We start from the raw sequence: 144179 nt of genomic DNA, 5'->3' as shown, positions 1-144179 counted from the left end.
ACTTTTTCTGATGTAGCTTCCATAAATTACCCAAGTGCCACCATCATGAAGCTTTTCCAAATCACGAATTAAATTTAAAATTGGATTATTTGCTGCCCCTGAAAATGCGGAAGGTTTTTTTCTTGTCTTCTAGTATCTGAGTAATTTGGACATGTATTTGGGCCATGTTCCTGTGCACAGAAGCTAAAATGTACTATTTGAAAAAGCCTTGTTTTTTCTTTTGCTTTCCAGAAATAGTAGTTCTCAAGTAATAAATGATATCAGGCAGAGGAAAGTTGTTAGCCATGTCAATAGGTAACATAGCAATTGCTATGATTTTAGTAATTAGAAGGTGTTTCACTTCCTCATGTTCTTCATATCTGTAGTGCTCTGCTTATTTTTTCAGGTTGTAACAGGACTAAGTAGCCAGTTCTGGAAAATCTCTCTCTGCCTAGATGCAAAGTGAAGTGGTGCACAGGCCCTCTTAGGACTCTGTAGTAGCATGAGTGGGGAGTCACAGCCAGTGCTAAATCCCCTCTTACTTATGCCACTACATCTGATCACGTGTTTACCTGTGCAATCCAATTTACCTCGAGTTTCCTTTTCCAAGTCTTTAGAGCTGTGGACATTTTCATACTCATCTTTCAAGCTTTAGGACTTATATGGGTGGCTTCCTGTGTTTGCTAAGGCAGTAGGCATTTGTCCAAACTCTGCTTTGCATGCAGATTGTGCCCAAAACAGGTGACCCCTATGCTGGTGGCTGTCATGTCAGTGGTTGCCCAAGCCACTAAGATGGGTGCTCTTGAAGGCTGCAGTACTTTTACCAAGGGAAGAGGTGTTTTAATGGCTAAGCCCATGGCAATGAATTTGTGCAGACTCCCATAAACTTTACCTTCCTTCATCCTCTCATGCATAGCGGTCACGTAAATAAGTTTGCTGGGCATTATGCTTCTATTATCAAACCAATTCAATACAGCTAATGAGAATGTGGGCTTGTGAATTAGCCTTCACTCCCGCTTTAAGACTGTAAGATTTCAAGCTACCTGCCAGTTGCCTGCATGATCAAGTCTGCAGGTACATCTTAGTCAGGTGCTTATTTTCAGGAAGGTGCTTCTGAAAGCAGTACGAACTGCACAGCTTTCATTTGCTCTGAGAACCACCCAGTTAGACAGTTGGGCCTCACCATTTTAATGGATGTGTGCTGTTAGACCTCATCACATTGTTATACCCAGGAGAAGGTAATTTTAATTTTCATATTGAATAGTAATGCTCTAAGCTAAACATATTGCTTTGAATCAAAGTAGCCAAAACTTGAAAGCATTCATAAAGTGGAAACAGGTGTATTCAGCTGTTTAAATACTTTGCAAGTTGACATGTTACCACAGTAGTTTGGTTCACATCTCAAAGTTAGGCATTTGCATACACAGAGTGAGATCATAAATCATTTTGGACAGCATATTACTGTGTTAGTTCCTGCAGACTGATGGAAACAAGTAGCTACAACAAAGCAATGCAAGTCTGTCTTGAACATATATGTGGACTTGTAATCATTAAAGCAAAAAAAGTAACAGAAAATCATTTTCCATAAATAATAAAAACAGATGAAGTTTTTCCTCCCACTGCATTATTTTTGTTTCCTTTTGTGAGGCTGCTAGTTGCTGAGTTGAAATGGATCATGTTTATTTAAGTAAAAAAGCAATAGGGAATCTCAGCTCCATGTAAAAGAGAACTCAGCACCATAATTGCAGAAGTGAATTCCAGCTGCTATACAACATTCTGAATCGTGCACTATCTGGTTTTGCTTGTTGTCTTTTAAGTAATTGCTGTGTGCCATGACCCATGATCTTTGTTTCCCTGGAAGTAAGTACTACTCTATATTTTATGACATGCTGCAAAATGGATGAAAATATTAATCTTGAAAAAGTTAATTTAATAGAGGAAGAAGGGAGAGAGCCAAGCATTATATTATAGTTTTTTGATGAATGCTCTATATTTCATCTTTATGCACTTGAGCCAAGAGAGTAACTCATCTCTTAGCATAAACATATGGTGGCTTTGTATTTTAGGCAGATTTGTGACAGTAGTGAGCGAATGACTTTCCAGGCTGACAGTTGTCATATTCACAGGCAGCAATACAGCCAAAGAGCATACATGTTAACATGGATATTCGAATTCCTTGCATAGTCAATGCCCTGGATTCAGAATCTGCTTCCCCTTAAAAAGTGGAATGTTCTATACTTAGTTACTTGGGGGTTTTCTGTTTGTTTGTTTTCGTTTATGTATTTGTTTCTAGTTATCAATAGTATTAAATTGCTCTTGATCCAGAGTAATCACAGATACTAGTGTCTGTATCTGCAGTCTTTTTCTGGGAGATGAATCTTTGTACACTATTTAATGATGGGATCTGACTGCTGTATTTTCCCGGTATACAATAAATACGAGAGACTGTGAGGTAGAAAGTGAGAGAAATATCACGCCATCTTTTACTTGACAAAAAGTATCTGCCAGATCCACTTTTGCTTCCTGATAGACAAAGTAGACAAGAAAGATGCAGTAATGAATAAAGCAGTCTTGAATATATTGAAATGTTAACTATTTTATGGAAAAAGAGAAAGCCTAGATGCAGGTAAAAAAAAAAAATACAGTGGTACACTGGGAAACCTCTACTCAAATATGAGAATGGGAAAGATATTTTTTTCTGTTAGACAATCAGTGTTTTACAGCCAGTAAAACAGGATCAAGAAATAAAGATCAGATATAGAGAAAGTCAACCTCACTCAACACTTAACCTCACTTGCTTCTTGAGAACACTCAAAGGTTTTGAGAGGAAAAGGCCAGTGAGAGCAAAACAACAGTTTCATTATACTGCAGTGGAAAATGGAAAGGGTGTCCTGATGTTATACAGCCGTCCTGTCTTCTGCTGAGTTCTTTGCACGCGTGATAGCAACCTTAATCTTAAAATCTCAACATGTTAAAACTTACTTCATCCCAAACTGCTAGCTGGATTTCAAAGTACAGGATTTTTCAGGAGATAAAAGAGTAGAACAAAGAAACCTTGAGCTCAAACACTGGTTCCCCGATCATTTCACAGGCGATATTTTGAGTATCTTTCTTCAAGAAATGTATATAACTGTTATTTGATGAAAAATTGATGCTATGTATTCAAAAATCTGTTTGTTTTTTGGTGATGGAGAAGGAATTCTTTGCTTCTAGGCTCTATTCTTCAGAGCTTATATAGATGCAAGCACAAACCTTACTTTCCCTCATCCAGTTTAGTTTTTGCAAGCTGAGAACCCAAAAAGTCTAACTGAATCAACAGGCAGTCTCAAAACAGGATTTTCTCTCAGTTCATGCCATTTCTAGAGCCAGGACTAATTAAAATCTATGTATGAAGTGATAAATCATGCATTTTGAATGATATAAATATCATTACATGTATCTGTCATATTAACAAACAAGACATACAATAAACAGCAAAAGCTGGCAGCCGGTTCTGTTTCATCTCCAGATTATTCTGTACCTACCACAATGAGGTTTCTGTAACATAAAAAGTTGTCAGTGAAGCTGTCCAAAGGAAGTGAGTGAAATAGGTTTTGCATCTTTTTAGTGTATAGTTGCTGAGTCAAAAATGAGGAGGAACAGTCAGTGGGAAAACTTATTTCTGGATATTTAGAAATATTTACACAAACTATTCATATTTTTGAGAAAGCAGGCAACCACTGATAACTAGTCTCTGAAAGAATGGGAAGAAAGTACAGTAAGGAAAAAAAATCATTTTTTATACAACAAACCAGTTAAACACATGCTACCCTGTGTAATCTGGATTAGCACTGAGGCATGTACTTGAGTTTTCCCAGTACTTAAAACTGAATTTGACAAGCTGCAGTCATCTTGCTTGAGCCAGTAAAATGATCAAGAAGGTACAAAATGTTATAGAACACTCTTGGTGTCACCTATACTCTGCTAAATCTGTTACAGGCTTTTACTGAACAAACTTAGTCTCATTTGTCCCAGTGCATTCATATGCATAAATATATTCTCCTTGGCATCAGGAAATGGATTTGTTTCTGTATTAATTGTAATTAGTTATAACCTTTGCCCAAAACTATGGAAGTAAATGTTCATAATGAATCACAGAGGAATAGGGAAAAGCAGCAGAAGTAATGAAGTCTTCATCTAGGATGAAATTTGAACTGATGAAATGAAGAATATTTCAGGCACCAATTGAACTGGATAAAACACCCATGTTCAGAGTGACATGAGATAAACTATGGCTTCTAGTTATGTTTTAGTACTCCCACGAGTGTATTCCTATTTGGAGTATGGTCAAGCCATGGATAAAATGAAGTGCATTTGCCACTTTCCTTAGTACGTACATTTATTTTTTTCAAGGATGAATGTTCATGGCATGTTGTCTTAGTTTTTCTTGTGTGGATATTGTCTTGAATGTAGACATCTGCTAGATGTGAATTTATGATAGAACTGACATCCAAGTTTTGTTGTCAGTAAGCAGAAGTAAGTTTGCAAATTAAGTTCACAAGATATTTTAGGGACCAAAAGTATCAAAAAGATTAAAAATGAGTTAGGTCAATTTATAAAGGAGTCATGAACTATTAAACAGTGATTCACAGGTTCCCTGGGAGGAGTGCCTAAGCTGCTGTTTGATAGAAGATAAAGGTCACCATACTTTTGCTTTGATTCTTAAGTATTCCCCTTAAACATCCACTGTCGGTCACCTTGAGAGACTATATGTTGGGCTTAGTTTTGATATCTTGGCCTGACTTGCTAAAGCTGATACGTTGTGATATCTCCGCAGTCAAACCTGGTTGATCTAACCAGTGGAAAGTCAACTTATCATCATCTACCATGTGTGTGACTGTTGAAAAATACTTCATTTGAGGCAAGATGATTAAGAAGCTTTATAAAAGAGGTTAGAGATGTCCCACTGCATAATCAGGATATATTACATTCTCCCTACTAGTCATCCAGAAAATTCTACTGAAATTTGTGCAGCATCTTGGCATTCTTAAGCAGTGTCAATTGCCCAAAGTGCCCACTGCTCTGATAGAATTATGCATCAAGAAAGGATATCTGAAAGGGATATTGAGATGGCATGTGTGCCAACGTAATTGTTCTTCTGAATGAAATCGTCTTGGGTTTATTTCAGATAAACATAATTCTTATCTTAATTTTTACTTCCAAAACTATTTTAAAAATTCTAGGAAAAAAAATAAGTTTTGTTTAGACTTTCTCCTTTTGTAGGTATGTTCAATTCTGTATATAATCTGAGGTAGGTTAGTCCGCAGTTAGGTTGTAAGAACCATTAGAAATGACCAAATTTCACATCAGAAAGTAACTTGCGCTAATTTTCCTTCTAAACAAAAGGAAATATATGTGGACCATCTTCTAGAGTCACAACTGAACCATGAAATCATTTATTCTACCCAGGCTGATTTCCTCTGCAATCAGCCAAATGATAGATATTCATGTGATGCATTAAACTTATTTTGCCATTGTAAAATTACTTTTTCTTTTTTTAACCTCTAAATCTATTCTCAGTAGTTAAAATGTCTTAAAGCTTACAATTTTTCATGCACAATATGGATCAAGGGAGTCTGTAAATTGATTTGAGTTACGTGTTTTGACTGACCCCTACACAGACAGCAATTACAATCACTAGTCTGTAATTTATCTGGCAATTGTTTTCCATGCTGTGTTAGCTAGTTGTTATATCTGAAATAGAAGACAATCAAGATTTGCCAGTGAATGTTGTTCTTTTGTCCAGATCTAGAAGACCTGAAAAATGATTTCCAAGACACAATAATTTTTTTTTAACCAATTAGACACAGTTTTTTTGAATCTAACTTTAATCCATATCTGAACAATTAGGATTCTGTAAAAGAATGAGCTTTGGCCACTAAGATTCAATGATGAACAAAACCTTTATTAAAATTTAATCTGCGTTACCTAGGGGTAAATAACATGGGTTTTTGTTTGTTTTTTAGGCTGTATTCTGTTTTTGAAGTTGTAGAACTTTGGTTTTGCCCGGAAATTATCACAGTTCCGGAAAGGAGCAGTAACCAAATTTGTGATCTCATTGTTATTTCATCTCTCTTCCATAGAATGAGAAAATAAAACCAGTAGTTTGACTGTTCTTTCCCATGTGTCTGTCTTCATCCCTTGAGGAGCACAAAGGTGATCTATACACTCCAAATTCCTTGATAATCCCTAAAGATTTAATGATTTTTCTAAGCTCACATTATGGTAAAACTGGTCATAACTGAGATTGGCAGCAAGATACTGATGCTTCTAGGAAACAGGCAACAGACCAAGAAGAGATAAATTTCAGTAAAATGATGATTGAGTGTACAATGATTGAGTGTAAAATGAACTCTAATCAATGTCCAATTAAAATTGCCTCGTAGTGTTACAAGATTTCATATTCAAATTCAGTGAATAAAGTAACGGCTGATGTAGCTATCATAATTCCAAACAAAAGGTAGCTAAGCATGACCATTGAGGCAATGAATGTTTTCTTCTGAGCAACTCTATCTTACAGAACAGTTCCTTCTATACTGCAGTACATATTATGTTGGTCAAGGTCTGACTTGTTGCAGCTAAGAATAGTGGCTAGCATTATAATGTCTTGCAGTAGAGTAACTGTGTTGATTTTGTCCTTTGTGCCTCTTCAGCATTCCTAGCATAAACAGATGTTAGTCACATGATGAGCATGAAGAGTAACATTGATTTGAGGAGTTAGGCACTTAGGAACTTGATGGAAAAAGCAGCTTTTTGCACAGATTCATTGGGGCTACTGTTGTCCCAGTGTTAAGGACTTTCTATTGCAAGAGATCCACAATGCTCTGAGGGGCAGAGAGTGAGAGGGTAGGTCTTTCTAAATGAAATCTTATAATGGTCTCTAGTTTGTGAGCAGTGTTTTCACTTCTCCTTTCAGAAGTTCAAGATTATAGAAGTAGCTGTAGGAGATGTTCTGTAGTGGTATTAATTCAAAGAGGAATGAGCAAAAAAATAATTTTGAGGCCTGACATTAATCTTTGAATTTGTAGAAGAGCAATTGTTAGAAAATTCCCGACTGGTTTATTTTCTCAGTTTGATTCAGAACAGTCTTGAACAGTAGGTTATTCATCACAGAACTGGTATTTTGTTCTTTATAGCTAGCATGAAATATTGCTGTCAAAAGTCAGTTTGGATCAGTAAATACTTTTTTTTCCTGCAATCTTCCAGTATGTGGGTTTTTGTTTTTTTTTTTTTAACAGAGAGGGCAGAAAAACTTTCTTGGAAAAACATCTATTTTACTAGGTTTGATTAACATCAGTTAGTTGATGGATCAAAACCAGAATCTGAAATCAAAACCTTTTTTTTTTTTAATACAATGAAGCTGAGCATTGAATCTGTTTATAATATTTTTTTTAATTTAAGCTTGAGAATCTTAAAACTCATGTGGGTGTACTCAAAATCTTATAAAGGAAGTTGTGTTTACAACTAGTTTTTGCCATTCAAGATCATCAAATTCTGTCTATGTGGTCTGATCTCATCAGAATCATCATATTTTAGGTCACCATCTCTGTGACAATAGCATTCAAATACGGTACCTACAAACTTGACCCCAAACTAAACTGTATCCTCAGGCAATCTCAGATGCTAAACATTAAATCATTTCTAACTGAAAATTATATTCCCTTCATTAATTTCTAGAATTCCCTAATTTAGCAATTACACAAAGCTAGATGTTCGATATTGAAAATGCCCAGAAGATTTGCATTTTAATTTCTCTGAGCTCTTTATCATTGTTTGAAGATGGTATATGTGATTTACAGATGCTTAAGAATCCCTTGGTAGGACAAAATTATCATCATACTGGGAATCTATCTCCCATAATTTGCATGAAAGGCAAGATGGACAATTTGCATAGTCAAGACTGAAGCAAATTTGTTTCGCTCTGGCAAAGAGGAGCAGTAACAACACCAGATGATTTGACAAGCCTTTTTTTCTCTCTCGTTTTCTAACTTAGATAAAGTCTATATGTATGAGTTGGGACCAAAAGGTCCCTTTAGTTCATCTGTTCTTAATGTTATGTAATTGCCATATCACATTGTACAGCAATGGGGAAAAACAGGTTTCCACTTCCAATTATAAAATACTAGGTGTAAGAGCAAGCATTTACAAAGACTGGCTAGGACACTGAACTTAATGTCAAATGCATAGTTGTTAAACTCTTCTTCTCTGCTTTGTTCTCAAAAGGATTTATACAGTGTCTCAAGGAGAATATTTTCTTCTCCAGTAAGATAAAATGAGCATAAATCCAACAAGATGTTCTCATCAACCCCATCAAAACCAAAATCTCTTTGAAGATTTGGAATATTTCCCATTAACTTTGATGAAAAACAGAGCTTTGCATGAGTTATTTTTTTAAGAAGAGTATAGGGCACAAGTCAAATTGTTAGGTTGCCCTGGGATTCTCAGACAATTGCATTGCTGGATTGACTGGGTGTCCTGAAGCATATGCAGAAAGCTCAGACTGTGTTTGCTGATGATGCTATCGTGTCCTCGTGGAGTTTTTGACTTTTCCATCTGAAGGACGAGTCAAGGGGAGAACACATTAATAAATCACAGTGTATTTGCTACTTGATACTTCAGTACAAAAATGTCACCAGAAATGCAGATATTACTTCTGGTGTTTTAGCAAAATTTTTGAACTTCACTCAGTGTATATATAGGGAGAGGAAGAAGAAGTAAATAGTATGGTGGCCTTTTTGTACTTGCCCTGAGCTTAGGACCTTGTTATAGTTAAGGTGGTAGTCTCAGCATAGCAAAGGAGGTACAGGATTTGTACTTCACACTTGAATGAATAAATAGATGTTGCCCCCTGTTTTCAAGATGCTGTGCCTTAAAAATCTCTGTTTATTTCTGGCAAGTAATTGGTTTCAATTATTCCTTCTTTAGGACACAGAATATACTTCGAGTTTTTTTCCATTAGAGGACATTTTCCCAGGAATATCCACAGTGGTATTTTGATAATAACATAGAAGGAATCTTTGCAGGAACCCTGGATACTTTCAGACCTGATAAAAAAAAAAAAAAAAAAAAAAAAAAGGGGGGGTTATTCTTGCATCTGAGGGAAAGGTTGGACATCCTTTTCCATGATTTAGTTGTGCTTCAAACCAGTTACATACAAATAACTAACTGCATTAACAGATTATTTTTTCAAATGGGTAAAATAATATGAAATAGCTTTTGATATATTCATGCTAAGTAACATTTCACTCAAAAAAAAAAAAAAGGTCCTACTAAGCTAAGAGAGAGGAAGTAGATCCAATGTCAGGTTTGGGAATCTGACCATAAATAAATGTTGACTTTTTTATTGTTTCAAATTTCTTATCTCTAAGGTTTCCTGAGGTGGATTCAAAGTGTCCAAAATTAAGATCATTTCTCTTTATTGTAAATTAATATATATATGTAATTGCAATGTCTGAATGTATTTCCGACGAGTTTAATGTTTTCAAGATGGTGTGTTCCATCTCAACCTAAGTTTCGCTGAAGTCGATGGAATCAGGCCAGTGGTAAATATTGTCTAAAATTCCAAGAAGGAAACTTCCTTCATTCAGTTTTTAATTTAAGCTGTAGTTTTTCAAGATAGAGAGATTTAGAGAGTCAAAAGCACATCTGGGAATATTTTATAAACTGGACTATTTTCCTGATGAAAATGTGGAGCTTGTCTTATATCCAAAATTTCGTCTCAATTAGAGCTTGTATTCCCCATAAGCAGAAATGTTTTATTTTTGTTTTGACATCAGAGATATGCTGTTAATTAAGTAACAGAAAAGCAAAGGTGGTGGAGAAGAAGAAATGCATAAAATACGTACATATTATATATGTGTGTGAGGAAATGTAATTTCTTTTGCTCTTGAAATCAGCATTGTACTTCTTTGTTTCCAGGACCTTGGAAAATTTACCTTGGAAGTTTAGGAAAGGGTTAACGAACAGAAGGGAGTCTTTGTGTACTTGCTCTTCAGTTTCCAACCCTTTAGTTTTCATTCTGAAGGTGAACTCTGATTAGCCATTCCTCTTTGGTTGCTAATACAAGGTTTATTGTGAAATCTTAGTGCTTGTTTGTCTTGGGTTTTTTTTGTTGTTGTTTTGTTGGGTTTTTTTTTTGTTTGTTTGTTTTAATCATTATTATGTATTTATTTGTCTGTTATTAGCTTCAGTTATCCTCAACCCAGATGTCAGAAACACTCCTGATATATGAACAAGATACAGTAACTTTGACTTAAACTCTTATTCTGTCTCAGGTGTCCTGAAGTTCCCAGGTACAAATACTATTTTGTCACCTATAACTAAATCCACTCTTTTTTTTTTTTTTTTTTTACTGGACATTGAATATGGTTCATATACTGATGTGGTAGGGTACCTTATGCATGGTAGCCAGTTGTGTAAATGTTTTTCATATGTTTAGTGATATATTGGCTTCCTTGTGTAAAATGTTATTTATGAACTGAAGCATATATGGAAATTGTGTATTTGTACATATGTAGTTTTGAGGACAATTGTAGATCCCTGTTGTCCCATACAGGCATTCTTGAACATAGCAAGGGTCACATAACGAGGCTTGTTTGCTAGTGAAACTAGTTTGCTAGTGTGGGTCTGGTAGCCAGTCAGTCTGTATACTTTGTAATGTATGACTTCTTGTTCATCTTTACACTGCCAGTGACTATTGGGCACTACAGTGAATTTTCCATGTACTCTGGTGTTACATAGTGTTCTGATAGTGAATCTAGTCCACCAACATACATATAGCAATTGTTTTCATATACTAGTTCTTAGAGTCAAGGAAGTCATATTACCTCCTGGACAAGGAAAACAGTATTCCACTTGTCCCATCATGTTATCATCTGTTGACGTAGTTAATATAATACTCCACACGTTTACTTTATGACATTAAACACTGAATCTGAATAGTATGCAAATTTTTAAGATATAAAAAAAAAACCACAGGTTTTTTTTTTTGTTGTTGTTTTAATAAATGGCTGTTCTACCTCTTACTATATCCTGAAAAGGGAGACAAGTCAAATCACAACAGCATATCGAATAATACAAGACCTAGAATGCAAAAATCAAAACACACATCCTGTTCGGCAGCTGAAAAAAACCTGAGTAAAAAATTGAATTTAAGTATTAGGTCCTGTTCCAAACCCTTCAGGAAACTGTTTCCAGATACCTGAGGAGCTGCCTCCCTCTACAGGACTGTGCCCGACCACGACAGCTACGTAATAACAGAAATACCAGCTACACAATGAAACCAATGGGTAGCAGGAACAGAGCTTTCTATCAGATGGTTTGAACAGTGGTATTTATTCCTGGAATTTATTAGGGTGTCTTTAGCTTAGGTGCGAAAGAAAATGGCTTTCTTTGATTTACTTAACTTTCCCCTACAAAAATAAGCTGCACAGAGGAAGAGGTAAACTCTTAGAATAGATGTGGTACAAACTGCTTTCGCTGATGTTTTTGTGGAATCTTGGCAAAAACGCATTAAAAAACAAACAAACAAAAAGCAACTTACTGGCTACAGAACAAATAAATTTTCCACTGCAGAAGCATGCACACCCTGTGTCTACTCTGCTTACTACAATGCTGACAGTGCCTTGCATGTTCATGTGTGTAGTTTAGGGCACCAAAATGCTGTGCTGAACTGGATTTTGCCACTCTGATGCTGCTTGCTGCATGTGTCTTTTATAACTACCCTCTGCCCTCCCTTTCTTTCCTACCTCTTTAGCTTTTGCCCATTTGAAGTGGTGGCTCACTGGGGATTGGGAATTATATGTTTCACTGTGTTTATATGGAGTTCATCAGAACTAAACGCTCATTTAAATTACAAAAACCTGGGTTGTATGGGAAGATTATAAGAGTAACCTTTTAGTTTGAGGAATTGTTGTATGCAATATATACTGATGTTTTGCAGCTGTCACTTATTCCTTAGGTGTTTATCACAGGCTAAATCTCTGCTATCATCTCTATATAAAAAGGAGTGATACTCCATAGAGGAACCTGCCTATAACTTTCATGATTTCCCCTCCTGAAGAAAAGTTGCTTAGCTACTCACACTGCCTTATTTTCTGGTGGAAATACACTCTAAGAGCGTTGCTTCTCTTCTATTAAGCTGAGGTTACAAATTACTCCTAGAAATGAATAGTATATTGAATTTAAAAATAACTATCGTTTCTATTTCACTGATTTCTAGAGAAAGCTGGCCTGTCTATAAAATTCATTGTTTTTTGCCAAACAGTGATGAGTGCACTAGAAGTGTCATATGTGGAAAAAAGCTTTGGATTCAGTGATTAGTGGCTTTTCCTTACTTTAAACAGAAAAAAAATAATAAACTATAGATCATTCTTTTTCAGAGATGTAATCTTTATCAGGTTTTAAAAGATCTAACGTTTAATATTTAACATTTGATATGGTAATACTGAATGGACCCAGAACATTTGTAAATACATCAATGTGGTGATCCACATGTGGTTGTAGGGATATGGGAGACTTATTCTAAAAACCTTTGTCTGTGTTATCACAAAATGGAAAAATAAGAGTTGCCAAAATCTAACTCAGATAGAATTTACATATTAAAACAAGTAAGAAAAGGCTTTTTAGATATATAAATAAGAAAATGATTGAAATTGAGTCACTTTCCTACAGTGGTGACATAACTGACATAGAATTTAGAATCAATTTAGAGATGCTATTAAAAAAAGAAATCTTCTTTGTCTTTAACCCCTGAAATTAAAAGATGTAATGATTTTAAGTCAACCTCTTTACCAGGTGCCTGAAGCAACTGGAATAGAAAAATAGAAGAGTGCTGGTAGTTAGGATTAGGTTGAGTGAGACAGCCAGATACAGCTGGAAAATATCAAATAAAATACCTATGTGTAATATGGGAAAAGAAATATAATACATGCATCTACACACCTCAGTAGAATGGATGGATTAAATATAAATTAAGATAATGGACAGTTAAGGAAAAAAAAAAGAGAAACATAGAAAATGTCTTTACTATTGAACTGGCTATAAACATAGATCAGACCAGATTAATCGCTCAGAAAATTAATCTGTGTACTATACATCCTTTGGCTATAGTTGCACATCAACCTGGAGTTCAGAAATCTATCAATCATGAAAGAACCAGTAAAAAATTTTTATAAGCGTGTTCAGTAGGATAGTTTTTTTTGATAAATTGTAAGGTAAATATAGCACAACAGATGACAAGTATTGTTGATGGGTGGATTACAATGCAAATTAGAAGTGAAGCTCAGGATTGATTTGGGATTAATCTTGTCTGTTTCTGATCTTGCTGTTTATAGCCTTATTGACTTTAAATTCATGAAAAGAAAACAAGAAGAAAAGCTCTCCATCAGTGCACAAAAATGAATAAACTGTCTACAATTATATTTTAGCTGAAAATTAGAAGATACAAAACAGTTTCACTGCTCTTATAGTAGAAACAATGAGAAAAAAGCAGTGAAATATTAGTGCTAAAATAAATACATGCCCATAACTGAAGTGGACTAGCCTTACTAATCTTTTAATTTCCATCTGGAGAAAAAGAAAACTGATACAGAAAATGTTGAAATTGCTTCCAGTGGCTCAGAAGCATCTTGGTCCATGAGTGATCCACAGCAAATATGCCATCAGCATGTAATAGCTGTAGGTCCCTGTAAAGACCAAAATGACAGTAAAATCCTGAAGGAAAGATGTAGAAATAATTCAATTCCATATATGTGAAAAAAAAACCAACATGCAGTTGCGGTATAGATTTTGAAGAACTAAGAAAATAATACTTAACAGAGAGGTTTAACGGTAATTTTTATAACTTAACCTATTATTGATTTTGATAATTATGGAGCCAATTAATGACATAAACCACTCTGTAGGAAAGTCATATTCAGTAATTTTCAAGTAGTATAAAAGATTAGTAAGTACTTGTCCCCCATTAAACCATCCAAAATAAATTAGAGGAAATACAAACTTCTTAATTCATAAACATAAGGCATCTATCATGTTTTCTTATTCATATGGTAACACTTAGTATTGAGTGTTTTTTGTTTTTTTAAGTCTGCTTTCATAAGAATTTCTACAAATTCTAAACTTACTTAGGGGTTGTAGCCTTCAGTTGTTCTATCAGATTTCCAAGTTGGCAATTTACCACCCTACTTTCGAGATCGACTTTAGGATTTGCTCATGATCTGTTCTGATCTTAACTACCCAGATGACCTTTTGTAATTGAAAACAGAAGAAAATTCTATCTTTTGGTTAAAAAGATTGAACTTGCAGTCTTTTGTCATTGGGAAGTCAGGAAAACAAACAAATCTCTGATGGGAGCTATTCACATGTGCTGGAAATTACTAAAATCAAACTATGGTATAACAGAATCAGAGAAATGTACTTTATTCCATGACTTCATTGGATCTTCACCTTCTCAGTACTAAGATGCATCACTTAGTGTTTAAAAACTGTTGTAACTGGTGTCCCTTGATTTTTTTTTTGCTTATGGTTTTGTATCATACAAATTAATTTAGCAATGCCTCCTCTCTTTGCCACAGGCTAACTTCTTTTTTATTTTTGTGTGACCTTGATAACTCTTTTAATTAATGTTTGTAAAATAATTAAGTGTGCATCCTTATGTTTTTCAGGATTTCTCGCAGCATGACTCCATTATTCCAGACCAAGAGAAATCAAATGCTTCCTATCAGGAGACAGGTTCTTCAAGATGAAAACAGAGAATGTCTTGCTCTATATAAAGGAACTGTATAGAATAATCAGTACAAGCTGTGTTTTCTGAGATGGGCCCTATAATTTTAGTTTCTTACCTTGCATTTTCTTAACTTACATAAACGAATACCCTCTGTGTATCTACCAATTAGGCTTACAGAAGCCTTGCTGGTTGTGTGGATATATAAGTATCTGATTTATGTGTACAGTTGGGAATTCTTGTATACATAGGCATATTCCAGTACGTGTTCTGAAATGTGTGCAAATATGGCATTCCTTTTTGTCTGGGCTTCTATACAAATGGAAATTTTGTCTAGGTAAAGGTACTTTGCTATTTTCTCTGGCCCATGTGCCAGACCCACAGAAATTGTGAATGAATAGACTCTGAATATTTAGGTTGACATTGCCAGAAGCAAAAGTCAAAAATGGCTATCTTGGAGCCCAACATTAAATAGATGAAATTAAGGTTCTTGGAAAGAATTGTAATCGAAGTAGTAATAATTTAGAAGTTTGTTGGGTGAATGCAAGACTGAACGAAGTATTTTTGATTTAGAGACTTGTAAGGAAAAGCAAACAGGATGAAAAGGGTATCATGAGAAGAAACATTTTCACAGATGCTTGGAGATTATTGAAAGAAAATTCTAGAGCTATCATATTTTGTCTACTTCCCTAACTTATCCACAAAATTAGTTATGCCATGAATGTCCTAAGCCCAGGAATGTAGAAGAATCAAAATGTACTAGTTTTAAAAGCAGTTAAAAAGTGGAGTAATTCATACATGCTAGGAATGCTTGTGGATGGTGGACTTGCCACAGGAAGTGTTTCTATGGAAATTCAGTTTATTAAAGAAGCTGGCTTATGGATTTCAAATTCTATGGTTCAGTTTGCTGACTTTCAAACTGTGTCAGGACTTGTGGTGTGCTCTTCACTTTTCTGTTCTAGCTGCAGAATTTGCTATTACAACTCCCTCCTGGAAGAACAAGAAAGAGCAGCAAACTTTTCATCAGGCTTCAGATCAGGCTGCAGATGGCAACTTTGGTTATCCTCTGATCAGGTTGGCTTGAATTAGAGATGAGCCCCATCTCCTTCCAAGTGAGCACAATGCAAGGCTGAGTTGGGAATTGGATTGTGTCTAAACATTGTGTCTGGATTCAGAGCTCACCAGAATTTTGCTGTACTTGATCCAAGAGCTTGACTAGAGCCAAGTTCTAATTAAGGCTGGTAACTTGACAGAGACATGCTCTGTGTGCTGCCAGCAGCATCTCTGTGTTACCTATCTCCTGTGCTGAGATTTTAGGAAAGATAAACTGTCTCCAGGGTGCAACTGGTCCCTAAGGGCTGCCTCTAGCTTACTGCTTTAACACCTGAAATGAAAAAAAAAAATGTTGTTAGGCTTGGTAGTACTTTATTCACCTTCTTATAACCAGTTTGATGTAGGACATGCCTTCCATGAAAAGTCGCTTGATCGATTAAAATAAGAAAACCTTTTAAACAATGTGTTGCTTACATAGGTGTTTGCAGAGCACATGTGGCTCATTAGTTCCCACAGCATTGCACAGAGGAAAAGAAGAACCATCTTAACAGTGGATCTGCTGGTGGCAGGACAAAACTGGAAAAACAATTTTGGAGATATTTGTTAGCATAGATGACACAAAACAGAGAATCTCTGTTTTTCTGAGTCCCTCATTCTCAGACTGATGGGGGTTGTGCTGTCTGGTGTTACTGTACACTTAATCCCTTGCAGTACAGTGGAGGAGAAAGTGTTGTGGGACTGCAGAAAGTGCAGCTCTATTTTCTGTTCCCTGATTTTCCATCTGCTCTTGTGATAATAGCTGAGGTTTGTTAAATAGGCCGAGTGTCTGTATCTCGCTGTCGGCTATCCTACTTAATGTGCCTCTTCATTATCAAGCTGAGCTCAGCTGTGAAAGGATCTCAGCACCTCATTCCTTTTTCAGTTTGCACTTCCAAACCCACACGTTGGGAGAAGTGATGTTCTCCACGGTTGGCAAAATGTGGATGGGCACAGAAAGCCCATGAGGCTCACTGTGATGTCCCTGCTCATGTGAGTGAACCCTTACACAGGTCCTTTTTCCTCCTCCATAAATACTATTATAGCAACTGTTTTATTCTGTGCACATGTTCTTAATTTATACCATGAAAGCACACCGGGCTTAGGGAACTTGGACATCTGATGCTGAACAATGTCTTTCACTACGTGCCTTTGAATGTTCTCTCTGTGCAGAGGGCAGATCTCAGCCCTGCTATATCACAGAGCCCTGCTCTCCTGCTCACCCTCAGGGGCGATGCAGCCTGCAGAAACTCCCTGCTGCTGACATTGCTCGGGGTGAAACTAAAGGATGAAACAAAACTTCCCACCGGATGTGGTGGGGGAGAGGAAGATTACCCCATGAGGGCTGTGGCGTAGATTGCCCTCCCCGTGCAGGAAAATGAACAAGCTCATCTTAGAGATCCCATCTTGTAGACAGTACCTAAGTCTGTGGGCTAAATCGCAGGAAGCCTGAGAGCAGACACAAGCAAATGCTGTGCCATACGTTAAGCTGCTTTTGCATGCATGGCGTCGGCATCTTGTTAACATGCCAACCTAATCCCACTCTTTTGCTTCACAGACAAGTACCACTTTATTAGCCACGAATCTATTATCTTCCCATTTGAAGGGCTCTGAATGGCCTTACAGCAACATTCTGCTTTTGTAATACAAATCCTTTCACGTTGATAAAAAATACTTTAAGAAATGAAAAGTAAGGTTCAACAGTGACAGAAATTCCGGTCGCTCCTTTCATCCTCCCAGTGTGAGCCAGCAGGTGCAACTTGACATTATTTAAACAAACCTTCCCCCTGCTTTGTGGCTGAAGAAAGGCTTTGGCAAATACTTATCCTTTGATATGATGTGTACTTGACAAAATTCACAGAGAGATCTGAGCCGCTGCTTTGAAGCAAATGCTTATTAGAACACTAGAGCGCTAAAGTGCACTGTGATTTGGCTCAGTTGCGAGTAAGACATCAAGCAAAGTGTGCCCATTATGTCAATTCAAAGTCAAGCCTAAACACATTGACTTCTGAGGAATTTGAAGAGATTCTGTGGCTGTGCAGCTCTGCTGCTTTATTGCTTATCTCATTTGCATTTCCTTCTCCCTCTTTCAGTTCCCCTTCACGTTTTCAGCATAGCGGTTGGTGTGTCATCTGGAATTCATCAACTATTTTCCATTACTATGTTCTACTTTCCACTTTCAAATCTTATTCCTGCTCACCCTCTTCCTTAAAATGTGTTGTGTTTCCAGCTGGACAAAAAAGGGGCTGAGGACCCGTCTCATAGTTTCTGTTTTGCTCCAGCACTGTGTTCAATCTGTGCAGGTATTTACTGGGAACATTTTATATGGGACAATATGGAAAGTGCCATGAGAAGTGATCTGGCAGTGAGGAGACAGTTTCTCATTGTGGTCTAGAAAATATTTAGAGGTGAAATCACAGAATCAGTGAATCTTAGAGGTTGGAAAGGGCTTCTGGATTATAGAGTCCAACACCTTGTGAAAGCAGTTCCCTTTGCAGGACAGCTTCCAGACAGGTCCTGAGGAGACTCCACAGCTACTCTGGGAATCCTATACCAGCGCTCCATCACGCTGACTGTGAAGATTTTCCACATGTTCACATGCAACTTCCTTTGTTCCAGTTTTTGATCATTTGATCATTGTCCTGTCATTGGGCACCACGGAAAAGAGCCCACCCCATCCTCAAGTGTTGATATCCACTCTCAGCCTTCTCTTCTCCAGGCTGAACAGTCCCAGGTCTTTCAGCTTTTTCTCATATGGGAGGTCTCTCATCATTTTTCAGGCCCGTTGTTTGATTCTGTCTAGGAGATCCTTGTCTTTCATGAACCTGGGAACCCAGAACTGGATGTAGTACTCTAGATGTGGCCTTACCAGGGCAGAGTGGAGAGGGAGGATCACCTCCCTCAACCTGTCAGCACCTCAGGATACCATTGGTCTTCTTAGCCACGAGGGCACGCTGCTGGCTTGTGGCCCACCTATTCTTCACCAGGACACCCAGGTCCTTCTCCACAGAGCTACTTATAAAAATTGAGCTAATGCATCTTTCTTGTCCTTGTGGGTAGGGCTGCCACTCACTGGATCAGACTGTCCAGGGCCCAGTGCCTCAGTGTGCCTCCAAGAGGAGGAGTTGTGGTGGCACTCAGCAGGAGCAGGTGTATGCAGACCCTGGTGAGCTCCAGAACTGCAGGAGTTTTTAGAACAACTCCATTCTCTGACAAGCAGGGAGCCCTTCTGGCAGTGCAACCTGAATAAATGAATACAGAGCACGTCATTGCATCAAGTGTCAGAAGCAAAGGAGTAAAGAGAAAGGTTCTCTGGGTTCTTGTTTTGCCTGCTGTCACAGGAAGCAAATTGCTTGCAACTGTTGATTTGTTAAAAACGCACTGGTGAGAAATGACACTTGTTCCTTTTTCTGAAAACTAGCAAACATAGCAAATGTTATGTTCTGCTTTGTAAATGTTAGTTGCATCTTAAATATTACACCTTACAGCATACGTAAAGGCACGGTTCTGGATGAAAAGCAGTGCTGTGTGGTTAGATGCAGCCATACAGACACATGTGAGAACATTGCACTTGCAGAGTAAGTTGGAAGTGCTCGTGCAGATACCTGAGTTCATTGTAAGGAGGCTTTTCGTGCCTATATGGTCTGGGACTATTCAGATGCAGCACTGGACTTGCTGGTAGGTAGAGGTCTGTCTGCTTCAGTTTGGGTGATATGGCATTGCAGGTTGAGAAGCTGCTTTAGCAGAGCCTTGTAGTTTGGGGTAGTCCTGTTGTGAAGTGACCAGTCACCTTGCAGAGAGCACAGCGTAGGTCGCAGTTCACACTCAGTGTGTGTTTTTAAAAGCAAACTGCTGTACGAGTTAATTATTTTGAAACTGAGCAGTTTGCTCACTTAAAAGCATATCTGTTGTCAGTAACACCTGCCCATAATGCTGAGGAGGGCATGCTAGCTGCGTCTAAGGGCTCATCAGGTGTCAGGAACTGCCAGCAGTTTGTTGAGGTTTGTTAACCTCCTGGCATCAACACAGCAAACTACACGTGTTCAGCAAGAAACGGCCAGCACTTTGCCCTAACTCAGCAGGATGAGCATGCTGAGCAAGGAGCCTGGGCGAGACGTGCTTGTGGGCCTTATCTCAGCAAGCAGAAGTGCTGAACCAATAACGATGCAGTGGCGTTGGTATCATGCTAATGAAGCAGCCTCGCTGATGCTAGTGCTCTCTGGTTTTGGCTCCTGGACATGGGGCCATACAGTGGAGAACTGAGCACATGATACTGCAGTATCTAATGACTTGGCATTGCCTCCACAAACCGTGACTGCTGCACTGATAACCACAGGGGCCCAGGCAGGCACGTAGCTGGAGACCTTTAATTAGCAGTGCTTGTCCTTGGCCAGCAGAGAATGCTGCAAAATTCATGGCCACATCAGCCCTGGAAGGTCTTTGCCTCTATTAAAGAGATTAATAAGGATAGTACAGAAAGTGAAAGCCTGTTACGTCTCCTGATTTGGCTAGTGTATTGCACTCCTCAGTCTTCCATCTGATCGTGTAAGACCTGTCCTCCCACTTTCATGAGCTGAAGGAGCTGGTTTGCTCCTTTTTATACCACTTTCTGCCAGCTAGTCTCTTCTTGCATCTACAGTCAGGTGCAGCTTCTGAGTTCACATCAGGCAGACACATAGTGGAGCAACTGGGGACAGGGGAGTGGGGCTGACCATGGAAGTCCTTGGAGAAACTCACTGTCAAAGAGAAGCAAAGAAAAACAGCTCTCTTCCCCAGTCTGAGGGTGTTTTTTTCACTATGTCCATGAAACACAGTGGAATAAAACCTTAAACTTGATTATGCTCCTCAAACAAGTTATTTGTATATTAAAATGTATTTCATTTCCTCCAATAGAAGCCAGGGAAGATAATATCTTTTCCCTCTGTTTTCCACAAGTTTTTGTCTCTTCCTATTCCTAGTAAACATTTATATGAGTCTGTAAAAAGACATTTGGGAGGCTCCCAGGCTGTCAGTATTCAATTAGCATTTAGTATTACAGTCTTCTCTTTGCAAATTAAAACTCTGTGGTTTCCATAGTGACTTAAACAAGATGAGAATCAGAGTGAAGAGAAGCTGACATAAGATAAGCCAAAAGCAATGTAGATATTGGGTTTTTCTTCCTTTTTTTCCCCTCCCTAAGGTACATTTTGAGGAACAGACTGTAATCCTGACTTGAAGGCAATGCCAGACATGGGCAGATAGATCTGTGTAAAACTATTTTCAGTGCTCTTCAACCCAGAGATTTGGGGTGAGCAAGGAGTGCTGTGTTTTGCTAGGTGAGCCGATGTTTTTGTGTAATGTGACATTTAAATGGTGTAGTTTACAGCATGTTTGTGCAGTGCTCACATCAACATGTACTCCTTTAGAAATATGAATACCCTGATTAAAATTTGGTTGTTTCTGCAGATGGAGCATCAATGATGCAAAAGCTTGCATTCTGTACCATGGAAGCAAGCCACCCTCTCCTCTGAGCCACTCTTTCTCTGCACATCCAGAATTTTAGCAAGGGAAGAACTCTTGTCCTGTGTTTCTCCAAAAGCACTGGCACTTAATGAGCCTTGAGACAGGTTTTTCTCTGCCAACTGTCCTCGTTCCTGCTGCTGCTTAGCTCCAAGTAGAGTCATGTGCCTAGAGCCCCTCGTTGAGGTGTTGGCCCTCATAACTCCAGGTTAGTGAGTCACTGAAGTCTCACATGACTGTCCCAGATAGTTAGTAAGGTGGTTAGGCTGGCCAGGGCACTGCAGCAGGGACACACCTGTGTAGAGGAATCCCATCCCTGCAGAAAATGGAATAGGGTCATTTTTTTCCCCATGACAACAGAAGAATGTGGGTAAAATTTGCTGTGGTAGCTTACGTACATTTCTATTTCTCTGATAGATTCATAACAGCATTCTGCGTGAGATTCTATCCAGTGTGTGTGTAATAGGACAAATTAGATATTCCAGCTGCAAAAACACAGCACGCAGGGAATGACGTGCAGCTCAGCTGCACAAATATGGTGTTCGTGTGATAACTGTGTTCAGCCTGCTTCCTCCATGTGATCTCCCCTAGGTCAGCATGGAAGAGGCAGCCACTGCCTGAGTAGTGGGGTGCTCACCTTCCGACAGCTGCCAGTTGGGTGCTTGTAATGAAAATCAAACTGAAACAAAGAAAGCTGGGCTATCAAAATCCAAAAGAAGTTAATAGAAAGAAGCGCAGCTGGATTTGCTTTTTTATTTATTTATTTATTTTCTTCTTTTTTTTTCCTTTGAATGAGTAATAATAAATATCCTTTCTGAGCTCATTTAGTTGCTCTTTAAAGGGGTACTTCCACAGCTTAAAGTAGCTAACGGGTTGTTCCACTTGGGTCCACTTCAAATTTTGGTATACGTCTCATCTGGCTTTGTATATTTCCCTAACTATCACCACCATCTGCATCTGTCATCCTGCTGGATCCACTGAGCATCACAGCTCCCTGTAAGAGGAGTTCATTTCTTCAACCATAGTTTGGCACATGCATGTATATGCAGCTGAGGTTACATACTTGCATCACTCAGAAGTGAGCAGAGAATTAAGACTTCCTGCAAGGAGCACCTCAGTGGTTTGCTTTTGTTGTCACCAGTGCTGCTGTTAGCTGTCAATGGCAGTATGCAAAACACTGGCTCTGCGGTTTCCAACCCCAGCCCCACGTGTTGCTGAAGTTCTGGAGAGTGCTTTAACAGCAGCTTAAAAAGGTGTGTTTGTAAGTGAGAGGTAAGGCCTCAGGTTAGTAGTCAATCAAAGTTTATGAGATTTTCATTCTTATTATGTAATAATTAAAACAGCTGGAAGGAGACAATCTCAGTTGGATTTATTGTTAGGGTAAAAACAGTTATTTTCCAGCAAATATACTGAAAAAATCAATTGAGATGTGTGATTTAATTTTTCCCTAATCCAATGCATTCTATATTCTAATCAAAGCCTACTTTCTCATTATGACTCTTAGCTAGTGTGCATCGTTAATTTACTAAAACAAATTAAGCAATCTGGGCTACAGGTCTTAAAATAACCATACAAAAGTACCCTTGCAGAAGAGGTCAGTTTGTTTGCTGTTTAGTTGAAATGTGAAAATTTGGAGATCCGTGCTCAGTTTCTGTGTGCACGTTAGGTTACTGTCTGCTCCGAGGCAGGCTCCTTTAGCAGCATTACCCTGAGAAGTGGCAACCCAATTATGGTTCATGTTCTGACCGTCCTACCTGATTGATGTCACTTGATCTTTTCCTTTTTCTTCCATTTCTTTTTTTAAAGCTATTATGCGCTCACATGTCCCATTTACCTCAGCTGCAGAATAGCCAGGAAATTGCAAAACGCTGTTATTAAAACTCTGAATTAATATCCCATTGGCAGTACTAATGGAGGAGCCAGGGCCAGAACAGCGGTAGAGATGGAGCTGCTGTCTGATTTACTGCATCCAGTGAAGATGATTCTCACAGGTTAGAGGTGAGCTGCCTTTGAAGGAGGGCATGAGAGCAGTGTGCACATTTGTGCTGCCTTTGTCTGTAACGATCAGAGTTATTTTATGGCCTAAGGTCTAGGGGATTAGGGAGAATTCAAAACCAGATGAGAAGGAAACCAGATATGCTAGCAGGTCTGTCAAGAGCAAGGTCTGATTTTGATTATGGGAAGCGTGCCAGCAGGGCGAGCAGAGTGCAGGAGGCTGTGGTACGGTCTGAATTTGGAATTTTCAAGAAAACCAGACCACAGTGACAGAACTGGTACAGAAACTTGAAGAGATGAGGGTAAGAGATGTCTTGCTGAGTCTGTTGTGGCAGCTAGCTGTAGATAGGGGGATGTAAATGGTGCTTTTAAGAGTTTTGAAAATAACGTGAAGAAACACATTGTCCCTAGGGACAAATGTGACAACTGATGCAGTATTGATATATTGATGAAGTCTGCGCTGCAAGTAAATGCGTTTCACATGGCTTTGGTCTTACAGGGCAGCATCTGTCTCTCCCAGTTCTTTGAAGCTCAGAGCACTGCCTACATCACTTTAAGGGATGTTGCCAAGTGCCCTCTGCTCCTCTGCAAAACACTGTGGCCAGGGAGGGTCTCCTCACAACTGGAGCCAGCACTGGGACTGAGCTATGTGCAGCTCCACTAGTGCCCCTTTTCCCTTGAGAGCTCTGCAGCAGGGACAGTAGAGTTGAGTCTCTGATTAAACCACTTCATAAAGCCTATAATTCATTTTGGGGGATTGTTGTAGTTTTTATTCTTTTTTCTACTGAACGTGATTCTGCTGCAGCTGCAATAGTTAATGATGTGTTGAAAATTGAGCTGTTATTTAACAAAGGGAAAAAAAGTCTTCCCCTCTGCTGTCTCCTCGTGGACTCCCTGAGTCACTCGGATGGGTCCAAAGGGGAGGAGGTTTGGCTGTTAGCTCAAGCAGTGTAGCCTGATGAGCAAAGCTTGGGAGTTTCATAAACAAATATCTCGGCAGCTGCATCCCACCCAGGTCAGTGATGGGAGGACAAACTGTAGCTCTGTGAGATGTGGCTGGAGATCTCATCGGTTACTGTGCTCCTGGCTTTTCTCTACAGTAAGTGGAACCACAAGCATTCTCATGCATGCAAAAAGGGACTTTCAGTTTAGGATAAAGCCATTGGCATTGCTTTGTGTTTGGCAGTCAAGGTGTTGACATTTGTCTTGTCCTATTTTATTGTGTTTCAGTCACAGCTGTAGACACTCTCCAAACTAGTTAGTGCTCACAAATAAACATTGGTGTGTAAGACGTTTGCTAGCTAGCATATTTACTTTTCCAGTGTGAAGTTAATGAGTGACATCATTCCTTAGCAGCTGTCCCGGTTGCTCCTGCAAGGAGCACATCTTGAGACTGGAAAAAAGAGACCAAAATTCCATAAAATGATACCAAACATATACATTTAGCTGAGTAATTAATTGAAATAATAAATGACTAATTTCAGCAAGATCATGAGTGAATCTGAATCCTGGACATCCTGTCCTATGCAAAGAGCCCTGGGAATGTTTGTTTAAGTGGGAAACATGCTCTGCAAGGAAATGGGTAACGAGGGACCTCAGGAGTTCAAAGCTAAAATCCTGCAGAAGAAAAAGCAAAGCCCAAGGCCGTGCCCTTAATTGGTGTACACCATTGGTTACAACTTATGTACATCAAAGATCTGTCTCTCAGTGCTTGTTCAAATTATTTGATCTTCTCAAGCCTGCAGAAATTGATGTTAATTGATTTTAGTCTGTAAGAACTTCAGTCTTCTCAAGCTCCAATGGCAGGTAAAATAACAATAGAAAAATGGCCAGCTGGTTTTGTCTGGAAACAAAAAGGATAAAGATGTGTCTAAGCATAGAAGAAACTGTCATAACATTTATATAAATATATTTTTTAGATTAAATCAAAATAGTTTGTTTCACTTCACCAAAGGCTCTGGAGAAACTAATCTCCAGAGGTATTTTATAGCAGCAGCAATCACTTAAGGCTAACTGTTCAATTTGGCAGCAGCTTCACCAGTGTTTGTGAGAATCAAGTAACAATAATTTTGTTCAACATGCATGGTTTCTGCATCTGAGAGATAAAATTTGACCAAAAAATGACATAAGGAGGTATCTCCAGAATCCACAAGTGAGGTACTACATCCCATTTACAGCATGCTCTGGGGGAAACTTGTCAACGGAATTGCTTCCCTCAGCAATGTCTGGTGGAGCTGCAGACAGAAAATCCCAAAGAAACATCAGTTACGCCTAAAATAACAACAAAAAGTCATTTTCAAGTTATTTCTGAAGGAGATATCTACTTCTCCAATTGTATGGCAATAAAGCTGTCACAGACTTGAGCAGCCAGTTGGCCCCAGAACACAGTGCTTCTGACCCGTGTGTTTGCATAAGTCAGATGTAGAACTTGTAGTACAAGCATCTCCGAGAACAAGAGCTGAGGTGGTCAGCTATGTTTGAGCTATGCTTTTCTTATGTCTTATTTCCTTGCAGTGTAGGGGAAGTACTGAGCACAGTGAGAAATATAACTCTCTCTGCTGAAAATATCCAATCTGTTTGTGGTTGGGGCCAGCCTCTGTAGGGCAGTCATTCCTCACGGCACGCTGGGGTACAGCAACAGCTACTGGGGAAGCTGAAGGGGTTAACATGCACTGTGTTCATGGACTCCCTGTTTAAAGACCTTAACCTTAAACTCTGTGGCAGTGCAGATAACTTTAAAGGACTTTTTCTTACTCATTTGTTTCAATGGAAAAAGGATGAGCCTTTGAAAAGCCCCTGGACCTATGAGCACAGGTTAGTTTTTCCTCATGTGCTCATACTCTGTATTTCTAGTTAGCTGCCCTTCAAAATTATGTGCACCCTGAAACAGTGCAGAAGAATTCATTGTTTGCTTACACTTTTAACTTCTCTTTTTTTGTGGAAGTATTCTTGGTGGGAATGAACCACCACAGAGTGCCCTGAAGTATTTCAGTTTAATGATGATTTGGTACCAGTGTCTGCTGGTTATAATGACACCCAGGGAGCTTTTCAGTGCTAGTTTCCCTGGTTAACACTTGTTAACAACGTGTACAAGACACTACCTTTTTGGAAGCTTGTGCAAAATGAACTGGTGTCACAGCACTGTTCCTAGTAGACCTAATCATCTGGGGAACATGAGCAGCGTTTTCTGTCCCCAGAGCCTGTTTGCTGTGTGGACTCAATCTTGTCAGTTGCTGTTAAGTTTCCTCACTGTAGATGACCCCACATACAGCCATTCAAAATTACTGTGTATTTAGTGTGCCTAGTTGAATCTCCTTTCATAGGACAAAAATGTGTATTTAAAAAAGAGGAAGAAAGAGCCTGTGCCTAATAGTCTGATTCTCATCCCAATATTTAGGTATTGATACATTTCAGCAGTGATCTGTTTAGCAGCTTTGAGGAACTGAAGCAATTTAAACCCATAAAGAATTTAAAGCTTTAAAAGGGAAATAGCGGACGTTAACCAAACTGGTTTCCCCCTTGCTTCTTTGGTGCTGATTTGAAACACGTAAGTCCCGCTAGACTTTGTTTTTTCACTTGTAGGCAGGAAGTTTATTAAAAAGAAAATTACATGCAGCAGGGAAAGAGAGGGCTTTGGTGCTTTCCAAGTCAGCATTTACGTGACTCGGGTTCATTTTGAGAAGAATAATTTATAGTGGTGTGAATAAATAATAGCAGTGAGTTCTGGCTGCCCAAATACGATACATAATACCCTGGGAAAATTTTCTCTGCTGTGTGCTAATGACTGATTGTTGGCTTTTATGTTGTGAGCCACTGTAACAAGTAAATCATCTGAAAGTAACTGATGTGCTCAGGTTTGTTTAGGCAGCACGTGTCAAACTGCATCTTCGAGTCAGTGTGAGATATGAGTTCAGTTTACTGCTGCAGTCAGTGTGGTCTCTCTGTCTGCCTTTGTAAGCAGTCAGAGAAGATCAGCTGCTGAACTTAAAAAATCAATGGTTGATTGTAAATTTGCGTAGCACACTTTTGCCATTTTGTCATTGTCACTTCTTGTGAAAATAAATTTGGACATCGCTTGGGTGCCTAACTCATCTGGGAGGATCATTTATGCTAATTTTGAGAGCAATGGTGAAAATATATTCCCTCATCTATTCAATTTGTGTGTGGAGAAACATTTCCAGTCTGTCATTACTCACATCTTATTGACTGCTCCTCTAGCTGTATCTGTTCAGTGTAATGCTTTCTTTTTTTCCCATTGCAGCTTTACAGAAATGACTTTGTCTATTATTATTTAATCATCCAGATGAGGGTGTTGTATGCTTTCCTCCTTGCCTACCACTACTTGTTAGCTATATGAGAATATTTTGAGAGTTTATAATGAAAGGAAACTATACGAAGTGTTGTTTTCATTTTCATCCTTTCATTGTTGGTAGCAAGTGGCCTTTTGAAAGACTGACTTCTTTCTGTATTACTTGTGAAGGAACGTAAAATGCTTGGGCAACATAATAATTGGACGTTGTGAGCTTTCCCCTGCCCAGAGAGACCTAAGTTGCTTGTGCAGATGACAAATTCACCTGTCTAGATTGTCTTGTTGTAATACCCAGGGACTGAGGTTTACTGTTAAACAGAGCAAGGTAGGAAGGAAGTAGTGTCTCTGTTAACTTCTGAATATTAACAAGGGGACAGTTTCTTCCATGTCACAAATGAGATTCTGTTTTTACATTTCTTCCATCTGAGTGACAGAGCAGGTTTGGGTTTTGAGCTGCCTGATGTGAACATCTGTTCTTAACTGGATTAAGAGCCCAATCCCATTACATGAAGGGTACCAAAATCTCACCCAGTTACAATAATAGCTATGGGTCAGTGCAGATCTGAGCCAGTCTTGAGGTGGTGACATAGATTTCAAAGGTTTCATCTTTTATTTCCAGTTCCTTGAGCCAGCCAGTTCCTTTTTCTGACAACCATCTTAGTCAAATTGGCTTTACATTTTTTTCCTTTCTTTTGCATATCTTCATGGACTGATGAACCTACACAGTGAAGCAAGACAGGGAATTAATCCACTGATGTTTGATAGGATGTTGTAACACTGAATATGTTTTTCACCCCTGCTTTAATGTCTCACAGAGTATTTGTATCTATATAACTTGGTATCATTCTGAGCAGTGGTACCCTGTCTGCCTTTGAGCTCAACTCTAATCACTTGAGGTGTCGGTGCCCTCATCCAAACTCAGCATTCAGTGAGCAATTTATATGGTGGTCATATACATAATTTCTGACCATCTGTCATCCTTGTGACTTCTGCTGGCCCAATGCAGTTTCCATGGCAGTCAATGGAAATTTTTGAGGCTGACTTCACAGAGCAGAACATTCAACAGAGGAGAGAGAAAATCACTGAAGAGCACACTTTCTTTGCCTTTCTCTGTGTTGTAGGGAAAATGCTGTAACCTCCACCTGACAGATGGCCACTGCTGTACTCAGATTCATCCCATATTTGTAAAGGGATGTAGACTTTTAAAACTGGGTTTTCCAGACACCAAATTAGCAGTTTATATCTGGTGCCTATTCTTGAGAATATATATGTGAGATGAAAGAAGGGATAAAATGTACAGGAAAAATCAACTAACGGCAACATGTTCACAGATTTAGAAATAAAAATACGTCCCTTAGAAGCACTTTCCCTCTGCTTCCCCATCTCTGAAATGAACAGACATCTCCATGGTCCTTTGTCAGAGTAGTTCAAAGTCTGAATATTCAAAAATCACTTTAGGGCTCTCCAGAAGGCCATGAGAAACAGTCACAAGTTGAATATACAAAGCTTAGTATGGAATATATATATATCGATATATTAATATTTAATTATTCATATATAAAATATAAATATATTAATATTTCATATTGTTTGTGTATATATATATATATCTCCCTCTAAATCCTTTTAAGGTTATGTTTGTTTAACAGTACATGTGTGTTTGATATCTGATAAATGCAAGTCCTCTGATTTTGCTATAGTTTTTTTCAGGAATCAAAGAATTAAAAGATTATGCTGAGCAAGATTCCCAGATTAGCTGAATGATTGTAATGAAAGACAGAATTTAGCCTGGTATCTTGACTACGTTGTTGTCATCTGCTTCATACAGCCCTAATACAAAGGCAATTTGAGAGCTAGCAGTTTCAGTCCTTTTGACCCTCATAAGAGTGAGATGATTTCATAAGAAGAAAGTGAGCTACAGTATTTTGAAGTGACTTTCACAGATTTTTTGACTAACATATTTTTCTTCTCTCTGGAGTTTATTCTTTATCTGTGCCTTAAAAATCACTTTTCCTCCTCTGGAGAGATTTTCCCTGTCCCATGCCCTCTCTACTCTCAGCTTCTCTGACCCTCTTTTTACCTTTCTTTTCACACGGTACACAATTTGGGTTGTTTTCAAACAAATCTGAACTTTTACTTTGTTCTGATTTTATTTGTGGCCTGAAAAACAAAGCACATTAACTTGAAACAGACACTAAGTTGCCTATGGGGGTAACTTGTAAAGTACTGATGCTTGGAAAGTTCCCAAAAGAAAACAAAGCCCAGCAGTCTTGCCTTGTTTGTAGAGCTGATGGAGATCATTGACTCCTAAACCTTTGCCATCTCCTTCCAACCAGCCTCCTAAAATAACAAATACATGGGCTATGTCAAACAGTTATGGTCTTCTGAATCATGAGCCAGACATAAGAGTGACATTTAGACTGTTCCTGCACATAAACATTGGTAACTCCATTTTGGGGCAGTTCTGTCATGCACAGCAAAGCTGTGCATGTTTACTTCCACTAGGAATCTGGCCTTATGTCCCACAGTGAGCAATGGAAATGATGGATCTGGAAAACAAAGCTGACACCATGTGCATGAAGTACCTCTTTGATTATTTTTTATTGTTATTATTGTTTCTTGATGATATGCCAGGCATTGAACAAGTGGAGTAGTCATTTTCACATGCCTGAAATTTAATTTAGAAAGTAAAGCTGATGGAACATGTAATGGGCAATGGGACCTGAGATCAGGCTAAGGTAAAGAATGTGGTTTCATAGTTTTGATACACTCACGACTCAGTATCTCAGATCACTAGTGATTTGAATCAGCCTATGAAGCAAATACAAGTCAGACTTGACCCCTCAAGAATGTTTTCTACCACCAAGCACTGGGCAGCTCAGTGTAAACCATATCTTCTTTGCCAACAGTGCCAAGCATTCGAAGGTTCTTCTGATTGGTAAGCATTTGGAGAAATGCATGCCAAAGATGCACTGTGTATTAGATTCGACTTGGAGTTTGTCTGTCATATAAATTAGTGGGGATCCTCATTGCAAAAATACTCTTATTGTTGATTTTCCCTGCATGCTTACCTCAGATATATATGTTCTTATTTATTTATTTTTTGTCTTTCCTTATCATTCCTCCTTCCACATCCATTTTAGTTTCTTATACTTGGGACACCATAAGAAACATAGTTCACTTATCTAGATATGACAATTCATCAGAAGAGAACAACTTGTAATTGATAGTTATATAAAAAGAAGTGTTTTCTTATTGTTCACTTGCTGTGTGGAGTGAATGAGTTCCATAAGAAATGGACCACTGAACTCTTCATTTCTCTCTTGCAGTAGTGTAGCCCTCTGGAGGGATTCCAATGCAGGCCGTGGTTATACAATGCTGTAAACGTTGATAGGTGAAATGAGACACCAGCCCTGTGAGTTTTCTATCACAGCACCCTCCACTCTACTGCATTATGCAAATGTTTTATGCGTGTTTACTGCCATTTCTTTTTCAAGCCCCAGCTACATAGAACTAGTGAAGTCATCTAGGTAATAACTGGAAAGAAAATAGAGTCATTGAATGAAAGATTTTGAAATTGCAATCAGTTCTTGAAAGAGGGAGTGAAATCAGGGATGAGTAACAGATGGTGATGGTGGCTAATCTTTCAGCCTATTATTTTGCCATATGGGGGTCTATGCCACAGACTTTCATGCTGAAAATAAAACAGAAATTAATCATTGTGTGACAATATATTATTTAAATAACTCTGTTGCAGTGATATTTGCCTCTGTCTAGAAACCATATGCATGAGTATATGCTCCAAAACAAGACACAGCTGCATGTATGCTGCTTTTGTGGTGACAGACAGAATATTCCTTCAGAGGAAAAAGAGCTACACCGCTTAGTTTACATGGAGAAAATGTATTTTCTGGCTATGCTAAAGAGTCTGGGAAAGGAAACCCACATAGAAACACTCGATGGATTCTAGTAGGAAACAGTAATTTCTCTATGGAATTGAATAGAGCATTACATCACATGTATAGGAGTCTATAGGATGGTTAAAAAGAGAAATGAATTAATTCTGTGTTATGCAGACAGTCTCTCAGCTGGTCTATCTCCATTGGAGGCAAGAGTGTTCTGATAGCTGTTTTCAGCCAAGAAGCCTCCTTTTTGAGTCTAGACAAGTTGCTTCTAGTCAACTGTAGTAAATGTCTGTAGCATTATATGTTTAAATCCTGTTATCCTTCGTAAGGCTCTTCTACAAGGAAAGTGCCCAACTAGTTGTATCTTTCCTGTTTCTTCTGTATATTTTTCCCGCTAGCTAACTTGTACGTGGTTAAATGTGGTAAGGAGAAAGATCAACTCCCAAACACTTCTGGTTCTTTCTGTCTCTCAGAGTGTATTCCAGCACTCACTCAAGCTTAACTCAGTTTCACATATGATAAAATCAATTTTAAAAACAAGTACTAGGCAATATAAGTTAGTTATTATATAATCATGACTTGAGAGAAGATAAGCTCAAGATGGATCATTTATTTTGCACCAAGTTGCATGACCCAAACGTGCAGAGAAACACTTTAAAGAAGAGATCAGTAATCATTGTATCTGTCCTCCCACTAAATGATCTGATCTTTTAGTTGACGGAGGTACAGAAAACTGACCTCAAGACAGAAGATGATTAATTGATCAAATCACTTTACATATATGTATAGCAGTTTGATATCGACTGCAGCCAGGAAGACTTCATTTTAGTTTTTGCTTCAGGCAAGCTTGCTCCCTTAACCAGCTGTTTTCCCCTTACCTACTAAGGTGTCGATACATCCCCATAGCACTTTATGGTTGGTATTGCTGTCCCGAAGTTCAATGAACAGAAGGAAATATATGAATAAAAGAAAAGCATTCCTGTACTCCAGTCACAATTTATATGTTTTGCTGAAAAGCTTAATCTCTTTCAGGATTTATTTGTAATCTAGTTACATTGATTTTGTGTATAAAAAGAAGGCAGGTTTTGCACTGTGTTCTGAAGACACAACTCAGGTCTGTAATGTGAGTTAGAGCCACAACAATGCTGCATGAGAATTTGAGCTCTCATTTTCAGTTTGGGCTCAGCCTAACTATGGCTAACTTGCTGAAATACCATGGTCTGTTTGTCATGGAGCTTGCCAATGCCAGACTGAAAACAGCACTGAAGTATCAATAATTGTCATTAGTGTTTTGAAGGCGCATCGCTATTTAATAGAGTAGCAGAAGGAAAGCCTAGAGTTAAAAAATTAGCCAAGAAAGTTTGAGAGGCTGAAGAAAAGCTGAGGTAGAGGTTACAGTTTTGGATGTAAAATTTGTTACCACCAAAAATTGTTTCTTATCTCTTCTGTACTTCTATCTATCCTTTTGCATCAGCCAAATGGTAGACACTTTAACCTAAAATTCTGTGAGAAGAAAATGTGGGAGGAAGTCCAAAGAATACAAGTGATAATGTGCAAAAATGAATCATTTCTTATGAAATGATTGTTCAAATTAACCTACTGTTGTGGTTAGTAGTTAAAACAGCCATGGCCATGCTCTCTTCTCATTTAACTTTCTTTTAATGCTGATCCCTGTGTGACCCAGTGTGTTTGATCAGATTCTACATTACTATTCAAAGCATAGACTACGCCTCTGACACTGTCTTTCAATTCAAAGAGTGCAAGTGAGTTGAACCATAAAATGGTTCCAATTAAAATAGTGCATGTTAGGAACTCTAAGATGAGTCTGAAGAGTGCTTGATTGTTGTTGTTTTTTTTCTTGCATTCCCCACATTCTACAGAGCATTCCTCATTTGGCTCTTCTTGAACTTTTGTTTTACCTCTAGTATCCTTTTCAAACATCAATAATCATTTTACTCTCTGAATTCAGGAAGATTTAAGTATTTGTTTTGCTGCAATAAGAAGTTTGTCTAGAAAAAATCATCTGGCTAGTACTCAGCAACGCTTCCTAGGTGATTGGGTTGAGCTTTAAAGCATGGTACCACACAGCAAGTCTGATCTGCTGATCTTATAGTGATGTCTTTCATTTCCCGATGGGACATTCAATCTTTAATGTGAATCTTTTCTTTATATTTTGAGGATTTTTTTTTAAAGCATTTTTCATACAAACATATCTGTATGAAGGGTTTATAACGCTACCTAAACCTTCCCTCTAATTCCTAGAGAGGGCAAAAATATACATATTCACTTAAAAGAGTAATGATTTGCTCACATTTCAGTGTAAGTCTGTCTATTGTATTTGCAAAACATACTTGAAAAGGCAAAAGCTAAAATTACAGTCTTATCATCAAAACAGACTGATTCATCGTTTATATGCAGCTAATTGCTTGCTACTTAACCCACTTTCTAGCTGCATGTGCAGTCAGTTTCAATATTTAAATGCTTTCAAGTTATTTCAGGAATATAATTTGTTCCTTGATCAGAAGAGTGCCAATTCACTGGTCAGCTGTTACAAAAAAGGAAAATAATCATTGGCAGCAGCTTCCTTCCGTTTGATCAGACTACAAATGATTAATCAAAACTAAGGATTTCTTATGAACAGGAATTTCTATTTACTTGAGGAATCCACATTATTTAACTCAATATATGGATTTTGTGAAGTGTCATTTGCAATTATTATGTATTATTTATCCAGCAGCACCCCCTGAATGAATTAAGTCACATTCTGCTTTATCTTGTACCACAAGAGCTTGTAATCCAAGCCCAAACATGCAAGCCCTGTTATTCAGGTAAGGAAAAAATGTTCTTGTTCAATTACAGAGCCTTGGTTCTTCTGTGCAGTATAATCAGATATCTTATACCACTATGACCATGAAGTGAACTTGCATCTGCTTCTAAAGAATTCCAGACTCTTGCAGCTTGAACATGAAATTACTGCTCTTTAAGATTATCTTATAAATTCTTTTCTATTATCTTACAGTGTATTTTAAAGCCATTTGTGACAATTTGGCAGCTGCTAATACATTGCTTTCAAAGCCAAACGAGATTCATTTGTTAGGAGAGTTTGCTGAGGACTTGGCTTCTTCTGATTGCTGAAAAGGAAGACATAGAGCATACAGCTATGTGATTTTGTAACTTTTCACTTGGTAGTTTCAGATGTGTGCTTCTGAGTTGCTTGGCCGTTTGAAATTCTCAGCTCTAAGGAGAACAAAACAAATTCACATACCAGGTTGTACCTGTTCAGCACTGCCAGCCTAGAGTAATTATATTGCCAGTATTTGAAATTCTTCTGGATGGGCAGCAGGAGCATTGAAGTGAACTAGCCCATCACAAGTGAATTGACTGCTCTTTAAAGCTGCTCATAAAAGCAAACATCTTGTGAGTGTATTTCTAGAGAATTATGATTCCATGTTTCAAGAAGTCTGCTTCCAATCTGAAACCTACCTGTAGTTTAAAAGAGCATCAGTTTATTCCTCCCTTTGAGACTTCAGTGAGGTAAAGGTTCAAATACCTCTTGAGGATTTGACTTGGGTAGCAAAAACCTCTACAGGCATGTGAGCCAGGGGGCAAAGGCTGAAGAAGTCATTGCTTACCTTCATCCTTCTGCTCAAAGTTTGCTCTTGAGCACCATCAGCATTTGTTCTTAATGAGCCAGTATGTGCCCTGGAGTGGAGAGGCGTGCTGGGTGGGGACCCACTGGCATCAGCACTCCAACTGAGCACTGAACCTGGCTTTGTACAATATGACCCTTCAAAGAGCACCTGAATTGCATTTTGAAAGTCCACGATCCCTCAGGGGTTTCTGATCCACGTGGTGTGAAAGATGAGTTTTGTAAGTACAGGTTGATTCTTCAAGGAGCACGAGGGTCAGTTTCACAGTGCTGTGTGCCACCGCTTCAGTAAATCACTGTGGTTTCCAAGGGCAGCATGTGACATAAGCACCATTATCCTGTATTGTCACAGCTCAGAAACTGACTATTTGGATATACTTTTGGAGTAGAAAACTTTGATTTCTACATCTTTAAACCAAATCTGCACCCCTCTCTGGATTGGTATGTCCTGATGTCATAAGCAGGAACAATAAGGAAAAGATCTTGTTTGCCAAAATACAGGCTTACTGGTTTTCCATTCCTGAAAAATTAATAAATGAAAACAGTTGCTAGATAAACTAGAAGTCTAATTCACAGAGATGTTTATTTTAATTTACCTTGCTGAGCCCTGGCAATAATACCTGACATCTAAAATTTTTATGCTTTAACAGTCAAAACTTGCAAAAATCAACAAAATATTTTAAACAAAGAGGCAATTATTTTTAAAGGCAGTAGATGCACAGTAGCAATAGTTTCCATGTCTCTGCCTCTTGTGTTAATGTAAAATCTAATTTTCTGGCTTTAAATCCGTTTTGAATCTTGCCTCTTTAATCTCTGTAAAATTTCTGGTGTTGACCTCTACTTCTTGTGTAATTACTGCTAATGAAAATCTTAAATGCCTCACTGAATTGGAAAGCTATTAAATACATGCCATTCTGCCTCAACTCTGAATTTCTCATTGTCTTTGGTGCACTTTTTCTTGTAGTGATAAGCTATGAGTGTTAACAAACTGGTTGCACTGGAGAATCAATAGAGTTATTGACTATAGGTGGAGGCCGAATAAAAACTTCATCCTAAATGCCACCCATTGGCTCTTCATTTGATAGTAATATGCTAGCAAAGGCAAGAGATCCTGGAAAAAGAGAAGTTGAAAAAAGGGAGGCTTTTACATTCATTCCCCCTTTTTACAGCCAGCGTAGCCTTTTTGAGCTTTACATGATTAAGTCTAATCCGGGTGAGGACTATATTTAAGGAGTTAAATGTAAATAAGAGGTAAATAAGATGTGCAAGCAACATTTTCATGAAGCTGCCTTCATTTCAATGACTTCGGCAGGGTTAAACCAGTGTGAGGTGTGGCCCAAAATGTATTTTTTTTAGCCATGACTGCCTGGAATTGGAGCAAACTTCTGCAGAGAATTAAGGCTTGAGTCTTGGGTCTGTATCCAAAAGCTTTAGCTTGTTTTGCCTTTTATTAAATGGATGTTAAAATATTATTTCCTGGCTCCAAAACTGAGTGAAAGAGTGGTCTGTGGTTAAGGCACTCATGTGTGGCCTTCAAGAGCCTGTTCTGCCACTCTACAGATTTTCAATGTGACCTTTGCTGTGTACTCTTCCTCCCTGTACCTCAGTTTCCCATTCATTTTAAGGTTATTCTTCACTGCTTCTGGGAATACTGTGAGGACAAATAAGGTCAGAAAGGTGTCAGGGCTTTTCTGAATGGTGCTACAGTGCTACTAAAAAGAGGTGAAAGCTGGTAGTTGGAAGAGACTGTTGTAGTACAAAAGAAAAGCCCTTGCTGAAGACTTTGACTAGTTGGGGAGTTTTTGATGCTCATAAAATATGGGTAGTTTTTCAGCGTGACTCCAGTTATTGCTAGAACACTTCAGTCTCAGTTCTGATTTTTCCAATGAGAAGATAGAAATAATGACCAATGAGTGTTACTGGTCTCATACATAGCTGAAAGAATGAGTGGAAGGCAAGAGATTGTTTGAAGCTGTAAGAACTGATTCTCGTAGCTTCTTCAAGGGCAGGTGGAGTGTGCATCCCTCTTCCCTTTCAAGTCATAGAAATGAAAAATCACAAATGTCTATAGAAGCAAAGCCTCCTGTTTTTCTTGCAGGAAAAACATACCTCAGGAAGGATTACTTTGCTTTCAATTAACTGCATGACCAGACAAGATCAAAGGAAATTAGCTGGGACAGGAGGGAGACAAACAGACAGAATGTCTGACTCACTCCACAATTCAGAGAAAAATTATAAACTGCAAGAGAAAGATTGAGGACATCTCTGAAGACTGTACCATAAACCCAAGGATGCTCTACTTTGTTGAGGAAACAGAAACAGATGTGCTCATTTTATTGATCCGCAGTCTAATATCTCACGTACATCAAGAGTCTTTTCTTGAAGATGCCTTCACATAGGTAGTTTTCATCCCTTGACTCTCATTTTGCCCTGAAGTGTTGTTTGTAAGCTCTGGGGTACATAGAAGTGCAGGACCTGGCCTTGGGGTGTGTAAGCCTCAGATCAGTTGTTGCTGGGTCTTTGGGGCCCCATGTAGTAATTCTGATCCCATTTTCATGAAGGCAGCATTGCCCATGAAGTGCAGGTGGCAGGCCCTGGAACAACTACAGACACAAAAGGCAGGGCACATTAATCCAGGAGGGAGCAATATTGTATGCTGGGGTAGGCTGGGACACATATTTGGTGATGGCAGCAGCAACTCTATATGGTAGAATGCCAGGGCACCCTGTGTCATGCTTTTACTGCACAGCAAATCCCTGGCTCTAGTTCAGTTTTGTCTGGCTTTTAGGAAGAAAAGGCTTTATGTATCTGGCTGGCCACCTACCTCTTGCTCTCATCTGGCTGCTCTGCCACTTCACCACTGCTGTGTTCTCCAGCGCCATGAATTCTACTGTGTGGGCTGCAATCTGTTCTCTTGACAATCTCAGTTTTTATTGGAAAAGAAATACATTTTTGGCCTCTAAAATATGTGAACTTTCCATAATGTGAAAGGGGGTGGGCAAATAAAAAGAACCTAAGGTTTATTATTAAGTCCAAAGCATACTTTTAGTATTACTTAGAAATTTTGAATCTTGACTTCTTATTTCTTTTATTTATTTATTTATTTAATATTGCGAGGCAATAGTAACACTGTGGAAAAAGTGAGAAATGGAGAGGTCTTCTACACCTGTATGTGTATCTGGAGCCATATCGTGGAAGTGAAAAGGATTATTTCTGGTTAATAAAATGTGTACTTCTGGCATCTGGATTTGGGGAGAGTTTCTAATCTCAAATTTCCTTTTTGTCAGCTCATGTAACCAGAATTACTAGAAACTCATCCCTCTTATCCCAATCTTCTGTTTGTCATCTGTATAGAGCTCCCAAATCCCAAACATGTTGGTGTGAACCTGTGCAAGTCATCTGGTTGCTGGAATTTTCTTTTTATTTGTTGGATTTTTTTGTCTTTTCTGATCAGGTGTACAGCACAAGCCTGGTTCCCACAGCTGAGAGGAAGCCGTTTCTTGGTATTCACTCTCCTGGGCAGTAATTACAATTTGTCAGGAATGCAGTTTATTTTGTAATTCAGCATTTCCCCATAGCACAGTTGTGTTAACACCTATGCAAATATTTGTTCCTGTTAAACTGTTGAAAAAAATAAAGCATGGTGGAGGTCAGAACAGTTGCAGCCTAAGGTACTTACAGGAGCAAAACCTTTTCCTCTCTTGTCCTTGAACGTGGTCCAACTTTGACTGAAATTGCCAGTATGACTCCCATTGACTTTTATAGGGATAATTCCAGACCCTAAATACCTGTAGTTCCTGGCAGTTTCTACACTGGCAGTGATTATCAATTTAAATATTCACATGGCATGTTAGAGATAAAACAAAGCTGTCTTCATTGCTTAAGTAGAAATCTTGAGGGACAACAGCTGGATGTCAAATGCATATCAGTTGCTGCGATCCTGAAATCACTAGTTTCTCAGGTTAAATGCTGTTAAAGGAACCAAAGTGTCATTTGTTTGTTTGTTTGTTCTCTGATTAATTTTGTATTTTATCTACTTGCAGTGTTAGGCTAAGGTAATTGACTCCATCTCCTAGCCACTCTCAAATAATCACAACGTAAGAAGGGGTTAATGTGATGAATGCAGCAGCAGTGATTTTTGCTTGATTTTGTCTTATTGAAGCCTTTAAGAGTAAACATCTAGAGCAAACAAAATATGTGAAATTTGTTACTTGAAGTCTGGGGACCATTGGACCAGCCAGACACAATGAGTGGTCTTAAAGTGGTTTCTTCCTTTCTACATAAATATGGAAGGGGATGATCTTCATGTAGTTTGGGCTCGGGTGTGTTATTTTTAGTTTTTAGGACGTTATGAAAAATAATGAGGACAAAGTGTCCTAGGGAGACAAGCATTGTTTCTGTTGTTCTTTTTTTAAGAAAAGAACAAAGAGGATTTCACGTGACCATTGGACAGTTGTAGTATTATGAAAAACAATAACAAAAAGTAAGAAAATAGGAATGTAGAGCAAGCAGCTGTAAATTTTCACCACATTCCTTTTTATTTAATTTGGAGGGAAAGAAGACTGGGATAAGAAATAATGCAGGAAGTATTTTTCACTGAATGTACACAGCCTCATAGTGAAGAATTAAGTGATTATTAAAATATATACTTTCCTGTATGGAAATTAAATGATCAAATGTCTATCCCCACCAGGAAGCAATGCAGTTGAAATGACTGTTGAACTATTTACACAGTGACAGCTCTTACTTAAGCTGCAACTGCTACAGAACTCTGCACATTACACCCCTCAGCCTGCCACATGATACATGAACAAAGCAGGTGAAAATGTAAACAGAAAAAATAAAATAAAATAAAATAAATAAATATTTTTTTATGCAGACTGTAGGATGTAAGCTCATGTTTTGGATGGACTGCATGAAATATATGATGTGTTCTATTTTGGTAAATGGTAATCCAGTGTAATTCGTTTAGCTGGAAAATAAAATAGACGAACACTTTATTTTTCTCAGCACAGAATCATAGAAACTCCAAGGTTGGAAAAGACCTCCAGGATCATCCAGTCCAACCACCCACCTACCACCAGTATTTCCTATTAACCCATATCCCTCAGTAAAACATCTAAACTTCTCCAGAGTGAGTGACTCCACCACCTCTCTGGTCAGCCCATTCCAGCACCTGACCACTCTCTTGGAAAAGTATTTCCTAACATCCAATGTGAATCTCCTCTGGTGAAACTTGAGGCCAAGCACCTATTTATTAATACAAAGCTTTTAAGAGAGGATCCCCTTCTTTTGCCCCACATGGAATGGTAAGTTGCTTTAGCTTTCCAGCAATCCCCTTTTTTTCTGTGTCATCAGCTAACATGTTTCTATACAAAAAGGGTGACTGGAATTTGCAGTTGTGTTCATTATACATCTTTTCTCACTTGTTTTGAAGCCATAATTTGGTTCTAGTAAAAAAGTGAAGAAGCTGTTTTATGCTCTATTAGAATAGTAATAGTAAAGCTGCAATCTGAAAATTGATAGTAATGTGTATTTGATTACAATCAGAAAAAATCTTTACGGTAACACTGTTTATACTCTTTCATTCTGTAAACCGCTTTTATTTATTTTTTAGCTCAGTTATTTAAATACACTTTTCCTGGTTGAGCAGTGTTGAGCAGAAGCAAAGCTGATGTGAGTATGTTAAATGAGACTATTTATCAAGGATTTGCAGGGCCACATTCAGTGAGTCTGCAGAGGCTGTACTATCTGATAAATACTCTTTGTCCTGTAAAGCAAAAAATGCCAGGTAGTCCGTATAATAATTTGTGATTTACAGTGTTTTAACTTCTGAACAGTGCTGTGTTATAGTGCTCTAGAGGTTAGACACAAATGAACTGAAATGAAAGAATGATGCAGACAGAGCCCGTAATGCCTGTTAACTGTAATCTTAACCTTGACTGTGTGCAAAATAACTAAACCAAAGAAGTATTGAAAAAATAAAATAACTACTATCACCTGATTTGTGTACATTGTTATAGTGGTTAATAATGTTTTGCAATAATGTATGTGCATCTCTGTCCTTTCAACAGTATCCTGATTGCATGAATGATGTACACAGAAACTCTCATCACTTGAGGAGTCCATTACGAAATTATATCTTTAACTCACGTGCAAAACTAATCATATGAAGAATGTTCATGCTGTGGTTGGTTGAGAACAATACAATAGTCAGTCAAAAAGCTTTTTTTTTTTTTTTTTTTAATCCAGTGATGCTTCATTCTATATGGACTCATCACTAGGAGACATCAAAAATCTTTACAAATTGAGTTGCAGAGGTAACATGACTGGGATGTGCATAGAAATCTAAGCCTTGATTTACTTATTTTTTAATTAGTAAGTGCTTTGTGTAGTGCAGTGAAACAAACGTGCTTGCTAGAGTTTCTCCATTTAATGTACTTTATGAGAAAAATTCAGGTTTTGAAGCATTTATGTCACTGTAATTGTCTTTGACATGTCTGCTGCTTTTCATATTTTTCTCTCCAAAACGTATGTCTCCTTTTTGCTGCCTCACTCTCTCTGTGTCTCTGATCTCTTTGACCTTCAGATTCTCTCTCTTAGCACTTCCAACTTCCTTCTCATCAGTAAAACTTCAGTGGAATACAGTGTTTGAATCAGAAATTTAGTGCCACTGCACCATGAAGGATAAAATCAGATCTAGCTATGCTCACAGAACCATCATGAAGATGTCCACATGAGCTTTAAACTGGCTAGGTTCTGTAACAGTGCAGGTCTAACCACTGTATGAATCACCAATGTGCTTGTGTAGCCTACTAAGAAAGTTCTACAGGATATATGCATGCAAAGTCTTGCAAGACTTTCTTCAATGAGAAGTAATGCTGCCCAGTAATTTTGAGGATCCCTGCTTAGATCAGGATACTCAGATTTGGAAGGTCACTGCTGAATGAAAAATTTAATCTTTTAGCATCTCCGATGCATAATTTTTTATACATTTTTCCGTGTGTGTTTTCTTTCCTCTGTGTCTGGAACCAGAATGGCTTTCTTTCTCTTTTGGTTAGTTGAGATTTTCTGTGCCAGAGGAGCTTTTGATTATGATCTGGATTCACAATTCATGTAAGTGTGGAGATTAATTAAGTGAATAAGGCATACCCCAGACATTTATAATTAACGCTTCAGTTGGGTATAAACCAGGGCTCCAAAGATGAAAGCTTAATGCTTGAATGATTTACTGAATCACACGTTCCCTTTCAGCCACTGTTTTAAGGGCATGGTCTTTGCCAGCTTCATGCACATTCTTTGAGAATTATTCACTTCGGAGCTTCTTGCATGATCAATTTGGAAGTGTTTTTTCCTAAGTACTATGGTACGTGGTCGTGTTAAATTCTTTGAACTTGTATCAGTTCATCAGATCTGATTAAACCTTTTAGACCTGCATGTAGATATTTGCATATTGAAGAACTTAATATAATACCTAAATGTTTCTTCCTCCAGGGTTCCCCACATGAAAGTCATTCTCCAAACTCTTTTCAAATGTTTTAAGTATGTTCTGGAAAACTATGATGACTTCAGTGGGGATCTAAATAAGATGGGGAAAGTTACTCTGAACCTTAGTGGACAAGTTTGTGAATTTCAAACTTCATTTAAAAAATACAGAAAATTTCAAGAAGTTAGGTATTTTTTTTCTCATTTTCAGAGAGAATATTTGGAATCTGGTCCAAAGTCTGAAAGAGCTGTGGATAAGGAGCAAAGCCTATATGGCTAAGAGCAAGCTAAGATGGTCAGTAGAAGTAAAGAGACATTGTTCAGTGAATGGAAATCCAAATGAAGAACATACAAAAGGTACAAAGCTTCTGGCAAGCTAATACTTGAAGCCATAATAAAACTAGCCAAAAAAGATTCTGAGGAGCAAGGGTGTAAGACGTGATAATAAAAACTTTTTTCAAGTACATCAGAGACAGGAAGTTTGCCAGCAGATTGATAGAGCCAATATATTACTGGAATACATAAAGACCACTTTAGAAATATAGGTCTTTAGTAAAAAGGTTCATAAGTATTACAGGTGCAGATGTTTATTATGGAGAGGCTAGAGGAAGTTTCCCTGTTGGAGCCATGCTTTGTTGAGGCCTGCCATGACGAGCCAGATATTCCTTAAGGTCACTTCTAATCCAAACCTTTTTATGATTCCTTTCTGTTAAGTGGTTTGATAGTAAAGAAGATGGGAATCAATCAAAGGGACATGAGCTACAGTGGCAATGTGTGACTTGTGCAAAAGCTCCAAGGAGCCTCGAAGAGTAGTCAACTTGTTTTGTATCTCTGCACATAAGACAGCATTTTTAGGGGTGTATGACCATTGTATGTGATGCTGCTCTTAGGAAGTCTTTGGGACAATCAGGAAAGTATATATTGTGATGACTTTGGTGTTTCTATAATCCTCCCTCTGTTATAGTGAAAGCAATGCAACAAAAGGAAACATACCTAAGCATATCAGAGAGCAAAAGAGATCAAGTTTGAGGCCCATTTATTTTGTATGGGTAATTTAAATGAGGCAAATAGCAAGATTTGGAAAGTCATTTATTGTCTGACTCGTACCGCGATACTGGATTCATATTCACTTAGCATATAAGAATTAAGTTCTTTGAAAATATTCTGAGTAGTTACTTAGATGCCATTGGATTTAAATGGTTTTTGTTGTTGTTGTTGTTCTTTTTAACATATAATTGCATGCTGTAACACAGTTCTGTTTCCTGTAGGCTTCAAGGCAGTTTACTTTCAAATCTGTGGTAAGCTCTCAACCTAAAATGTAAGGTCATGAGGGAGGCAAGACTCTTAGAGAAGATAAACTAATAAAACCGCTCTCAATAATTTGGTTAAGTTAAAAGATACATATAACCATCTACTTCCAAATAGCAAAGGATGAACCAAAAGTACACAAAAGCTGGCTTGTTCTTTTTCCGAGTAAGCCAGTATTGTGTCTAGTTTTTTTACAGCAAAATAATTATTCCTATGTAATTGTTCCAAATTCAATTTAAAAGTAATACTGTTTTTTTTTATCATTGCTTGGCTTTTGACAGTAAACTGCCTTCTATTCTAGTTTAAAGCCTTACCAGACCCTCAGTTTAAATCGGTCTCATGAACTACACAGTTGGGATAAAGAGTGGAAGGGAGGAAGTAATACTACCTAAAAATTGAATGGGGACTGTGAGACATTTGGTGGTTCATATGTCTGGGAGAAAAACTGGTGTTCCCACTTCCCTGTAGGACTGGTCTGGCTGATTTGAGAGACAGGCCTCAGCTCTGTTCCCCATCCCTGGCTCTCAAGGGAAAAATAAGGATAAAGTTTATTGTAAGTGATATTTTTGGTTAAGACATACAATGGCCACCTGGTCCCTGCCTGATGGCCAGCACAAACCAGAGCAGCCAGTTCATATCCCATTTCCCCTGCTCCCTCTGGAGCTCTGGAAAACAACAAAAAGAGTAGAGCTGTGCACATCGTCTCTTCTTTTCTTCAAGTCCTCTTCCATTCCTTGGATCAAAATCTGCCATCAGTGTAGGAGACTGAATCACAACTGAGGAGAAAGACCCTTTTCTGCCTATCTTGTGTCTCCTAAGAAGTTCCTACATAGAATATAATTTAACGTGGCCCTTTTTACCTTCTTTTTTTGTAATCAGTGATATAAACAGACTATACACAAACTATCCTCTGACCTGTAATTTGGTAAGATCTATGTTGGTAGAGCTGCGTTCAATAATAGCCCAGACAAAGCTTTGCCTACTGTGCAGTAAAATTCTTTTTATCTGTGCAGTACTGGGCTGTGGCTTTAGAAGCATTTTGAATGTGAAGATGTTGCCAAAGATATAAATTGATATAAAGCAGATGTGAGCTTTTCATTCCATCTCATGTTGTCTACATGAGATGGTGCTGATATTTATGCATTGACTTATGGCTTTCTTTCAGAGTTCAGACTTGGTTTTATTTGTAATGCCTGAGCCTCACTGTAGTTCTCAGGTGTGGGGAAGTGTCTTCAGTGCTCAAGCTTTGATAGAGCTATCAGAATGCATAGGAAATCGCTATAGGAAATGGTGAATGGGAATCCAGTGGTACTTAGCAGGATATTAGGCTTTTACTTACAATCCTCAAACATGCCTTATATAATTTCTCATCTGGCTGATTGGTTGGTTGATTGTGATTATTTTTTTGTTGTTAGCTTTTGTTGGCGTTTTTTGCATTTTGTACCTGTGTGTTATTATGATGAGTATCATATGGAGTCACAGAACTCTGTATACATCTTTAGAGGATATCCATATAGGTTCAGATAAGCAGTCATTTCTTTTCTAATAACACAAACAGCTGCCTTCAGTTTCCTTTACAGATACAAAAACTTGATCTGGGTGCCATGGGTGCTAGAAATGCCTGAAAAGCCTTCAGCAATGATCAGAACATTGGCAGATATTTGAGAATGCAACTAGAGTGGATCCCTTGCTTACCTGAGGTTACAATCAGAGTATATGACTGACTTTTTTAATGAATGTCTGCCTCTTACTGTTCTGGGGAGAAATCTTGTGCGCTCATAAATAAATAAAAATAATAAAAAGAATTAAAAATAAAAATGAAGAGAGAAAGAGAAAAAAGAGAAAGAAAAACAGAGAAAGACACAGTCCCCCATCCTCCGCAGAGCGGGAGCAGTGCAGGCGCGGCCCCAGCTCTGCTCCTGCGGTCGGGCAGCGCCGCTGTGCGGCTCCGCGCCGCTGCCTGCAGCTCCTGCAGGCGAGCAGAGAGCTGCTGCTACAGCACCCTGTAAGGTTTCTTACCTTTTGGAAGCAGTATCCCTTATAAACGCGACGTGGTGTTTCCTCCAGAACTGAATTTCACGCAGTTCCCGCTTCCCTGTAATTTTTCATGCTTTCTTGATTCCACTTTTTTGATGCAAAACTCTTGTTTTGGAGGGGCATTGAGGAGGGTTTTCGCTGATAAGAGATCAGAGAATTGTGGAATTACGGAACGATTTGGGTTGGAAGGAGCCTTAAAGATCACTCAACCCCCAGCCGTGGGCAGGGCTGCCCCCCACCAGCTGAGGCAGCCCAGGGCTCGTCCAACCTGGCCTTGAGTTCCTCCAGGGATGGGGCAACACAGCTTCCACAAATATCTCATATAAACCTAGTTAGCCCTTGTGCTCTCTGATAGCTGCACAGATTTTAACAACAGGTCTGGTGTATTGCACCATATCAAAATGTAATGATAAACTGGCGCTAGGTCACTCATGATAATGCACTTTGACACAAAGGGATTTTGTCCTTAAACAACAAAGGTAGAAACTCTCCAGGTGGCAATAGTGTGAGTTTTGTCTTTAAAATATTTTCAGGGACACGATTTAGCAGTGGGTTGCTAGAGTTAGGGACATACGGTTTGGTTGTGGTTGGACTTGATCCTGAAGGTCTTTTCCACCCTGAGCAATTCTATGGTTCTACGATTCTGTATCTGACTGTGCTCTGCTGACAGAGAAGCCACAATTATCATCTGTTTGTGATTGCTCTTTGTGTTCTAATTAAGTACGTTTGACCAACAGGGCAGAGGCAGAGCAGTTAAATAGCAGCCACTGCAGCTGGTGTATGTGGGCAGAAGTGTTACACGGCAGGCTGTGCATGTTAACATGGGCCATCACCTTTTGCCATGCTGTAAGCAGAGGCTCCCCCGCCCCACAGTACAGAGTGCTTCGTGCAGGGAATCTTGTTTTTGCTGTCTCAGGCCATTATGTGTTTGTGCTCCTCTTCAGTTGAACTTTGTTTCTGACCCTGCTGAGGGTATATAGCTTGTTTTGGAAATACTTAACAATGTCCCTAGAATGTTTATTTTCCAGCCCAACGTGCAGCTACATTCTTGCAAGCTTCCTCTGGATGTAATGCAAGGTTTGGCCAGGAAACAGAGAGTACAAATGAAAAACAGTGCCCTGCTCACAGGGAAATGTAGTGAATCTACAACAGAAATTGTTGTATTGGAAACAAGACAGAGATTTCCAGAAAAATAATAAACAAGCAGCTGGCCAGCACCCCCTTAAGACCATCAACTTCAAATGTGTATTTCCTGGAAGAACCAGAATATTTAGTTTAATTCTCCTCCTCTGCCCTCAGCAGGTAGGAGAAGCAAAGGGCAGGTTCAGTGGCAGTCTATCAAAGCAGATAATAAGATAGTTAATAACTGTAGCAACAAATTGCATAGCCAGCCAAATCACCTCCACATTGCTCTCAGTAAGAGGTCCGTGCTGCTGGCTTTCTCCCTCTGTTTGTTGAAGGCCAGAACTGGAACCAGCAGTATGCCTGAAGTCAGGCTCTGAGGGGCAACAGCAGGAGCATGCTTCTCCCCTGCAGTGCTTTGCAGGAACCCATCTAACATCAGAGTTGACATTAGGGTTCCTTTGTCCAGTAGAGTATTGGGAGGGTCAAAGCAAGACTTGTGTTTTCTGTAACAAGGGCTCAACCGCTGAGCAAAGCAAAAGAGGTTCCCGAAGTGTGTGGCAGAGAACCTGAAAGCACATCCATGAATTTACCACAGAGTCTGCATATGAACTAGAAGGAAGCATGGCTAAGATGATTGCAGAACAGCTGGAAGGTGCAGGTAGTAAGTAATAGTCTGAGTACTGTCTGCCCAAAGAGCAATGCTGAAGACCATGCAGTACGGGAAGCCTGTGGGCTAGTGTAGGGGTCGTGAGCCTGAGGAATCCTCAAGTTCTTAACAGAAACCTCAACTCTTCCTCTCTTCCTAGCCCTTAGAATAGTGTATGTGTTGTTTTGCTCAGCTGATGCAGCAATTGAAATTCTGGTAGCACTACAAAGCCCGAATTTTTCTGTAAATTAACAATTCAAAAATTGAAAGTATAAGTCCAGAACTCACAAAATACTTGGGTTTCACATACTTCTATGAAAACTCAGTAGTAAGAAAGCAAGCCAGATTCTTTTCTGGTTTATGAAGCAGACAAGGAATTGATAGCTAAGTACCAGTGGCAGGCACTGCAGTGCAGATGGTGCCTGAGCCTGAGACCATGGCATGCCTATAACACTCCAAGTGAAGCTGCTGAGCTGGCAGCCACCACAGCCATTATTTTATTGCTAAGCTAAGCAGATCTGACGTGTAAGATCACTGGGACCTGAAAATGTTTCATTTGTGCTAAGACAAACTTCAGCATCAACACTCAGTGACTAGCAGCACATCCACAGATTGTGATGGATAGGAAACAGGGTGCTTAGGAAAAGAGTGACATCAAACAGAGAATATCCTCAGTATATTATTTAGGGAAACTATTTCCTATTGTAAAGGCAAGGTAAAAGTTGGCAGGAAGCAGGATTGATTTCTGCCCTATAAGACAAGGCAACAAATTTAGCATTGAGTTCTACTGAAGTCATCCTGTGACCAGCAGCAAAACCTTGAGGTTTTTTGAGCAGTAATCCTTATTGACAACATGAAAAACAGAGAACTGCTGTAAGGATGTTTGTAAATCAGCCTGTAGGCACTGTCATGTCTGTGGGGACAGCAGCCAGGCAGTGGGGCAGTGTGGCCTTCCTTCCTCTTCACAAAGCGGCACAGGTGAGCTTGTACCGTGCTCTGTATGAGCACCAAACAGAGCTTGTATAAGTTGAGTTCATGTAACATAGTGTGGCTTCGTGGAGTGTAATTATATCATCTGTAAGTTGAGGAACTACATGTCCTCTGCCCTCTGCTCAACACAGCAGTTGAGCATCCCACTGTTGCTCCAGACATCAGGCCTTTGAAGCAGCAGCTGAACAGGAGCTCCAAACAACAGGGCATGTACCATCTGCTCTTTCTCTGCTCGCTTTGATAGCTGCCAACATCCCTTCCTGCTAATGCAGGACAGTCCACTAGCAATCCTGCAAGGCTCAGGTGTGGCCATGCCAAGAACTGTATTTTCAAACTCCAGTGGAACTTGTGGAGAGGGTCCAGAGAATCCCATGAGGATGATCAGAGGGCTGGAGCATCTCTCCTATGAAGAGTGGTTGAGAGCACTGGGCTTGTTTGGACTGGAGAAGATTCAGAGGAGACCTCATTACCTTCCAGTGTTTAAAGGGAGATAATAAACAGGAGGAGAATCCACTTTTTACATGGATAGATAATGATAGGATAAGGGGAAATGGTTTTAAACTGAAGGAGGGGAAGTTGGGTTTTTTTGAAGTGGATGGTGAGGCACTGGAAGAGGTTTCCCAGAGAGATTGTGGATGCCCCATCCCTATAGGCATTCAAGGCCAGATTGGATGGGGCCCTGGGCAGCATGATCTAGCAGGAAGGGTGGTTAGAACTGGATGATCTCTGAGGTCCTTTCCAACCCAAGCCATTCTATGATTCTATGGAGAAGGTGTGGGAGTGACTTTCAGCAGTGTGCTGGGTTCCCCAAATGCTCTCATCATGGCAGTGGTATGTAAATGCAGCTGGAATGTGCAGAAGGTATCAGTGTCATCGCAGCTTTCTTCATTGCTTGGAAATTAAAGTCTGGATAGAAAGTTTCTACCAGGAGGTTAAACTTGCATTGCTGCATAAGCCCAGCAGGACTTACGTTAAGTGCTTAGGAGTTAAAAACACATTAAGCTATGCATTTATATAGTGAAATGTACAACAGACGTGGGAAATCATTCGATTTCTGGATTGCTGGAGAATGCTTTTCTCATTCCCTGTGTATGTTGTACTCAACAGGAGCAGATTAAAATAGGTGTCCCAGCACAGTACTGCCATAAGCATGTGTTATTTTTATTTGTTGGAGAGTCTTCACATCTATTGTACTTCTCCTCTGACTGCAAGCATGAAGTTGATTTTGTTCTGGTAAAAAATAGTGTGAAATTTACATTTCTGCTCCGGGATATCACATCTAGCTCAGGTTCTCTGGCCATATATTAATGGGCTTAGGGCAGATTTTCAGAGGCATTAAGGGTGCGGAGGGGGCAGGTGGGTGCCTGGTGTCCCTCTGCACCCTGGGAGAGCATGCCTTCAGGTATGGTTTTGCCATCTGCCTGCGTGCTCCACTGCACATTTGGACTTAAAGACAACATTAGCAACAGAAAAACAGTGCACATAATGGAGAGAAAAAAAGCATTGACTCTGGACAAAAGGTATTAAGTGTTTCAGGGGTCTGTTTAATATTCATTGTGCATATCCCTGAGAAAGCAGTGTCCACTTTTAAAGTTTCATTGGCTGGAGATTTCGGGGGTGGAGGGTGGATTTTATGTCAAGACCTACAGCAGGCTGCAAGGTAAGCTTGGTTAAATCAATTTCATCCTTGGTTAGCAGCACTTTCTTTGGGCTTCAGTAAAAGGACTGTAGAAATATTGGCAATGCTGTTTCTTAATTTCTTGTGGATGAGCTAAACTACATTTTCAGCCCTTGAGATCATAGGTCACAGCTCTGCTTTGCTAGCATCAGCTGCTGACATCACTGACACTCACAGCAGAGGAAGGGACTGCTGAGTGCCTCAACTGCAAATGTCATTAATGGTGGGGAACCTGGGGCTCCTGGTATCCTGATAACGGTACTAAGTCAGTTAGGAGGAAACGTGTGCGCAGGTGAGAGAGTAGCCATTTCAGCTACCTACCTTAAAACAGTAGTAAAAAAAACTTCTGTTTTCTGCCTGATCGAAATACGACAAAAATGGCCACAGAATCTAAATCCACAGTTAGGCTTTCCAGTAACAGATAGAGATCTCAGCATTGCAGCTTGCCCCAAATTATTGTGATTATGTCATGTGTGCTCTTTTGAAAAACATTCAGTCTGCATTTCTAAAGCTTGTCGGTTTATTCCTTTGAGGTCCTTCTCTTGCAAATAATTTTTGGAAAGTAACTGCCTTATCTTGCTTTAAAAAGGCGGGCAGTAACCACGCACTCCTTACTTAAAATGTTTGTTCTCACTCATCATTTGTTTAACAGGACAGCCTTTCTTATGCGGAGCGTTCCTGGAACTGTTGTTCATTTATATTCGTCTACAAAGATGAGTGCTTCCAGGAGCGGCCTTTGCAGGCAAAGCAGCCTGACCTGGCTGGTCCCATTTCCCACTCAGGGCGGAGCACCCCAAGGAGTCCATATTGGCCAGTCCTGGAGGGTGAAGGATGGCTTGGGGTAGATCCTGATGTCATTCCACTTCACATCTGTGGAAAATGGCACATGTAGAGTAATTACTTCACTATGAGGGTTTTGTGAGGCTGCCAGCAAGCTACTTATGCGTCCCCTGGAAAGACCCCAATACCTTGTATAAAACTTGACCAAGATACAGGCTTCACATTATATGTGCAGCTTGCTTAATGCCTCTTCTGTCCAGTGCTTTAATATGAAGACATGAATTACAAGGTGATAGGGTTTTCCTGTTCCAGGGAAGTAGGTTTGTTAAATCTACATGACCTTGTGTTACAGAAGAAACCCCTTAAACAAAAGGTTGGCTTCTGCCCAGGTTTAAAAGAGATTGCTTTTCAATTGAGTGCCTTAGCAGGAGTCTGTGGCCAGCTGGTGGGAACAAGCATATGGCCCTGATAGCTAGAAAAGAGGAAGACTTGCTCAGGGGAAAGCATTTGGTTTGGTCTGTGGGAGTTGTATCAGGATTTGATGAAAGGAAAACTTCTCCTGGAAAGGTAAGATACTGCTGAATTGTAAGCAGAATATTTTCTGTTTTATAGATGAATGAAGTCATTTTTATTCTTTGTCCTCTGTAGCACTCCAAGTTTGCAAAAATCACATATAACTCCAAGTGTGTCTCACAGTGGTCTTCTTAGATCCTGTTAATGAACGTTAATGACCTTATTTCTGACATAATGTGTCAGACCTTTGATAAGGTGTTGATAAGGTAAGGAGTGTTGCTATTGTTCTTTGGGGTGGCTTTCACCACCCCTCCAGTGGTATTGCTGCTAGCGAACTTCACTCATAGGTTCATAAGGTTGGAAAGGACCTACAAGATCATCTAGTCCAACCATCCTCCTATCACTATCCCTACCCACCTACTAAATCAAATCCCTACTCAGGGCTGTGGTGGCCCTTCAGTAGAGGAATCTTGGCCTAATCAGGGAGAAATGCTGCTGATAATGGCCCCCTATCTCAAAAAAGTTGTGTATGGTTTTTTGTGACAGCCAGGTGGTGTGTTGTTTAGTTGGCCTTTATTTCTCCTGTAATTGGGTGACAGGAGAGAAGAGAAATACAGTTTCCTAATGACAAGAAGTAAAAGTGTTGCTTTGTGTGGAGCTGTTGAGACTTGAACAAGTGAAACGTGGTTTTTAGGACTACTTCAAGGACATAGTTTGCTTCTGAGGAAGCACAGATAAGAGGCTTGGTCTACAAAAGGTCTGGTATCAGACACTGTGTCTTCAGTTTGTCCTGGTGCTTCTTTTAGTTACTAAGTGATGCCTTATTTATCCCTTTGGTATTAGCTGTTATGGATTTTCCTCTAATTTTTGGCAGATAAAATGCTCCCAAATCTGGGTGCTTGGATATCCTAAGGTTGCTGAAGCAGCAAATATTTAGTGTTTACATACAACTAATAACACTGAAGGAACAGTATCCTTAGTTGTTGATCCTTCAGTGCATCGCTCAGTGATAAGCATGACTGGAATGACTAAAAATGAATTTGGTTGCTCTTAAGATGACAATGCTAGAGCTCATTTTGAATATCAACAGTGCAGGTGTTCACACCCGTTCCAGTCAGTTTTCTCCTCCAGGAGACAAGCAGCAGTAAAGCACACGTGCCCTGCTTGGATCAGGCGCATAAGCAGAAAGTTGTTCTGGTATAAATGAGAACCAATTCCATGACTAGATTTCAGCTTCAAGGAAGTGGGGATATGCTGATTTGTAATACTCAGTGCATAAGAGCAGGTTCCAGCTGCTCCATATAAACACTGAACAGCCTTTGCTGAAATGATTATGCCTAAAAATGCAATTAAATGCATTTGATAAAGAAGAAAATATAGGGATCGATAAATGTCCTTGATCTAATTTCTTTCACATGTTCTTTAAGCCAAGCTTAATTTCTTCAGGCAATATTAAAGAATTAATAAATTTATGGAATCCTACTTGGACAGCCTATTAATTTAAGCTGACTCTCGTCTTTGATGCTGAAGATTATCACGATGTCTTAGGTCAACCATTTGACCACCAGAACCAGTCTTGCATGGTGAAAATGAACAAACGTAGACAGACACAACTTAGAAGGAGAAGAAACTTGCAAATGCTGCTTTATTTAATTTTTACAATAGGGAGGCACTTTTATATTAAAAAATGCAGAAATTTCATTGCAACTACAATATCCTAAAATATTCTTGCATGACAACAAAAAAGAAGTGGTGTTTGTGTGGAAAACATGACTTTTGTTTTCTTTAATTTTAATTCTGTACCGATTATTACACTTAAGCAGGGAAAAAAAAGCACCAGCCTTTCCTCCTACTGTTCACACAGGCTGACATAAGTGTTTGAAGTACTGTGCTGACACTTGACTGTGTTTTCCCTCTATTAATCTGTATGCTTGTACAAGGCAGAGACGGGCCAAAAGCTTTCTAGAATTCAGTGGTTATTTCAATGCTTACTTCAGTAGTTACTAGGCCCAAATGAAGCACGTGTTCCTTGGGATAGGATGAGAGCAAGGTGGGGGGATGGATGCTTTCCTGCAGTGATTTCCCTCTCATGAAATCTGGAGAAATGAGTTTTTTTGCATGCATTCCTAGAAAATTGAACCTGTAGTTCATTGGCAATTAGCCCCTGGGTGTCAGCTGTATGGAATTCCTGCTTGATAAGCAGCTGCATACAAATCAGTGCTGGACAGACTCGGAGACCAACATGAAGTGGGCTGGTGTGCAAGTCAGAGCAAATACTGTGTTATATCTGAGGGCACAAGAGGGAAGCCACGTTAACAATAACCTCAGACAAAGCAATAATGTTGAAAAATGGGCTCAGATTCTGCAGCACTGATACACTAATGTTAGTACTCAACTGTGAAAGAAACCTCACTAATGTCACCGGCAGCAGCTCTGGAGAAAGACAATCCTCAAAATGAATATTGTCACAATCCATCCTTCTGTACATACATTTCCACTTCATCGTCTCGAGCAAAGAAAGCAAGCCCTGGGTCTAAAGTTCTGACAGACAAATGTCTCTCCTGATGATGAATGGGAGTATATATTCATTGCTGACAGCAATTCTCTTGCAATTTATTTGTTTTGGGCTTAACAAAACCACTAGGTGAGCTGCACAGAGAGGCTTCTGGTTGTGAGGCTGGAACCAGAAAGAACACTAAGAATATGAAAGAAATACTAGCAATGCTTGAAATTAAGACACGAAGAAAACAATACTCTTCTAATCACCCGCTCTATTAAACACAGCTGAGCAGAATATGGCTTTACATTCTGATATTACTAATAAATTCTAGGCTTTCAAGTAGGTCAGAAACAACTGTATTAGGGCTTGCAAATAAATCTCTTCTGGGGGCTCTGTGAATGCAAGGCTCACACAGGCGAAGGGAATTTATGATGGGCCGTAGAGGGTGCTCATATTGAGGAGTGCCAAATTTGTTATAAATTGAATAAAAGTTTGCTGCAAGTTCTCAGCTTTACTTAGGAAATTCCATTCTGCTCTCCCATGATGAAGACCAGAGCTCCTTCCTTCATGCAGTTTTTTTTTGTTTTCCAAAACTGCCTCCACTTTAATCCACTTTAGAAGTAAATTACCTGATCTAATCCAGAACAGTCTAAAGCTGGGTTCCTAAAATAGAAGAATTAAAGTTGGTACAATATAATGAGCTACTTTGCGAAGATTAACTGCATTTAAAAAAAATAGTTTGGAAGATCTTTACCAATGTTGGTACAAATATGTAAACATACCCACAGACAGATTGGGCTCTGCATTCCAGGGCATTTTCTCCTTTACTGAAAGCGTGTACTACAAAACCTGCAGATTTCTCTTTGCGTGGTATGTCTGGAAAAGCTTAATGAGAATGGTTTTGTCTACATTCAAATATAATGCTAATATTTGCAACTTGTAACTCTGTGCTGATATATGAAAAATAAGACGTAAAAATTCTCTTTCCAAACTAAATATATCAAGGTCATAGTCTGAGCGTGGAAGATAAATCTGGCATTAAGATTTATCACTGATATGAATTAAAAAAGAAAAACATAGTGCAAAATTTTGATCTTGATTGTCTCTTTAGAGCTGAAAAGAGGGGATTTTTTCACCCACATGCTATATAAAGGGGAGGAAAAACACGCTGCTGATTGTTTTCCTGGCACATCTTGAATAAAATAGTACAGGCTTCGTTATGACGTGAGACTAATTATGCAAATTATATCTGAAAGGAAAAAAAGTTAAATTAAGAATTGAATGGTTACTCCATAATCAGTGGGCATGAGTGAGATCTGATGGAGTTGTGTTTCAAAATGGCTTCATCCAGATCCAGCTGTCTGCTGTTGACCTTAACCTCCATACAGCCGTTATAGAAAGCAGTTACTAATGTAGCACCCAGAGGAACATCTGCACAGAAACACATTTAGTATATTAGGCCAAGGCATGCAGCATCTTATGTATTTTATAGATTAGCAAAATCATGGGGAACGCTCCATTCTGCCTCCGTTAGTCATCCATGGGAGAAAACAGCAATTTGGCATGAAACATTCAACTCCCTTCTGTTTAAGATTCTTTGAGATAAAGTCAGCAAAGCTGAGAAGGGTCGAAACAATTTGAAATATGCATTTTAAGTGTTCTCCCAACCAGAAACCAGAAAATTATACATAATGCAGGAAATGCTGCTATGAGAAACACTTAACTACAATGAACTAGTACTATGTTTCGTGGAGTCCACTGTTCTTCTCTTGACCTACAAACAGATGCATATAGGTTTAGAGGTCACAGAATTCATACTTTTGCCAGAAAGCTATTCTGGATTAGAACCTGCACGTTCTCAAATAGGGGACCCATGGGAACTGCACACATTTTATAGCTTCCTTACCACTTCTTCCATGTGAAATGTCTGTGAGAGACCCTCTTTATCTGTTGCTCATTTAGCTTTCTTAGCATCAGATCACTGATATACTTCCAGTGTTCAATATATTAGGCACAGGACCAAGCAGGCACTGCTGCGAGGCCTCAGAATACAGTATGTACTAATATTTTCTTCTTATCAATTTAGGATGCTTGACTTGAGTTGAGGTCTTAGCTCTTAAGGCCTCAGTGTTTGCAGTGTTCTAGGAAGAGTCACAGATGTGAGGAAGGCTATGAAATGACTAGAATCATATTCAAGTTACTATGGTTCTGTTAGCCTACTAACTTGCATCTACTGAGGAAATACAGACTTTATTTCTCTTTGGAAAGTCAGCAGGCATTACAAAGATACTTACCTAAAGTGGTGTCTGACCATACTGCATCATCAGCGTATTCTCATTCTACATATTCTATCTGAATGGAACTTGTCTGTTTAGCTGGATTACAAGACATTGTATACCCATTCAAAAACAAAATTAGAGGATAAATTGTCACATCTGGAGACAAGTTTTTTATATCCTCTACTACAACTGCGTATAGACTTAAAAAGATGTCAATTCCAGCATACGTGCTTGGATGCAGAGGCAACTATTGCTTCAAACAACTGTGGATTGGGGCTGCAGTGCTGCCCAATCTTGTTTCTATTCTAACAAGTAAGTCTAGAGGGTGGAATCATAAATCCAGCTTCCCTGGTGTATTCTACCTTGAAAAAGTGCCTAAAACGATCATCTCCATGGGATACACAGTTTCTCACCCCTTTCTGCTCCTGTGTACTTTTTCTCCTGCAGAACACACTGCAGATGAAGATTGGCTTTATGTGGGGCAGTGCTTTGACAACATAGCCTACATATAATGTGGATGTCAATTCAAGACTATGTTTATAAAAACAGTAAGGCTCTCTGTAGGAATTGTGACTCACTCTTTCTAAAATACCTTTAACAGAATATATAGAAAGGTTCTGCTGTTAGTAACTTAACTTCATAACCACAGTGTTTTTCCTCTACCAATTTTCAAGTTCAAGGATCTCAGGCTTTAAAAAATCATTCTCTGTGGCAGTGCCATTTTCTCTGTAATTCACTCCAAAATCAAACTACTGTGCAAATATGCATGTGTACATTTCATGTATAAAATTGTTTGTACATGTTCTATCACTGAGGATTCACTTGTGGCTTATTTTAAATAAAATGCTATTTGCTATTTCAATATATTTCCATCTCGCAAAGATTGGCAGTCAACTGTTGCCCAGAGCCTCCTTGTTGAATCAATATTCCTGACTTCTGCTTCTGCATTTCTGACAATTTACTCAGAAATGCTTGTTTTCTTATATATTTGATGCAGTTTCTACACTGTGCCTACTGGTGGCATTTCAGAAAATACAACACTTACTCCTTACCAACTTAAAAAGGAAAAATCACACATTCAAATCTCTTGAGGCCTCTTCCTGGACTTAATGATGCTCCTATTGAAAACTGGACTCTTGAAAAGCTGCATAAAGTGGATGAAACAAGAAGAATCTGCGAGGTGAGAAGGGTAAAGGGTTTCTTGTACACTTGTAGGCTTTCTATAGTTTGGGCAAGGCTGAGCATAATTAGGTGTGTACAAAAGAACAAATGAATGAAAAGAAATATAACTCACCTGGCAGGCCACCCAAATAGGTGACAACATTTGTCATCATGGCTTGGTGCAGGATAGACAGTTGCTCTGAATTGCTTTGGTCCGTGTGTGAATCAACAGACAGTTGAAGTTGCTGTCTTGTTACCAGAAGTCCAACTTGCACCTTCCTGGGTGTACATAACTTCTTTGATTCCAGACGTGCAACAGTCATGTTTCCAATGGTTGCAATGATTTCCTAAACAAAAGAATACAGTCACAAAATTACACAAGAACTGTAACTATGACACACAGTTATGCTTAATTATAATACATTTTACATTTGGGAGTAGAAAGTAAAGGAATGTTAGAGATGTTTTAAAAATCAGTGTCTTAAGCTGGAAAAGATACTGAAGTTGAAAGCTGCTGTATAACCATCCGCTTTGTAAGCAAACCCATTCACTAACAGATTTCAGAATATAAACGAGAACATTCACTTCACTGTAAAAACCCTTTGGTTGTGCTTCTGAGGTGAAATCCTGCTTCTCTTAAAATCAAAAGAAGTACTGCTTCAAAGGCAACCTAGTTTTCATTACGTGTTCTCCTTTCAGGCAGAGGTATGGATGAGCAAAAACATCAGTTTAAAAATGGAAACTAACATATTACTATTGCTTTAGTCTTGTGACTCAACCTCAACCTCTGCCGTACTTCCCCTACTACTTTATGAGTTTGGAAGAACAGGTTACAGCCATGATACAATGGACAGTATCTAACATAGGAGGACTCAGTGCTTTGTCCCTGCTGTAGCAGTCACAAATAGCAACACATTTTCTGCACATTGAGATATGATCCAAGTGCTTTGCAGAGTATGAATCCAGCTGGCCAATTCCACTTCATGTAAGTAACTTCTTAATTAATTTGACTTTTTCACAAACGGAGTAGTAATTTAAGTGAGACAGAGATTAGAGTTGTGATTCATGTGAGCTGATGTTCCAGCTGCTAGAACTAAGATCACCTGTGAGTCAGAAGAGTTAGAGTCCACTATGGACAGAGCAAGAGGCACTGTTTCATTAGAAACCAGGGCAAACATAACGCCAGTGTCTGTGGTTGGGCGAATAGTCATAGTCATATTTATTAGCCAATCTTCAGCAATGTCAAGATGATCTGTTTTAAAAGAAAGGATTGACATTAATTACTCTACCTGCTAATGAAAAATTAATATGGTCTTAAAAAATTAGTACTTTACCTGTTTTCTTATTGTGGAAAAAACTAGTGCTAATCTCCAGAAAAACTGAATTTTAGACCTTTTAGAAAGAACTACAAGACCAGTCTTAACAATCAAAACAATCCACTTGCAACTCCACTACCATGTTCCTTTAGGACTTTGGACTTTTAAATGTTGCTTTCTCTGTTCTAATGCAGAACAAGTGCCATATTTGTTACAGGTCAGTTTAAGATCAAACCTAAAAAACTACTTAACTCATAAATTACTGCCACTGAGTAGAAGATTGGCAGTTCTGACACATTTTCACATTCCCAAATCACTCTGCTATTAAAATGGGAATACGCAGATGGGTAAAACAAATGTGCAGATGGTGCGAATATAATTTAATATGATGTATTCACAGTGAAGCTAATGTAAAAATTGTTTAAAGAGCTATTTGTCATCTTTTGTAACTTCCAGCATCTGCCTTCCCCAGTAACATCTAAGTTAATTTATAGTAGTTTCTTCAGGAAGCAGAAATCCTAGAACATGAAATGAGGTCAGACCCCTACACAGAGGGAAGTGTGGGTGGAAACAGTGGACTGTAACAGCCTGTGGGAGGGCAGCAGGAGCTGTGGGCAGCCACGTGAATTTGAGGAGGGTGGTATGGGGATGGGAACTGAATAGGGGGTGGACAGAGCGAAGGCATAGCAGCAGCCCACACGAAAAGGTCAGGAGGAGACACGTCAGAGTGGTATGAATGAATGGGAGGGAAGCAGAGGAACCCTCAGTGGCATAAGGATCACTCATATTGGGATGGTTGGAAAAAATCTTTTCAAGTGGGCTAGGGGATATAAATAAAAGGCCTCAGAAGAAACAGCGCGTCCTAGGATGAAAAGGACTGGGGATCAGAGCAGGGCTGAAGGATAGGACAGCATCTGAGATATGAAAGTGAAATGACAAGAAGATTTCGGATGATAGAGATATTTCACTTCAGGAACTTGAGAGTACAGGGAGTGATTCTGAGTAGCAAAACTTGAAATTAGGGCAGGAAGTCTTGTAATAAAGTTCTAGGTTGAAGAGGAGCAAGATAGATGCTGAAATAGGATATTCATTTAAAAGATGAACTGCATAAACAGAACTATAGTGATCCTTTTCCACATCCTCAATATCCTTTTGTAGCTCTCTCCATTGACAAACAGAGCAGAATTAGATCTAATCAGAATTGGTGCCCATCTTTTGCAAACGAAGAATATGCTTTCTAACTTAAAGCACTTCAGAAATTAAATCGATTACACCAATGGGACCAAAAACCCTCATCCAAACATATTTCTCAAAAAAAATTACTGGAATCACCACTGGATGCAGTGGTATATAACTTAGTCTGGACACATATAGCTTAGCATTGTTTTTTTTATTAATTTTTTCTTTCCCTTACAATTCATCACTTTCATCAACAGCCTCGCAAAAAGTGTAACGAACAGGAAAATACTTACTGTAGTTTATATGAAACTTTGCCATGCCAGTGCCAGGGTAGAATGATCCTCTCTCAACCGTTACTAAACAGTGTTTACTTTGCTTTTCTTGAATAACTTCTTTCACACCTGAATGTCCTTGATTCATCAGGTTCCAGGCACGAATACACCCATCTAGCCGAGGGTTAATCTGTAGAAGAAGTACAGCTCTAGGGGTGTGAATTCCAATTTATTTTTAAAATGTTAATAAGTTCTTACTTTATATATCCACGTAGAGCCAATAATAGTCTTATCAGTGCTATAGGTTACAGAACTGATACTGGAGAGGAAACAAATGGCATCATGCATTTAGAACCTCAGCCTTCAATCAGTTATCCTGTTTTAATTCTTCCAGTTCTGATGTTACTTATCTTTATACAAAAGACTGCCTCAGTTTTTAAAGCACATGCTGTTCTTTTGCTCTAGGTTATCACAGCTTTCCAATATTTGAAGGACAATGACAGTAGCACTGTTTCTTGCTTCTCTAGTCTTCTACTTGTATGAACGCATAAAGAAATTCCTGTAATTACTTTTTAATAGGCAAGGAGATGCTGTTGCATTGCTTCGTATTTTTTCTCTCTACCTTGCTTTTGAGAACAGAAAAAAAAAAGATTAAAAACAGAAGTGTAACCTCTGGCATACAGTTAGGTTTTTTTGCTTCTCTGTTAGCCCTCAGTTTGAGGGCTCCTGCACTCAGGAGCAGACAGCTGAAGCAACTTGGTTATGGGGAATGGAAGAGACTGAGTGAATGACTGTGTCTAACCTGGGCTACTGAAGAATCTAGTAGAGGTGAAAGCTCGTTGTGCTACCTGCACAGTGATATCTGTACCAATTCAGGGCACAGCAAAAGCTAGCACCACTAATATGGGTCACTCGAAAACACTCTTGCAGCAGATTTAGGTGATTCAGGGAAAGCTATCTTAAAAAATTTTCCTTTTCTAAATGGATTGCAAGCTACTGCTCTTTCCTGTGTGACCGCAAAGGAAAACAAGCAAAAAGCAAAAAATAAGTCTTAACATTACTTTTTTAGTTACCTGTTTAATGATAGTGTCACCAACTTTGCGAGGTAATCCTGCAATGTATACCTTAGTTTCCAAGAAACCATGTGACTGCTTAAAGAGAGTTCCTGGACTGTTAATATTCATCACTGCTTCTTTAGCTATTTTTATGCTGATACTGTTTTCTAGTTCTTCAACTGATATCTAGAATTAAATGTAAATATTTAGATACACACACAAGCAAGCACAATATTCTTAAATGCTAATTATATATACCTGTATGAAACATTATTTTTGTATCTCTAGACATCTGGCTTGTAAAATAGTGTTAATGCACTCAGTGCTTAAAGCGTATTTAAACTTGGATCATGGCAACTGTCCATATCCACAGACATCCCATAGAAAGATGATCTTTTTTACTCCCATCCTACCCAGAAGATTACCTACACAGCTGCTTCGTGCTCTAGAGTTTGCAAGATGCTGACTTCTACCCTGCAATCACACTTTCTAATAATCTATTCCTATGTTGCTAGCTAGTGTTAATTCCCTCTTTACTGATGATGATAAACAGGTGCAACAGTTTCCCAGAGGAAAGGCATCCCTGCACATTTCTTGGTTAATTTTTTTTTTTTTAATCTGGGACTTGGGAGCATCATTTTAAGCCTCTGCAATAGTTGCTTAGCTTCTGCATACAGTATAGTTCCCATAGGGGATTAAAGGAAGGGGAAGGAAAGGTAAATCCAACTTACAATATGCCACAGGCCATCATTAATGGCTTTTCCTCCACTGGTAACTTTTGTTCCAAATTCATTCTTGAATTGAATTTCAATCTTTCCATCACGAAGAGCAAGCAAGATCCATGCTGTATTGTCAAGAGATTCTGCATATAGTATAACTCCCTCTGTATCATATGTCCGGAAATCAAATTCTGCTGAAAACCTGAATTATAAAGGAGAATTTTATTATTAAGACAGCAATCCTGAAGATTCCTAACCTATTAGCAGGGTAAGAAAAAATTCATAGATAGTCACCTTTGGGTAATTCTGTTTCTGAATGTTTGTGATATTTGCATACTAATAGTCAAAGGCAGAATCAAATGTTATTTATCTAAATCCAGGGAAAAGTTTAGCAACTAATTCCTGGAGCTGGGATTTGAAAAAGCCTTTGTTCAGTTACCAAATCTCATATAAGCTCTGGATGTGAAGGATATCTTACTAAGAAGATAGAGGCAATGTCACTATTACACTGCATGGAAATACGATGTAGGGAAAAAGAAGTTATTTATGCTGCATTTTAGTAAAATGGGGTTGCCAAGTGCTGTCCTGTAACAATTATAACAAGTTGCTACATTGTCTTTTACACATTTCTCTCTAATTTGAGGATTTGTTGTCTGCGTCTTGGCAGCTGAACACAGAGAGAAGAAAACAAACCAAGCAGAAGTAAGGATTTGCTGAAAACAACAAAAGAAACGAGAGCAGTAATTGAGACCATGGGTCGTTTTAACTCCCAGTCTCGTTTTTTGTCCACTAGATGTCAGTCTCTCGCACAGACCCACAGAAAAGCATTCTGTATTTATACAGGGGCTACTAAGATAGCTTCAAACGTTTATCTTCTTAGAAAGGTCTTACAGGAATGCATTACTGCCAGGTCAACTTGGAAAAATGGTAGAGGAAAAAGTTCTCAAGATTTATGTCCTTCTGTATGGTTCTGAGGCTCTGGGGATCACCAGCTTAACAGCTGTTGCTGCTGTTACTCTGAAATTGTTCAGTAAGTCAAGAAACACTGCAATTTCGGCTGCCACCATGAAGAAGTCCAAGAGTAATAAAAAGGTCACTATCTTTGTCAATTGCTCTGATGGTGCTAAAGGAAATGATACAGATGGTGATATAGGCAAAGGTTTTGTGCCTTTTCAGTGTCCTCAGAAAACTGTGAAAGGAAGCACAGGGTTGGGGCAGTCCTAGCCTGCTTTTGTTGAAGTAGCAACAGGCTTAGAGCCATTGCCATATATGAGAATGGAAGCTATAAAGTAATTCTTTCTCCTATAATGTCTGAATTTTATTTGAGGACTCTAATTGACTTCCTGTATCTCTGTCACTGTCTCAATCCTTTCCTAACCCCTGTTCTTACAATTCAAAGGAAGACTAAGCTTCTGTAACAAAGGGGGAAAAAAATAGTGCATCTCTCTGGTGCACAAACCAATAGGACTTACTGCCTATTATACTTATGCCCTCAGTCATCTTCCTTTTTCTGCACACTAAAGTCTGGATCCCTTTGAATTCTTTCTCCCAGTCCATATACCTCTTTCCTCCCAACAGCACTGGTAACTAGGAATGTAATGGCTGGAAGACTCCAGCTTATGAATTCATAGATATGGTCACATCTGAATGCTAGTGGTTCACGTCTGCCCTAGCTCTGTACTGTTTCCTGGCTGAGACTCAGCTGCTACTGGCTCTACCTGCTTCTGAAGTATCTGGAAGAAAATTGCTGGCCTTTTAGTTTTGCCACATCAGACAGTTGTTGTTTATATTTATGATGGGCTGTTTCAAGGACACAGTACAGTCATTAAGAGATGCTGTAAACCAACTCCAGGCATGTTACTCTTGCTTGTCCACTTTCAAATGACTCCACGCTCCCTTAAGTGAGGGTATGTGCAGGGACCTGAGTTAATCTGCTCTCCATATAAGGGTATCTTAAACCATGGGGAAATGGTGAACTTCTGTATGACGTCCACTCTGCATCCTCAGAAAATTAAGGGAAATAAATGTCTGTGATTTCCAGGCATTCTTTTATCAATAGCAAATGCTTACCTGGTGACATTTGGCAACTTAAATTTTAAGTACAGAACAGGAATTCCTATAAACTGCTCTGCCAGGTAAAGCAGTTCATAATTCTTCTCTAGATTCAGTGGGATACACACAGGAACAGACTGAAAATAATAGAAAAGAAAAATGTTTTTAACATAGTATTGTGAAATTCTATTAAGTAACTTCTATTGTTTCCTGTTAGGGTCCTTTTCATTGTTTTTCTTTAAGCAATGGGCAATTTACTTCACTTATTTATTTATTGATTTAACTTCAGAGCTATCAATTAATATATTGATATTCTTCTTTGTTGTCGCTGTTTGGAATGGCCTCAAGTTGCACCAGGACATGTTCAGGCTGGATTTTTAGGAAAAGCTTCTCTGAAAGTGTGGTTGTGCACTGGAATGGGCTGCACAGGGTGGTGTTTGAGTCACCATCAATGGTGGTGTTCAAGAAATGTACAGATGTGTATTAAAGAATGTGATTTAGGGGGCAATGTTGGTGGTAGGTGGAAGATTCAAGTAGATTATCTCAGAGGTTTTTTCCAACCTTAATAACTCTATTATTCTACAAATGTCCATTTATTTAATCTGTTGAAGGATAGTTTAGGTTGAAACAGTTCTGGTGGACTGCAACTACTTAAATATTCAGTATTTTAATCAAGAATTCTCATCTTCCATCATGACCTTTCCTGTCACCAGGGACCTATGACATTCATCTGCTAGAGTCCAGCCAAATTCCGCTATTAAAGCTGTGTGGAATTTAAATGTGATCAGGTGTTAGAAGGGAATGAGGCCAGAGCTGTGACTTGAGAAGACTTAAAAATAAAGATCACCTTCTCTTTATCAACACTGATATACAGCTATTCATAGCTGAACAATCTCCAATACAACTAGAATAATTTACCTGGAATAAAAAGAAGCAATTTACAAGTAAATACAGTAACAGATTGGTACAGTACAAAATATTTCTGTCTGTTCACTGCTATCTTACTCAAGTTCTGGAAGGGGATGTTGATGCAATCAACAACACGCTTCCTGCTAGAATAACATTGAATTAATATTTCTGAGAATCGTTAATGGAATCAGGAAGGTCTTGAGACAGAATATTCTCAGGAAAATGTAAAAGAGAAGTTCTTTGTACTTGTGGGAACTAAAAGTCCTTTAACAGTACGCGAAGATGGGATTAATCCTAGTGCTCTAGCCAAAGTCAAATAAGAGTAATCACAGCCAGACAGCTGCAGCTGCAATGAGGAGAGAAAAATCAAAATCATCAACAACAAAACCAATGACACTTATTTTTTCAGATATTCAGATACCTAAATTTTAAACAGGCTTCTGTATATGTATACATATGGGGCAAATTTAAACTAGTAAAATAATCAGTAAACAAATGTCAACTATCCTTTCCAGACATTGCTGGATTCTTTGTATTCTGAAAATGTGATGTTAAAAGTAAGGTAATATCAGTTTTTTTTTCTTGAAAGTAAAGTACTTAGAATGTGCTCTGGCAGAACCTACTCCCTCTACATAGAAGAAAGATGGGAAGATTTGGAGAATGTACTTTAGAGCACTGATACATTGACTAGTAGGAGCCTAAAAATCAATTTGCTATGAAATTATCCCTCAAATTACATCTTGTGACATGACAGCAGTATCGCAGTCCTATAGAATAGAAGCAACAAGAATATGTGTGAAGGGCTCACCTGTTCTCAAGACACTTGTTTAGTAAACAGCTGAATACAGTTATCAAACTCAAATGAGTGTATTCATTACACAGCAACTTCATTAAATGTATAGGTGTGTTTAATCTTATGGCTATTCCATTTTACATTTGCCAATATAACTAGTCTTCGGACTGCATGTTTTCAACTGGTTTAACTACTTTTTCCATATGGCCTGAAACTAGTTTCCAAATAGATAATCAGTTTTGAACAACTGTTTTGAATGTGTAGTAAAGTTAGAAGATACTCTTCTTCTTGTGTGAAAAAAGAAAAAAAAATGTAACGACTCCCAGTGCTGTTCAGATATTAAATATCAACAAGTACACACAAGTTTTAATACATACATGCTGGCACTTGTGCCAGACCTCATTCCTACAGCCTAAGCCTAGTTTTGTTGTACTGTGTTAGAGGTGTTGTTTCTTCTTTTTCTTTTTTGCAGTTATCTGTACTCACCTCATAAAACAAGTCTCAGCCTGCACAAACTTTTCAAAACATGCAGAGAACGATTCACAGGAAAATCTTCTTACTGAGATTCTCCAGAGTTCGACATTTTCTGCTACTAATAAGTGTAAATTTTCAAAGTGAGCAACAACAGTCCATTTTGGCTGTTAGAGGCTCTTCAGTTGGCAAGTATTACTACATCCTTTGTCTTAAGCTATTGCAGATGAAAACTGTGGAAAACAGTCCAGTTCTTGTCTATTTGATCCAAACAGGACCTTTCAGTAATGCTGAAAGAGTGAGTGAAAACTTCTGTACAGTCTAAGGAAAACCTGGAAGCATGTGGGCAAATGGAATGTTCTGGCTCAGGGTAGGCTGAACAGGACTTGTTTGTATGATAGGAGAAATCTGGGGCCTAATTTGAAGGTGGCAGAAAATAAAGAAGATTGGCTAAGGCTAGCTTCTCTTGAAAAGGTTTGTGTAAATGAGTATGTATAAACTGAATGGTATCCAAATGCTTTACTGGGTCTGCTTTGTGAGCCAAACCGTAGATCAAAGTCACCAGAATTTTTTCAGCAATTTTGAGTCAGTTCTCAAACAGCTTCCTACTTTCTTGAAGCTAACTCATCCTGTCACCAACAGATATCTAACTTTTTGATTTTCCACAAGGAATTTTACGCAGTGCTGTTTTACCTCACAACTCTTCATGTCCTTAGAGAGCTTGAACCCTTTCTTGCCATCACAATAGCAGCTATAACTTCCTGGAGAGTTTACACAAAGTTGAGCACAAGTATTTTCAGCACATTCATCAATATCTAGAAGAGAGAGAAGCAAACAGCAAGAGTTATTAAGATTTTTCATTGAACAGACTGAAAACAAACGTGTTGAATTAATGGAATGATAGACAAGATGGGTTCTCCAGCGTAAAATGAATCCAACAGATGACTATTGCTAAGTTAAATATATGCTAATGTTTTTTTCCTACGTAAAATTTTGAATCAAGAATTACCCGCTGGATGTATAAACAACTAGCAATCTGATAAGGGCCTTGTACTCAGTGTTAGGAAAAATTTGGTCTGATTTGTGAGGCAGCAAGAAGTTGAGACGCAAGGTGGTTGCATTAGCACAAGAGACCTCAATTAATCGCTACTGTAGAAATGCTATTCTGGGTCAGTCTTCTTCCTTTTCCTAAGGATATAATAAAAATTTAGAGTATCAGGAGAAGATATGGCAACTATGTGGTAAAGGAACACGCTTTACTTCTTTACTTACACAAGACCAAAGCAAAATAGCATCCAACAATCCCACAAATAACTAAGTTTCAGACAGCATCTATTTGCGCAGACTAATCGGCTTTGAGGTATGAGAAAGCTAAACAAACAAAAGCAATTTCATTTCTTTATGCTTTAGGCTTTACACAATAAACAGGTTAGAAATGAAAGGCCATGTAAAAGGCCAGTGTAACAGTTACACTTCTAATGGAGAAACAAGCAAAATGTCTTCTGGATAAGAGACTCTAATAAGAGTGATCTGGAGTCTCAGATTAAAGAAATGTCAATAGTTGGCTTGAAACAAGTGGGAATAAGCACTATAAAAATACGGTTATGCTTAGTTTTTTAAGAATATGTATATACATATATATATATATATATATATATATTGTTGTTGTTGTTGTTGCTTGAGGGGAGGAGAAAGGGGGAAAAAACCTAAGAAAAAAATCCTAAAACCTTACTGGTCAATCTGTTACCTTGTAGCAAATACACATAATCCTCTTCCAAACAGGATGCCATGTTTTTCAGTTTGTGGATGCTACTCTGATTTCTACCTCTGCAGAAGTTAACTGTAATTTTCAAGTAGCTTATCATCTAAGTGCTTGCAGTTTCTATGTTACTTAAATGGGTAACAATTCATGAAGAGATTGAGGAAACTGACTTTGTGTTGGGACAACTCCTCTTCCCTTTCTTTTCCTATAAAACATCACTGCAAAGGATCTGCTTAGGCTTACACACCCTTCTATGCAATCTTACCAAATTAAAAAGCTGTACTGTTACTTACTGTAGCTTACGGAGCTGGAACTGAAGTTCTTATCGAGATCCAGCTGCATACTGTGTGTGCTGACATGGCTGTGTGAACTACAGGATTCAAGTTGTTTCATTTTGGTGAGTTTTGTTCGTTTGTTTCTTTTTGTTTGTTGTCTGTAATCCCTACCTCCTTCTGCTTTCCTACCATTCTTCGCTCAGATCTCCACAAGCTGGATGGCCCTGTATGTAGGCCAGTCTACATGGTAAGACTTTCCATGTTCACTCTTTGTATGGATTGAGGACTCTTGGGTCATTTGTGTTTGCTCTAGAGCAGTAGCTTACCTTTGCTGCACCAAGCTCAGAATCACCTCCTGCCATGTAGCAGGCTGATGGAATACAATAGTGTGAGGGTTTTTTTCTTCTCACAGCTTTAGAAAGTGTTCTCATGCCATTTTGAACTAGCTTAGCAGGTTTAAATATGACTACATTGCACGCTAGGAGCATATCAAGTCTTGTAAACTTGGCTACCAAAAGGCATATGATGCAATACAGAAATCTGTTTCTCACACCACTTTCCTGTTACAGTGAAAGGTCTGATACATTTAATGTGACAGTTCCTAAGATATAACTGGACAGTTGATGATTACAGCTTTCTGGATTGTTCAAGTTCTAGTTGATCTCAGATAAAAGCTGCAAAAAATAGTGCATAGAAGACTATAAGAAGTGAGTAAAATAAGTTGTTAATATAGAAATATAGTACTGGATGTTACAGTGAATTGATCTGACGTAGCTTTTTGCAGACACTTTTGTGTTGCAGTATCGAAACTTGAATTAGTCTTATATAATGCTTGTATAAGTTCACTTGTGACTGTGCCTGAACTAACAGTTTTCAGGGAACATATACCTGTGTTAAGAATTTTCATTGCTTAGATTTGAGAAAGCCCTCCTATTAAAATGCATTCCTCTGAATGTACATATGTATATTACACACAAGCAAACTCCTGCAGCTGTAAAATACCAACACTATGCTCATGGACTGATTCCTATTTTATTCATTTTGGCCTTTGTCACTTGTAATATTTATGTAAGATATGAGGGTGGGTTGTAATATCTAAGAGTTTATTTTGGAGCCTTATTAATACTTATTTCCACATATGCCTCAGAGAGAATAGTCACAAATTAGTCATGCAGCAGAATTTGGCCAGTTGTTGAGAAGCGTTTTGCTGATGCATAACTGAAATTCAACCCTTCCATTTCCTTCATTTACAGTTAGATTGCTGCTTCTTCATTTGGCATATGCACTCCTTTTCATTCAGAAATCATTAAACTAATTATGCTCTTGATGGCTGTTGCCTATCCCAATGGATAGCAAGCTCAGCTTGGCAAAAGTGGTTCTGCTGTGGAAGTCATTTCCTAATAATTTCCAGTGACTGGCAATCTGATGTCTATTTAAAACTACGACAACAAAACCACTGATTACAATGTCAAGCAGGTTCTGTTTCTGCTTGTTTTTTTCTAATTTTTTCAAATGCCTCAATGTGGCAATGACAAATTACAAACAGAACCTAGACATACTACACGATGGGTGAGAAGAATGCTTTATCTATACTTTCCTATTCTGCTTGCTTTGGAAAAACAGATTTTGTTCATATTCCGATCACTTGAGGCTCAGAGAAGGGTGAGAAATCCACCTAGGCCTGAGCATACTGAGAAGGAAAAAAAACCCTATGGCCTGCTTCATTGTGAATATAGGAAAGGAAACACAAATTTAGCATCTCATGAGAGGAATGGAAATAGAGAGACTGGGAAGGAACTCTTCTCTATGTATTCCAGAGGAACATGTCTCAATTGAGACACTCTGGGAGGCACTGTTCCCTGTGAAAGATTCTTTACCCCTTCCAGCAAAGGAACACCAGCCAAAAATTAAACTGTAAGCTCTGGGTAGCCAATAGCAAGAGTAAATCAGACTATTGAGATCTCTGAAAGCAGTAGTTCATTTTGAACACATTCCTCAGGCCCAGAGCCTGCAGACAAACAGAAGCTTATGAAGTTATTATGAAAGCTTATTGCACACTGCCTGACAGATGAATTTCTATCATTAAATCAATTACTCAGAGACTTGCACTAGTCTTGGGGAGGTTTAAATTTCCATTGCCAAAATGAACCTAATGTTCCTGGGTAAGGTCTCCCTCCAGAGAGTATGATAGTAGCGGGAGCACAGCAAGCTTCATGTATAGTTATGAAGGTCTCCTTCTTCATCAGCTGCTCTGGAATATCAGTCCAAATCTCTCCATGCAGAGCTAATTGTCTTGTTACAGAAATGCTGACTCAGGAGAGGATTCAGTTTTTTGGAGTTTTTTTTTTATCGCTTTAAAATTATCCTTTTCTTCTTCCGAGTTGTATTCAATGTTTTTGCATGCTTGTCTGAGCTATTTCAAGGGCTTCCCACAGATCTGTCCAAATGTCAGTCCCAAATCATAAAACGATCATCAGAGGCCCCTGAGACAAACCCATGGATCTGAGCAGTATCTCAGGTTCATACAGCTGCTTTCAGTGGAAGACTGAATAAGCTGCTTTTGCTAAGTTGCTAAGATAGAAGATACTCCATGAAGGAGTTGCAAACCATGTCCTAGAAGAAAGCTGCTCTATATACTGCTAGAGAAACATCGTTTCCCAGAGCACAGGTGTGGATAAGCAGGGTTTTGTGTGTGTTAAACAATTCATGATGGAAAGGGAAAGCCTTATTCCTTGTCTCAGATTTTCAGAACAGGTGCTAGAGTGGACTAATACCTGAAATGCAGATATCCTCTGTCCTGTTTGATTAACTGATTCATTCACTTCTTTAAGAAATGTTCCCCATTCAGAGAAGGAAAAGTTATACAAAAATAGGCATGCAAAAAACCAGGTAATTCTTTAAAATACAGTTTCAGCATGAGATGAGAAGGTTGTAAATTTGTATCAAAAATGGTATGACTTATATTGAAAAAGACTGGACTGTATAGATTTGTTCCTCTGATTGTGTCTTGCAAAAGGTGGGAATGAGGGACTGTAGCAAAATTCTCCTAGGAAATGGTGGAAAAAAAATTCTGTTCCTTGTTATGGAAAGTCATCATCCATATATGTGTATAAATGAATGCAAACCTGATTCTTCTAGCAAGTGTAATAGGATTTGACCACCTACATGCAATATAACAGCAAAAAACTAATACTATTTAGTCTTTCTGGTAGGCTGCATTTCTGTCTGTCTACACCACCCCATCCTTAGACAGCATTTGGAGACTCATTTTATGTCATGAAGGCTTATCATCAGTGTTGTGTTTCATACAGGAGGTAAATCTTTGCTGTTTTTATGTTCTCATCCTGCAACCTTCTGGGATTAGTGTATTCCAAAGAAAAATAACACTTCAATTTGATGCAACCCACATATTTGAAGGGCAGTGGAAGGGATGACAATTAGATTAAACTACCGTTAAGTTCTTCTTCCTCATTCCAGTGCATGTAGCTCAAAAAGGGGTACAACTGTCAATAAAGTTTTAATCCCATGGCAACTGGACAAAGAGCAGATGTCTGAATATGTAATCATTACCACTGTGAAAAGTCACAAGAATGCTGTGTGAAAAGCCACGGAGCAGAAGATTCATAACCAGCAACAAACTGCTTTTCGTCCTTCTGAGCAATAGAATAGAGCTAGCATTTAAAATAAAAATTGGTTACCAAACTTCTTTATTTTTTCTTTTTTGTGGAAGAAATTTTCGCTTCATAGTAAAACTCTAATAGTTCGTGTCCCTCTTTTACAACTGGAATTGAATTTCTGATGTATGTGATAACAGAAAATTTAGTGAAGTATACTGTAAAGCAAGTATGCAAATATTTTCAATGCTTGAAAAAGTTACTCTTCCAAAACCATTGTAAAATAGTGGCTTGTTGCCACTATGCCACAAGTTATCAGTACTTTTCAACTTTCCAATCGTTAGAGAACTTTTTCTTGAGGTTCTTTCTTCTACCTTTACACTTCAGAAAAAAGGAAAGTGTCTCTTAGTGCAGGTTTTAGTTATCCTGTAACTCTTCTACAGGATATAGAAAAATGTTTTTCACTTTAAATATCGGGTACGTTATACAGCTGTCATGTTGTGACAAAGTCTAGAATGGAAATCAATTCATGCTTATGCTGTTAGTTTCCAATGTGACTACAGACCTCAAGGAAGGATTAGACAATTGACTTTAATGTTAAGTTTGACTGACCGCATTGAAAAGCTCTTTCCAGTAGTTTAAATGTAAACATATTTTAAGGACAGAGAGACTCAGTCCCTGTCCACGAAGGCTAAATAAGCACCTAAACAGCCTATTAGATGGATAAAAAAAAAACTTTTTAGCTTTTTGGCACCAACAAATTAAGCTCTGTTTTCACATCTGGTGATTGTCTCCTCATAAATATTTGTCTCACCTGGTAAGGAACTAACAAATAAGTGCTTTTAATTGCTTTTCCTAAAACCTCTCTCAAGTTTGAAATATATATTAAACTGATAAATGAGTGATGGATCTTCACAACTGTAATGGTGCTTAGAAACAGAGTACAAGACACCCTAGTAATATCCAGATGCTAAATGCATTGCTCCAAGTTATCCAGAAGAAACTAGTTAGTTGGTTTGAGAGCTTGGACAGAAAGCCCTCTTTACAGTGGGACACGTAACCTCCCATGAACTGAGAAAAAATCATCTGGCATTACAGCAGGGCATACAAGAAAATACTGTGATACACTAAGACCTCAGAGCAAGTCACTGTAACTGTGCACAATGCCTGCAATATAGCTTGACTGGACCCTTGAAAGAACAAACAGGTGAGTCATTCCATTGTAAACAATATATCATAAAAGAGATGCTTGAGTTTGTATAGCAGTAGGTTTAAAAATGAAAAGAAGTGGAGGGGGGAAGATAAGAGAGAAGGACGGAGGAAGGAAAGTCCTACCTTCACAGTTCTTGGAAGTTGAATTGTATGTGTAGCCTTCAGCACATTCACATTCATATTTTCCAAGGGTATTCTTACAGACAGCTGTCCCACAGATGTTTGGATGTAATACACATTCATTTATATCTAGAAATACAAACAAGTTATTAAAAATAAGTCACTCTTTTGTATATCATTTTTTCTTAACCCTGTTCAAAACTGTAAGAACTCAGTGAGGCTGGTGAACTGTCTCTTCCTTGCTAGGTCTTCTGTGCTTTTGATAGCAGTCTTTAACTACAGGAGTAAAGACTTCCAGAGGTCCCTGAAAGGCGTTTTTGCATATTCTCAGTGAAAAATGAATTCTCTGTCTGTATACCCTTACGATCTTCTCATGTGTTTAGTGGATAACAGGAAAAGAGATGCATATCTAGGAATGCAGTAATAGTCTGTGGAATTCCTATAAGCTAAGCCACACTGCATAATAATAACCCTGTCTATTATAAAACAACCAGGAAGATAAAAAACAACCTTTTCCATTTCTTACACATCAGAATCTTCTTTTAATTGGCTATGCTGACGGATGTTTACGTAGCTCCCTGTTTCTTCATCCCTCAGATCATTTCAGTGTTTATCTTCTGTGTTGTTTCCTATTTCTCAATGCCATTGTGACAACTGGATACAACATATGTAGTATAAATCTAACTAAATGTCTTGTAGATAGAAAAACATCCAGTCACTGGTAGGACTTCAATTCCCAACTGTACGTGCAAGGATTGCTTTAGTTTTCCCTGTGATTTTGTAGTAGTTGTGGAAATGACACTGCACTGGGAAAACAGATTCTGCAACCTGCTTGGCAGGATTCAAAACATTTTTGAAGTCACAGCTGCCCAAAATACAGGCTCCTTTCTGATTACTTTACATTTTTTGGTGTATAGTTTTGAATTTGGACGTAAAATCCAGCTTTTAAATTCGTTAACTAGTACTCTGTGTGATGAGTTTTCAATATTATTTGCCAATCTGACGATCTTTGAATGATCAACACCCAGATCTGTACTTATATCACTACAGAAAATAGAGTAGAACTCCAGAAGAAATATCTCAGTCTAAAAACAACCTTCACTGAAAAGGATTTTTTGAGATTTTTTCTCTTAGTTGGCTAGTTATTTTGCTTAATCTGCTACTCATTGGTTCTAGTGTTAACTAACTAAAAATAACTTGTTCTCTCTAAGCCAAATACTGCATGACACTAAAACTTGCAAAGAAATAGTTACATCATTGGTCCAAATTGCTGAAGTATGTTAGTGTATTTTTAGCTTCACTTTTTTTTTAACAGACTTTTTCAACATCATTCCAAGAATTGCAGAGATTCTAAGCATCTTACCTGTTTTCTCTACCTGACATAACAGCAATTTTTTGCTCTTTTTCTGGAATTTACAAAGAAATGATTGATCAATTCACAAATATATAGAGACTAAAGGAAGAAATAGTGGCAGACAACTTAGGTTTGGTATCTTGAATTATTTAACATCATCTGAAATGGTTGGCATGGTTCAGGAATAAAAGGTGTGATGTGAAAATGAAATGAGGTTGCTTTTTTTTTTCTTGAAGTAAGATTTGCTAATTATTCTAAGACACTGACTTTATGTGGAGTGGAATGAAATGCATTGGTCACAGTCAATAATAAACTGACAACTGACATGTTCATGTTCAGGGAAAAAATATGCTGGGTGAATGAAAGACAAATCTTTCTCTTCATGTACAGCATTTTCAGATTCATTAATAGCTTATTCTCCAAAGAACAGAGAAACTTACAAAAGCAGACTGCAAATTTGGAGTGACTCAGCCTAACCCACTGTCTGCTAGATAGGATTTGCATGACAGTGTTAGCTGTTTGCAACACACTATGCTTCTGGTTCTGTTCGTTTAAAGGATATACGAAACCTGCTAGTGACTAAAACTTTTTTTTGTTGGTTCAACCCTCCATTCCTTGATCTTGTTCAGTAAACAGTTGAACAAATGCTTGTAGAAGGTACAATGAGAAGCCTGGTTGAAGCAGGCCTGCATCTTCCACAGGGCAATGCAAGCTTCTGCTGATTTAGAGCCTTTACGGACTACTTGGCTAAATTCTTTCCTGTATAGTCGATAGGCAATGGATTGTTATTTAATGATGCTGTCCTTAAGCCTCACTTCCTACCTTTGCAATCCCGTTTATTTGAATGCATGAAGTAGCCATCTTCACATAAACAACGGTAGCTTCCAGGAAAATTAGAACAGCGTTGGCTACAACCTCCATTGAAATCTTCACATTCATTTATATCTAGAAGGAAAACAAAATAAAAATCTTTGCTCAGGGAAAAACGTCCACTGAAAACTGTGTGCATGTAGGTACACTTAAAAATCTGTTACTGTTCAGCACTAACAGAACTATAACCATTTTCCTAAGAACTAACATTGCAATGAGATTAGAGATTATACCTTCTTCACAATTCTCTCCTTGCCATCCTGGTTTACAGATGCAGGTATACCTGGCTTGTCCATCTATGCAATCCTTATATCCATCTCTATGGCATGGCAGAGGGCTACACTGGTTTGAAATTTCTGTAGGATGAAAACAGTAGATCTTGTTATTTGAGGATACTTCCCGCAAGGATGAGCATAATCTTTCCTTTCGTCTTCCACAGGTGCCTACATCAAACAGAAAACAACTAGAAAACAAGTGATTCACTAAATTGTGTTAACCCTTGAAGATCAAATGAAGTCTTGATGCTATTTTCTCTTAATTTTAAAGATATTTAACTTTTTAAAGAATAGCACTGTCTCATCACGTTGACACAATTTTCAGGAGAAATTCCAAACTCTCAAGAACAAGTACTCCAGAATAAAATTCAAGAGCTCAGTTTCTCTGAGAATCAGTATTGTGGTCATAGTGAGACCTGCACCTCAGTTTGTTTTGGCTGCCCAAGTCTTGTGGTTAGTGTGGATACGTAAGTGTTTAATATTGTCACCTGTCACAAATATTAACTTAAATGGAAAAGAAAACCAACCAAATTTATATTGGAAAAATCAATTGAAGGCTCTTTACACGTTCTGGCAAGACCTCAGGAAGTAAGGCTCAAAATACATAGCTGGGACAGATAACACAAAGCTCACTATCTTTTTGCTATGCCCAAGTTCTTTTCCACAATTTTCATATTTTTTATCAGCATACTATGTAATGTGTCTTTATATTTACTTCTCTTGAGACTATCAGTAGTTTCATGGATTATTTATCAGCAAACACACAGAAGTCACAAATACATTGTTTCTTCTTATAACATATGTTCTTGTACGGTTCCAAGATGTTATCACGTTATTTCAAGGCATGTTTTCTAAAAAGAAAAAAAAAGGGGGTGGGGTGGAGGTTGGATTCTAAACAAACAAGCAGAATGAAGAGAAAGGATTTTGGTATGCTCAGATTGGGGGGAAAAAAGAAGTGGTAGGAAAGGCAAGTAATCCTGCAGACTTAAACTTGCTGTGATTGTGTACCAAAAACCTCACTAGATTTCTTAAAGCTGAGCCCCATAAAAGAGTAAGTTTAAAGTTCTGCAAGAAAGCTTAAAAAACTGTTAGTATATTTGTCAATTAAATTTACTTAAAATTTAAATTCTGCTACAAGTAAGTCCCAAATCTCAGAGGTCAGCCAAGCCCCAAAACTACACAGCATCTCTAGAATAGCTACTGTAGGGCACCTCATACACATGTTGCAGGCCAAAGGATTCCATTTGCAGGTTAGACTGACAAAAGGAATTGCAAAGAAGAAATAAAAAGAATGGGGCTGATGTATAACTGTCATAGCAATTTCCAAAGGAAAGTTCTAGAACTACCTACATTTTTTTTTTCTTGCTTGCTAATTTTCTGCTTTTGTAAGTCAAGGAACAGGTGTATGAAGTAGGCTTGGTACAAACAAAGCATTTTATAAGTGACTGATGTGGAAAATAACCTTGAAGTGTGTAACTGCAGAGCAAAACTGAGTATAAAATTTTCTGAGCATAAAGAAGTGATGGCATGTGAGTATGAACTGTGAGAAGATGGCTTAGGTTATCAGTGCAAATAAACATAGATAGAATAAGGTAAATTAAGTAAATAAATTGGAAGAGAGCTGGGGAAGCTAATGAATTTTTACAAAAAGGTGAACTAGTGAAATACATTAGAGGAGAAAGGCAAGATAGGATAGATAGGACTGGATGGACAAAGAAGTTATGCCTGCAGATGAATGGTTTGGATGTCACTCACAGAAAGGAAAGTAATGTAGCACATACTTCAAACAGAGGCCTTGTGTTCCTCTTTTCCCAGTCTGGGGTGCCTTCTGAACTACTACTGTTCAGTAAGTCTTTTAAAGAAACATTTGCCGCAACAAGTAAATGTCAGAAGATCTACTCAGCCTTCAGTGGAAAAGATAAGTGGCAAGAAATTTATGCTGGTACCTCTATCTTCTCCCACTTCAAATCTTTGGTATCCAGGAGATGTGTCGTAGGTGAGCTGGATACGTATAAATGTTGGGATTTTCTAAGCATTTATTTTCAAAAGCAGTTAAGCATGCAGTTATGAGATACAGATGTTCAGGAACTTCAAGCTATTTTAAAATTCTGTTTGCGTTGTCATTTTTATTCTTTTATTTTCCATCTTGAGATTCACACTAGTTACTGTATTGTTCTAATTATAGATTACTATATATAATATATAATTATATATCTAGTTATAGCTAATCTTTTTTCTCATTAGGAAAATTGGATTTTTCATTTTGACACTGTCAGAACAATTTAGATAACAACATTAATAAACACAAAACTTTTAAAATGAAAAATGATTTGATAATCAGTATCACAAGATACTCGAATCTATGAAAATAAGTTAGAAAAAAAAGTACTGTCTTAATGGAATTTTATCCTGCTTTCTCAGCAGTGAAATGCTTTCAGAAATGCTCAGTATAAAGTCCTTTGAACAGTCAAGCCTTGGAAACACTTGCAAAGGTTATGCTAACTCTCTTAAATGGTCCTTTTTCCTGTTGATTGACCAACAGTAACATGTTTTTCTTCAATATTATGAATCTGAATGGAGAAATACAATGACATCAAGTAAGATAGTTGTTTTCACTGGAAATTAAAGAAACACTGTATATCCACACAATTCTTTTTTCCCAAGGACCTCTAATGCGTGACAAAATGTGACATGAATGGGAGTACATTTTACTTTGTGACAGCAGGCACGTTGGCTAAGTGATCTGGAAAGTATGTTCATCCGTGACCATGCACAGTGTCATTATTAAGGATTTTTTTTTGCCTTCTGTTGCTCTCAGTGGCAAAAAACAAGGACAGATGCTTAAGAATAAGACAATTTCTCTGCCATATCTAGGCTGTAAAACTTTAAGAAGTTTAGAGAGTTGTTTCTACAATTATGAGTTGGGAATGAGCTACAGATGCTTCCTGAGAATTTACTAGAAAAAATAATTCCACGCTGGAATTACAAATGGACAGAAAAAAACTAAAAAATTGAGCAGCACCACAGACTCCTTACTTTGTGATCCTCTTGTGTCTGGAGTAAATAACTGTATCTTCTAGCTAACATTTGAATTTTACAGTTGGTGGTATCATAAACTTCGCAAAGGGCTACAGTGTAACCATGGGCCAAAGAGTAGTACAAAGGGGAATTTGCCAGGGGTCTCCTTCCTCAGTTGACAAAACAGGATCTGCAGTCAGGTATAGTTACTGAAGATGTGTCAGAGTTCTGTGGCCATTCTAGGGAACATGGGTGAGCTGACACAGCACATGCTTCTGTGTTTCTAGAAGAAGTCTGCCTTCTGTTTTGTAGTTTCTTTTCCACTATGCTTTTATGGAGGGGGGGAGGAACTAAAAGCAGTCACTCGGCAATGTTCTCACCTAAATTTCTTGTCACTTTCTTTTCCCAGATAATTGTCTGTCTGAGGTAAATGGAGGTTTGTGTGTTTTCCTGCCAAGAACAACTATTTCCTAGCCATACACGTGTGTATGCTCAAGTACGAGTGCACTAGGTAAAGCATCTAGCAGCAGCACTTACCATTGACACACACCCTCAGGTCAGCGGGAGAATCCGGAGTAACTGCGGGAACCCTGAAAACCCCTGCTCGATAGGAGGCAAGGCAGCCTGCAAATGCAAATCCACACATACATACAAACACTCATTTAGGCTGAAATTACAACAGCTTATGCACGGCATCTTCAAAGACTCTCTTCTCACAGTTTGAATTAGAAAACTTGTCTGGGCAAGTTTGTTTAAGGGCAGCGGATCACAGACCAACCTTCTGAGCACCTCTGCTGAGATCTAAGCACATCAAACTCCCAGAGAGCTACTATGCATTATAATCAGCATGGAAATCATTTAAGTGCTGTGGGTAAAATAACAAAACTAGCATTATCCAAATAGGAAGGTGAATGACATACTAGAGTTGTTCAGGTTTCTTGTACTTACTTAAATACTTGGGATAAAAATACTCCTGCACAAAGAAAAGAAAGACAAAGTGTAAGAAAAACTGAAGATAGACAGAATTACTACAAAATACATTCAATATATTCTAAAAGATATTTGTTTCATAACCATAAAAGAAAAAAAATGATTTAGATTCTTAATGATATATATATAAAACTTGGCATATATCCTATTGTTTAGGGTTAGACAGATTATTTCACTTGGTGAAGAGAAGGTTAAGATCCTGCACTGAATTTGACAATTTAAAACTGAAGGCAATGAAAGTGAATTGAATGTGATAATGAATAGGAGGTCAACATTAAAATTAGAAAAATTTCTCCTAGAATGGGAGGATCTTGCCTAATATTATTACTGGAGACAGAGAAGCCTCCTTTACCTCAAGATAAAAACAAAACAAAGACCAACCAAACAAAAAACATGGAATAGGTTGAATATTTCACAAGAAATTCATTCCAAATAAAATCTTAGTAGAACAGAGTTTTTTATAAACAACTGATTACTGAAACAATTTAATTTTTGTACTTAAATATTAACAAACAGTATCTCCAAATATATGCAATGTTATCGAAGACAGAACACAGAACTAATACACAGCTTGCAAACCAAGAATTCATTTTAACCACATATTTTTGTACATAATTACCCTTTTATAGGATGAAGCTGAATACAATTATTTCTAATTTTAAATACTGTGCAGTAGGAATGAGCTGAGGAACAGTTATCTCCACTAGGAAAAAAGCTCACAGTAATATGCTCTATCCCTTCATTAAAAGGGTTGCACTGACAAGCATTTTCTGTGTAGAATTTTAATTGAAGCCAACAGGGCTTCCCCACATGGAATGCTTACACACAACTGTGGTCTAAAACTGGTGATCCATATCTGAAATTAAAATAATATCCACTCAGCTATTCTCTTTGGTTATATGGTGCTCACTATTAATTGATGCTATACACAGAAGACTTTCAACCCAGATTTTGGTCTGCAAGGTTTGGGGTTTTTCAGCTTGCAGCATGAATTCTATGTACTGCTAGCAACCCTACTGCAAAGGAGTACTATTTATCTCACAGATATTCATCACATACTTACAGTTTCAGGATTATTTTCAAAGATTTCTCTGGCTTCTTCCTTGTTGCATAACTCTTCAACACACTCTCTTTCTAAATTTCCCTTCTTACTTTCTTCCATGAAAGAATTCGCTCGACGTTTCCTCACCAGGAACTCAGAGGCATACTGTTGAGATAAAACTTGGTAGAAACAAAGGAGCTCTGTTATTTAACAGCTGAAATATGAGACAAATATTAGACTCCCTTACAAAAGTCTGAATTAAATGCTTACTCATGAAGTGGCCATTTCCTATGACTTAGTGCTGTTTATGAGCTTGTAATACCTCAAACCCAGAGTAACTTTATGAGATACACCAGCAGTCAACTGTCAGAGAATGGCCTCCCAAAGATCAGAAAAGCTTGGAAGGCTTTTTAGGAAGAACAGCTAACAAGGTCCAGAACTTGAAGGTAGAATGCCTTCCAAGTGACAGATGTAACTTAAAACCATACCATCCTAAACACAAAGCTCTCTATCAGGTGATGGCAAATTGTCACGGTGTTATCCGTGACAGTAACCCAAGGGAAACTGAGAAGGGAGAGAGGAGAGAAAAAGAAACTGCGTCAGTGGCCGCGCGGCCGCCCGAGCAGAGCCGCGCTCGGGGGGGGGAGGGGGAAACAGCGGGAAGAGATGGGTCTACAAGAAAACAACGGCACGATCTGAGAAGGAACGGTAACTTTACTAAATCTAATAAAATTGAACAATTGAGAGAGAGATAAAATTTCCAAACCAAAAGCTGTGAGCTTACGTTAAGGAGAAAACTGCATCATACAGCATCATACAGCATCTCTACTATGGCTGTTTCTCTCAAAAATTGGATGCCTTTCTCCACGGTGTTCCATCTTTCCACCTTAGGCTCCAGATCATCTTTGTAAGGGTATCTATCCTTTACAGCCACTAGTACTCGTTCCCAGAGGGTAGCGACTCCATTCAGACATCTGCCAATTCCTCTGTCGATAGCTGGGTCTCGGGCAATGCTTGCCAGTTGGCGGGCTTCGCTGCCATCTAGAGACACGCTGCTGGCACCGTTGTCCCAACACCGCAGCAACCAGGTGACAATAGATTCACCTGAGCGCCGTACAAACTCCTTTCTTGAACCTTGTATTTCAGTCATCTTTAGGGGCCGACGAGTAGTGGTAACAGTGACTCCATCATCATCGCCGTCTTCTCCATGTCTCTCACTTTTCTTAGTGGCCTTTCTAGGTGGTGGTGGTGCTGCTGCTGAGGAGGGCCCCTTGCCTGGATCTTCCTTTTTTTTCTCTGCTTCTTCTTCTTTCCGTTCTAGGCGCGAGGACGGCCGTGTCCATTTCTGGCCTTCCACAGGGGCAACCGACACTGATACAGGTGCTTCCTGTGATTGGTCAGGTCTAACTTCGAGGTTTTCATTTTTGCTTTGGACCTTGGTTTGGAAACCATTTCTCTCCAGAATATCAATTATAGCTCAATAAGCACAAGCCAGACCCCAAACAATACATTCCTTCTCAGATCGTCCTGAGTCACATGATTCCTTACCTAAACACTCACTGAATTTCTCAGGATCCCACAGGTGCTCAAGATCAAAATTGCATAACACCGGGGGTCCCCACGCTTCTAATTTCTTTCCTAATTTTTTCCACCTTCCCTGCCATTCAACACTCTCTGGTTTTGAGGAAGGCTTCCTCCACATGATATAAATTGCCAAGAGAGCATTCAGAAAAATAGATAACACAGCTGTCAGGCTGACATCCTGAATATAGGTAAAGACCTGAAAAGAGTAACTGGAAACCAGTCCAAATGCTGCATAATCTGTCACATTAGCCAGGGTGTTTAGGCAGGAGGTATGTAACCCCCTCAGCACACTAAAGTAGCTGTATGCACACATTACTCCGGTGCTGAACATGAGGAGCTTAAAAAGACGCCAGCATGCTATAAGGTACATGAAAAACCTTAGTCCACTTAGCACCAGATTTACAATGGAGTACAAATACTGCACTGCCCGCATTCTCCACCAATAATTGTCACGGTGTTATCCGTGACAGTAACCCAAGGGAAACTGAGAAGGGAGAGAGGAGAGAAAAAGAAACTGCGTCAGTGACCACGCGGCCGCCCGAGCAGAGCCGCGCTCCGGGAGGGGGAGGGGGAAACAGCGGGAAGAGATGGGTCTACAAGAAGACAACGGCACGATCTGAGAAGGAACGGTAACTTTACTAAATCTAATAAAATTGAACAACTGAGAGAGAGAGAAAATTTCCAACCCAAAAACTGTGAGCTTACATTAAGGAGGAACTACAGGGGAAGCACATGTGCTGAACCTCCCCGGCAGCCCAGAGCAACGCGCCCAGCCCGAGCGCCGCCTGCATCCGGTGCGGAGCTCCGCCCCTCTGCTGCTCCCCCAGCATTAACTCCTTCACTGCTACGTGATGCTCTGATGTGGAATACCGGCAGCAAAACCACAAAACCACAACACAAATACAGATGAAACACTCTGGAATGTTTCAACACTGGACAATGACCTGATGAAACCTTTCTGTTACAGCATCCTAAAAGTATGTGATGCAGAATAAGACTGTAGCTTCAAATTGATTCCTTTGGTGTATTTGATAAGATTAATCCTTATGATAAGGCAATAGATAAAATTTTCTGACAAGTCAGATCTTCTACAGCATACCTCTAAAGTTCAGAGGCACATCCTTATATCAGAAAGCAACCAGCAAGTTGCTCAGAAATGCAAGGAGGAGAGGCCAGCTTGTGCCCTGTTCTGTGTATCTGAGTAGGCTTCAGCTCGGTATTGGAGGATTTACCTCATGATCTACTAGTTAGTCTTAATGGAGACTGGAAAGATCTCTGTAAGGCAAAGACTGATCCACAACAGTAACAAGGCTTCAGTACAAAGCTCTGCTGGAACACCTTGAGAAGCACGAAACCCAGACAGATATGATTATGCTGATAGAAAAGAGCTTTCATCAGTGTATGCTACCATGAAAAAACAAGTAAGTGTGCAAGCAGAAACTCTGGCCAGTTTTGTTTACGGTTAGCACTGATGTGAGCTTGCTGATACAGCTCTGGGGCAGAGGCTCTGTGGTGAAGATGAGGCCTAATTCACAGCAGACTTTGAATGATCTTGTTTTGACTATTATTTCATTTCAACACGTTTTCAATAAATAATGTGCAGTAAAATTCCAAGTACAGTCTTTAACCAGATATAACATAACCTCCTTTGAATACCTTGGGGTAGTAAAAATGGGCATATTCTTCTACAATACAGTAGTTTAGCCTCCATTTATACTTCTTTAAGCTTTTGAGTTTAAATCAGATCTCTTAGCGTAAATAACATATTTTTTATTGAAAACATTCACATTTATAGACTTAGCTGTATATTTACTTAACTGCTTTTCCCTTACAAGGATCATGACAGGACTTTCATAAGGAAAAAAAAAAATTCCTCTCTGCTGTTGCTGCCAGTTTGATTACAGGAAACTCCAGTGAACTCCTGACCCTGCCAAACCAATAGTTAACCCTTAAGGAACTCAGCGTATTTCATTTAAATATCACCAAAGCCTCTTGGAAATCCTGGCAACAATTTCAACCAACAGGCTCTGCACAGACACAGCATAGTGCCTAGTTATGAAACACATGTTTAAAAGGAATATTCTTGATAAACAAGAGAAAAAAATGAGGATAAGACCAAGTGGTTCCTTAAAGCTAATTTGTAGAGCAGACAACCACAAACCTGCCTTCAGTGGGCTAGTTAAGCACAGCTTAGAACTGCTTATCAAATACCCTGGTTGTGGAAAGCTGTTGCAGCCTGCTACTGCTGTCGTAGAAACTTTGTAGACCAAATGCAATGAATAAAAACTAAAAGCGATGACATTCTAGATAGTGGAATTGCTTTATTTGTACAGCTGCTGTATTGCAGCCAGCTCCATAATTCCTACAATCTTTAGAAATGCACATCAGTGACATAAGCTTTATGCAATCAACAAATTAAAGCCAACTAACTGCAAATGTTTGTCTGTTCTGTCTTGCTCAAAGCTCAAACACACTTATGCTCCGCAGCAAGAACATTTGTAAAGCTTGCAATTAGCCCAGCATTGCTCGCTGCTGCATGTTATTAAAGATTAGACATTTTTATAAAAAAGAACAGTGTACATATGAGGTCTGCTCCAAAAGTAATGCTCCTCTTTTATTATGTTGGACCCTGACATCAGAGGCAGACATGGGTGCTATGGCAGTACAGGTTGAACGCTCCCATCAGTATCCCATCACGTTTTGTTGCTGTGCAACAGATGGCAGCAGAGGGGCAGCCTGACAAAATGACATCTGACATGAAAGTGTGTATGAAGCAAAAGTGTGTCACTGAATTCCTCCCTGTGGGAAAAAATGGTACCCATTGGCATTCATCAACACTTGTTGAATGTTTGGGGAGACCAAACAGTGGTTCTCAGGTAGTAGGTGGTGCATTTCAGCAGTGGGCAGTGGGACACCTTCACTGGTGTGGATATTTAAAAGCATGGCATGCATGCTCTTGCTCATCACTAGTGAAAATGCATAGCTAATGGTGGAGCCTACGTTGGAAAACAGTGTTTTGTAGCTGAGAATTTGTTCCATCAAATAGCATTACTGTGCTCTTTGTATCTGCTGTCATTTTCATATAAGTAAGTAGGAAGCATTATTTTCAGAGTGACCTATACATTTGTCCCTCTTTACACTTCTGGGCATAAACTGACAGAAAGCCATAAAGAGTCAATTTTTCTTTATGATTATTGTGTGGCACATGCTGTATTACTAAGACCTGCCTTCCTCTTTGCTTTCTGTGTCACAGAAACCCCCAGCACTGTTCAGACACGGAGAAAGGAAATTGGATTACATGGGCTACAGGTACCTCGCATAGGTTGGTCAACTTCTTATCTCTCACTGTCAGTAACAAAGAAAGCTGACAGAGCATGCAGTGGGAAGGAATAATGAAATGAAGGATCTAAATTCTGTATCAGAAGGGAGGCTAAAGAAAAGGAGGGAACAGACTGTGGGGGGACTGATGTGATGGGACAAGGGAAAATGGTTTCAAACTAAGAGGGGAAATTTAAACTGAATATAAGGAAAAAGTGTTTTACAATAAGGGTGGCACTGAAACAGGTTGCTCAGGGGGATGGTAGATGCTCCATCGCTGGAGATGTGTAAGGTGAGGCTGGACAGGGCTCTGAGCACCCTTTGTAGGTGTCCCTGTTCATTGCAGGGGAGTAGGGCTAGATGGCTTTTATGGGCTCCTCAATCGATTCTATGAACATGTTATGAAAAAAAGGAGAAGGGGAGATGTCCAAAAAAGGTCTCTTTTTAGGACCAATTCAAACCTAACTTCTAAAATGAACTTTCACCTTTCCCTACTGTTCTCCTTTTAGCCTGAATCCCTGCAAAAGCCTGATTAGCAAACATTCGTTTTGCCTACTGCCTGTTTAATTGTTAGTAAGGCACGTCAGAAGCAGGCTTCCATCGAACCCTAATTCTGGTTGCTCCGGATACGCAATGGTAGCTAAGAGGGACCGAGCGCTAGGTGAGGCGAGGCTCTCCCGGATCTCAAGAGCCGAGTTTTGGACAACATCCGCTTCAGGTCAGCCCTGCACCCCGGCCGCAACTGCGCAGCCCTCAGCATGGAGGACCTTGTCGTTCGAGGTAGCCCTCGCCCCGCCAACCGCGCCCCACCGCCCCACTCACAGGTCGCGGCCTCCGCCAGGGCGACGGCCACCGCCAGGCCGGCGAGCAGCGGCACGCACCGCCCGCCCCGCGGCCTCATCGCTGCCGGCGGGCGGCAGGGATCGGGCACGGCGCCGGGACTGCGCGACGGCTGCTCTGCGGGGCGGCGGGGCAGGGCGAGCCTCTGGGGGCGGGAGGGAGGGGCAGCGGGGCGGGAGAGGGGGGAGGCTGGGCCGAGGCCGACGACCGTGCCCGGCCCGAGCGTCAGCAGGGCGGCGGGGGCAGCAACGCGGAGACGATCGCCGTCCACGCCCGGCTTGGGGAGCGCGGCGGACGGGCCCCGCGGGACGCATGGCAGGGACGAGGTGCACAGTGCCGGCGGCGCTCGTCCGCCGCTGATGGGCCGGCGAGGAACCGAGCGCTCCTATTGGCCGAGCGCGGGCCGGCCTCTCCTCCGCGCTGCGGCTCCGCGCTTCTCCGCCTCTGAGAACTTTGTCCCTTCTCCCCACCCGTTGGCGGTAACCAGGGGTTACCGGCTTGGTTACGCGTCCCTACCAATGGGGTCTTCCACCAATGGGAGGCTTGGCGTCGGCGATCCGCGGGACACGTGACCCCGGAGCGGCGGTGCGGTCTGCGGTCGCCCCCGCAACGGTACTCCGTCCCGCGCGGTTCGGCTAGGCCGTGCCTTGGCCGCTGGTAACCGTGGAGCCGGGAGGGCCTTTGGGATGTGGCTGCGATTTGTATCGGTCAGTGTGCATGGGCGTGTAGCTGCGCGGAGAAGGCTTCCTCTAAAGGGTCGCTTTAAAAGCTAAAGCGTGTTCCCGCAGCTGAGGAGGCGGGCGGGGGTAGATTTCAGTATGTCTTAGGGCTGCCGACTCTGTGAGGAAACGGGGAAGGGCTCTGACTGCTCGTTCTCCAGTAATTCTTCACGTGGTGGTCCTGTAGCTGTCTAGTTTCACAAGTACTTACATACTCGAGTCTCACAGAAAGAAAATAGATTACCGTGTAACTCTTGTCACCCTAGATTAAGCTGAAGAGCTGCTGAGCAAGCCAGGTGTGATGTGACCCAAAGTCACAGTATGTGGCTCAAAGCCACCAGCAAACCCAACGCTGTTTCTTCTTGTACCTTGTGTGCCCGTTGACTGTGCTGAAGTTTTGGCTGAAATGATGGTACTGAGACTTGGGTGAAGTGTGCCTCCGTCACTGTTGAGTTCCTTGGCTGGCTGTTCAAAATATAATGCAATTCAACTAGTGTACTATGTTTTTATTATTAAAACTCAGACAAGTCAGACAAGGAGACTTGATTGCGGTCTTTCAGTATCTGAAAGGGTTTATGAGAAAGGAGCAGACATGCTTTAGCAGGATCAGCTGTGGTAGGACAAGGGGAAATGGTTTCAGACTAAAAGAAGAGAGACTTAGACTGCATTTAATAAAAATGTTTTTAAGGTAGGGGTAGTTATGGAGCGGTTTGCCCAGAGAGGTGGTGGATGCCCCATCCTTGGAGACATTCAGAGGCTGGACCAGGCTCTGAGCAACCTGATCTAGCTGGAGGTGTCCATGTACACTGCAGAGGAGTTGGACTAAGTGGTCTTTAAGGGTCCCTTCCAATTCAAATGATTCTATGATACTGAAGAGCAGCGTAGTAGGAAATAGGTAAAGCTTACCCTTCTCAGCATAATTATAGCTTTGCTTAGTTATTCTTTAAGAAAGGTGAAGGATTGATATTGCAGTGAAAAATTCTCTACCAAGGGTGGAAAGCTTCGTGTAAACTCTTGATAGTGAAGTATCAAAAAGATGCTTTGATGTGGAAGTATTTATTCATCAGATGATTTTGAGCTTTGTACTAGGTGGTACTTGGTACTCTGGATTGCATTACATATGGGCTCCGAAGTAGCTCTTAATCTAGAATTACAAGAGTTTATGCAGTTATTTATGATGGTTTTCTCAGTCTCTGTGGTAACTTATTTTTCTCTTACCTAAAAATCGAATCTTGCACAGCTTTTATCCCTGATGCTTATGCTGAATTGCTATATAAGTGTTGTTATAGCTTAACTATACAGTTTTATTGATTTCTAAGCTTGTAGGCATGTTGATTTTGTTTCATCTCTATAACTAAAAAGAGTTCAAACTAATGTATGTTAAAGCTGGAACAACACGTGTATGCGGTTAATGAACTATATATATGTGTGTGTGTGTGTGTGTCTGCAAAACAGCATAACACAACATTAATTGAATATTACGGGCAACATCTTTACTACAATTTTGCTAGAATTTGTAAAGCTGGACAGCATGTATAACGTGGGAAGGGATTGGTTCAGTGGTGATGCTCATGTACTGAAAATGAATTTGTGTAGTCATGTTCTCAAGATAAGCTTTGTTGGCACTTGCTTGTTGATCTAGGTAATGTATTCCATGGCATGTTATTTTCTTGGAGGCTTTTTTGTTTGTTTAGAAGCTGGTTTTTACACTAGGAGCACTCATAATCATCTCATTCTCTTCTTAAGGAGCTTCTCTTTTCCTCAGTACCAGTCTTGTGGAGAAGCTATTCTCAGGTACTCTTATACATAGCAGTATAAATATTTAAAGAATATCTGTTGTCTGCTCTGGAAGAAATCTGATCTGTTTCTGATATTAATTGATGTCAGACCCATGCAAGGGCATCTTTCAACATATCAGCTTTGTAAGGTAGGGAGTCTTCAGTTACTACCTGCATAAATTATTTATAGTATTGCTGTTTTTTAGGGATAATGTGTGTTCGTTAGGGATAGCTCCTCAATTTTTCCCCACTTTGATTAGTTTAGATTAGGAAGAAGTTTAGAAAGTTAAACTTAATGACTCAGTGTTCTGCTTCCTTCGAATGTGGCTTAGTTTGAGCTTAGTTATCATTTAAAATAGCAAATGAATTAATTTGGTTAAAATAGGAACTTTGAGAAATGAACTTCAGGAAATTTGGTGTGGCAATTCAAAGTGTTACTGCTTTCAGATGACATGGAGGCAAGTTACCAGTAGAGAATATCTGTCTTTTTGCCAACCTCTAGAGGAAGGATTGGCATATTATTAACCACCATCCCCTGCCATTTGACGTATGCACAGATATTAGTCCTATGTGCAGTATGTTTCCCTCCCTCCCCCTTGGCAAATGTCTGTGAAAAGAGTTGATGAGTTGGGCCCCATCTATGGAGGTTGGTTTCCTGTACAGAACAATTATCATGTTGTATTGTGGAATGCTAAAATGGGCTTGGGGTGAGTTGCTGCTGCACAGACCTGATTCCCTCCAAAAATCTCATCCTGCCTTGGTTTAAATAGTTCTTGTAATATAGAACTGGAATACTGTGTTATTTTCCAAAGGGTTTATATCTCCTTGTGGAATTTTTCCCATCATTCTACATTATCTGTCAAGTGTACCTAGGTACTTGTGCAAAGATGGTCCCACAAATAGATCTGTCTTTTCACAAGGGAGAAGCAGCCCCCAGGCAGCCTTTCCCAGCCACTAGCAAGGTCTGTACTCCAATGTACAGTAAAATAAGCAAGCTCTGTGACTAGCACCTTCCCGCCAATATTCTGTTACATGTTGTTGCAGTGTGACAGATGGCAGCAGAGGGGCAGGCAGTCTGATAAAATGGCAAAGGTGTGTCACTGAATTCCTCCACACAGAGAACACTGCACCCATTGACATTCATTGACATTTGCTGAAAGTTTACAAAGACCAACCAGTGGATGCCAGCACAGTGAGGCATAGCTAATGGTGCTGACTATGTTGAAAAAGGGTGTTCTGTAGCTGACATTTAGCTCTTTAGTCGTTACAGTACTCTTTGCATCTTGTAATTTCCATGCAAATAAATAGGAGGCATTACTTTTGGAGTGGTCTACGTATAACATGTCGAGCTTAAAACTACCATTATTTTGATGGCGAGGCAGAGTGGGAAAGAGTGAAACCTTGATGCCATGTGTGCACTGTTCAGCATTATTATTTTGTGTAAGTGCTATGGTATTGCTACCCAGACACATGAAACGAGGGCATACAAATTGCAAAAGGGTGAAAGACTCAGTGAGACTTCCTTGGGGTTGAGTATAGAAACACTGAATGAACAGGTTGCTGCTGTGGGCAGGTGGTTTGTCTTGGTTACACATTGGGACTAACTGTATTTGTTTTTCTTGTCAAGGGTGACACCTCAACTCTGGATTAATCAAATTCATTAACTCTGGATGGCTAATGAAGAAAGATGTTCAATCTAATGGCGAATTGTTGCACGTGGATAAAATGGTGGCAGGAACCTGTCAGGTAAACACGTGAAAGTATTTATTTTGCAGTTCTGTGCTGACCTTCTTCCCAAACTTTATCTCATGTAATCTCACCAGTGTTTTACTTTCATTCCTAGTATTTAAAAAGAATACTCCAAGTAAAAAAAAACTTCAAGTGAGAATCAGTATGCGTTCTGAACTTACAAATTACATGTTGATCACTCATAACTTTCTGACTGAAAGAAAGTATACAGTTCAAAATACCATTCATAGCATTTTCCTATGGGAAGATGCTAGAATGTTTATTTAAATCTTAATCAATTTGGCTTCTGCATTTTGAGATTCTGAAGTATAGTTTGTTAAAATATTGCCAAGAATATACTGTTACTGCAGTGTCATTCTGTTGTTTTTTTTTCCATTTAAGTGCCTTAATGCTGCATTTTATGATCAACTTGGTGATCCATTCCAGGTTCTAGAATACAACTATTTTTCCTTTTTTTTTTTTAATGTTTTATTTTGATATGCTGCATCATTTTCCCTCTGGTTAGCAAAAATGCAGACTTTATTTCAAACTGCTCACAAACTAGGAAGAAGGGAAATAAGGGGTATAGCACTATTTTTCTTCTTTTTTGAAACTTCATTCACGTATAAGGATTCTCTATCGTGTGCCAGAAAAGCTGGGGTTTTGCTGGCCACGTTGCTGCTTAGAAGAGTATACTAAATTAAACAGCTGTTTGCTACAAGCTATTTGTTGTAGACAGTTGTAAGTTCATAAGTGTTCCTGGCTGTTCCAGTTACAGCTTGTGTTTAAAGTATAGTTTACTATGATCCTGTTGTTCATTTTTAGGGGTTTCTCCTTGAGATTTTTGGCTTTTCAGAAAGAATGTAGGTGAATTATACTTCATCTATGGTGTTATTATAGTTTCAAGACTGGAAATAGCAATGCTTTTAGTGTTATTTCACTTAGGAGCATAAAGTTGAGGGAATTTGATTTCCTTGTTTGTGTATTTGTAAACTGGAGGAATGATCAAGATTAATGCGCAAGTATATTTTTCCTATTACTTTAGAATTTGTACTAAAACAAGATTTTAATTAGTCTGTGCACTAATTTCAGAATACACAGTATATTAGTAACACCACTGATTTGCATGTTTGCAGCTTCAGTTGCTCCTGCTTGGGAATAAAAGACATGATGAGTACCAGAGCCACTTAGCTTGTAGTGTCCTATGTTGTCAACCCACGTTGTTTCTTCATTCTTTTATGATGTTGTTCAGCTTCACTGGTTGATACAGAAATTGCTGGCATAAGCAAGACCACAGTTTTGTTTGAGACAAAGATGATACAAGACAGTGGAAAATGACTTAAAGAAACTAAAAAAAATAAATAAATAACTAGAATACCGTGGAATTAAATTTTAATGGGCAAATGTAATTTGTCTTGTGAAACTTAGAGTACAGTTCTTCTCGTTTTGTACCTTGCTCTAGTTTGACATATCCAATGGGAGATACAGAAATGTAACAATGTCTGCAGCTTTGATAATTAGTGATATTTTCTTTTTTTGTTCTTTTTGAAGGAAGGTGACGTTAATAATGGTGGGTCTTGATAATGCTGGTAAAACTACTACAGTCCGAGGAATTCAAGGAGGTAAGCAGTTAATTCATAGTCTAAAGTTGGTGTTGAAATTGTATAATCACTTGCTTTGCATCATTCTCATGTAACATGTTTCTTTATCTCTTGATTTATCGCTTTCTCTCACACTGTACATTGTTGAAATTAAATTTTTGGTGGATGTGTATTTCTTTAAGAGTCTGGTAGCAAAAGTGGACAAGTTGCAGGTTCCACTATGTAGAGATCTGCATATATGGGAAAAATTAAAGGGTCTTGTATGGAAACAGGAAGATCCTGGTTTTTGATATCTGGAACATCATGCTAGGGAGACATTAAAAAGTAGGTGCTCCTGAGTCATGTACGTTATGCTCAAAGGAAGGAGTAGAGCAAGCTCTGTTTCTTGGCCACTATAGTTAAAACAATGTTGAATGACTGTGATGTAGTTTAACATGGCAGCAGCAGCTGGCAAGCAACAGTTGCTGCTCAAGAGTAGTAGTATAGTATAGAGGTGAGGTGAATGTTACGGAGAGAGCTGCTTCATAAGACATTCAACAATGTAGTGTTATAGCCTTTGGGTCCACTCACGCACAAAGTTAATCATCAGAAACATTTGTAATTATTTTGGAAATATTCAGTTAGTATTCAGAGTACCTTAGTACTTCTGTGCCTTCAGTACACCCCTGTATCTTTATTGTGCAAAGTGCAGATTTGCAGCAAAATCTCTTCTGGATAAGGGCTCTTGTTTTGATTTCATGAACATCATAGCGTGTTTTTGAGTGGGAAGAAGTTTTCTGGGGTATTTCAACAAATAGCTGAAAGAACATTGTTGCTTGATTTAAATGAAAGTATAGGAAAAATGCTCAAGTCTGTAGATAATGTTCTTATTTGCAGTTGGTTTGAATTAACATTAAGCAGCAGAATATTTTGGTTAATGAAGTCTTATCATATCTCAGCCTGTGCTAGATAAATTGATGAACCATGTTTTTTGCACGTTGTGTGTGCAGAAGTAGCTTTCTGGTGATCATCCAGTAACATGCAAGTATTAGTAAACTTTGTATAACATCAGTGTTCTAAGTAATACAGAATCACAAGATCATTAAGGTTGGAGAAGACCTCTAAGATCATGTAGTCCAACTGCCAGCCTGTTACCACCATGACCACTAACCATGTCCCTGCTTGGCTCATCTACATATTTCTTGGAAACCTTCAGGTATAGTGACTCTGCACTTCCCTAGGCAGCCTATTTCAATGCATTGCCACTCTTTCTAAGAGAGAAAGAGTGTATTGCAACCTGAACCTCACCTGGTGCAACTTGAAACCATCACCATTCGTTATCTGAGAGAAAAAGCTCACTCCCGCCTTGCCACAAATTCCTTGCAGGCAGTTGTAGAGAGTAAAGAGGTCCCCCTTGAGCCTACTCTTCTCCAGATTGAATGATCCCAGTTCCTTCAGCTGCTGCCCATAAGACTTGTCCTCCAGACCCTTCACAGTTTCACTGCCCCTCTTTGGACACGTTTCAGGGCCTCATTGTCTTTCTTGTAGTGAGGGCTGCAAACTGAACACAGTACTTGGGGTGAGGTCTCATCAGTGCAGAGTACAGAAGGACAATTAACTCTCTGCTCTTTTTGCTAAACTATGTCCTGTACAAGCCAGCATGCCATTGGCCTTCTTGGCCACCTGGGCACCCTGCTGGCTTGTGTTCAGCTGTCTGTGAACTAACTCCCAAGTCTTTTTTCTCCATGCAGCTTTCCAGCCACTTTTCCCCAGACCCTTCATGTTGCCTGGGATTGTTATGTCTGATGTGCAGGGCCTGACACTTGGTCTTGTTGAATCTCATACAATTGGCTTATCCTACTGATCCAGTTCCTTCTGTAGGGTCTTCCTACTCTCAGGCAGATCAACACTTTCTCCCAGCGTGGTGTCATCTGCCAACTTATTGAGGGTGTACTCAATCCCCACATCCTGATCACCAGATATTAAACAGGACAGGCCCTAATACTAATCCTGGGGAACAACATTAGTGACCAGTCATCAGCTGGATTTAACTCCTTTCAACACTGTCTGAGCCCAGCTGTTCAGTTTTTTATCCACTGGAGAGTACACACAATGATCTGCCAGCTTCTCCAGGGGAATACTGTGGGAGATGGCTTTGCTGAAGTCTAAGTGGGCTCCATCAACATCTCTTCCCTCATCTAGCAGGCTGGTGATCAGGTTGGTTGGACAGAACCTCCCTTTCATGAACCCATGCTGGCTGGCCCTGACCTCTTGGTTGTCCTGCAAATGCTGTGTGATCACTGATAAGTAAATAGGAAAAGGTTCAAAAAAATGAAATTTCATGTGTATGTATATCACTAAAACTATTGGTTATGTTATCTGTATATATAAAATGTTATCTGTATATATATACACTTATAAATATATATATATCATATATATATATTTGTCTGGAAAAGTACTAGCAGTTTTGTAGGCACTTAGTTCAGTAAGAGACCACTTGCTTTTGAAGGGTACTTTGCATTGCCCAATATCACTTGCAAACAGGATATAATTTGAGATAAAACTTGTACTTCTGGAAACAAATATTCTCTAAGGTATTTTTTACTTGTGAGATGGGGCTTTTGAGTAACTTCCATCTTGTTTACACAAGAGACTACTAAAAATTGTTTTGATAGACTTTGTGTCGACTTCCTGTTTATGCTTGTTATGCAACTTCCCTGACTGGCTCAGTTACGAATAAAGTTAGGAATAACCTCTCATTTATGCTCCTGAACCTTTACTATGAAAATATGAATACATTATTTAGTCTTCCGTTCTGTTTCAAGATCAACTTTAACGCCATTATCAGCTAAAAATTACTGCTATTTCTGAAAGTCCTTTTTTTGGGAGGGAGGGAAAAAAAAAAGAAGATACAAATATTTCTAAAGATAAGCTCCATAAAAAGGTAATTCTGACTTCTGTGACTATTTCCCAACACTTGAACAGTGTTTGTCTTAAGGAAAATAAGAATTGTTCTCTCAGGATTTGCAGAGGTTAGAACCTTCAATTTTATTTTTTTATTTTTTCAAGCTTGGTAGAAACAGCATTTTTGTACAAGTTATGCAGTCTACACAAGGAAGCAGCAGTTATGATTGGTGGGTTTTAGCCGAAGTCATCTCCAAATGTTTTTTGGTTCTTAAACATGGGCAAATCAGCATACTCATCAGTTGTATTTGCCAGAACGATTTTGCAGCTTATACGGAAGATGCTGTTTTTTCACACAGTCTGTTTATTGTCAAACCTTGCAGTACAACAGGACTAAAAGTTTCAGCAATATCACCTTAAATTCTGCATCATTACTAACTTTCACCCTTAGCAAGCCTTTGTGGTCTCACTGTTCTCTTGTATAGGCAAGTACTGTAAATACAGCTCGCAGTGTAAAATATTCCCCAAAACAAAGATTGCATTTAAAGTTGGTGTCTTTCAGAAACAGATCTTCCATTCTCTTGCTGTAGTGTTGGCCTAAGCTGCTCTGTCAGGGTAGCCTATTCTGAATCCTCATGTATAGTGTGATGAGCATATTCTCCCTCTTCCTCACAAGGCTTCCCAGGTCATAATGCATTGACTGTTTTGTTTTGTTTCTCAGACTTGGTTTAATACCATATAACTGCTATGTACTGTTCTGTATTCTTCAGATGGGAGCATCCCGGGGAGTGGATCTGTTAGTAAAACTAAAAAACACAATTCCCATCAACAGTGGTGTTAAGTATTAAAGAATCTTTTTTTTTTTTTTCTTTCCCCTGGTGCTCCTATCTCAGTGTAAAATAATTGGTTGAGAGTAATGTGTTAATATAAAATTTCCTGAGAAGTAAAATATTAATGTACGATACATGGTTAGCAGCATGCTGTCAAGTAACATTAAAAGCTTGCTCCATAGGTTTAAAAAGTACATTTTTTTTATTTTCTGCAGAAATAACAATGTAAAATCCTCTTTAAATGACTAAGGAAACTTCAGTAAAAAGTTCTTCTGTTATCTCTCTGACAGAGTCACCTGAAGATGTAGCTCCAACGGTTGGATTTTCCAAGATTGACCTTAAACAGGGACACTTTGAAGTCACTATCTTTGACTTAGGAGGTGGAAAACGAATTAGGAATATATGGAGAAATTACTACGCTGAGTCTTACGGTGTAATATTTGTTGTGGATTCGAGTGACATTGAAAGAATGGAAGAAACGAAGGAAGCCATGGCTGAAGTTTTAAACAGCCCTAAGATAGCAGGGAAACCCGTGTTAGTGTAAGTATCTAAACACTACTGCATTTAGTTAGATGTTTTTTCTGAAGAATTTGCTTGTGCTGTTATCTTACTGTTGTACTAGTTAACAGAGACACTTCTTTCTTTCCTTTCTTGCTTGCTGCTTTCCCTCTTGAGGTGTATGTGATAATATGCTACTAAAACCATTCACTGCATCTGGCATTACATCTTTCTATTTAGTCTTTTTCAGGGGTATTTATTTTAATTTCAGTATTTCACATATACATTTTTTTCTAAGCTCTTAAAGATTTTAGTAATGCTTCAAATGATACCATAGGTTAAAGACTGCCTAAGTCTGAAATGGCTACTTGTAAAAATGTTGTTTCTAAAGCTTGCAAGGAGATCTTACTGCAGCTTTCTGGTATTTAAAGGGAGTTTGTAAACGTGAGGCAAGTAAACTTTCTACAGGGGTGGATAGTGATAGGACAAGGGGAATTTTTTTTAAACTAAAGGAAGAGATGTTTAGATGAGATGTCAGAGGGCACTTTTTTTTACTGAGTGTTGAGATGCTGGAACAGGTTGCCCAGAGAGGTTGTATGCCCCATCCCTGGAGGAGTTTAAGGCCTGGACCCTGGGCAATTAGATCAAGTACCTGATCTAATGGCTGGCAACCATACCTGTAGCAAGGGGAGTTGGATCTTGATTCTTGAGATCCTTTGCAACCCAAGCCATTCTATGATTCTGTTTTGACCTACATCTATTCCATAAATTATAAATGATTGTTTATATTCTACCATAACAGTACAGATTCAGTAATAAATACCTAACACGTGGTGGTGCTACTGATGCATGATCAGTAAAATCTCATTAAAGAAAACTTACTTTAGTAGTACTTGGTATTTGCTTTTGCTTTGGTGCATGTGTTTTAAGTTTAAGCAGTGGGAATTTTTGTTTGTTTGAACTTTCAAAAGGTTTAGATATTCTTTCACAAAACAAAAAGTCATTAATTTATCTCTGTATCTTTTGTGGTATACTGGAAGTAATATTTTGTCAAATTCAACAACAAAAAAGTAACAAATGCCATTTTCATGGCTTATTTTGTAACTTCAAAGTTGAAAATGGTTTCTCAGAACAAAATCTTTGGTGGGTGTGAGACCTTCATAATTCAGGAGTTGTGTGTTTCTGTAGTGTATATATGAAGTGTCTATGCTTAAAGCTAAAAAGGGATCGTGATACTCTGGTGGTTTGAGAGTGATGCTTTCTAATCTGTTTTGATGAAATGGGTTATATGTAAGCTAATGGTATGCATGTTGAAAAATAGATTTTAACTACCATTTCTATCTCAATGTTAGTAGTATGGAGAAGGTGATAAAGCCATCTTAATCCAACTAGTTTAACTCAGATCTGTTCTTCTGAAAATGAACAATGACAGTTGACAACTGTTTAGTGTTTCAAAACAAATATAACTTCATTTTTATTTATTTTTCTCATACAAATCTCTGTTCTAATTCAGTAATAGAGCTTATGTAGGTGTTTGAACCTTCACAGAACCCGCACATTTCATTGGTACTTAGCCCTGGTTTTGTTCCATGTCAGCAGCTGATAAGAGTCTGTTAAGTGAGTCTAACTATGACTAAACTTATTTTATTGATGTTATTGCCATCTAATTGACCCTCTTCAGTCTTTGAGCAGAACTTGCTCTTGCAGTATCTTAGTTTTGTGAAGGGATCCAGTAGTTCTTCAACTTCTTCTTCAGCTTCAACTGTGGTATGCTTAAGTGCTTAAATGGTTGATCAGTCTTTTATGTATATGGAAATCTGGCAGATAAGTTTTTAAGCACCTCATACTGTTTTCCTACTGAAGGTTTACATTTAGCAAATGTAGAGGAAAAACTGCTTACTTATTTTCATGAAATAATGGGAGTTTACCATCTTAATTGTCCAAATTCCACTGCAAAGTGTGATTTTTAATTTTTTTTAAATATCCTTGTAATATTTGATGCAGGGACACTGCCTTCACACATGGAAATATATATTTCTGTGCATAAGTGTAAAAATGTTGGTGATGTGTAGACACCTACATTTCTATGTGGAAATGGCACTATAAGGAGTGGAAACCTGAGAAACTGCAGTAAAAAGAAACATACAAGGGAAATAAAGAAGTAAATAGAGAGAAAATGATGAAATAGATAAGTGTTGTTGATACCCTGGTGTACTTGAAATCTGGAGGGTGTGTGGCCATCAGTCTGACTCAAAAGAAGCTGATATAAAAATAAACAAGTTTGATTCTTATGTAATCCTTGCTAGCATCTTCAGACTGGATTCCATTGCAAGTCCTCCAGGAATGAAGTGGTAGCAGCTGACACACTCATATCTGTAAATGTAGAGTATCTGGCATATGTAGTCTATAATGATTAAACTACATTGCAATTTAAAGCATTAAAAGGGAAACAAATTAAAATGATGACTGATCTAAATTTTTCAAGAACAGTTAACAGTACATACCATATTGCCCTCTTGGATGTATTCTGTATTCATTTAAGCTACTAAGGGAAGATACTAATTTTTATTAATTCAGATACCTATTATGCATTCCTTAAATTAGGATCCTAGGCTTATACAAAATTACAGAATTTCATAGGACCATTTAGTGTTCTGAGACTCTCAACTAGTTTTTCGAGCCACTCCTTTAGTACGAATAAATGTCTTGCTTCCCTACAAGAAAGCCAGTGAAGACAAATGTTGATTATACCACAGTGAGTCTGAACTGTAGCTGGAGTATGTGATCTGAGGAGATGCAAGAGAGCTGCATTTATTCAGAAGTAGGAAGAAACCAAGGGGGGGAAATCCTACTGCTGCATAATAGGGAGGTGCAGAGAAAATGGAACACAATTCTCAGAGAGGTGGTGGTATGTGGAGAGGGGATAGACAAGAGATGCAACTAGATAAATGCTTGTCCTGATTTGACCAAGAAGCAAAGCAAGAGGTTCCTTTCAAAGTAATTCTCTGCTTCTAGATTATGGACATTTTTAAAAAGGATGGAGGGATCTTGTTGTTATGTATTTATTTTATTACTAATGAAAGTGAAACTGCAGAAGCAACTGCGTGTTTGTGTAGGCTAGACAACAGTAATGTCACCTCTCATCACAAAGTAATAGAAGTATCATTTTTCCCCTACACTTACCTGGTAGGTGTCTGCCTAGTAATTGAAAGTATCTCTGTCAGTTTATTATTACTTGGATTCTCATCAGGCTGATAACAAATGTCCTCTAGGCTTGAAATGGTCTTTTACTGTTCATGTTATTTAATGTTTTCAGAAAATACCAGCTCAAAACCTGTAAGAAATCTCTCTAAGCAATACAGAAATGCATTATTAAAATAAATAACAATGTGTTCTGCATGCCCCAAAGCAATGCATACTGTCCTACAGTAATATGAGCGTTATTTCCTCATGCCAGGATGGACTTGTAAGTAACCTTCTAAGGTGTCAATATTCACATAGTCTTGATAACCAAAGAATACATCAGAAAACAGTTTTTACATCAGTTTGTTGATTGTTATTTAGATTGTCTGCTTTATGTATTATTTTTATTTGAACTATTTAAAGTCTGGGGGAGTGGGGGTGGGGGAATAAATTTGAACCAATATGAGCACTTGAGGAAACAAAACCTCACAGTAATTAAAAGAAAACTAATTATTACTTTATAAAAGGTAATTCCATCAGTCTTGTGAATCCTGTCTGAGATTCACAATAATTTTGATGTTTCCCAAAATCACAGATGACATGATGACACATTGTTTTGTTCTTATGAGTGGAAGAACAAGAAAGCATTATATTTCTTGTTTGATCTTTTTCTCTAGTTCATCTACTTCTGTGAAAGCCACAAAATTTAGGCACAGGTGAAGATCTCATTTTAGTCTTTGAACTCGGTGTAGAAAAACTGGTGCAGTGTTTCCTGAATGAGTGTGTGGAAGCAAAAAAGGGAAGGAATAATGAAGCAGTACAAGGATCCTGGGATTGGTTGATAAGTTCAGTTCACTACATAGGAACTATAGCTATTGAGGAAATTAATTTCCTTTGTCACTTGCAGCATGGACAACACCAGCAGCATATTACTTTGCAAGGGTTTCTTTTTCGATACCTGACTGCAAGTCCAAATTTTTCTCTAGATATTTGGGTGTACTCTTGAGTGTTGTTCATACTGATTTCAATGTTGTTGATCACCTCCCCCTGCTCTTCCACCAGAACCGATATCTGGATGAAGAGTTCCTTCAAGTCTTTGATCTGACTCTCTAGGCTGACCAGTTCTCTGTGTCTCTGTTCGATCTCCGAAAGCTGAGCTTTAGTAATTTTGGCTTCAGTGAGTAGATTTTCATTGAAAATTTCCCATTTCCCTTGTTGGAACATGTCATTGACTTCATCCTCAGTCACCTCTTTCCCAGCTACTTCAAGCTGACGAACAATAAATCTTCTGCATTTCTCCTGCTTGGCTGTTATAGCTTCGTTGTATGAAAGCATAGCGTTTAGGTAACAGCGGGACAGGAAAGTGTGCTGGGAAGCTAGAATTCTTGCTATGGCACGTGATATCCCATGTTCACTTTCAACTTTTTTCACTGTTTTTGACAGTTCATCCAAACCTTTTCGTACGTGCTCTGCTTGGATTTTTATTTCTCTTGCTGCGTTAGATTCCTTTTTAAGAACACTGAACCTCCTCATCGAAGATAGTAGACTTTTTTGTTGTTGACTGAATTTTTGAACTTCCTCCACCAAATTGTTGATCTCATTCTGAAGCTTCTGGATTTCATGAAAGTGCCTTTCGGTTATAGGCTCCCTTTCATAAATAATGGCCTGCTGCTCAAACTCTTCCTGCTCTTCTTGTGCAGGTGGACAGTTATTTTCTCCAGCTGTCTGTAGTTCCTTGACTCGCAGTTTAAGCTCCTGGAGGCGATCTCTCATGGTTTTTGTGCTCAGTTTTTTTCTTTGTTCTTTGCCTCTCTTGCAACACAGGGAGTTAGCTCCAGTTTGTATTCATTTATTTATTTATTTTGCTTGTTTCCCTGTAATCAAATTGTAAAGAAAATCCATGTTAGCAGTTGCCTATGTGTATTAAAAGTAGTTTTGGAACTCAGAGCTATTTCCTTTTGTACACAGGTAAAATTAGCAGCCAATTGAAAGTGTTTGAGTGATATGAATACAAGTGAGTGTTATGAGTACAAGGAAGGTGATGTCAGAGCAATCTACCCTTTAATCCAGTTTCTGTAAGACTTAATCATGACCTAAAGTTTTTAGTTTATCTTCAGATATGCACAGTTAAATCTTCCCTTGGCTTTTTTATTATTATCTGCTTTTTCCACAACAGTAATTTGTAGCCAAATCCAATTTTTGTGATAGATTGTGGTTTATTATCTAGGACTTAAAATTACTGGGAATATGGTATGCAGGGAAGATTTCTATCTTGTGAAGGAAAAGATGAGTAACTCAATTTTTTATGAAGTTTTATCATCATTTGTTATTTGATGAAGGGAAGATGAATCACTTTAAGTATTTATGGAAATATAAACAAACTTTTATCTTCAGTGGCAAACAAGCACTAAAGCCTTTAAGACAACCTGTCTAAGGGAACAGAAATTTGACTTCAGTATGCTATTTTAAACTTCTAGTTTAGCCACGCTAGTTTTTTTTTCTCCTTTTTTCTTGCCTTCCCTTATCTGTGGGGTTAAACTGATGATAACTGAAGTAGTAAACTACAGCTAGCCAGAATTCATGGTTTAGTATGAAAATACTAAATAGAACTGGATCCAATATAAAAAATATTGAGTCTTGAAGATCTTATAAGCTTCTTTGGATTACTGTAATTTTACCTTGTCATTTGTGATCTTAATATAATTTTTACTTATGTATTCTGTACAACATGTTAGCATGCAATTCAGTAATGATTCTTAGAAAGTGGATTTAGTTATGTTTTCTGTCTTAACTGTTGAGCAAGCTTCACTGGAGATATTTAAACTCACTCTGAGAATTACATGAACAGAGATCTGTTAATCTGATACCAACTTTGCTAGTGGGAATGGTTTTATAGCAAATCTGAGAAACATTACCTTCAAATGGCTGTGGATATAGCTTTCAGCCTGACCTCTGCAGTCAATCTAAATTTCCAAGTTTGATTTTGAACGTAGAAAAATATTTTAGGGACTTGCTAGAAGACATCTTCTATTAAAAAAATTAAATTAAAAACAAACTCTTAGAAGTCAGCAGCTTGTTGCAGTTGGTTTATGCCCATACTAAAATAAATATTTTTTTAAAAATGACCACTGTTGAATGTGTGCTTGTCTTCTCAAATGCAGCAATATCCATGGAGACGTATCTGTAACCTGTAACGCACACAGTTGAAACATTAACTGGGAAGCTCCAAGAAACAAAAGTGTTAAGCATATTTCTGAATGCAAATATTTCTTTGTTAAATTTGGAGAAAGAACTTTTTTGTGCTAGGTGGAATAGGAGTTTGGGAGGAGCTGTTTGTTGGTTTTTAAGTGGGATGGCATGCTTCTGGGGTATAATTCACTGTACTGCATACCGGGAATTGGACCAAAAGGTTTGTGAGCTTTACCTTTCAGTAACTTTGACACACAACGTGACTGTTGTGAGCATTTCTTCCTATGAATGCCACTGAATTAAGTATTTGTGAAGGATTATTTGTTTGAATTTTCAAGACCTTTTGTCTGTTTTTAAATATTTCCTTTCTTTGTGAGATCTCTATTCAGGTAAAAAAAGTTATTTGGAATATTGCAGATATTCAAACTAGCACACAGCTTCTAGAAGTCTTTGAGTCATATTAATGAACTTGAGTTTAGGGAATTGATGCATACCATACACACATACCCTGCATTTTCTTGTGTATCTACTGCAGAGCTTGTTTTTTTAGTAGAATGATTTTTTTTAATCCTCTGCCCTGTAAACAAAAGAATTGCTCCATTCTGCACAAATCAAAAGTATTAGTCATTGCTGCTTTGATTGGCATTGGGCTTTTATTTTCAAGTTTCTGTATAAATCTAATAAAAGGTTAGTTTGTGATTAGCTTGCATGCAGTTGAAGTGATGTCACAGATCTTTCAGAGCAAAACTTTGGCCAAAGGGAATAACTGACAGTTTCCCATTAGAAAATGGCTATTAGAGACTCCATTGGAGACTGGCTGCACTGGGCCTGAGGTAGGAAAATACTGTAAGTGGTATTCACATCGACAAAGAAGTTTGGCCTTTCAGAGTTCTGTTAATAAGTGGTAACTGCTCTTTAAAAACGTCAACAATTCAGAAGTTCTTTAAGGGGCAACAAGTTTCTGTTAATCCTGAGCTGTTCAGTGTATCTCAGTTACTCAGAGCAAGAATTATTTCCACGAGATACTGCCTGATTTGACAGTTCAACGTGTTAGTGAGGGTGGGTCACCTATCTTGTGTATGTCTGTTGATTTCTGTAGGTGGACTCCAAAAATGTGGTGTGTATGCATATGTTTAATATTGTGTAACTCAGCAGTCTTTTGTTGTTTTTTTTTTTAATTAAGAGAAAGTTTCCATTGGATGTATGTTTTTCTTAAATTATAGGGATGAAAATATATTCTTAAACTTCCAATAAATGTTTTCCTTGGACTAAAATCAGAAACTGACAGTCTGTTAAAGGTGTTCAGGATTAGAAGACTACGAAATTTTTACTTGTGATTTTCTGGTCAAGTCAAATGTGTTTTGTTTTTTTTTTTTCATGGATTTATTCAGGCATAGATGATAAACTGTGCAAGTAGTATCTTTTAGCTGTTTTTAAAGGTTTCAGGGTAGTCTTCCTATATGACTGTGTTTTATAGACATTTATTCTCTTAAGTCCCAATTCTAGAGAATCTTTTTTAGTAAGCAAATGCAGTATTTCATTCTTTTATCCAAAAGAATGCATTTTGTAATAGCTGCACGGCATGGGTCTAATAACTGCAAATGTGCAAACAATTTTGTTATGTTAGAATAACTTTACATGATAGTTCTGCAGTTTCTCTGATCCCTTACCTGTATTTAAGGTCCCTAAGTAGTTTTTTTTTCCATAATCTAAGTCATAGAGCTGAACATTGTGAATGTTTTTTCCAGAGATTTAAACCTGGCTATCTACAGGAAGATTAGCTTAAAAACAAAACTTCAAACATACAGAGATCAATCGTAAGAAATAATGCTGATATTGTACTGTAGTGCAGGTTTCTTACTGCTTTTTTTTATTGATTTCCCCTGAAGCTTCTCAATCCATTTCTGTTATTTAAGATATGAACATAATGTTTATTGATTTACTGCAGGAGAATAAAAAAATAAAATAGAAAAAAAAGGTAGATAGTGAAAGCTACAGTATTGTACTGAGAGTTAACAGTCAGGCAAAATTCCAAGTAATTTTTTGGAAAATATTACTCCAGGGTGGAGAAAAATACAACATGTATTTATATTATTACAGTAATTCCTCCGCATTGCTTAACTAGTGGTGTTTCCCACAGCAAAAAGCAGCAGTTTCCTTGATGTTACATTCTTTTGAAATGTTTCACAAGTGCTTGGCACCACCAGGACTGCTGTGGGGAAAGTTCAGTGTGGGGCATTTGAAAGGAGCAAGGCTTTGGAGAATTGACCTGAAAATCTTGTTTTAGAACAGCCTAACGTACCTGTTGACCCATGTTAATTTAACATGGCTTGACAGTCCTGTGATCAAAAGCAAGTTCTAATGGCACCATTAATGCTTATGTGAGGTGGCAAGACTTTATTGTATCTAAGGAAATTCAAGTAATTACTGGAAAGCTGTAAAATGTGCATGTAGTCATCTAGTTACTCCATCAGAACACAGCACAGTTTCTCCAAAAGTCAGTCACTGATTTTTCTCATGTTCAATTTGCTGTGGCTTTGAAATGAGTCGATCACAGGACCGTAAGAATTAGGCTTGACCTTCAATTTGTGTATCTATTAACAATTATTATCTACTTATTGATGGTTTGGGTTCACTGCTCTTGAAATATTTGAATTCCTTGAGGGGGAGAAAATATAAAATAAAAAGCAGCAGAATTGCATGACTGTTAGGAGACTTTGCAAAATATGAATCACATAGTTATCCGCAAATGAAACAGTTTATTCTCAAATCTCAAACTTATAAAGAAGTAAGCAGAAAGCACTTCAGGTAGTTGATTTTTTTTTTTTTATGTTATGTTTGAACACTGAGCTCACACTAGGGAGTGGAATGTAAGCAATGGAACCCTGCTTTCATATCTTATGTCCTATCTGGACTGCCTTCAAAACCTGCCTCTGAATTTGCTTGCAACGTGGCAGGCTGTATTGCAACTGGAACACATGCTGGTTTCAAATAAATAAGGATGTCTTCATGACATAGGTAACCTTGGAAATAGTTGGCTTGACTTCTTGAGTGTTTCCTAACTAACTTGGTTCATATAGGGAGTCCTTTGTGTTGTTGTCCTTTGTGCTGGATTGTTTGTATAGGGGTGCATCCTGTTCTTTCAGTTGAGATGAAGGGCTTATTAAAGCTTTTGCCAACACAGGAAGAATATGACTGTTCTTTTAGAACTGAGTAAAGGGAATACATAGATGGAAATCTCTTGAGTGACTTAGTTTTCCCTACATTTGAAATAATGCCTGGGTCCAATCAGTTCCAACTTTCTCTGCTCTACTATTTCAAACAGGATCTGACATTTTTCAAACCCATTAAAAACCCGTTTTCAATCTGGTATTTAATACCAGGACTCCTTTCTTTAGAGTATTGATGTCTATCAATGACTTTATTTCTGCCTTTTCTGGAAGTGCTGCCTCACAGTAATGCTGAGGGGCAATCAAGCACAGTGTGGCAAACAGAAGTTTGAAGGAATTTTGTCCTTCAGTGAATGAGCACTTGTGAGTCTTGATACTGTCTTCATCTTTTGTGTGAGTATTGGATCAGGGAAGCCAGCTGAAGCTGGAATAACATTAATTCCTGAGAGCTAGCTGGACAGACAGCATTAGCAACAGTGACAAGTAAAAGTTTTCACTAATTAAATGTTCTGTGAGCTTGTATATCACCTAGACTTCTTCTACACTTAGCGTGAGGCTGTTGTTCCACCACTGGGATGCTTCAAGGTTTGCCTTTTAAGTCACTTGTGCAAATGTTCATTTGGCTTGAAAGAGTGTTTCAGGGGAAGAGGACTTATGCTGTTTGTAGCCAGAACCATTTAACATTCTTAGGTGTTCCATGTTATAATTAAATTTCACTTCAAGAATAGTGTTTTTGTGATCCTTCTATTTTTAAATATTCTTTGCAGTGCCCCCAGTTTGGCAAATCATTTAAGCAGATGCACAGATCTGAGCACACGGTTAAACCTCCCCAGAAGAGCTCCCTGTCTCCCAGTGCAATACATCATTTTCACTCTGAGAAGTTGAGTCTAGATTCAGGCAACACAAGCTCCAGTCTAACTGAAGATAGTGGACTTCGAGCATGTGCTTAAAATTAAACACCTGTTTAGGTGTCTCCCTAATCACTAATGATCTCATGTACACAGTTGTATTCTATAGAATCATTTTGTATTAGCAATGTCCTTGAACAGCACTTTTCACTTAGTACACTGTGAGAGTCCTTGCTAAGTTCTTGCTGACAATGTTACCACTGTAAGCAGTTCAGGTGAGATGCTGTCACAGGCCTGGTATTTTGCAAGCATTGTGTATAGGCATGCGTCTGAATGATTTAATCAACCCATCAGGGTGTCATCTGGAGAGGAACAAATGCTGAGCTTGCTTTGCAGATGTGGGAGCAATAAGATCCTCCTCTTTATTTTCTGCTGAAAGCTTTTCACTTCTGCAGATGTGCAGCTGCTGAAGTTCCCTGCCAAAAGGCAGCCTAAGTTACAGAGCTGGGAAACATGCACACATCTGTTTGCAGAGGAGAGCTTTGTTTCTGCTGTCCTGGGGGATTATGTTCTCTTGATAGATAGCACCGCTTTTCATGGAGGAAAGTGTCCAATTTCACAGGGCACCATAAGGGCACTTCGTAAATAGCAGTTCACTTGCCAGTGTCAGTCAAACACCACGTTCCTGGGTTAGAAATGGAAGAATTCCGAACTGTTTCAGACTGTTGGAGCTTTTTATTTAAAAACATTAAGCTTCCCTTAAGATAGGAATGTATTCCATAAACAAAGATACCTGTTGCAGCTGCAAAGCATGCTGTGAATGTAAGCTTTGTTTCCTTTTAGTTAAGAGTTGTGTCTTGGATTATCCAGAGCTTAATAGTAGTAGAGGGAAGTAAATACCTCTTACTGAAGTTGAGGAGGATGTCTTCTCCAGCACATGCAGCACTTTGGCATCTGATCAAAACCAGACCTGGAGGTATCATCCTCAGTCTACTGAAGTCATTGGGATCTTTTCCATGAATTAAGTGAGCTTGGCACCAGGCTGTAACTGAGAATGTTTTTCCCTGCCTTGATGCATTAGACTATATGGGTAGCAATTTGTGGTCTAATTCCGCAGGTGTCCTGAAGAGATGTGTAAGGTGTTGAGCTCTTTGCAGATTGTGTAAGAAACCCCAATCCCATTGTCTGACGTTTTTCAGCAATATCAAACTCAGAGAAAGATTTCCTACTGGGAAATCGACACGTTAACTTTTGTTTTGCACTGGATTTATTTCTATTTCTCTTTCCCCAGTATTCCCTTGAGTGACTCCAACCTGAAGTTTTGCCTCGGAGTCACCTCTCACAAATGCAAACATTTCTGTGCTTGTGTTGATGAAATGTATTGACAGTTATCTGTGCTAAAACTTGCCCCATTGTTGTTGTCTTGTTCACATAGTAGGAAATTTTTACTGCTGTATGTTTTTAGTGTACACAAATACAGTGTAAAACAAAGGTTCCCTCTGTTAAATTCCTAAATTCCTCTGTTAAACTCACACATATGTGTTTGAAGGAAAAACAGGTTTGCCTCTCTAAATTGCTTCATGTCTCACTTGCTCAAGGCAACCTTCCTGTAGGGGCTATAGGATGATTTTAGGGAGAAAGTGGATGGGGGTAAGGAGGGGAAAAGGATACTCTACAGAAAAGGAAAAGTCAGGGTCAGTTTTGCCAGTACATAAACTGTACTTAGAGATTAGGGATTATTGACCAGCTTTCATATGCATACTATATTCGGCAGAGAAAGGAGAGTAGGAACGCACGTGCTGAATGTCACTGTGGTGTGTCCCTGCACACACAGTTATCATTTGGATCCACTTGTGATTCAGTTTGTATTTGTTTGGGTAGGCATCTTCCTATGTATTACTGAGAGGTTTAGGAGCAGTTTTCACATCTTTGTCAAATATCTTAAGGGTACTACTGCAAGAGTATTGGCCTTTTGGTAACTTCAGTGTGTTACCAGGATTATGAGTCTCTCCAAAGTGATGGCTCATGTGGCTAGGATAGTCTTTACAATGACAAGAACATCTACACACTGTCTAGGAGAACTGATAAGTTGACTACCATTATCCATTGTTAATTTTTTACGGTGATAAAATATGCCTTAAATTCTTTTCAAAGATAACATCATTACCTCTGCTAAAACAACTTTATAAAAGAAACCACCAAACAACTGCAATAAAAATAAGGGTTGATTTGCTTTTCTGTTCCTTAGTTATGAGTCAATGAAGGGGACTAGGTAGAAGGTGCTTTCAGGGAACATATATCCTAAAGGAATTCCAGTTTAAAAGTAATTTTTTAATTAATAAGCTTCCAGGCTGGAGTTAAGTTGCATCTCTGTTATATTATGCAAAAAACAAACAAAAAATAAACATGTGTAACTGTTCTTTCTGACAGCATTGGCTTTGTGTCATGTTTGGGACCATACTCTGGTCTGGAACCTGATTGCTGTTTTACGTATCTTAGGTTTATCAACTTAATAAAAAGTTACTGAAGCATACATATCATTTAAGCTTAATTTTCACTCAGTAATTTGTGGGGAAGACTGGGGTTTTGAAAAGTAATTTAAATTTTTCTGAAAAAAGTGTATTTTCATTTATTCTCACAAGAAAAGAAACAGTATGTTTTGTGTTCTAGAATCTTGTGTTATTACTCCAGGATACATTTTAAGCAACTAAAGTAAGCAAATTTGTTACAGGTTAGATTTATTTTCTCTTTTCTTTATATATATATATATATAATTTTAATATATTAATATATTAAATATATTTTAATATAATTATATATATTTTATATATATATATATATGTATACTAGCTTAATTGTCTTGTAAGCAAAACGTGCTTAAACCAAAGCTTTTCAGGAAGTAAGGCAATTGGATGAAAATATCCCCTTAAATTATCATGTTTAAGATGATCATTCCTTGGAAAAACATACTTAAGACTAGTTCTAAGTTCATGTTTCAGTTTATGGGAAGTGTGGGAGTTGTTCAACAGGAAAACAGCAGAGGCAGAGAGTTTACCTTGGGTACAGGCCCAAAAACAGGCACAACTTGTAAGTGCAAGGTAGGTAAATACAATCAAAATATATTATATGATAGTGCAAAATCAATTGCATTTTCAGTGTGGGGAATTAGAATGAGAGAGATACCTATTAGTATTTTAAAGAAATTTTAACATGTACAGGCAGTTTGTGTAAACTGTAGCATGTTGCCTCATCACAGCCTGCTACGTGATGTCAAGGAAATAGGATCTTGCTATTTGTACCCTTGAGAAAATATCACACACCAGAACTGCCAGAAGAAAACTGAGTGACCTCCAAATGACCAATTTGGAGGAGAACAGAAATGGTGCATTTGAAGTGATGTATCCTGGGAGTTCTTTAGTTAATGTGAAATAGGTCATGGGAAGGGGTGTAACATTGATACCGACTGAAAATGTATGATTCAGATATAACAAAACAGATCCAAGTATTCAGGAGATTCACACAACAAAATTTCATAAGTAAAAATGTGTCGAAGATTGCTGAAAAATTGTCACTAAGCCATGCTGCTAGAGCAAGCACTTCAGCAGAGATTAAGGGCAGAAAATAGACCTTAGTTATTTAAATTAATTCAGATGTTCTTGGCCAGAAGTCTGTAACACACTTAAGATGTTGGAGGTACAGTTGTCTTAGGGCAGTTCTATAGCGTTGTGTGATATGGAAAAAGAACACTAAGAGAGAAGATGATAAAGGACTAGTAGAAGTTTATGGACCTTGGTAGTAGTAGGGTTGAAGAATATGGTAGGTTTCAAATCACCTGTATTAGGAGATTTTAAACTTTCCAATCTCTCCAGCTGCCAGTCCTCTTCCATATCAATTAGAGAGATGTGGTGATATTACTATTTTTATGAAATATTTGATTCAGTGATGCATAATGAAACGGTGACAAAACTGAGTTTGTACCCTTGGAGTTTTGTAACCTGTTTTGAATGTGTGTAGAAGACTTGAGGATAGAGGTCTGTCACTATTTCCTTGTGTACAGATGGTGATTCTCAGGTTCTCCACTGAAACTGTGGGCAGTGAAAGGTGTTAAGGTCATGCCTTTGAACTGACATAAGTTACACTTGCAGGAGCAGTATGCATCACTGAGTCCTGACTGACGAAACAATAATTACACCCTGCAAATCTGTTAGTCTGTAGGTTATTCTCTCTGGTTGCTAAGGGTCTGGAGCATCTCTTATTTAAAACTAAAGAACATATTTAAGGTGAAATACAGTATATAAAACAATACATATTTTCAGGGATTTCTTTTAATTCTTATACAAAAACGTGGCAGTATGACATACTGCTTTTTCATTTAAACATCTGGAATTTAAATACAATATCCTGGCTATAAGCTCAGATCTCTTTGGGTAAAGCCCATTTGATTAGTAGGTAGGATTAAACTGCTGGCAAAGCAGTGTGTTGTAGAAATACACTTTTGGTAAATTAGTGTAGGTCTTAGGTACAAGTTGGGAATGTGGTCATTTACCTAAAGTGAAACAAACTTCTGTCATTCTTTTAACCACTTCAAAAGGTAGTATGAGAATGAGATCGCTCTAGTGTTGCCTAAAGATACTGTAAACAGGATGAGTTTAGAGTCTTACATTTAAATAAGAGAATAGTTAGAACTGGAGGAACTAGTTAGGGAAAAGGATGAATTAAAGAAATTGATCTCCCTGCAACTACACATACACAAACTCTTAAGTGATGTTTGTAGGCAGACGATCTTGGAGCATCTCTTTCACTAGGTTTTCATCATATCTTACCCTCATATTCAAGTATTTGTGTGTATGTGTGTGTGTAACAATAGAAGTCATAATAAACAAACTAGGGAAAATAAATATTCTATGTTCAAAGCTCCCTCTTGCCTTTGTGTTCTGAGGAACTGTTGTTCAGTCACGCTCAAAGCTGTGGCTTCTTGAAGTAGCTTTAAAGCCCAGTGTTCTTAATCTCAGATAAATAATTCTCTTAAAGATGCATTTTCCTGAAATCACTTTTACTCAAAATTGAAAATTCTGATACTGCAGTATTCAGAGCACAGTATCCCTTCAGGATATTTGGTCAGTAATCTTTATGGCAAGCATGTGGACTTGACCAAACTTTTTGGGTTTGTGATAACTAATTAAACCCCAAAATAGTATCTCTAGACACTTTTACATATTACTTGTAACAGCCTGCCTGTACACTATGTAGTTTTCAGTGTTCTTACTGTATGGAAAATACAGCAAATGTATTTAAAACAAAACACTCCAAGCCTGTAAGCCAAAAAAATAAACACATGCAGGCACTCATGCAGAATAACTTCTGCATTTTCTCTGACTTTTCTCTAACATTTTTTTTTTTAATGAAAAGTATGTCCTTTTTATACTGGATTTTTTTGCCAAATCTTTTGGATTTTGAAGTAAATTTTAATGCTTGCTTGCTCACTATTTGCTGAGTAATTTACATTTTAGAAACAAGGCAATGAGTGCACATAGTTCATGTTCAGATGCTGTTTTTCACTGGTATGTCTTCTGGCTTCTGAGGGAAATTTTGAAGTGTAGATGTCAGTTGTGCCAATGCACACATACACTCCCTTTCCACACTGTTTCCCATGACTCTAAAAATAAAGTTCAAAAGCTCTGTAGTTGCTTAAAAAAATCTTCCACGACATAAAAGCATTTGGTGCCTTCCTTTTCTCTGTTTCTTTCATAAATAGCATTTTTTGTTACACTAAGAGGGTTCCAAGTATAATTTGTGAAATTGAAATAAGTAAAACATGATTTTATTTATGAAAGCCTTGGAGTTGGCAAACAACGTTATACACCAACAGCACTTTCAAGTGTGTTTTGATATATACTACTTATAGTTCTTAAACACAGTATATTGATATATATGAAGTTCTGTTGCTTTGGAAAATTAAAATCAAGCTCTATCCTCTAAGATAACTCTTATGCCTTCAGTAAGGAATGAGGTTTTATGCATAAAACTTGCCTCAAAGCTTAGCATTCCTGTGCATGAGCAGTAGAGCTCTGAGATGATACTAACCCAGTGCTCTATCCAATTATTTTCAGGGTTGACATTCACTGTCTGTGCATCTTGACACTTTGACAGACTACACAGCCTTTTTCTGTTATTTGCAACTTTTAAAATATTGAGTAAAAGAAAAGCTTTTACCTTTTAATCCTGTGCTGATGGCAGTCTTTCTATGTTATCCTTTAGAATAGAACTCCTGAGGGTAAGCTTGAGTGTAATGTGAAAAATATTGTTTTGAATATTTGCTCAAGTACTGTGTCTTGAGTGGCATTCCAGTAAGTCTTTTCAGCATGCTTTCTGCTCCTCGTCCTTAAGTAATTGTCCAAGGGCTCATCTTCAAGTGCAGCAGTGCGAGAGAGAAGCTGACTTCTGCAACTGTAGTAGACAGGCAAATTGATTACTTTCTACTTGGGGAATCTGGTTCTGCCTGTTTGCAACCCAGCCTTGCTACGAGGCGGATCGCTCTCATGGAGTTGGCCAATAGTAGGAAGTGCTTGAGACCAGCTCCCTAGGCAGAGACCTTGTCAGCTGCAGGCATAAGGCATAGCACTGCCTGCCTCTGAAGAGCAAGTCTAAGTGCAGTAATTGCTTTCTTCTACACTGAAGTGAGAAGGAAAAATAAAGCAAGAGTAGGTTGCCGATCTATTCACGTGCTTCCTTGAAAGGACAATACATCAGGCATAGTTCAGTGCACAGTGTGACGGTCAATATTTTAACAGTGTTTGAACAGTATTTTAATTTCTTGAGTTTGATCTACAGACTGAAGTGGAACAGGGAATAGAACAGCAGGAAATACTCAACCTGTGTTAAATGAATTATTGGGAAGCATAACCTGGAGCCTTCTGTTTGGATACTTTGCTTAGCCAAGTATAGAACTTCAGCTCGCATTTATTGAATACCGTTGGTACTGCAACAGGATTTCTGTATCGAAAACAGAAGATAACTGTCCAGAAAGCAAACTGTATACCATTTAAAGTATTAGAGGTTAAAAACTAGCAGGTACTGCATGTTATATAGGGCATTACTGTCACATTCACACTGAGCTATGCAGTTTACCAACATTGCATTCTGTGTCATCTGTGGTTTGTAGAGTGTACGGTACAGTAAAACAGTAAATACTATAGTTATTTAATCTTGAGGTTGAAAAAGAATAGGCTGTGGTGGCGAAGTATGTGTTCAGAAATATTTTCTTAGATCAAGATAGGGGTTGACAGCACTGCTGACGAATGCTTTTTGAGACTGGGAAAAGTGCAGTAGGATTTTCAGTCTGTGACAGAGGTAGGCTAAATGGAGGGCAAAAGAAAAAAAAAGGCACATTGTCTGTTTCCAGTCTTTTGATTTTTCTTTATACCTTTCTTGAATTCTATTTCAGTGTTTCCCTAGTTTAATTTCAAGCACGTTTAATAACTGAATATTAGGACATTACTTGTGGCTGTTTGTTAAGAAGAAACAGTGCCAGAGTTACATAAACTTACTGAAAATGTCACTGGTTCTGTATATGAATTGAGGAAGCGTAAAGTAATGTCTGCACTAAAACCACACAGAATACAAAGTACTGTAGAATTACTATTTGTGTCAAAAAGTGAGAATGGAGTATCAAACCAAATGTTAATGTACTGAGGAGAACTCTGCTCTGTCTAGAGCTGCAAGCAAGTCAGCAAAGTTTTGGTCATTGGTAGGATGTACGAGTTTTTATCCCCAAGCTGATGGCAAATGTTTTTTGACTGCAAGTGGCTTTTAAGACTAATGAAGATCAAAAGAGAATTGAGCTGTCAGGACATTTAAGAAGTTGTCTTACCGTTGTCTCCTACATACACACTCCTTGAAAGGGAAGATCAGCTAATGAATCATAGCATGTGAGATTAATGGTGACAAGGAATGTTTTTTGGAGCTGTAAAAATAACTCAACTTTTTATGGTGCCTTGAGCTTAAAAGATCTCTTAGGATTATGATAATTAAGAACTGAGACTCTCATACTGCAGTTCTGGAAAATGAGAATGAGGTTGTAGGTAGAACTCATGCTGTCAAGATTCTCTAACAGTAGTGTGAATTCTTATTGTTGTTTCCTACCAGTAAGGAGTATGGTAAATCCTTATAAGCTTTGGCCAAACTTTCCCTAAAAGTTGATGATAACAGTTGGATATTTCAGAAGAAAAATTTTAAGATTGTGAAGACTTCAGAAGACTTTTCAGAAGGCTGTGAAATCTGGTTCTAAACCAATCTGCCATGGCATTCATAGAGGACAAATTGTGCATATGAAACTGTTTGTCAGCAGAGAAAAATTGTGGATAGTAGGCAGACCTGAGATGACTGTGAAGCAGTATTATGTAAAAAAGTACACATGGTTTGGAAAGTCTGAACTTTGACCCACAGACCCTAACAGGTTGTACTGGATTGCCACTGGTGAGCAGTACTGTTGCTGTTGTCTTAGCTGTGAAATATAATGGCTTTGTCTGTGGACGTGTAGTAATTCATATTAGTATCTATGGTGAAGTATGGTAGAAAGAGCTAAGAATTAAAGCTGGAGTAAGGCATTTTCTCTTTACTTTGTTCTTCATTTTCCTACTTTTGCCAGAAACGTCATTTTGAAGATGTGATTTCTTCCATGTTTCTGGATGTTAAGTGTTTCCATTTGATCTTTTCTTTAGGTTGGCAAATAAGCAGGACAGAGAAGGAGCTCTGTCAGAAGCAGATGTAATTGAGACCTTATCTCTGGAAAAGCTTGTCAATGAACACAAATGTCTATGTCAGATTGTAAGTATATTTTAAGATGCTTCATTTTCTTATAGATGTGTGCTTGCAAGGAGGTAGGGAATTATGCTGTATAGCTTAAGACTGAAACTAGAAGCCTGCAATCCCAGGAACAATAATAACTTTTGTGCAAACCCTGAAGAAATTTGCACCAGTACTATTATCTTAGTTTTCCTCAGAGAAATAAGGTTAATCCTCTCAGAAACAAGGTATTATTGCCATACATCTTCTCCCTGTTTAGATTCTGCTAGAGTGTAATTCATTCAAGATATAAGAGGTTAAAAATCAGGGGGTATTGCAAGTTGTGGGATATTAGTGTCATGCTTCTGCTGAGCTCTGTGGCCTACATAATATTTGCAGGGAGATTGGGGATTATGCCACATAGCATAAAAATGAAACTAGAAGCCTGCAATTCCAGCAAAGATACAGGATGTACATCTGTATTTTATTTTTTTTTTGGAAGCTAATCTGCTGCTTGCCTTGACACTTGGCTTCCAGATTTGTTGAAGAAATCTCTACAAAGGTTGTCACTGTACTTACTGGTCCACTTTGAAACCATGTAAAAATAATGAATTACTGATGTGGATTAAAACTTGATCAGTTGTACAGCAAGTTTAGTATTCCACCTTTTTAAAAAGAGGTAGAAAGTAAAATTTGCCTATGTTGATGATCAGAAAGGACCACTGTGCAGTTGTAATGTTGGTCTCCTTTCTGTCCGTAGCTAAAACCTGGTTTAGTTTGAGTTGTCATCTATCAAACAGGAAGCACATAAATTTAATTCCCGGTGCTTCTAATTCCCAGGTCGGTAAACACAGGAAGGTCTATCTAATATCTGTCCTAAAATAATTACATTTTAGATGTAGTAGTCATGGTCATTTTTTAATCAACAACATATCTGCTAATTTAAGTATTTGTGAGTATTAACTGTATGATCTTTTTCTAATTGCCACATAAATGTTTCAAGAATATTATGAATTATACAGAAACTATTAAGCAGCACTGAAAGATGATTTTGAATATAAATTCCATCTGCTATTTGGGTCTTAAAAAGATTTTGAATTCCGTAGGAAGAGCTAGAATATTCATTGAGTAGCACTGAAGTAACATTATTTTGTAGGAAGCTATATTACAGCATAGCCGCAGCTAGATTCATAACGTCATGACCCTTTGAAGGCTTTTCTTCAGTCAGCAGACATTGCACTGAGCATATAGCAGAATCACGAGAATAAAGTTCACAATATTGTTCTTGAGGGATTTCTGTGGCAGTACTATTTTCTTACGAAGCATTAGCAATAGAAGCTAAAGCTTGAGAGATTCTAATGCGTTTTTCCAGTAGTGTAGGTTTACTTAATTTGTGATGTTTCAGTACAGTGTTATTCTCATTCTGTTTTTATCTTGAAACTAATGTATTCTTTTCAGCTGAAAGCAGCTGTGAGAGCCTTGCAAACTTCTTTATGAAGTATGAAGGTTCTTTATCGGGATCATTAAAGATAAACCTGGCCGAAAAGCTTTCAGTATGATCATTCGTGAGATGAATTTAAACACGGGATTATGGAACAACAACAACAAAAAAGATTTAAATAAAAGTAGGCAGGAATCAAAGAAAACCTTAATTTGATCTTTAATCAGTTTTCTTTTGGATTTTTATATTTTCCTGCAAAAATATTAAAGCAACTGGAGTCATTTGTCTCACTGTCATTTGGAATGACCATCATCTTTTAAAAATATTTCTATATTTTCTATATTTCTACTGCTACAGAGGTAACTTTTGTTCAATCCTGGAAAAATATTGTGCAGACTGTTAGCTTAGTTTCTCGGAGATGTGCCTGCATATCTTTTCCCCGATTAGGTTTTGCTAGAAGATACTGTGGTGTTCTGTGGTAAACAGTACTCATATTTGAACCTTAGAATTGAGCTAGAATTTAGGCACATCTCTTTAGTTCCAATTAGAGCCCATTGTAATTGTCTTCCTGATTATAAACTCAAAAAAAATTATTCTTTTCTGATTTGCAGTTTTCTCTGCAGCAGTTAGTATTTTTGAAGTGGGACTGGAAATACAGGAATTTGGTAGAGCTAATGTGATTTGTATTTTAGCAAAAAAAACATCTGAATTTGCGGAATAACTAAATGCAAGCTTATTTCTCACGTTTCTTAATGTTCTGCAAGCTTCAGATCAACAGTGTTTGGCTGAGTGTATGTTTTTGGTGAAGTAAACTGAATTGCAAATAATTTCCCCTCTTTTTTTTTCCTTCTTTTATTTACAGGAACCTTGCTCAGCTATCATGGGCAATGGGAAAAAAATTGATAAATCAATTAAAAAGGGTTTATATTGGCTTCTGCATATCATAGCAAAAGATTTTGATGCCTTAAATGAGCGCGTCCAAAGAGATATTACAGAACAAAAAGCGTATGAGGAACAAAAGAAACAAGAACGAGCTGAACGAGTGAGAAAGATACGAGAAGAAAGGTATTTTTTCTGTTATTTCTCCTACCTCCCTTCCCTCCCTCTTTAGGATGTTTGATTAATTCTTGTACATAGAGCTTATGGGGAGCCTGCTGTGATAGATTTAAAGCTTCAAGCCAAGAGCTTACATATTAGAAGTAAGGACCTGAATGCCAAGGCTTTTCTTTAAGACCTACAAGTTTTTGCCTGCTTCAGTCCTTTTTTTTTTCATGCTGGAGTGAGAATTGCAAGGCAATTTGTGGAATCATTCTATCTTGCTGATAGAATTTCACAGGACGCTAGCAAAAAAATATATGTATGTTGTCATTTACTCATAATATACCTTAACATGTGTCCTATAATAACCTAACTTAAATTAAGTTCATAAGTTCATAAGGTTGGAAAGGACCTACAAGATCATCTAGTCCAACCATCCTCCTATCACTATCCCTACCCAACTACTAAATCAAATCCCTTAGCACCTCATCTAAACGCTTCTTGAACAGCGCTAGGGATGGTGCCTCAACCACCTCCCTAGGCAGGCCATTCCAGTGCCTGACCACGCTTTCAGAGAAAAAATGTTTCCTCAGGTCTAATCTAAATCTTCCCCGGTGCAACTTGTGGCCATTCCCTCTCGTCCTGTCAGGATTTATCAGGGAGAAACTGAACACAGTACTCGAGGTGCGGCCGTACCAGAGCTGAGTACAGGGGGATGATCACCTCCCTGCTCCTGCTGGCTACACTATTTCTAATACAGGCCAGGATGCTGTTGGCCTTCTTGGCCACCTGGGCACACTGCCGGCTCATGTTGAGCCGAGCATCAACCAACACCCCCAGGTCCTTTTCCTCTCTACATTCTTCAAGTCATTCTGCCCCAAGCCTATAGCATTGCATGGGGTTATTGTGGCCAAAGTGCAGGACCCGGCACTTGGTCTTATTGAACCTCATCCCATTGAGCTCAGCCCAGCTGTTCAGCCTATCCAAATCCCTCTGAAGGGCCTCCCTGCCCTCAGGCAGTTTGACACATCCTCCCAACTTGGTGTCGTCTGCAAACTTACTGAGGGTACACTCAATTCCCTCATCTAGGTCATCAATAAAGATATTAAACAAGATGGGCCCCAGAACTGACCCTTGGGGGACACCACTCATAACAGGACGCCAGCTGGACTTAACTCCATTAACCACTACCCTCTGGGCACGGCCCTCCAGCCAGTTCTCCACCCAGAGAAGAGTGAACCTGTCCACACCACGGGCCGCCAGTTTCCTTAGGAGAATACTGTGGGAGACCGTGTCAAAGGCCTTGCTGAAGTCCAGGTAGACTACATCAACAGCCTTTCCCTCATCTACCTGTCTGGTCACCCAGTCATAGAAGGAGATGAGGTTGGACAAGCACGACCTGCCCCTGGTGAACCCGTGCTGGCTGGGTCTGATCCCTTTATTGCCATGCACGTGTTGTGTGATCTCCCTCAAGATCATCTGTTCCATAACTTTCCCTGATACCGAGGTCAGGCTGACAGGCCTGTAGTTCCCCGGGTCTTCCTTACGGCCTTTCTTGTAGATGGGAGTCACATCGGCAAGCCTCCAATCTTGTGGGACCTCTCCAGATAACCAGGAATGCTGATAGATGGCAGAAAGTGGCTCGGCAATCACCTCTGCTAGCTCCCTCAGCACCCTTGGGTGGATCCCATCCGGCCCCATGGACTTGTGGCAGTTCAGATGGAGGAGAAGATCTCTGACCGTCTCAGCTTGGATCACAGGGGGTGCATTATGCGCCCCGTCCCAGACTTCCAGGTCAGGGCAAGTACCGTGTGGACAACTGTTCTGTCTATTAAAGACAGATGTGAAGAAGGCATTGAGAACCTCAGCCTTTTCCTTATCATCTGTGGTTACATTCCCTGCCTCGTCGAGTAAAGGAGGGAAATTTTCCTTAGTTTTTCTCCTGCTGTTAATATATTTGTAAAAGGGTTTCCTGTTCTCCTTTACAGCAGTAGCCAGTCTAAGTTCAAGCTGGGCTTTAGCATTTCTAATTTTCTGCCTGCAGATCTTGGCCAGTTCTCTGTAGTCACCCCAAGTAGCCTGACCCATCTTCCAGAGGACATAGACTCTCTTTTTCTCTCGGAGTCTCAATAAAAGATCCCGGTTCATCCACACTGGTCTTTTTCTCCTCCGGCTTGACTTACGGGACTCCGGGACTGCCTGCTCCTGTGCCTTTAAGATTTCCATCTTGAGGAGCATCCAGGCTTCCTGGACCCCTTTACCCCTCAGGAGCAAGTCCCAAGGGACCCTTGCAACAAGTGTCCTGAACAGGTCAAAGTCTGCCCTCCGGAAGTCCAAGGTAATAGTTTTGCTAGTCACCCTCTTGACGTCACCCAGAATAGCAAACTCCACCATTTCATGGTCACTCTGGCCAAGACAATCTCCAACCTTCACATCCCCTACTAGTCCTTCCCTGTTAGTGAAAAGTAGGTCAAGCAAGGCATCTCCCCTGGTAGGCTCTTGCACCAGCTGTGTCAGGAAGCAATCATCCACACATTCTAGAAATCTCATGGACTGCTTCCTCTGCGCAGTATTATATTTCCAGCATATATCAGGGAAGTTGAAGTCCCCCATGAGAACGAGTGCTGGCCATCGTGCAACTTCTACGAGTTGTTTATAGAACACCTCGTCTATTTCTTCATCCTGACTAGGTGGTCTATAACAGACCCCCACCACGATGTCACTCCTAAAGACTATCCCCCTGATCCTTATCCATAGACACTCTACTTTGTCATTTCCAACCACAAGCTCTTCAACATCAAAACACTCTCTGATATAGAGAGCTATGCCACCACCCTTTCTTCCCTGTCTATCCCTTCTGAAGAGCTTGTAGCCAGATTAGACTGTATAACCCTTATATGAATATCAAAGATGAAATACTTAACACTGTGCCTAATGAACTTCAGGATATCCAGCCCATAAATGCATGGAGGGGACATAAGATGATGCAGGGAAGCAGGGACTTGTGATCTGACAAAACTGATGTATCTGTAGGTGTCCTTGTTCATTGCATGGAAGTTGGACTAGATGACCTTCCAACTCAAGTCCCTTCCAACTCAAACAATTCTACAATTGTATCTGAGCATTTATTACTTTCCTTCAAAGACCTTTGTGGATGTCTGCAACCTACCAGGATTCCTATGAGATACTACTGTGAATCATTTTACTGGGGCATTATTGTAAAATCCTCTAAGTGTCCCTTTTCTCCCTTTCTGCCATAACTGTGCAGAAACGTGCAAGTCTCAGTGATTGTGGGAAGTAACTGTGAAGTCTCTTGATTTGTGCTCTTACTGATTTGGTTTGTGCTGCGGATATCAGGGTCCGAGTGGATTGCTCTCGGGCGGGGAGCACGACAGTACTCAATACATGAATGATCAGGCTTCAGTTTATTACCCGGACAGCCTTATTCTTATAGTGTTTAAGACAGGGGCGTACAGAGAATATCACACAATCATTGGCTGAGAGCCTCAGAGAAAGACAACTTTGAGCAGTTCCCAACAATTAACAGCAGTGAGAAACCATCCTGAGGGAGGTAACTCTTGATATCATCCTAATCCTAAAAAACCCAAACAGGAATGCATCGGCGGCGGGTGTGAAAGGCAGTGCTGGCAGGGCGTCCCCTGTTCAAAGTGCACTTTTCCTCTCCCACTCGCCACAGACCATCTCCTGCTTTTACTTTTCTCAAGGTTCAAACAGTGTAGTTTCCTTTGAGCACGGTATCAGCGTGGCCAGTGCATAACACAGAGCACAAAGGGAACACCTGCTAGCTAAACAGAATGGACTACCAAGGACAGCTTACTCTAAAAATACCTATAGTTACAATTATCAGCAGTCCTGTGAAGCCTTCTTCACTGAAAGCAGGGTGAACAACATAATCACAGAAGTTTCCCATAGACATCTTGGCAACTTGGGTTGCTCAGCTGAAGCAGTTCATGTCCGCTTTGAGTTGTTTGTCACTTGGCCCAGGAGCATCATGACCTCCTATCAACATCTAATACTTTTCCATGAGTATATAGTCTGTGCTGCAGTGCAAACTGTGCTCGTACATATCACCGTGACCTCCCTGCTCCTGCAGCCATTTCCCAACAGGTTTGATTTTTCAACTCTTCTGATTCTTCCTGAAACAAATTTCCCTAACTGTTACTACGTTTACTGAGTAGTTTGTTAGCTGTTCTCCTTTCCATATATTCAGAGGGATCTAGAATTATGAGAAACAAAAGGTATTAAATATAGAAAAAGATGTTTTATGTAGTTTCTCACGTTTCTCAGCATGTAGATTTTCTTAATAGTTGAATACCATGAAATAATAGTTGTGCATACTGTTGAACTGTCAAAATCTTTGTTACAGAAGTATTCTGTCCCATGTCTGGTCCTTAGAAACTGCATCTGCTTTCTGAAGTGCTACTTGAACTTTCTGGCACATAGCAGCATGTATTTCTACCTCTGCTATATCGTGCACTTATGCTCTATTGATGTTAGCCTGTTACTGTGATTTCTGTAGAATATCTTTCAAAATAGAGAAGGATGCTGTAAAAATCAGCTGGCATATGCTGGGGAGGATGAGTTAGATGACCTAATAACTGTTCTCTATTTTGTAAAATTTATAACCTGGCCACTTCATAATTCTTTGTTCATCTTTCTCCTCTGCCCACAAAACGTGCTGTAACAACAAAATAATAACAACTAAAAAGGGAAAGAGAAGAAGGAAGAAGTGTACATGATGAGGAGGACCCTGAGCCTGGGAAATCTGAAAATCCATTCCAGCCTATAGCTGCAGTAATCTCTGAGGTATGAGAATATGTGGAAATCTGGATCATTTTAGACCTTCTAACAAATGTCTGAGAGATAATGAGAAAAGCAGTTTCTTTGAAAGAACTGCTCTAAGTGTGTACACACAGCAATGTTTTGATTTTTATTTTTTTTTAAATCTTGGCAGTCATGTTTTCTGTGCAATGAATTAATGCTTTCATGTTAAGAAAATCTCATAGTATTGATTTTAGGGGAAAAGAAAATGAAGACACAGTAAAATAATAGCATTGTAAGCATTTGATTGAAAATTTTTCCTGATTAAACTATTGCCATTCAGGACTGGAAAATATTCCAACTCTGCCAATACCTCATAAAGTATTTCAGTGTTGTAGCTGGTTACATAAAATCTCCATGCCTACTTCAGCTTCTTAGATTTCTCAGCATAACCTGTTGTTTTCTGTTGAAAATTCAGATGGTAGAAAAGATTTTGCTTAGGTGTACTGTTCTTGTATATATATATCTAGTGTCTATCTTCTTTCCTCATCTAACAAAAAAATATAAAGAAAGCAAGAAAACAGGCTGTAAAGCTCTGTCAGTCATATGTAAGTGGATGTCAAGATATAAATTCTTTTGCTGTAATTCTCTTTTTTCTTCTTGTGCCTTCTTGGAAAGCATATAGGAGATGTTACCTTCTTCAGCTATTGGTTGCAAACAGTTTACATGCTATAGATGGGACATAAAAATAAGTATTTTAGGAATATTTCCTTATGTTATTAGTTTACAGCATTGAAAGTTGTAAAACCAAATAAAAATATTATTCTTATTAGAATGAAAAACAAATTGAGAAGGAAAAGCAGCAGCAAATATTGGAGACTGAAAAGGCAACTGTTGACTCAAAATCTCAAACAGAAGAAGAACAGGAACAAAGGGATGCACAGCAGTTATCAACTAACAGTAGCCCAAAAACAAATGGTAATACAGAAATGTGCAATTCTCCAATTGAACAACATTTGCAGTGTGAAGAAAATGAACTGCAAACCTCAGAAAGCCTTGACTCAGGTAACTGCTTCCTTTTAATGTTTCATTTAATGTTATTTTTCACACAGTTTTTCTCTATGTCTGCATTACTTTTCAAGACACTACATGTTAGTTGAATCTATTGAAAGCATGTCATTCAGTTATTGAATTGAAAAATCTGCTTTTCGAAAGTGTGTATTTACTGATTTGGCTGATATTACTGGAGGGAATGGCTTCAGGTTGCACCAAAGGAGATTCAGCTTGGATACTAGGCAATATTTATTCTCCGAGAGAATGGTCAGGCATTGCAATGGGCTGCCCAGGGAGCTGTGGTGCCATTGTCCCTGGAGCTGTTCAAGAAACATTTTGATGTTGTTCTGAGGGACATGTTTTAGTGGGAAATATTGGTGATAGGTGGACAGTTGGACTGGATGATCTTAAAGGTCTTTTCCAACCTTGATTCTGTGATTACAGGCGAAACTGGTTCCTCTGTTATCCTAATGCAGTATGTGATCCAACTGCCATCACTACCAAGCTAAGATGAATTTGTTTATTAAAATGTAGAGTTTGCATATATTTTATGCTTACAAAGCATGCTGTGTACACTGTACATTTCACAAACTTTTGTCATATTATGCAAATCTAGACTGAAAATGCTCATGTGTCTCACTCCAATAATCATATTAAAAGATGATTTAACATATTCTTGGAATATAACTGTATGGTATGTAATTATTTATTCATTTAATTATTTCTGTTCCATTTAGATAACTGTAAGAAGAAAAATAAAACATTTTTTAGAAGAGTCCACAGAGTCGAACCCATTAATGGAGATGAAGCAGCTCCCCCAAATCCTATACCACCAGTATTTCTTCCACCAGGTAAGTGTACCAATAAACAATAACTGATGTCTCAATCTGTGGTTTTTAAACTTTTCAAATATTTATCTGTGAATGATGAAACTGATACGATCTTCACACAGAGATACACTACCAAAATTTTTTCTCTGAAGTTTTAGCAGTTCATTCATAACATGGGGGGGGGGGAGTTATTATTTTCACGTGCACAGGAAAAGTCAGACTAATCAATTTTTTAACAATGAGTAATCAAAATATCAGTATTTTTAGGGGGTAGATTGTTTTATTTTAAAATTTTCTAAATGGTATTCATCAAATATATAATTCATTAGTTTTCCATTCCTAAATGCTTTGAATTCTCCAAAAAGGCACTGGTGTCCATAATTCTCTCAGAATCAAGTAGAGATGTATTTTGACGGTCTTTGTTTTCCTTTAGTTGGCTGGGGAACGCCTAAACTTAACAGACTTCGAAAACTCAAGCCACTTGGTGAAACACATCACACTGGTAATTTAAAATATTCTGGATTTTGAACTTTCTTAAAGCATTCTCCATTGTTCATTCATTTCTACATTCCTTTCATTCTTCGTTGTTTTTGTTTGTTTGTTTTGTTTTTGTTTTTTATTATTATTTTTTATTTTTAATGACAGTTTTCTTTGACTAAAAGCTAACCCTTGAAAAATCAAAAAGATGCTAATTACTTCAAACCTTGAACCAAATGGGCCTTGCACAGTTTTGTAGTTCTGTGAAGCATAGCTTACTTCCAGCTGAGTTTTTAGTGTGTAAGCTGACTGCTTATGTTACCTCTTGAGATGGTCTACACATTCTGCTCCCTACTAATACTGTTTGCATATGGTTCTGAAAGCACAGATATTTTCTGTGTTTATGGGAGAAGGAAAGCCAAGGACATGTGGGCACTCATAAATTTAGTGCATTATGGTAGCAATCCCAAATGAGGTACTGCAGTTCCAGCTTTGATGAAAAGCCTACTGTAAATTTAATTCTAATTTAAAACTCGGTTATTGTTCTGAAAGGAGAGATGTCAAAGGTAAATTTTGAGATCTTCTGCTTTACTTGAAGAGCCTGAAAGTTCACAAAGTGGTGTGAACTTTCCTTGTAGAAGAAAAGTTTTGTAACTGTGAGTGTTAAGATTAGTAGGTAGAAATTTTTCTCTTTAATAACTACTTCTATTTTTGGAAGATGACAGAAGATTTTTTTTCATACCGTAGATGTTGGAAGGGAACACTAAAGATCATTTGGTCCACCCTCACTGCTCAGGCAGAGCTACTTAGATTAAGGTTGCTCAGGGCGTTGTCCAGGCACTTTGAATATCTCCATGGAGGGAAACCCTACAACTTCCGTGGCAAAACATATTCTCAGTTTTAGATGAAAAAGTCTTCACTTTTTTATGTTTTTTATTTTTCAATTTTTCACAAACCAAGTGAATATGAAGATATTTGAAGTAATATGAGAGGAGGATAAACAGGCTAAAGCAATGGACACACATGATTAAAGGAAGCATTAATTCAGGAGGTTATTGAGAAAAGAGATCAATGTTGCTGATCCTTGAATTAATCAATTCAAGCGATGGTTTGGCTCACGTACTACAGCACCATGTGGACATACCTGCTGAACTTCTGAAGCAGCAGAATGTGCAAATTCACTGCCAAAGGATAACCAAGACACAAATTATCAAAAGTTGCCTAAAGGGGAATTAAAATTTCTGAGACTACATATTTATTTTTCAAACAAATGTATATAAAATGTACTCTGTAGTCTGCATTTCATAAAATTTTAATCAAAGCCATCTTGGGTTTTTTTTTTTTTTTAAGGAACTAAAAAGAAAAGAAAGCGAGCAAGAAAATCCAGATATAAGAGGTAGGGAGGGGAAGAAAGGGAAGGGGTGGTAGCTGTTTATTTTATTCTTAACTCGATCTGTGCTTAAGAAAGGCATCACATTTTGTAGCAGGAGCATGGGTAGACAAGGAAGGAAAAGAAAAGATTAAACTTGTTTCTCTACTCACAGGTGTGCAAGATCAGTGACCTGAGATGTGTGCTGCTTTAGTTTGTTTGTAAAATATATGTAATTATGAAAATATTTTGGAATATAAAGATAGATAACACATTGTTAGGGGAACAATGTAATGATTAAAGGTAACCACTGAGGTTAGAGGAAACTTAGAGTGCTCAGAACTTTGCAAGTTTAAAACACTGCCTTGTGCTTCTGTCAGACATTTGTTTTCTCAGAAATTTTGTTAATTAACAAAAATGGCATGGAGCAGTAAAATGTATTTGTTGAGCTATTTCAGCATTTTTGTATTTTTGGCACATAAATTGTTTCCAACATGGTAAAAACTAAAAGTCATTTCCAGCACCTTGCCAGTATGGAGGCTGAATGGATACTCTTTTACCCAACACTGTGAAAAAAAATCTTCTCTTCCTCTTTAATAGGAATTCAATCCCATTGGGCCTCCTAGACCTATATGCTTCCAGCTGGAGCAGCAAATCCCTTACCAGTTAGGAGCTGACCTAGGGTTCAGCACTGTTGTAGTCATGTTCCTCTGGCGCAGGGGTTCTCAGTGCTCATCGCTGTTGCTGATGACAGAGATGCAGAAGGCATTAAACTTCTCTGCTTAGTCTCTGTTGTTACTTATGAAGTGACCATCCCCATCACATAGTGAACCATGTTATCTCTGGGCCTTCTTTTGCTGTTAACATATGTTTTAAAGCCCTCTTTGTTGTCCCTCACAGTACTCTGGCCACAGAAATTTTCTCTGTAAAATGGCTAACAATTTGCCCAACCTCATTTCCAGTGGCAATATACTTTCTTTTTCCGCCTAAGCTCTATAAGAAACATTTTGCTTAGCCAGGACTGCCTTCTGCTCTTCCTACTTTACTTCTGACACTTTGAAATTGCCTGTTCCTGTGTTCTTAAGAAGTGGTATTTAAAAAGTGATCAGCAATGATGGGCACCAAGGCCAACCAAACACAATTTACTAGGGGATCCTATCAACTGAGCAGCCTGAACTCTGTTCTCCCCGTATCCATGGGTGAATTTTTGGTGTCAAATTTTCTCCTATTGTAAAAGATTTTAGGTGCAACTACTTCGTGGTCATTATGGCCATCATTTGCCACTTTACCCATGGGACCCTCTCTGTTTGCAAGCAACAAAATTAGGAGAGGATTTTGACAAGTTGGGTCCATTAGAACCAGTACCGTGAAGTTACCATCAAGATGTTTTAGGAGTCATTGTATCATGGTATGGCCAGGCTTGAAAAGGACCTCAAGACCATCTAGTTTCAACTTCCCTGCTGTGGGCAGGGTCAGTCTCCTGTACCCGTTTATGTCATCTGTGTGGTATTTCCAGTTAATGTCCAGCAAGTTGAAGTCACCCTTTAGGACAAGGGTGTGGGTGATCTAGAGGTACCTCTTAGTTCCTTGAAGAACATTTCCTTAACATAATCATCCTGGCTGGGTAGCATACTGCAGACTCCCACAGGGACAGTTTCTTTATTTGCTTTGCCCTTCATCTTTACCCAACCCATCCCAGTCCCTGCTAAAGAGCCCAGAGCTGTCCATTGTGACACACCGCTCTCAGAACTCTTCCCACTATGTTCTGCATGTGTTGATGATGTAGCTCAGGAATTGAGGCAAGGCTTCTAGCTTTTGAAATTTAAGTTTTCATCTTAATTGATGGCAAATGTCTTCAAGGCACAATTCGTGATGAAGGATTTGTATTTATTTGTATTTTTTTTTAAGTGAGATACTACTGGTATTGCTGCTGAAATAAAACTGGCGTAGTTTGAGGTGAAAATAACATGCAGAGGTCTGTTTTTAATGCCAAGTGTTCTCAGAGATGTAAATCCATCTTAAACATTTAATGTGCAAACTGGGAAGTTATCCAGCTATGTGGGACAAACATTTTGTCATCTTCTGTCATTCTTAACAGAGAACATTGTGCTGGATGTTTAGGCAAAGTTAACGAGCAGTATAGTAAATTATTTCAATCTTTAATTGTACTGTTATTTTCACTAAGGACTGCATTTTTTCCTGTCATGGTAATGATTCACTTGATAGTATCTGTTTATTACCACTGGAGGATACATTTGCAGGAATGATGAACCTGCCTTACTTATAATAGGAGCTAAAATTGCCTGCCGGTCCTAACGTTCTCTGTCAGATCTCAAAAAGCTGACAGTAATAAAACATCCCTTGTAAAGGTTTTCATCAACCCTGCAATCATTTTTGTCAGTTCTCTTGCATTTCACATACTGATGGAACCCTGAATTAGCTCCAGGAAAATGAAGGGATTCCAATGGTATGGAAGTTTTATCATTTTGCTTATTAAATGCAACAGTAACTAACAGCTTGATCCTACAGACATGTATACATATTCCTAGAGCAGTGTAATACAACTTGGTTTTAGCTTTAGTTCAGAAATGCAGTTTTAATTCGAGTTATTCCACGCTTAGAACAAACATAATGCTGCTTTTATTGGAAAACTGTGCTCTGTTGTGTTTAATAAAACATAATGAAATGTTTTTTTGGACAATACACCATCACCTATTAGCACCATGCCTGAAAGTTGCTTTGTAGGAATTAGCACAGGTAATAGTTAATATCCATTTAACATGTTTTTCTTCTCTGGCATTTTTAATACAGATTTCAATGGAAAACCTCTGCCTCCATTGACCATACGTCAGAGTGATACCCATGATGTCCTTGCTTAACTGGATACCAGATAACAGTGAAAAATACATGGTCAAGAAATTGCATTATAAATGAGTTCTGTTCACAAAGGGAAGTTTAAAAAACGACAGTCTGGTAACAATTAAACATGGAGTTCATTCTATTGTACTTTGTCATTTACTTCTCACACCACCAGCACTTCTTCAGAGTGAAGAAAGCATGAAAGCAAGAAAGACCTGTGTGTCCATGGAAGTTCCTATGAACATAGTGTGGAATGCCGCTTGGGTTTAGTTGTGAAAATGCATAGCTGTAAACCCAAAGAATACCTTCAGGATGATATAATATTGGATTGTATGCTCTCATCGAAACCTTTTACCAGGTGCTGTGCAGTGGTTGATATTTTTTGCAGCTAATAAACGGTTCTAATGCATTTTTTTAATGTCTGTTAGGGTGAATATAGGCAGGTTACACAACAAATGCAGAGTATATTTTTCTAACTTTTTATAAAACTATTTGAAAATATGTGTGGATTTTCCTACCTACTACCAATAAATGATGCTCAAAAAGCATTAGAAAGCTGATACCTAAATACATGCAAGTCGGATATGTTTGACTCTTAACATTTTTCTTACAGTAGCAATACCTCTTATTAGGGATTACACTACCTTCTTATTTCTGACAATCTGAAAGGAGGGAGGTAGAAAGGGAAGCTTAATACAAATGCATTTTTTACAAAATCGCACTATTTCAATTGTCTGAAAGTTTCCTTATGCATTGTTGTTCTAGTTTTCTTAACTGAGATGGGTGTAGGTAATAAGTTCAGTTTGAAAAACAGAGCTGAGTATCTTATTGTCTGTTACAGCATACAATAAAATTGCACATTGCGAAAGATTTGCACTAATTCAGTCATCGGTTCTGATGAAAAACTGAATCATCCAATATGCATTTAAGCTCCAGCACTTTTGAATCTCATTGATATTAAGATGCCATCTTGAAAATAAAAGAATCCCCAGGATGTTATGGAGTTATATAATGTTCCTGTGCAGTGTTTTAATTTTACATTAAAAAAAAAATCAGATACAAGGGATGCATAAAACAGGTTGGAAATGGTCATGTGATATGGTTACTGACGTGCTCTATATGCTGTCTTTCCTCTTACTTTGGAGACAACTTGGTTACAACAAGGATGAAACCCCAATTCATAGTCTTTTTGAAGAAGTGCTCTTTGCTGATTTTCCATTCTGCTCTCAGTCAAACATAAGCTGATATTATCTAATGCTTTTTGTAGAAGCTACATTAATGCAATATATTCAGCACTTTGACATTAGAAATCTTTGCCACATCCCTATGATATCACGAAGTTACACAGATATCCCATATCGAAATGACACAATTAATTAGAGTTTTAAAAGAAAGAGCATGTTTGAGTGGAAAAAAGAATCAGTCTTAAGAATACTAAGCTTGGAATTGGTAGAGAGGAATATTCCAAGCTTGGAAATTTAGCATAAGGATGAATCAATTTGTATGTGACTGTCAGCATGAGAATACTTTCCTTGTATTCTAATACTGTAACATGGTTCAGTTTGATGATTTTGGGGACTTAGTTATTTTCACTTTAAACAAACATGATGCTTAGTGGAGGAAGGATTGCATATATTTTTATAGGTGCGATCCCAATCTTAACCATTTCTGTTGTTTTTTTTTTACTCTCGGTATTACTCCTTTACTATTTGGACTTAAAGGCTCGATTTTTTTTGTTTTGTTTTTGTTTTTACAGTTTTGGTTTCTAGAAATGTATTAGCCTTTCGTATTAACATTAATAAAAATAAATTAAAAGAAGTCTTTATTAAAAAAATAAAGCTAAATACTGTGGAAACAAAAGTTGAGAAACTGAAAGGTAAGATGTTACTTACGTGTGAAATGTGTGCTGAGCGTGTTATGCGTGTGGACGCGTGCATCAGCTTTGTTTCTGCCTTTAATCTGTACAAATAAATGACCAAAGTACGAAAATTGTTTCATACCATTTTGTTTATGAAAATTTATTGACTACAGTAGCTCTTTCAGTAGTGTATGTTTCTTTGATGTTTTATTTCCTCATGATTTCACTTACATACAGGCTAAAACTAATGTGCAGTGTCAACGTTTCCCACATTATCTTTTTTTGTTTGTTTGTTGAGGCAAAAACAGTCAAAAAATGGTTAATGTCTACAAGTCTCAGTTGCACTGCTAGTACATAAATCACTACATTTTAAAAGCAAATGTAGTTTGGGGATGTTTATCCTAGGATAGATAAACTATTTCCTTACCCATGTTTACTCTGGCAACTGCTCTGTGATAATGAAACCTAGACTTTTTACAAAATTTAGGGAAATGGGCCATGGAAAGAATATGAATTCAACTTAACTTTCAAGTTATTTTCCTCTCAGGCTATTGGAATAACTGAGGCTGAAGGAAATGCAGAGTGAGAACTGTAGGGTGTGCTTCCCCCATGCCTTGTCTACCTCCTTCTGACTTGCTTAGACAGACAACGCAGTGCTAATTACACTCAGGGACTCTAAGGGAAATACTGAGCATGGTACTGGTCACACTTAATGCCCCACTATGACAGACAGTGACCACAAATCCATCCCAAATGGGTAATTTCTTGTCCTCTGTTTAAGCAATGGCCACTTTTCCAGCAGGCATCTTCAATTTGTGTTACTGGCAAAGTACAATTCAATTGTATGTATCTTCTTGTATGTGTTAGTTATAGGACTTGACAGAACTACAGCTGCAGACAACTGTACTTTTAGACCAGTTTTATTCCTTATCTGGCCGTACAACTCTATCAAAAACCCTTCTGGATTCCTTTCAGTTGAGTATGCAGGAGCGCTCCGTTTCACCCACCGGCTCTTTCTCAGGTCACTGACTGAAACACTTTAAACTAGCTTCAGAGTTTGACAGTAATTTCCACAAGGTGTGCATGAATGTTCTTAGTCTTTATTAGTCAGTGCCTGAAACTCAAATATTTATTTGGCACTCTTGCCTTTACCTTTGCACCCCTTTTCATTTTGGATTTTAGAGGCCAGTGTAGGTGCACAGGAGCCTCACAGACAGCCATTAACCGAGAGCCCTGTTAGAGGAACTTGCTGTTTTCAAGCTGCTCTTTTCTAGAGGAGTCAACAAGAGCTGACAAAGAGTTTTCTGAGAGAGGGTGTACTGGCTTTAATAAGCCACAGCAACAGCAGCAAAAGCAGGCTGTTTCAGCAAATTGAGGCCCTGGATCATGTCTAGAGATGGGGGACGAAGCTGTGAAGGGTCTGGAGCACAGCTTTTATGGGGAGTGGTAGAGGAAACTGGGATTTCTTAGTCCGAAGAGGCTCAGAGGGAGATGCAGCAGCCTGAAAGGAGCTTGTGGCGAGGTGGGGGCCAGCTTCTCCCAGCTAGCAATGACAGGATGGGAGGGAACAGCCTTAAATCGGCCCAGGGGAGGTTCGGGTTGGATGGTAGAAAGAATTTCATCTCAGAAAGAGCAGTGAGGCATCGGCACAGGCTGCCCTAGGAGGCGGTGGAGTCAGCACCCCTGGACATGTTCGAGAACTGCATAGTTACAGCGCTTGAAGGACACGCTTAGCGGGCAGCTCTAAGTTCGCTCCAGCCAGGACTAACGGCTGGGGAAGAACTCCTAGCGGTGGTGGTGACTGGGACGGCTGCAGCCGGAAGGAGCAGCCCTGGGCCGCCCCGCCTCAGCTCGGCCATGCTGTCGCCTCACACGGCAGCCCGCCTGCTGCCAACGCTCCCCGCCCGGCTCGCTCCGCGCCCGCGCCGCGGGGCCGCCCGCACAACGGAGCAGGTGAGGCCGGAAGCGGGCTGCGAGGAACGGCCGCCCCTTCCTGGCCGTAAGGGAAGATGGGGGAGGGTGGTCGCGGCTGGGAGGGGAGTGGTGCGGCACCGTCCTGCCGAGTTCTGTGTTCTCCTTGCGAACAGCGCGGCTTTGCTCGGAAACCAGAAGTTATTTCCTTGTGAAGCGAAACATAATAGGCTGAGGATCGAAGTTACAGCTGAATTATAGCTAACTAGTGAGCCGTAGGAAGGAGGGGTCAGACCCTTCAGCGGGCTCTGTTGTGATAGGACAAAGGGGAATGGTTTCAGACTGAGAAGGGAGATTTAGAATGGGGATAAAGGAGAAGTTTTTTACAGTTAGGGCGGCGAGGTTGCCCAGAGAGGAGGTGCGTGCTCCATCCAGAGAGGACGTGCAGGGTGAGGCTGGATGGGGCTCTGAGCAACCTGATCTAGCTCCGGGTGTCCTTTGATCGTTGTTGGTGTTGGGCTGGATGGCCTTTAAAGGGTTTCTTCTCAGACAGTTCCACGATTCTAGTTCTTTCTTTATTCCTGGAATCACTTCCTTACGGCAGTGCTTTTTGGGTCTGTTGGGATTTGTGCAAGTCTGGATTTCTTTTGCTTATGTGTGTAGGTAAGTCTTGGCAGGTGTGATTGCGGTTCTATGAAGCAGTCTCTGCAGTCATGCTCTGCTACTTTTGCTCCCAATATCGCACAGCCACTGGACCCACTACGTTATCCTAGTGCAGATGGAGGGGGAATATTGTTAGCAGGCTTTGATTGTCCTTTTAACAGGTGGAGAAGGAGAGAGAACCTAGCTTGGTCCTTCAGTTTGTTACACGTGGGATACAACCTTGATATCTGAGTATCGCTGATACTAATTGCTTTAATCTGAAAAAAAATATTTCAATAGTTTTTAATAGTTTGTTTGTTTGTTTGTTTTTCTTTTTGCCCTTTTAACTCCTTTCTCTGAAGCTGGAAAATAAAATCAAAGGGAAGCTCCAAAAGCAGATCTGTCAAGTTGTTCTGGATCACTTTGAGAAGCAGTACTCGACAGAGCTAGGAGATGCGTGGAGCAGTGTCAGGTCTGTTGTTTTGTGTAAGACTGAGGGTGGGAGAAGTACAGAGATTAGTTTATGAGGCACTTGTGACTTTTTCTGAATTTAGTTTTTATGTGAATGGTTGCAGCTGTCCCAGTTCTCCACAACTATATCTAATCAAAATGATTCCCTTTTGATTACAAGAAGAATCATCCAGTGGTGCAGTTGTTATTCCTATTTAAGAAGAGGCTTCTGGTGTGGTGGGAAGTTCATCTTACTTGTCAAGTTATTGAACAGATTTTCCCTTTTTCCAACCTAGAGATGTACTCACATACCCATCGTGCTGGCAGCATGCCATCCTGCTCAACAAATTCAGCCACACCACTGACCTGGAGGACACCCTGTGTGTGCAGGGATATCAGTCTGCATTCAGAGGAACTTTGCCCCATCTTCCAAGATCACTGAAGTGTTATGTCAGTAGAACTCCTAGGAGGTTCCCTTCGCAGAAACACCAGACTGGTAAACTGAAAGAGTATTATCTACTCAATGCTGCTTCCATGTTACCAGTGTTGGCATTAGAGGTTAAGGATGGGGAAGATGTTTTGGATCTCTGTGCTGCTCCAGGAGGTAAATCAGTAGCGATCCTACAATGTGCCTGTCCAGGTAATGTATCAAGCTGATTTGTGTCTGGGCTATTTGAGTTGTGTCTGTGTTCTGTACAAGAGTTGGAAATAGGGGTGGGGGGATATTTAATGGAAGTATTTAGCTCCATGCTGTTTGGTAACATTTTTATGAATTCTGTTTACCTACAAGATGATGAAAATGGCAGAAGTTATTTAAATACAGGTTACTGCACGCCCACAGACAAATACAAAGTAGTTTTGTTTTTCTTTTTTTTTTTTCCAGTAATTTTCTTACATTACTTCTGAAGAATTTACTTCAAGTCCTTCGTAGATTTGTTGACCCAGGAAGCTAAGTAATACACAATCCTAGAATGTTTGTACTTTTTTTTTCCCCCTCTCTGCTTCCTAGCTGGGCAGTGCTGTGCAAATAGCATACGTAAATAAAGGTACCAGTGTAAAATTGAATATAGATTAAGTGTGCTAGATCTAGGCAGGGGGAAAAAGCTTATAACAAGAAATTGGATTATATCAGTATTCAGTAAGGTACGGTCTTGATCTACCTGGGCATTGCAGAAGAGAGCTCTGAGGTAACCGAATCATGTTAGAAGGCAACACCAAGCTGTGGCTCAGTTCTGCTAGGCCAAGGAGTTCAAGCAAGCTGTGTTTCCAAGTTTGTATGTTAGTTTGGGTAATAATTGTCTCAAAATACTCAAGCATCTTAGGTTCTTGCAGATGAGAATGTTAATTAGAACCACATGCCCCCATTGATTACAGCTCTTTCTCACTCTCTTTTATCGGAATCCAGTGCTGCTGCTGAGGTAAATTAAATGTGGGTTGCCCTTTCAAAAAGGTGGGGGGAAATGTTGTTGTTGTTATTTATTTTACTTCTAGCAGACATAGAGTTTAGGATGAGCCACAGGTGGGTGTTTAGGGTTGGAAAAGGAGGAAGTTCATTGAAATAGTCTAGGGGAGCAAGGGGAAAATGTATAGTTGCACTGGATATATACAAGTGACTTTTCTTCAAAAGCTCTGACTACTCTGACTACATTGTTGCAAGTGAAAGGAGAGGATTACATTGCTTACAGCTTAAATTTCAACTAAGAGGGGATTTGAGCTGCTCATCATAGCCTGCAGTCAGCTGAGGTTTCATTTAGTTAAAAGGCAATTAATTTATAAGAGATGCATACCTCATTGTTGAAGCACAATGGCAGAAGGAGCCCAGAACAATTTTCAGATAGCACTACTTTTTGGATTTGACTTCTGTTTAAGGTTTGTTATGCCATGGAAGTCTATTGCTACCCTAAGTATTATAGTATTTTCTAGTAAATATTCATGGGTTGCCCTGTAGGAACAAGTTGAAATGTACTGGAGCTTATGAAAAACATTCAGTGCTATAAAACGTGTGATAACATAAACATGTAGTGTATAAAGCTCAGTGGCTGTCACAAAAAAATGTCAGTAGAATTTCTAAGAATTGTGTAACTTATTTTTTTTTTTTTTACAAATACAGCAGGACTGATTTTAGAGCATTTGCTTTTATTTATTTGTTTATTTTTAAGGTCAGTTTCACTGTAACGAGTATGATGAGTTGAGATCAAGATGGTTAAAACAGACAATGGAATCCTTCATCCCACAGCCTCTGTTTAAATTAATAACTGTCTCTAACCTAGATGGTAGACAGATTGGAGATCTTAAGCCTGAGACATATGACAAGGTAATATTATTACTCATTAGCAAATTATATTTCTTCATTCTGCTGCTTTTTCTATGCTGCTCCCACTTTTTTTTCTCGTTTTTCTGATCATTACAAAAATATTTGATATAACAAGCTCACTGCTTATTTTTTCATGTGTTAGATTATGTTACCCACTTAGTCTTGATAATTAATTTTGAAGAGCTTATGGCTTCAGGTGTGTAGTGGAATTACTGAGTCATGGCTTGAAGGAGTGATTGAGCACTTAGTAGGAAAGCAGGGCCAACTCAGGGGAGCTGAGGTGCATGCAATGCACCTGAGTGACTGGAAGGCCTGGAGCCAGGATCCACCCTTTGCCAGCAGCAGTAGAGATGAGGGTATCTCTCTGGAGATCCCTGCCTACTGAGGCCTTCCAAAGGTAAGCACGTTCTTTCCTTTGTTTCTGTGCTCACTGCTGTCATGTTTGAGTGGATCCTCACTCACTGCAGTGTGGGATCTTGCTGCTCTGCTGTTGTGCTTTCCATCACATTACAAGGTGTATCATGAGTATTTAGAATCAGGGAACAAGTGAGAGATTCACCTAGATAGAGGATAGTTTAGGAGCAGCAACTTATGCTTTGTTTTCTCTTTCTCCCTCGTGATTCCGTAAGAATGGCACATCTCAAATTAGTGATTAGATTGTTTCCACACCCAAGATGGAAAGTAAAATATAGTGTTCTGAGTGCTTGTGAAAGTAAATTGAGTGGCTTTTAGTGGACAATTTTCTGAAAGTAAATACCTGCATTGTGGATTGTTTAATTTGCTCTTCTTTGTATAGGTACTGGTTGATGCTCCTTGTTCAAATGACAGAAGTTGGTTATTCTCTTCTGATATTCAGCAAGCTATGCTTAGGTTACTACAAAGGAAAGAGTTATCTGTTCTACAGTTCCAACTGCTAAGGTGAGAAATGTGGAGAAAAGCCATTAAAGGAGCTTTTGTAGTTAATGAAAATTATGAGGGCGAGATTTGTCGTGTTTAATATCCAAACTTAGGTTTCTCCATGTGAAGGGGGGGGGGGTAAGGGGGAAGGTAAAAAGTACATTGTTACAGTTGATGTTTAGATGAAAAAATGTGAATATGGAAATCTGTATGATGTAACCTAAGTGTGAGGTCTAGGTCATCTGCTGTGGTGCTTCCACATGGTCCTTTTTAATGAACTTATTCGCATCTATGTTTATTTTCAGATGATTCAGATCAGTCTGGTACTGTAGCAATATATCTTTAGTGAATACAACTGAAACGATTTTCAAAAGTGTCATGTATTACACTTTTTAATAATACCAGACATAGGTTGGCTAGCATTTGTGAAACCTTTGTAACTACTTTTTTTCCACTGAGGAAAAACAGTACTGTGGCTTCTCAATAATGCTTGAAGTCTACTTGAATGTTTTTAAGTAACAAACAACCATGCTTGAAGTCCATCTGTCAAAGCATCTTGAGGGGAAATATTACATATTACAAAAAAAAAGTTGTTATGGAAAGTTCCCTTTGCAGCATTTCCAGATTGGTCTTTTTCAACCAGAACTTGTGCAAAACTATCAGAAGCCTGTGATTTATAGCAGAAATATGAGTATCTTATTGCAGTAATGCATCATGTCACCCATTTCCTTTGAAGAAATCAATCACATTTAAAACACTGACCTATTTCAGTTTTTTCTTTTCAATATTTGACATACAAAATCAAATTTGTGATTCCCAACAAAAAGAAAGCATATATCATCCACTGAAATTTTGAGGATTTGCATAAATCATTCCAGATTGTAATGCTAAAGTGGAGGACTCATGACAACAGGAACTTTTTTTTAAAGGAAAAAAAAAACAACCAACACAGGTTCACTCCTGTCGGCCCAAATAGGGTTTAATTGAATTATTCTGAAATCAAGAAAAGAATTTTGTCTGCTGCTACTGTGAAGTATACTTTGAGCAAGAAGAATAGGCTTAGTAAGGGCAAGAATGGTTTTGATATGGAAGAAAAAATCTTTTTACTTCAACTTACATTTTATCATTCAAATGAATCTGAGTAGTTCTGTAGATTGAACGGTATTGTTATGAGCACTGGATATAATTTTTGTCTTCTAAGAGATTTTGAGGCACAATAATTAAATGGTGAGTTTCATGGCATAAAGATTGCATCCTTAATCTAATAATGTAGTTGGTGAGTGTTGTATGTGTCTGCTGGATTTTTATTGTTCCTTCTGATTGTTTTAGAATGGATTTCCAATATTAATGGCATCTCAGATTATATGTGAAAGGGGAAAAAGGCAGTCATAAAATAAGACCAGGAAAGGCTAAATGATTCACGCGAGTGTATTAGAAATTTTGCAAAACTAAGATTGTAGAATATTACCTACTTGAGCCTTTGTTTTATAGCCTGGGTGGATAATTATAAATCAAAAATTCAGTTTGAATTGTGTCTTTGATACCTTCTGGTAATAGATACCTTCCTGTAATATCCAGGAAGGCTGAACCTATGCTAAATCATCTTGCTTGAGTCAACTCATGCAATGCTTGCTCTGGCTTACCTATTGCCTTGTGCTTTATGATGATGGGTATTTCTCACCTCAGTTGCTCTACCCACAAAACAAAAATAAAGCTAGATCTCAGCAGCTTTGTTGGAAGTAATGAATGAAACAGTGTGATTTGAAGATAAAATCTAAAAGACAAATGTGACTTCATTTTAGCAATAATTTTGTTGTATGAGGAAGGCAGCAAAAGAGATTTGATACAAATGAGAATTACAAAATCCAAAAAGGATTTAAATCTTTGTTTCTATCAAGTGACATTCAGTACTTAATTTGTAAATTCCACTTTCTGTTTAATTATGGTAATGCCTCACCTGTAATCCTATTCTGAGCTTTGTCAGCTTGTTTTGAGGTTTTGTTCAAAGCAGATCAGCTCTAGGAGGAGAGGAAGCTGGCGACTTCAGTGAGGAAGAAAAAATATTTTTGTAATACAAAGTACTTGAGGGCTTCAGAGAATAAAGATCTTAAATGTTGAAACTGATGGAATGTTCTTCCACCATCAGTCTGAACAGAATTTGAAATGTAAATGAGTAGCAAAGATGTTCAACAGCAAATTTTATAAGCAGCGAGGGCATCACTGATTTGAAGGAAATTGAGACTGTAATGATTGTTAATATCAAAACCAAAGCATCCCTGTGGAGTGCTATAATCCAAGAACACACATCGAATCTTGTTATTATTTGGAGTGTTCATGCAGAAAGCAAATTGCAAAGTAAGGAACGTTCATTTCCTGATAGTGGATGCTGGCGTGAAAGGCAGTGGTTCCCACAAATGAATTTACCGATATTATCAGTTCTCAGATGAAAATTAAACTAGAGGTTAAGGTCAGGTGCGTAATAACTTGATGGTGAAACCGTTACGACGTTGTAATTATTCCTGGGCCAGGTATTGCAGCTGAAAGAAACTGTTAGGATTTAGCTGAAGATAAATCCAAACAGGATGCACTTCAGAAAATGCAGCAGAGGCGTGCAGACTACTTTAATTCTGTCCACAACATCTCTCAGGAGTTAAACAGCTGTAACTAGCGTTTGATACAGTTCTGGTCCAGAGGAGCTCAAACTGACTTTAAAAGATGTACTGTAGCTGCCTTCCTTTTTTCACCTCTTTTTTTTTCCAGAAGTAATTAACTACAAGGGAGCTTGTTAGTTTTGAGGAGTGTGAAAGTGTGCTCAAAGCCAAAGGGTTTGAGAGAATTCAAATTTGTCTTTTCTGCTTTCACATTGCAATTCTTTGTGTTTGAATGAAGAATTAGCGTCTCTTTTACAGTTCTGTTTTGGTTTGTGTGTGATGCAGTTTGCTTATTTTGTTGTAAAGTGAAAGCATATTTTCATTTTTAATTTTTTTAATTAAGCAGTGTGCAATCATATGATTGAGGTACCAGGGTATGGATGCCACCAGGCTCATAGAGGTTCCCAGAGTTTACTTAATGTCAAACTTAGGAAGGGTGGCAAGGCTGAATGTCATCTGGGAAGCAGAAATACAGGAGTCCATTCAGAAATATGGCAGCTTTGGTTGAGAGACTACTGAACCCCTACATCAGAGCTCTGTGGGTTAAGTTATGTAGTGTTTTTAAATTATCTGAGGCATTTCTAAACTGAGTTATTAGTGATGGAGTGGTGAGTTGAGAGAGGAAATGAATGCCACGTTCTGTGGAGAAGGGGAGACAAAGCATGTAGGAAAGTGAGGGGTAAGTCATGCAAAGGATTGCTGATCTGCACTGCTGTTTTTTTTTTTTTGTCTTGTTCCCTGGAGTTTTTCCTCTTTCTCCTCAAGCACTCCTCTTGTTTTCTATGATCTACTCACCTTCACTGAGAATCTATTACAAAGGATATCTCGTAGTCCTGTGTTAATGAGATGACTGTTCTAGGACTCGGTATGCATCACTGGCGAAAGCTCAATAATGTTAAACTGAAGGTCTAGTACTTTTATCAGAAGAATTTGAAATTATTTGCTGTAGAAATGTTATTGATCAGAATTTTCAGTAGAAGAAATTGACTAAATCGGAGCAGATATTTTTGTTTTTCCTTTTTGGAGGCTGTTTACTTTATACTTCAATCAAATTCTGCAAAAAGAGCTGTTTCTTACCATTCTGCATGGTGATATTTGAACTTGCCTGTCTCCTGTGCACCTCTGTCACTGCTCTTCAAAGATTACTGAAACTGGGTGTGTCATCACAAGAGGGGTTTCCTTATTCTGACTTTATGTGGGGGAAAGCAAGCAAAACCTTTAATGTGCAGTCCATGCTAATGTGATGCACTTGGACTCCTGTAAAAGAAAGAAGGAAATGCATGATATTTTTGTCAACAAAAATAATAGAATTGATTATAAAAGCAAGTTTAACTCCAGATAATTCTGAGTTGTTTGTGTGCATTAGCAGGTTTTATTCCCATCATGATATCTTGCACACGGAGCAGAAATACATTCCAGTTGCCAAAAGATGGCACTGTTGAAGTGTTGTTATTTATAAAATGCCATAAAATATCTTATCTTTTTTACTTGAAATACTGAAGAAGGTTAAATGAGTAATGTACTTAATGCTGACCCTTCCAATGGCATGCAACATACACACAAGTGTAGCAGGAGTGGGCTGAACGTGCAGGTGTTATTGTCTGCCTATTTTTGAAAGAGTACTGGAGGTGCCAAGACTTTAGAACAACTAAAATGTCATCTTACTGTGTTTAGTTTTCTTCTATAGTTTTCTTCTAGTGTGACAAATCTTAATTTAGGGTTCTGGCTAGCTATGTTTTAGTTGTGTGAAGAAGTGCTTTTAGAGTTGCTGTATGGCTCTGAAGCTGTGTTTATTCCCAGAGATGTTAAATAGTCATACTATTGTTTCCTCTAATAGCATCATCTCCATTTCTAGATTTTAAGGTAAGTCTTGGGTGGTAAACTGAACAAAAACACTTCAAAATAGTATATTCTTTAAAGTATTTAAAAATGTTATCCAGTATTCAAGATATTAGGGATTAAAAGAGACTGATGTACCTTTTGTACCTCTGACTGTGTGGTACAGTGAGTGCTATTGAAACTTTTTTCCCAAAGAAACATCTAGTAAATAATATAAAGTGGAGCAAAACTTTTTCTTTGTAAAAAGCTCATGTAGAATGAGGAAGAGTGCAACCTACGTTTGGATTACAATTGTGTTTTAGGCTTATGGACTGGAAAGATCTAAGTGCAAATTTAGTGACTGTAAAGTGGTGATGTCAGTAAGTCAAAGCAAATGCGGAGAAGCAGGTTTCTACAGAACAATATGCTGGTTAATCTCAGTTTATCCTGCAATTTTCCAGTCATTGTAATTACAAGCCACTGGTGGTTTGACTGTTTTGATATTGTAGTGAGTTTCCTTAATTGTAAACCCTAATTGTACAATGCTGTTATCTCTTGAAGTTGCATTCTCTACCTCAGAAAATATTGACTTTTTTTCCCCTTTAGTTTAATATGTAAGTTTGTTTGTTTTATTTCAAAGTGCAGTAGTAATTGCAGTTCTATAATATACTTCTTTTTGTGTAGTTTTCTATATTGTATCCTGGAAGAGCTAAACCTGGATGCTTTGTATTCAGACTTTACATGATGAATGGAGCGTGTTAATTGTCTTGATTTACCAGTTTTATTCTTTTTTTTTTGCTGTGCATTGACTGTATTTACAGAACTGAAACAATAACCTAACACTTATGCAATGGTGCAGTGTGATAGGATGCAGCACAAGCTGAGTTACACACATAAGCTGTTGGCAGTGTAGTAAAAACAGAATCAGTTGTATGGAAAAATGGACATATGAGACTCCAGGATAAGTTTCCTGTCTTTTTAATGTGCATTCTCATGAGAAGCTTGAAACTGTGCAGTTTTAGTGCATGTTACTTGTAAAATTAATGTGTATCTTAATTTCATAATTTGAAATCTAACTAGGTTCGTATTCCACCTAGATTTACTGCTTCCTTTATAAGTAGGAAGAACATCTGTACCACTAAGAGAAAAATAACTGGGTTAATTACCTATATATTTTATGTTTAAGCAACACATTATAATAAAAGAAAGATGAAAAAACCACAAGTGCTGCCCTCACATCCTTTTGGTCATTCTGGATTTGGAGCTCATTTGTGGACATTACAGAGTACCTTACAACAAGCTCCAAATTGCTTTGTTGAGAGTCAAGCTTTAAGTAAGGATTAGAGGGTCATGCCTTGCATAAGAGGTTTTTGTCCATCCCTGGATTGTGTAGTCATAGCAATGATGGTGGGTTCTGCTGGATGTCAGTGAGTTATGGTCCAGCTCTGACATCCCCCTTCTATGGAGCTGTTGCCTTCCATTCTTTGTAGAAGATTTTTTTCTTAAAAAGTCTGTGCGTGCTTTCTTATGAATGAATTCTCTGTCGTGCTGACAATGAGGGGTTCTGGTTGTCTGAATCAGCTTAACCCACCACAGTATCCCCCTATGACTTTGAGCTCTTCTTCACTTTGAATTTTGCAGCTCTTTGAAGGTTTTTCAAAAGCCAGGCACAGCTTAATTAAGGATGGCGGTTGCTTGACATTGAACACTGCTGCTGAAACTGCTGTTGCTGAGCTTGTCAAGATGGATAGATACAGTGATTTAACCTTGCGGTGTGAAGTAATCTCTCTTAGGTATTTTAATTCATGACATAGGTCCAGAGCAAAGATAACTGCCTTGAACAGCCC

General features: G+C 38.7%; 4 protein-coding genes across 6 annotated transcripts in view; 2 read left to right on the top strand and 2 right to left on the bottom strand.

Moving 5' to 3' along the window:
* Positions 1-54613: 54613 nt before the first annotated feature.
* PROS1 (protein S) lies at positions 54614-86815 on the bottom strand. Its single transcript, XM_065741936.1, has 15 exons — positions 86711-86815; positions 81008-81165; positions 79903-79927; positions 79492-79578; positions 75895-76017; positions 75614-75736; positions 73441-73566; positions 67148-67269; positions 64300-64418; positions 62242-62431; positions 61529-61696; positions 60477-60645; positions 58792-58940; positions 57822-58035; positions 54614-55679 (listed from the first exon to the last, which is right to left on the bottom strand). The coding sequence occupies exons 1-15, from the start codon at positions 86787-86789 to the stop codon at positions 55534-55536; spliced, it is 1998 nt and encodes a 665-aa protein (XP_065598008.1). The 5' UTR covers positions 86790-86815; the 3' UTR covers positions 54614-55533.
* A 4074-nt stretch (positions 86816-90889) lies between these two features.
* ARL13B (ADP ribosylation factor like GTPase 13B) lies at positions 90890-129896 on the top strand. The gene is made up of 10 exons (XM_065741937.1): positions 90890-90971; positions 92505-92575; positions 96561-96810; positions 115879-115984; positions 118246-118448; positions 123152-123248; positions 124037-124268; positions 124994-125107; positions 125520-125588; positions 129744-129896. The coding sequence occupies exons 1-10, from the start codon at positions 90913-90915 to the stop codon at positions 129809-129811; spliced, it is 1269 nt and encodes a 422-aa protein (XP_065598009.1). The 5' UTR covers positions 90890-90912; the 3' UTR covers positions 129812-129896.
* Positions 100398-113610, bottom strand: STX19 (syntaxin 19). Of its 3 annotated transcripts, XR_010622519.1 has the most exons (3): positions 113372-113610; positions 108059-108280; positions 102874-103139 (listed from the first exon to the last, which is right to left on the bottom strand). XR_010622519.1 is itself a non-coding variant. In XM_065741935.1 (2 exons), exon 2 carries the CDS (start codon positions 101722-101724, stop codon positions 100849-100851), a length of 876 nt encoding a protein of 291 aa, XP_065598007.1. In that variant the 5' UTR covers positions 101725-101825; positions 113372-113610; the 3' UTR covers positions 100398-100848. The 3 variants fall into 3 exon arrangements, 1 of the variants encoding a protein (XP_065598007.1); XM_065741935.1 differs by lacking the exons at positions 102874-103139; positions 108059-108280 and adding an exon at positions 100398-101825; XR_010622520.1 differs by lacking the exon at positions 108059-108280.
* Positions 129897-133506: 3610 nt separating the features above from the next.
* The window catches only part of NSUN3 (NOP2/Sun RNA methyltransferase 3), a 14627-nt gene continuing 3954 nt past the window's right edge, over positions 133507-144179 (top strand). Inside the window, exons 1-5 of the mRNA XM_065744123.1 lie at positions 133507-133602; positions 134565-134674; positions 134949-135292; positions 136812-136966; positions 137763-137884. Of these exons, the coding sequence (XP_065600195.1) occupies positions 133507-133602; positions 134565-134674; positions 134949-135292; positions 136812-136966; positions 137763-137884 (827 nt within the window). The remainder of the gene's footprint in view (positions 133603-134564; positions 134675-134948; positions 135293-136811; positions 136967-137762; positions 137885-144179) is intronic.

This window comes from Cyrtonyx montezumae, unplaced genomic scaffold (assembly GCF_038088225.1).
Source record: "Cyrtonyx montezumae isolate F1298 unplaced genomic scaffold, pur_monq_1.0 scaffold_3, whole genome shotgun sequence".
In the NCBI taxonomy this organism is placed as follows: domain Eukaryota; kingdom Metazoa; phylum Chordata; class Aves; order Galliformes; family Odontophoridae; genus Cyrtonyx; species Cyrtonyx montezumae.
The sequence above is the reverse complement of the archived record's forward strand: the minus strand, read 5'-3'. Positions and strand labels throughout refer to the sequence as shown.

Excerpts from the sequence above, each read along its gene's own strand:
- PROS1 (XM_065741936.1), bottom strand. The coding sequence starts at position 86,789 with ATGAGGCCGCGGGGCGGGCGGTGCGTGCCGCTGCTCGCCGGCCTGGCG. Across the intron at positions 60,646-61,528 it reads GTGACACTATCATTAAACAG|ATTAACCCTCGGCTAGATGG; the intron begins GTAACTAAAAAA and ends CTTCTTCTACAG. Across the intron at positions 58,036-58,791 it reads CTAACTCTTCTGACTCACAG|GAAATCATTGCAACCATTGG; the intron begins GTGATCTTAGTT and ends TCTTTTGTTTAG.
- ARL13B (XM_065741937.1), top strand. The coding sequence starts at position 90,913 with ATGTTCAATCTAATGGCGAATTGTTGCACGTGGATAAAATGGTGGCAG. Across the intron at positions 124,269-124,993 it reads CTCAGAAAGCCTTGACTCAG|ATAACTGTAAGAAGAAAAAT; the intron begins GTAACTGCTTCC and ends TGTTCCATTTAG. Across the intron at positions 125,108-125,519 it reads ACCAGTATTTCTTCCACCAG|TTGGCTGGGGAACGCCTAAA; the intron begins GTAAGTGTACCA and ends GTTTTCCTTTAG.
- STX19 (XM_065741935.1), bottom strand. The coding sequence starts at position 101,724 with ATGAGAGATCGCCTCCAGGAGCTTAAACTGCGAGTCAAGGAACTACAG.